This window comes from Bufo bufo, chromosome 4, assembly GCF_905171765.1.
Source record: "Bufo bufo chromosome 4, aBufBuf1.1, whole genome shotgun sequence".
In the NCBI taxonomy this organism is placed as follows: domain Eukaryota; kingdom Metazoa; phylum Chordata; class Amphibia; order Anura; family Bufonidae; genus Bufo; species Bufo bufo.
The window spans coordinates 529738484-529882662 of NC_053392.1; the positions used below are offsets into that span (position 1 = coordinate 529738484).

The 144179-nt window shown below is 44.3% G+C and overlaps 1 protein-coding gene and 1 long non-coding RNA gene across 4 annotated transcripts; one reads left to right on the forward strand and one right to left on the reverse strand.

The window, feature by feature from the left end:
- Positions 1–33461: 33461 nt before the first annotated feature.
- GPCPD1 (glycerophosphocholine phosphodiesterase 1) lies at positions 33462–111443 on the reverse strand. Of its 3 annotated transcripts, XM_040429768.1 has the most exons (21): positions 111323–111332; positions 111027–111119; positions 108087–108116; positions 99601–99691; positions 97119–97203; positions 89010–89085; positions 83923–83964; positions 67141–67264; positions 60324–60567; positions 59836–59998; positions 56908–57040; positions 56698–56752; positions 53673–53765; positions 52811–52888; positions 52096–52135; positions 50907–50965; positions 50477–50542; positions 47379–47515; positions 45582–45717; positions 43970–44130; positions 33462–33909 (listed from the first exon to the last, which is right to left on the reverse strand). In XM_040429768.1, the coding sequence occupies exons 5-21, from the start codon at positions 97200–97202 to the stop codon at positions 33711–33713; spliced, it is 1890 nt and encodes a 629-aa protein (XP_040285702.1). In that variant the 5' UTR covers position 97203; positions 99601–99691; positions 108087–108116; positions 111027–111119; positions 111323–111332; the 3' UTR covers positions 33462–33710. The 3 variants fall into 3 exon arrangements, with proteins under 3 accessions (XP_040285702.1, XP_040285700.1, XP_040285701.1); XM_040429766.1 differs by lacking the exon at positions 108087–108116 and having other exon boundaries at positions 111323–111443; XM_040429767.1 differs by lacking the exon at positions 108087–108116 and having other exon boundaries at positions 111243–111352.
- Positions 73025–75124, forward strand: LOC120998890. Its single transcript, XR_005778500.1, has 3 exons — positions 73025–73253; positions 75041–75047; positions 75112–75124. It is a non-coding gene; the product is annotated as an uncharacterized LOC120998890 (long non-coding RNA).
- Positions 111444–144179: the final 32736 nt, after the last annotated feature.

The window sequence follows — 144179 nt, forward strand, 5'->3', positions numbered from 1 at the left end:
GTCCATTGTTGTGGACCCATTCACTTCAATGGGGCCCAAAAAGATGCGGACAACACTCCGTGTGCTGTCCACATCCGTTGCTCTGTTCCATGGCCCCGCAAAAAAAATAGACCATGTCCTATTCGTGCCTGATTTGCGGACAAGAATAAGCATTTCTATAATGGACAGCCAGTGACGTTCCGACACGGCCGGGATTCACAATTTGCAGACACTGCGCGGTCGTGTGCATGAGGCCTAAATGAGTATATTTTGAAATCGTGGCCCTTTAAAGCTCCTGAGTCCCAGCGCAAAATTTGTACTATTTATAACAACTGTGTTTTCTTATATTGGAGAGTGGCTTTTTGGCTGCCTAAGGCACCAGGTTTGAAGTCAGACTCCTACCTCAGCGCCCCCTTTCATTATGGACCCTGTGACGAATACCACACCTCGTGCCCGCTTGACGTCGCCTATGTCGAGCTCTCGAGACACGGTATGGTCACAGGTTACCAAAAACGTGATGTTACGCCCTCCAGAGGAGCAGGTAAGGTCAGCTTGGTACAGTTTACCCACACACCTCCTGTCCACGTGGGCACAGAGAGGCAACAAGCTGAGAGAGCCTTTTCCCTGCCGCAGTGAAAACAGAGCTGTCTCAGCCCGGGAAATCTGCCACCAGCTTCTCGTTTGATATAAACCCGGTCTGCTAGCGGGATTATATAGGGTGAGAAACCAACCTGCGGTAGCTTATAACTAGGCCAAAGCACGGACGTGGGGATTCGTGATCGAGATACAAGATAGCACAAGATTAAATTATATATTTAATCGCCGTAAGGGCACACTAGATATAACACAATATACACAGAGAATATATACAGTGGTCTGAGGTTACAGATACAGGTTATATGGGTACAACAGGGTTAAGCAGTGTAAAAGTCAGTTACCGGGTAGTTGAAAGTTCTATGATGGTGGAATAGTCCCTAGCTTCAGTCACTTGGGGGGGGGCGGTGATGTCAGCATTTTTCAGGTCTCTCCAAACACATTTGCATGATGGGACCCCCTTTCAGAGAAAGACACTGCCCGCTGGCTTGCATGGGCTTATGACCTATAGCTGGCCGCTCCCCTCCCCTGGGAAGGGTCCACCCCTCCTTCTCTTGTGCTGGTAGCAAATGACCCATAAAACCCCTTAGGGTTATAGTATATCTCCCCTCCCGGGCATCCTAGTCTCAAGCCAGGACTACGTGGATGTTTGGCTTTGCCCCAGGATCGCAAAAATATAACTGAATTATGCCTGAGATGGATGGACGATTCATAATTCCTTATAACTCGCCGTCCCCAATATGTCTGCTAATCTGATTGAACTGGGGAAGGTTTGGGACCCCATACTGAGAGATCCTTCCTGTTACCTTGGCCTGGCTCCTAGCTGCTGGAAGAGGTGAGTCTATCCACCTGGGGCATCCTTTGAGCTAGCGATTATTTACAATAGGTCACTAGGACCACAAATTGTCTCTGGGTTTACATATGTTACTAATTTTGATGTATAAAATATAACGTTTATTTCTTGTCTCTAAAAATTACTATCTAGAACTGACACTTTAAAATTATCAGCTGGGTCTGCAATGCTACTTGTACGTGGCTATATTAAGTGGTGGTGCTAGCTGCGGGGCTTCACTTAATGTTGCCTTGCATACTCATAGTTTTTTTACGCAGTCCTCTCATGCTATATTAGGGTCGCACTGTTTGTTTCACAGTGCATTACTTAGGAGTAGGTCAGTCCCCTGCTAGCACTCCCTATTCGCTCTGTACTATGTCATAGTCTTGGCTGGTGCAGACTCAGGCTGGTTAAAACACATATAAGTTCACACTCTGCCCCCCGACATGTTTCGCCAAGCTCTTGGCGTCTTCAGGGGTTTGGGCAGTTTGCTCGTGAACGGGGGCGGGACCAGGCTTTTAAAACCTCCCTCCCAGCGTCATAGTTGCGGCAGCTACTGTGTAGCGCTTTAGTTCCCAAGTCAATTCCTTGGCCTATCAGTGATAGTTTTGTAGCAGTTGCTACCTAATAGTGCCTCCCACAGGGCCCTTGTCCAATCAGGATTGGCCTCAGATTTGCGCATGTATCAGGACTTAGCTCCCGTCGGACCTGGCAGATTCCAGTGCGCATGTCTGGATACTTATATCTCCAGTGCGATCTTTCTACTCTACTGCGCATGCGCCTGGTCTTAGAGCCTGGGGTGATTATATACAGGTACGACTGCGCATGCTCCCGTTGCTCTAACCTGCTGTGGGATGATCTAATGTTGTTTGTTGTTTTCCAGTGCGCATGTCAGGGCACTCATAAAATTAAGTATGGTTTTCCAGCTCATCTGCACATGCGTGCAGTCTTTGAAATAATGTGATAACAGTCACCCCTTACTACGCATGCGCCAGGACTTTGCACTTCTCGGGGCTTGCGGCTTCTTGTGCGCATGCCCGAACCCTTAGTACTCAATACGATCTCGCCCTTTTACTGCGCTTGCGCGCAGTCTTAGAATTAGGAGCGGTCTCCTACTATTGCGCTCTCGCGTGCTTGATATTACTTGCGCATGCGTCAACACATAGAACCTAGCCAGATGTCGGAAACTAAGAATTCTGCAGGATTTCTGCTATTCTGCGCGTGTGTGCAGTCTTAGTGCTGCTACCGGTCACCCCCTACTGCGCATTCGCTGGGACTTCACAGCCCACAGAGTTTGCAACTTAGTATGCGCTTGTCTAGGGCCTATATACGCCGGTGCTATCTTGCCGCTTTACTGCGCATGCGTGCAGTCTTAAAGTTTGGAGTGATTTCATACTACTGCGCTCATGCATCCCAAACATATGTGGTACCCACGTTAGAAAGTAGAATTAGGCCAGATGGCAAGAGCCACTATGCTCATGTCCGGGGATTTTATTACATATGAGCCTACTGTTATTGCTAGATTTTATGTAGGTTTTATTCCTTTGCCTTTCCTACTTGACACATTAGTGGGATTGGCCACATTATTAGCTATAGCCCTTATTGCGCATCTATATAGTGTTGGTACTTTATACCTTGACTTTTACCTTTTACCATTTAAAAGCACTACCGCTCCACGATTGAACTCAATTACTACTCAGCATTTACCCTATATATTTTTATCTGTTTTTGTCAGGTTGTAATAATGCTATCCATTCCTCATGCCAGTTTTCTCCCCACACTACAAGGGTAAGTACTAATGTGGATATGTTTTCATTTTGTTTTTTATTATTGTTTTATTTTTACTTATTTTCTTTACTTTCCTCTCTCCGCTTTTAATGTATCATCCTTGCGTCTTTGGGATGGTGCCTTCCTTTACATGTTGGCTTGGAGTTAAATGACATTATTTATCCCTGGCTGGTATTGATGGGTTAAAGGCTGGTTTGCTGGTTTGGCTGGTTCATAAGCTGGTATACCGCCTAATTATTTCTTAGTTGTATTGTTCAGTATGATAGAATAATTTTCATGAGTCTATTATAACTTGTTGTTTCAATTTTTGTTCTTTAGGTAATCTCTTTCAGAGGAACGATGCAAATGTGAAGCCTTCGTTTAGCCCATATGGGGCCAGGCTACCAAGACGGTATATCCATCTGGTTTCCTCTTGTTGTAGTCTTTTATCCAATTTGCCCATTCTTGGGCCTAATTTAAATTTTTGAATGTCCCATATTTTCAGGGTCTTAATGTTCCCATTATGTATGGTTTGTATATGTCTAGAGAGAGGTGTGTCACCTATTGTGTTTATTGTGCTAAGATGTTTAGAAATACGCCTCCTAAGCTCCTGTGTCGTTTTGCCCACGTATATTTTAGGGCAGCCACACTGAATGGCATATACTACTCCCATGGATTTGCAATTTATATATTCTTTAATCTGATATTTTTTATTATCTACAGGATTAACAATTCCTTAATTGGTATAATTTTTTTGCAGAATATACAATCGCCGCATGGATAGGACCCTTTGGTGCTCAGCCAGGTAGGTTTGTCTTGTTTATTAGCTTGAGTGAAGTGGCTGTGCACCAACTTCTCTTTTATGTTTTGTCCCCTCCTGTATGTAATGGCTGGATTCGGGGGGATAATTTCTCTCAGCTCTTCGTCAGCGAGTAGTATATGCCAGTGGCGTCTCAATATTTTGCGTATCTTATCATGTTGCCCCTTCAAAATTTCCTATACACCGTACTACTACTTTCTCGTTTTTATTTTCTGTTTGTTGTGTATTGTTTGAGAGTAGGGTGGTTCTGTTACTCTTTTTGGCCCGATTATACGCTAGGTGCAGTGTTTTTTTGGGGTACCCTCTAGATAAAAACCTGTCATATAGCAACTTACACTCTTCTTCAAACCCTTCGATCGTGGAGCAATTCCTTTTGGCTCGAAGGTATCCTTTGAGCTAGGACCCCCTGTGGATTTCAACCAACTGCTTGTGACACATGAGGGACACATCACTGTTATGGTCAGCTATTGGCTGCAGCGCACACGTAGCCCTCATTACCGTAATCCGGTCATTTACAAGCGGCAGGGGACCGAATGAGTGAGAACCTAGTGGCGCGATGCAGATGAGTATGCTTCCCTCTTCAGGTCCAGGTAGGGTATTCTGGCAGAAAAGCTCCTAAAGCTGGATAACCCCTTTAAAGATCCACATCATGCTTAAAAATCCAAGCAGATATTTGTCTTCCTCGCCTGAAAGAGGTTTTGTCTGCTATCAATACAAGCAAGGCAATGTACTGTATTTAAAAAGTTACTCAATTTTTTATGTAGATTTCTGAAGTGTAGTACAGGAACTTTTGTTCTTATCACCCCCTCCCTTACCTATATGACAAGCTTGTATATGTGTGATGATGGTCAGGTGCCCACATACTACAGGCCATATAGCAGTGATGGCTAACCTCCGGCACTCCAGCTGTGGTGAAACTACGACTCCCAGTATGCTCCATTAATTTCTATGGAATTCGGAAAAACAGCCAAGCAAGTGTGCATCTTGTGAGTTGTAGTTTTACCACAGCTGGAATGCCGGAGGTTAGCCATCACAGCCATGCCATGTACATATGCACATTTAGCATTTTTGCTTTAAAGGGTTTCTGTCACCAGGATTAACGATATGTAGATATTTATATGTGCCCATTAGTCTTCATGGAGTGTTTACAATGATGCCTCTGTTTATGCTCTGTGTGCCTTATTGTAACGGGGTTCCGAAGGTGCACTCGGTCTCCCATTAGCCGCAGACCTGCTGCTTAGCTTCTGGAGCAAGGATCTGTGTTTGACCTCGTTCCCAGGGCGGCTTTGCTAGCTGGGAGGCCCCCTGCTCCTAAGTCTGCCTTGAGCGCCGAGCTGATCACTCGGTGCTCGACTGACCCTCACTCCCCACTATAAATACAGGCAGCCTGCTGGCCACAGGTTGCCTGTTAATTTAGGTTCCACCTGTGACTTTGTCTTCCTGGCGTACTTACCTCCTGCTGAATTCCTGACGATCCTCTGCCTGCTCCTTGTGTACTTTGCTGCTCTCCTGGTATTCTGACCCCGGCCTCCTCCTGACGATCCTCTGCTGACTCCTTTGGTACTTCACGACTCTCCTGGTATTTATGACCTCTGCTTCTCCTGACAATTCTCTGCTTGCTCCATTTGTACTTTGTAGCTTTCCTGGTATTGACTCGGTCCGTTCACGTTCTGTTGTTTGTCTGTCTGTCATCCCTGCACTTATTCCAAGCTAGGGATTGCCATCCAGTTGTCTCCTGTCATTAGGACTCGCGAGGCAAGTAGGCAGGGCCAGGGGTAAGGGTGGAGCGCAGTGGTCACTTCCCTTCCCCCTGTGTGTGTGTGTACGCGACTGTTACACTTATATTCTTATAAAAAGCTATCTTATTCATATGTAAATCACCTCTGTCAGGAGCCCAAGGGGTTGTCCCACGATCTGCTGGAGCCCAGCACCGCCCATCGATCCGGAGCCCAGCACCGCCTACTGCTTAATTTATTCACTGCACTATCCTGACGTCATGTAATCTCTGCTCCGTAGTCTCGCGCAGGCGCAGTGGACACTGTAGTCTGCGCCCGTGCGGACTACTGGCACCGGCTTCAACTTGTCCTGGGCTCCAGGAGATCGTGGGACAACCTCTTGGGCTCCTGACAGAGGTGATTTACATATGAATAAGATCGCTTTTTATAAGAATATAAGGCAGACAGAGCATAAACAGAGGGATCATTGTAAACACTGCATGAAGACTAATGGGCACATATAAATATCTACATATCGTTAATCCTGGTGACAGAATCCCTTTAACACAAATTTAAATTAAAAAAAAAACATATTCACAAACATAGGTTGAGCCAAACATTGACAGAAGCTTCAGTGCAGCTCATTTTACATTGGGATACTTCTCCATAGGCACGATTTTCCAAAACCCCAGGGTTCTCTCACTCAGAATTGACCTGAGTTGGTCATATTCCAAAAGTTCAATCATCTCAATTTGAGTTGCTGCTTCGTCTGTCACCAGCGGGGGTTTTAAACAATCTGAATCGGCAGCAAAAGGGTTAATGAGGAATGTAATTTGTGGCCTCTTCAGTTTGTAGATCGTGGAATCTGTCCTCAAAGGTCTGTTGTAGGTTTTCAAGAAGTTCTGCGTAGTAAGAAGTTCTCCTTTTTAGGATCTCAGCAGCTTGGGCACTTGCATTTGCCACAGAGGGGAAATGTGTTAGTTCTCTCTTTCTCAGATGAGTTTTAAAAAGCTTGAGCTTGTTAACAAATGCAAAAACTGTTTGCACTAGATCGGGCAGCATCTTTAAATTCCCTTGGAGCTCAAGGTTTAGTCTATCCAGGTGGTGCAGCATGTTCACCAGAAATGCCAGATCCAAAATCCACTGGGAATCAGAGAGGACAACATAGTCTTTGTGTTTTTCTTCCAGAAACAACTTTACCTGACTCAAAATGTAAAAAAATTAGATATTTCCATACCTCTCGAAAGCCACCTTTACAGAGCAGTGAAGTGGCAAATCAGTGGGAAGGTTCTCATCAAGGTCTGCAATGAGATTTCTAAACTGTGGCTTGACAAAGCGCGACTGCTGCGCGAAACGGCTGTTGCCTTTTTTCTTCTGCGAATTGTGACCCGCACCCGCTATGTTTTAACCTTAATAAAGCTACGACTTGTTGAAGATTCGGTGAGTGCCACCTTCTCTTTTTTCTTCTACCCTTGACGAGATTTCTGAACTGTCTATGATTAAGCGCATGAATGTGAATAAAATTGACAATTTCCGGAACAGGCATCATGACGTAGTCTAAATTTAGCTTTTTAGACACCACCTGATCCTGATGAATGATGCAATGAAATGTCCAAAATTCTGGAAAGAGGTCATCACATTTACATAGCCCGACAAGGCCATTCACAGATCCTATCATAGACGGTGCTCCATCTGTGGTTATGGCTCTGAGTTTTGATAATGGCAAATTTGCCTTTTCAACTACAGTCATCAGGGTCTCTTTCATATCGATGCCACGAGTTCTGTCTGTTAAGGGGACAATATCAAGTAGCTCTTCTTTTATTGTACAGTTGTCTGATACAGACCATACAAAAATTGCCAACTGAGGCTTGTCTTGTATACCAGTAGACTCATCCAGTGCAATACTGAAATACTGGCATTTCTCAAGGTCATAGTATAAACGATTGGCTTAGCTCACCAGATCATCTAACATGGAGCACCAGAGCGTTAGAAAGCTTTCAACATCAAATACTATATGACTGGCTCACGTAAATCATGCATTTATTAACTAGACATAATGTGCACAATTCAACATACTTTAAATACTCCAAAGGTCTGTACAGAAATTCATAAATATAACTATACTCCCCACATATCTATTTTACTGAGCGATCCCATGCCCTGACATGGCATCGGGCAGTAAAACAGAGAGCACGGCACATGCACGAAACTTGGGAAAGCAAAGCCGAATTGAGGGCTGTCACTCAAAGGCAAGAGGGTGCGTGGTTACCTTGACTTGAAGCAAGGAGGCCACTGCCCGCTTGACCTCAAGCTGACATGCAAATTAGCACGGACGGAGGATAAAAGATCATTTTCTGACCTTATGCAGCATCGGACTGCAGGATGAAAAGTATGAATAGTATCACACTGCGGGCTACCCTGGGGTACTGCTGGCGGGTTTACATGCATTTAGGAGGTGACAGGTTCCCTTTAACCACCTCAGCTCCCCTAGCTTAAACACCCTTAATGACCAGGCCACTTTTTACACTTCTGCACTACACTACTTTCACCATTTATTGCTCGGTCATGCAACTTACCACCCAAATGAATTTTACCTCCTTTTCTTCTCACTAATAGAGCTTTCATTTGGTGGTATTTCATTGCTGCTGACATTTTTACTTTTTTTGTTATTAATCGAAATTTAACGATTTTTTTTGCAAAAAAATGAAATTTTTCACTTTCAGTTGTAAAATTTTGCAAAAAAAACGACATCCATATATAAATTTTTCTCTAAATTTATTGTTCTTCATGTCTTGAAAAATGTTTGGGTAAAAAAAAAATGGTTTGGGTAAAAGTTATAGCGTTTACAAACTATGGTACAAAAATGTGAATTTCCGCTTTTTGAAGCAGCTCTGACTTTCTGAGCACCTGTCATGTTTCCTGAGGTTCTACAATGCCCAGACAGTAGAAAACCCCCACAAATGACCCCATTTCGGAAAGTAGACACCCTAAGGTATTCGCTGATGGGCATAGTGAGTTCATAGAACTTTTTATTTTTTGTCACAAGTTAGCGGAAAATGATTTTTTTTTTTTTTTTCTTACAAAGTCTCATATTCCACTAACTTGTGACAAAAAATAAAAACTTCCATGAACTCACTATGCCCATCACGAAATACCTTGGGGTGTCTTATTTCCAAAATGGGGTCACTTGTGGGGTAGTTATACTGCCCTGGCATTTTAGGGGCCCAAATGCGTGCGAAGTAGTTTGAAATCAAAATGTGTAAAAAATGGCCGGTGAAATCCGAAAGGTGCTCTTTGGAATGTGGGCCCCTTTGCCCACCTAGGCTGCAAAAAAGTGTCACACATCTGGTATTGCCGTACTCAGGAGAAGTTGGGCAATGTGTTTTGGGGGGTCATTTTACATATACCCATGCTGGGTGAGAGAAATATTTTGGCAAAAGACAACTTTTCCCATTTTTTTATACAAAGTTGGCATTTGACCAAGATATTTATCTCACCCAGCATGGGTATATGTAAAATGACACCCCAAAACACATTGCCCAACTTCTCCTGAGTACGGCAATACCACATGTGTGACACTTTTTTGCAGCCTAGGTGGGCAAAGGGGCCCACATTCCAAAGAGCACCTTTAGGATTTCACAGGTCATTTTTTACACATTTTGATTTCAAACTACTTACCACACATTAGGGCCCCTAAATTGCCAGGGCAGTATAACTACCCCACAAGTGACCCCATTTTGGAAAGAAGACACCCCAAGGTATTCCGTGAGGGCATGGCGAGTTCCTAGAATTTTTTATTTTTTGTCACAAGTTAGTGGAATATGAGACTTTGTAAGAAAGAAATAAATAAATAAAAAATCATCATTTTCCGCTAACTTGTGACAAAAAAAAATAATTCTAGGAACTTGCCATGCCCTCACGGAATACCTTGGGGTGTCTTCTTTCCAAAATGGGGTCACTTGTGGGGTAGTTATACTGCCCTGGCATTCTAGGGGCCCTAATGTGTGGTAAGTAGTTTGAAACCAAAATGTGTAAAAAATGACCTGTGAAATCCTAAAGGTGCTCTTTGGAATGTGGGCCCCTTTGCCCACCTAGGCTGCAAAAAAGTGTCACACATCTGGTATCGCCGTACTCAGGAGAAGTTGGGCAATGTGTTTTGGGGTGTCATTTTACATATACCCATGCTGGGTGAGATAAATATCTTGGCAAAAGACAACTTTTCCCATTTTTTTATACAAAGTTGGCATTTGACCGAGATATTTCTCTCACCCAGCATGGGTATATGTAAAATGACACCCCAAAACACATTGTCCAACTTCTCCTGAGTACGGCGATACCAGATGTGTGACACTTTTTTGCAGTCTAGATGCGCAAAGGGGCCCACATTCCTTTTATGAGGGCATTTTTAGACATTTGGATCCCAGACTTCTTCTTACGCTTTAGGGCCCCTAAAATGCCAGGACAGTATAAATACCCCACATGTGACCCCATTTTGGAAAGAAGACACCCCAAGGTATTCAATGAGGGGCATGGCGAGTTCATCGAATTTTTTTTTTTCGGCACAAGTTAGCGGAAATTGTTTTTTTTTTTTTCTCACAAAGTCTCCCTTTCCGCTAACTTGGGACAAAAATTTCAATCTTTTATGGACTCAATATGCCCCTCACGGAATACCTTTGGGTGTCTTCTTTCCGAAATGGGGTCACATGTGGGGTATTTATACTGCCCTGGCATTTTAGGGGCCCTAAAGCGTGAGAAGAAGTCTGGAATATAAATGTCTAAAAAAATTTATGCATTTGGATTCCGTGAGGGGTATGGTGAGTTCATGTGAGATTTTATTTTTTGACACAAGTTAGTGGAATATGAGACATTGTAAGAAAAAAAAATAATAAGTAAATAAAACAATTTCCGCTAACTTGGGCCAAAAAAATGTCTGAATGGAGCCTTACAGGGGGGTGATCAATGACAGGGGGGTGATCAGGGAGTCTATATGGGGTGATCACCCCCTGTCATTGATCACCCCCCTGTAAGGCTCCATTCAGACGTCCGTATGTGTTTTGCGGATCCGATCCATGTATCCGTGGATCTGTAAAAAACATACGGACGTCTGAATGGAGCCTTACAGGGGGGTGATCAATGACAGGGGGGTGATCAATGACAGGGGGGTGATCAGGGAGTCTATATGGGGTGATCACCCCCCTGTCATTGATCACCCCCCTGTAAGGCTCCATTCAGACGTCCGTATGTGTTTTGCGGATCCGATCCATGTATCCGTGGATCTGTAAAATACATACGGACGTCTGAATGGAGCCTTACAGGGGGGTGATCAGGGAGTCTATATAGGGTGATCACCCCCCTGTCATTGATCACCCCCCTGTAAGGCTCCATTCAGACGTCCGTATGTGTTTTGCGGATCCGATCCATGTATCCGTGGATCTGTAAAAAACATACGGACGTCTGAATGGAGCCTTACAGGGGGGTGATCAATGACAGGGAGGTGATCAGGGAGTCTATATGGGGTGATCACCCCCCTGTAAGGCTCCATTCAGACGTCTGTATGTGTTTTGCAGATCCGATCCATGTATCCGTGGATCTGTAAAAAACATACGGACGTCTGAATGGAGCCTTACAGGGGGGTGATCAATGACAGGGGGGTGATCAGGGAGTCTATATGGGATGATCACCCCCCTGTCATTGATCACCCCCCTGTAAGGCTCCATTCAGACGTCCGTATGTGTTTTGCGGATCCGATCCATGTATCCGTGGATCCGTAAAAAACATATGGACGTCTGAATGGAGCCTTTCAGGGGGGTGATCAATGACAGGGGGGTGATCAGGGAGTCTATATGGGGTGATCACCCCCCTGTCACTGATCACCCCCCTGTAAGGCTCCATTCAGACGTCCGTATGTGTTTTGCGGATCCGATCCATGTATCCGTGGATCCGTAAAAAAACATACGGACGTCTTAATGGAGCCTTACAGGGGGGTGATCAATGACAGGGGGGTGATCAATGAAAGGGTGGTGATCAGGGAGTCTATATGGGGTGATCAGGGGTTAATAAGTGACAGGGGGGGGTGTAGTGTAGTGTGGTGCTTGGTGCTACTTATTACTGAGCTGCCTGTGTCCTCTGGTGGTCGATCCAATCAAAAGGGACCACCAGAGGACCAGGTAGCAGGTATATTAGACGCTGTTATCAAAACAGCGTCTAATATACCTGTTAGGGGTTCAAAAAATCGCATCTCCAGCCTGCCAGCGAACTATCGCCGCTGGCAGGCTGGAGATCCACTCGCTTACCTTCCGATCCTGTGAACGCGCGCGCCTGTGTGCGCGCATTCACAGGAAATCTCGTGTCTCGCGAGATGAAGCATATATGCGTGACTGTGCGCAGAGCTGCCGCCTCCAGAACGCGATCCTGCGTTAAGTGGTCCGGAGGCGGTTAAAGAACTGAGTCTCTTGTTCTTAGTGGCGTTTCAATGCATTTAGCTTGTGTTTGCGAAGTTCGGTACCTGTCGGAAAGTTGTGGTCCATTTTAGCATGTTGTGAGGCAAAATGGCGCTGAAGATTTGAAGTTTTAAAATGTGATAGTGATGTCTGGCATATCAAACAGAATGGCTCCCTTTCCTCTCAATGAAAAAATACAAATCCTCCCACGGTAGAAATGTTCTGTGTTCATCTTCATATTTACGCTTGGCTTTATGTTTCCCAGACACTGCCATGTTTAGTTGACATGTGGTGATGTTGCAGCGTTCTCCTTACTGAGGGGTGGAGGCTGGCTTTGATTTTGTTTGGTTTCCTCCAATTATTTTGCGTCCTATGTAAGACACACCTAGGTTTTAGAGGAGAAAAATATGAAAAAAAACAAACAATCTTCATCAGACCTAAGATAAGACTCCCAATCCTCCTCAGACCTCCAAATCAGACCATCAGACCTAGAAAATAAGACCCCTAATGCTCAGATGAGACATCACAAATCAGACACCCACAATGCTCAGACAACCCCCCATGCTCAGATGATCTGACATGGGGGCAGATGTGAGCATGGGGTGTCTGATTTTTGGTGTCTGATGTGAGCACTGGGGGGGCTTATTTTGTGGGTCTGATGAGGATTTGGGGGTCTTATCTGAGCTCATACTACCCCCATGTCAAATAAGACCCCCATGGTCAGTACTTCAATAAAAAAACTGCGGACTGTTCTCCATGTGTAGGAGGCTTATCCTGCCGTACCTCTGCTTCCACTGCTCTGAGGACTGTGGCGCCCTCCCTACAGTGACCTGACGTGCACAGCTATACAAGACAAGACCGGCGCTCACCTTACGAGCCGAAACGCGTCACAGTTCTTCATGTGACAAATAAAAATGAGAAAGATATCGCATCCAGTGAGTGCCGGTCTTGTCTTGTATAGCATACATGGGAGTGCCGACTGCACCATTGTTGGATATACTGACGTGCACAGCGTCAGATCAGAGTGCGGGCCTCCACGTACTAACTATGTCCTAAAGCTGTGTGCATCATGACATAGTGGAGAGCGCTGCTGAGAGGATTGCAAAGTAGAGGAATAGCTGGCCCGCTTGTCACGGATGTTCCTGTGACAGGTGCCAGGAGATCAGTGAGACTGGCAACACGTAGTTTGATCTGACAGGTTTCTATGGATCAATTCATGTCTGTGTTGTTTTTGGTGATGGCCACACCCCTTGCCTCAGGTGTTGCTTATGTGGTAATTTATCCTTCCCTATTTATTGTGGCTTCTCCCACCATGCGGTGCGGTTTATAGCTTCAGTCTGGTTTTGGATTGCTGGTGTTTGGATCTCGGCGGACTTCCTGTGCTTCCATTGCCTTTTGAAGTTAGGGTACTTTCACACTTGCGTTGTTTGATTCCGGCAGGCAGTTCCGTTGCCTGAACTGCCTGCCTGATCAGGCAAACTGTATGCAAACGCATGTCATTTTTCTGACTGATCAGGCATTTTTCAGACTGATCAGGATCCTGATCAGTCTGAAAAATGCCTGATCAGTCAGAAAAATGCATTGCAATACCGGATCCGTTTTTCCGGTGTCATCAGGCAAAACGGATCAGGTATTTATTTTTTTCTCATTTTTAAAGGTCTGCGCATGCGCAGACCGGAAGGACGGATCCGGCATTCCGGTATTTTGAATGCCTGATCCGGCACTAATACATTCCTATGGAAAAAAATGCCGGATCCGGCATTCAGGCAAGTCTTCAGTTTTTTTTGCCGGAGATAAAACCGTAGCATGCTACGGTTTTCTCTTTTGCCTGATCAGTCAAAATGACTGAACTGAAGACATCCTGATGCATCCTGAACGGATTACTCTCCATTAAGAATGCATGGGGATATGCCTGATCAGTTCTTTTCCGGTATAGAGCCCCTGTGACGGAACTCTATGCCGGAAAAGAAAAACGCTAATGTGAAAGTAGCCTATAGTGTCTTCTTTCCCTTTTGTTTATTGTTTGGGTTATCTTGTGTTGCTCCTTTTCCTGTCATTTGTGTTTAGGCCTTAGGGAGACTCTTGCTCGTCCTACCTGTTGGAGGAACAGGTTGTCTCTTGTCTTGACATTAGTACCAGGGTCCTACAGGGTGAATTAGGACTTTAGGTTCCTGTGTATGAACTCGCCTACCTCTGGGGTCAGTTCATATTTGCAGTCAGTCAGGACTTTGATTAGGGTTTTCTTTAGGAGGTGACCAGCTCCTTTCCCTAGCTTCCAAGCCTTCTCCCCTCACCCCTTTCCCTTCTACGTTCGGTGTGGGTTTCCCTCCTATACTGAAACGTGACACCACTCCCCTGCGAGCCGCATACAGTATGTAGACAGAGGAGAGCGCTGCAGAAAGGAGAGTAAGAGCTGGCTGGACCTCTCCCCTACGATCCGCAAATGAAGTTGCAAGGAGCTGCATGCGGCTCTCGAGCTGCGAGTTGGCCACCCCTGGTATAAACTAAGCCAAAGTGACATGATTGATCACATGTCTGCTATGAATTTAATCTCCTTTACTTGGCTGGTTGCTACTTGTGAACATCTCAAGGAAAGATTGCGGATGATTTGATTTCCCTGTGATCTTACTTAAAGGGGTTATCCCACCATAATGATCACTGTTAAATCTGTTAAAGGGAATCTGTCACCTGCTTTAACCATTTTTAAGCTGGCACCATCGCTATGTGGACTAAAGTACCTTTTTTCCAGCAGTCTTCTTTTTACTTGATTTCGTTTTGTAGTTTTGATATAAAAGCTCTTTTTCTGATATGCTAATTAGGGTCCAAGGAGCCCAGAGGGGCGTTTTTTTTCCCTCTCCGGAGCCCAGTGACGCCCCCCTGCAGTGCCCAGCCCGCCTTAACCACCTCAGCCCCCAGTGCTTAAACACCCTGAAAGACCAGGCCACTTTTTACACTTCTGACCTACACTACTTTCACCGTTTATTGCTCGGTCATGCAACTTACCACCCAAATGAATTTTACCTCCTTTTCTTCTCACTAATAGAGCTTTCATTTGGTGGTATTTCATTGCTGCTGACATTTTTACTTTTTTTGTTATTAATCGAAATTTAACGATTTTTTTGCAAAAAAATGACATTTTTCACTTTCAGTTGTAAAATTTTGCAAAAAAAACGAGATCCATATAGAAATTTTGCTCTAAATTTATAGTTCTACATGTCTTTGATAAAAAAAAAATGTTTGGGTAAAAAAAAAATGGTTTGGGTAAAAGTTATAGCGTTTACAAACTATGGTACAAAAATGTGAATTTCCGCTTTTTGAAGCAGCTCTGACTTTCTGAGCACCTGTCATGTTTCCTGAGGTTCTACAATGGCCAGACAGTACAAACACCCCACAAATGACCCCATTTCGGAAAGTACACACCCTAAGGTATTCGCTGATGGGCATAGTGAGTTCATAGAACTTTTTATTTTTTGTCACAAGTTAGCGGAAAATGATGATTTTTTTTTTTTTTTTTTCTTACAAAGTCTCATATTCCACTAACTTGTGACAAAAAATAAAAACTTCTATGAACTCACTATGCCCATCACGAAATACCTTTGGGTCTCTTCTTTCCAAAATGGGGTCACTTGTGGGGTAGTTATACTGCCCTGGCATTCTAGGGGCCCAAATGTGTGGTAAGGAGTTTGAAATCAAATTCTGAAAAAAATGACCTGTCAAATCCGAAAGGTGCTCTTTGGAATATGGGCCCCTTTGCCCACCTAGGCTGCAAAAAAGTGTCACACATCTGGTATCTCCGTACTCAGGAGAAGGTGGGGAATGTGTTTTGGGGTGTCATTTTACATATACCCTTGCTGGGTGAGAGAAATATCTTGGCAAAAGACAACTTTTCCCATTTTTTTTATACAAAGTTGGCATTTGACCAAGATATTTATCTCACCCAGCATGGGTATATATAAAATGACACCCCAAAACACATTCCCCACCTTCTCCTGAGTACGGAGATACCACATGTGTGACACTTTTTTGCAGCCTAGGTGGGCAAAGGGGCCCATATTCCAAAGAGCACCTTTCGGATTTGACAGGTCATTTTTTTCAGAATTTGATTTCAAACTCCTTACCACACATTTGGGCCCCTAGAATGCCAGGGCAGTATAACTACCCCACAAGTGACCCCATTTTGGAAAGAAGAGACCCAAAGGTATTCCGTGAGGGGCATGGCGAGTTCCTAGAATTTTTTATTTTTTGTCACAAGTTAGTGGAAAATGATGATTTTTTTTTTTTTTTTTTTTTTCATACAAAGTCTCATATTCCACTAACTTGTGACAAAAAATAAAAACTTCCATGAACTCACTATGCCCATCAGCGAATACCTTGGGGTCTCTTCTTTCCAAAATGGGGTCACTTGTGGGGTAGTTATACTGCCCTGGCATTCTAGGGGCCCAAATGTGTGGTAAGGAGTTTGAAATCAAATTCAGTAAAAAATGACCTATGAAATCCAAAAGGTGCTCTTTGGAATGTGGGCCCCTTTGCCCACCTAGGCTGCAAAAAAGTGTCACACATCTGGTATCCCCGTACTCAGGAGAAGTTGAGGAATGTGTTTTGGGGTGTCTTTTTACATATACCCATGCTGGGTGAGATAAATATCTTGGTCAAATGCCAACTTTGTATAAAAAAATGGGAAAAGTTGTCTTTTGCCAAGATATTTCTCTCACCCAGCATGGGTATATGTAAAATGACACCCCAAAACACATTCCCCAACTTCTCCCGATTACGGAGATACCAGATGTGTGACACTTTTTTGCAGCCTAGGTGGGCAAAGGGGCCCATATTCCAAAGAGCACCTTTCGGATTTCACTCGTCATTTTTTACAGAATTTGATTTCAAACTCCTTACCACACATTTGGGCCCCTAGAATGCCAGGGCAGTATAACTACCCCACAAGTGACCCCATTTTGGAAAGAAGAGACCCCAAGGTATTCGCTGATGGGCATAGTGAGTTCATGAAAATTTTTATTTTTTGTCACAAGTTAGTGGAATATGAGACTTTGTATAAAAAAAAATAAATAAAAAAAAATCATCATTTTCCACTAACTTGTGACAAAAAATAAAAAATTCTAGGAACTTGCCATGCCCCTCACGGAATACCTTGGGGTGTCTTCTTTCCAAAATGGGGTCACTTGTGGGGTAGTTATACTGCCCTGGCATTTTCCAGGGGCCCTAATGTGTGGTAAGTAGGTAAATGACCTGTGAAATCCTAAAGGTACTCTTTGGAATATGGGCCCCTTTGCCCACCTAGGCTGCAAAAAAGTGTCACACATCTGGTATCGCCGTACTCAGGAGAAGGTGGGGAATGTGTTTTGGGGTGTCATTTTACATATACCCTTGCTGGGTGAGAGAAATATCTTGGCAAAAGACAACTTTTCCCATTTTTTTATACAAAGTTGGCATTTGACCAAGATATTTCTCTCACCCAGCATGGGTATATGTAAAATGACACCCCAAAACACATTCCCCACCTTCTCCTGAGTACGGCGATACCAGATGTGTGACACTTTTTTGCAGCCTAGATGCGCAAAGGTGCCCAAATTCCTTTTAGGAGGGCATTTTTAGACATTTGGATACCAGACTTCTTCTCACGCTTTGGGGCCCCTAGAATGCCAGGGCAGTATAAATACCCCACATGTGACCCCATTTTGGAAAGAAGACACCCCAAGGTATTCAATGAGGGGCATGGCGAGTTCATAGAAATTTTTTTTTTTTGGCACAAGTTAGCGGAAATTGATATTTTTAATTTTTTTCTCACAAAGTCTCCCGTTCCGCTAACTTGGGACAAAAATTTCAATCTTTCATGGACTCAATATGCCCCTCACGGAATACCTGGGGGTGTCTTCTTTCCGAAATGGGGTCACATGTGGGGTATTTATACTGCCCTGGCATTCTAGGGGCCCTAAAGCGTGAGAAGAAGTCTGGAATATAAATGTCTAAAAAATTTTACGCATTTGGTTTCCGTGAGGGGTATGGTGAGTTCATGTGAGATTTTATTTTTTGACACAAGTTAGTGGAATATGAGACTTTGTAAGAAAAAAATAAAAAAATTCCGCTAACTTGGGCCAAAAAAATGTCTGAATGGAGCCTTACAGAGGGGTGATCAATGACAGGGGGGGTGATCAATGACAGGGGTGTGATCAATGACAGGGGTGTGATCAATGACAGGGGGGTGATCAGGGAGTCTATATGGGGTGATAACCACAGTCATTGATCATCACGCCCGTGTAAGGCTTCATTCAGACGTCCGTATGCGTTTTGCGGATCCGATCCATCTATCAGTGGATCCGTAAAAATCATGCGGACGTCTGAATGGAGCTTTACAGGGGGGTAATCAATGACAGGGGGGTGATCAGGGAGTCTATATGGGTTGATCACCACAGTCATTGATCACGCCCCTGTAAGGCTTCATTCAGACGTCCGGATGTGTTTTGCGGATCCGATCCATCTATCAGTGCATCCGTAAAAATCATGCGGACATCTGAATGGAGCTTTACAGGGGGGTAATCAATGACAGGGGGGTAATCAATGACAGGGGGGTGATCAGGGAGTCTATATGGGTTGATCACCACAGTCATTGATCACGCCCCTGTAAGGCTTCATTCAGACGTCCGGATGCGTTTTGCGGATCCGATCCATCTATCAGTGCATCCGTAAAAATCATGCGGACATCTGAATGGAGCTTTACAGGGGGGTGATCAGGGAGTCTATATGGGGTGATCACCACAGTCATTGATCACGCCCCTGTAAGGCTTCATTCAGACGTCCGGATGCGTTTTGCGGATCGGATCCATCTATCAGTGCATCCGTAAAAATCATGCGGACATCTGAATGGAGCTTTACAGGGGGGTGATCAGGGAGTCTATATGGGGTGATCACCACAGTCATTGATCATGCCCCTGTAAGGCTTCATTCAGACGTCCCGGATGCGTTTTGCGGATCGGATCCATCTATCAGTGCATCCGTAAAAATCATGCGGACATCTGAATGGAGCTTTACAGGGGGGTGATCAGGGAGTCTATATGGGGTGATCACCACAGTCATTGATCATGCCCCTGTAAGGCTTCATTCAGACGTCCGGATGCGTTTTGCGGATCCGATCCATCTATCAGTGGATCCGTAAAAATCATGCGGACGACTGAATGGAGCTTTACAGGGGGGTAATCAATGACAGGGGGGTAATCAATGACAGGGGGGTGATCAGGGAGTCTATATGGGGTGATCACCACAGTCATTCATCACGCCCCTGTAAGGCTTCATTCAGACGTCCGGATGCGTTTTGCGGATCCGATCCATCTATCAGTGGATCCGTAAAAATCATGCGGACATCTGAATGGAGCTTTACAGGGGGGTGATCAATGACAGGGGGGTAATCAATGACAGGGGGGTGATCAGGGAGTCTATATGGGGTGATCAGGGGTGATCAGGGGCTAATAAGGGGTTAATAAGTGACGGGGGGGGGGGGGTGTAGTGTAGTGTAGTGGTGCTTGGTGGTACTTTACTGAGCTACCTGTGTCCTCTGGTGGTCGATCCAAACAAAGGGGACCACCAGAGGACCAGGTAGCAGGTATATTAGACGCTGTTATCAAAACAGCGTCTAATATACCTGTTAGGGGTTAAAAAAAACACATCTCCAGCCTGCCAGCGAACGATCGCCGCTGGCAGGCTGGAGATCAACTCTCTTACCTTCCGTTCCTGTGAGCGCGCGCGCCTGTGTGCGCGCGTTCACAGGAAATCTCGGCCATCGCGAGATGACGCGTATATGCGTGACTGTGCGCAGCGCTGCCACCTCCGGAACGCGATCCTGCGTTAGGCGGTCCGGAGGTGGTTAATTTGAATTCCAAGAATGCCTCCTGATCATCAGATAACCTCCCACAGCCCGGCAAATGGTTCCGCCCCCTCCCCACGTCATATTCTACCTTATAGAAATGCCCCGTCCTTCTTCCTGTCTGCGGCCAGAAAACTCGCGCAGGCGCAGTACCGCCTGCGGCCTGCGCCTGTGCGATCATCAACCTCCTGAGGGCAACAGCCTCAAAAGTCTCACTGGGCATGCGCCGAGCGCAGTGATGTGACCTGAGCGCTGCTGCCCTCAGGACGTTGATGATCGTGCAGGCCGCAGACGGTACTGCGCCTGCGCGAGTTTTCGGGCCGCAGACAGGAAGAAGGACGGGCATTTCTATAAGGTAGACTATGACGTGGGGAGGGGGCGGAACCATTTGCCGGGCTGTGGGAGGTTATCTGATGATCGGGAGGCATTCTTGGAATTCAAATTAAGGCGGGCTGGGCACTGCAGGGGGACGTCACTGGGCTCCGGAGAGGGAAAAAAAACACCCCTCTGGGCTCCTTGGACCCTAATTAGCATATCAGAAAAAGCGCTTTTATATCAAAACTACAAAACGAAATCAAGTAAAAAGAAGACTGCTGGAAATAAGGTACTTTAGTCCACATAGCGATGGTGCCAGCTTAAAAATGGTTAAAGCAGGTGACAGATTCCCTTTAATGATTTGACAGTGATCATTTATGTAGATATATTTGATTAACCCATTCCGACCATTTAGGAGAAAATTCATCCCCACTTACCTCATTGTTGTCATTCGGTCTCCCCTGGTTACGGCCACCGCTCTTCTCCGGAATCCCGGTGGCCGCGCTTGCGCAGAAGACTCCCGTCCGGGCCGCTTGCTGTCCTGAACACGCACACCGCCGCGCATGAGCGATGGTGACTTCTATTTGGCCAGAATAGTACAGAGCCGCGAACGTGCACGCCGGCTCTGTACTATACTGGCCAGGAATAAGTCAGAATCCAGGAAGTGAACGGCGCGCTGGCAGCAGGTAAGTATGAAAATGCAAAGTGGGATAACCCCTTTAACATTTATTACAAAGTACAAGCTCATTAATTGAAAGGTGTTAGGTCTTTTCTACCAAACGCTTATATCGAAAAGGTCATGAAACATTTTATTGAGGAAGAGGCAATAATGACTTAACGTTACCTTTGGAGAACTCATTAATGTTGCATTTGGAGCTCAGGAGCCTAAGCACTGAACAAAATCCTGCAAAAATCCAATCCTCAACAGTATAAAGAATCTCATATACCCTTAATATCTATATACCCTTAAAGTCAAGCACAAACGTGTGGGTGATAACGCTGAAATGTCATGTTTTATGGGGCTTTGAGGGCATTCAAGAGGATTCTCGAAGTGACTCCTTTTCAGAACGGAAAGTGATATAAGGAGGTATTAATCCATTAAAGTGCACAGGTACTTTTGTCTCTGTATTCCCCCGGAGCTGTATGGCCAGTCTATTTTGTAGCTTTTAGGGGGTCATTTATCATTCTGAAATACGCCAAAATTTGGTGTATTTCAGGTGCAGACTGTGGAGCAACAGCTGGTTGCGCTGCAATTTGCGACTTTGCCCGCTGCCGCCAGGTCTAAATAAGTAGGCGGGGAAGGGCTGGCAGGTCCGTCTCATTTACAATTTTCTATGCCTATTTCAGCCGTATAAAAAGGTTCAAATGTAAGACAGCTCTGAAGCGGTCTTACATTTAGAACTTGCGCTGGATGCGCCGAAATTATGGAGAGGCATGCGCCTCTTCAAAACTTCGGTGGAACTACCGCCGGCTTAGGGCTTTATTAAGACCAGCGGTAGTTCCCCGTAGTTCCTTTTTATCATTTTAGACGTGTTGGACATTATGATTTGAAATTGTTTTCATGTTACTTTTAGGTCTGGTTTTGCATTGTATAGTTGCACCAAATTTATGAAGTGGTGCACACACATGTATTTGGTGCAACTGTATTGTGTTGTATGACTTAAAGAGGTTGTCCCACAAAAAATATTCTACAGTTTTCAAACCAGCACCTGGTTCTAAATACTTTTGTAATTGCATGTAGTTAATAATTTTGGATAGCCCCTGAGTTATTTAATAAAATATATCTGTATAGCGCCACCTACTGTTTGCTCTTTTTCTTATTTCTTTGTCCTGCTCACTGAGAAAGCTGCACATGCTCAGTTCCATCCTTCAACTGCCTCCTGAGTTGCAGCAGAAAAGACACTCCCCTTGAGCTGCCAGCTCGATATAAATCTAACAGAACAATGAATGGGGAGATCTGTGGATCCATGTGAGGTACAGGGCTGATTCTAGCTTTGTTAGAAAGAGATTTTCATTTTTTACATTAATCATGACATAACCACTTTAATCTTTAAAAAAACACACCAGGGGGGTGCCTGGTGTAGAATGCAATTTTTTTGTTACATTTTGAGTGTCTCAGATAGTAAATGTGCCATAATCGAGGTCTAATCTCACTTTTCTGCCTTAAATATAGACCACTTTGAAAACTACCATGTCTCGTGGGCGTGGCCTGAGCATGCAACCGTGAACAAGCATATTTCAGAGCTCCCGGACCCTGGGCCCTTTTATCTGCTCCTAAAAGCAATGATTTGGATGTAACTGGCCTGAACAGAATGGTCAGACGTTCGGGCCGCTGTGGGTCCACATATATGGCCTCAGAACCTCACATTGCGAGGTATTTCTCCTCCACGCCGACCCCGTGCCAGAACCTCCCAAAATGGCGCCGATGGAGGAAGATGCAGCGGAGCCGACCGCTCCTTTGAACCAGGCTGTCAGCTTATCGGCTCATACACAAGCGGTCTCCCCATCGCAGCTGTCATTATCCTCATACTGGCTTGCAGTGACTTCCGCAACCATAGGTCACACTTACTTACCAAGCAAGAAGTCGTACATCAGGGCAGCTTTATGGTCCAAGATGGCGCCTGAGGGAGCGCAAGAGATGACTGCTCCCTACGCTTCCACCTCCCGCATCTGCAGCTCTTTGTGACCACTCCTGGGTCCATGGATACAGACGAGACCTCTACACTTACCCGTGTGAGTGAGATGCATTGTGATGCCGCACCTAGGCCTCGTACCGGTATTTTGCCGGCTTTGTCTCATCTTCCCTGCTGATCTAAGACTCTGGCCCCACAGTCTGGTGGTATCCAAGCTCCGCTAACGGCCCAGCCATATACACCTCAGCTACAGGCCCAAGGCTGCTCACAGGCCGCAAATGGGGTTGACCGGCCCTCTCAGATTCTGCTGGTGGATCTCCCCTCTACTCCGGCTATTTTTCATCCCTCAGCCGTTTCTGATTCCTCAGGGGCTTCATCATCTGCCTCCTCTTCTCAAGGTAGACGTGCTAAACGTCCAAAGCTAAGGGATATATGGTCACTCCTTAGTACGCTCCCTACTAAAACGGATCTGGAGGCGATTATACAAAGGGTCGAGGCCAATCATGATCAGGCTATAGCAGAAGTCAAGGCTGACCTAACAGATATTTCTACTAAGTTGACTTCACAAGCTCAAGTTTCAATTTAGCTGGATGCCCGCCTTACTAATGTGGAAACAATCATTACCTCGCAGCAGGCCTTAAACAGACTTTTGCAGCTAGACAACCAGGAAAACAGGGGCCGACGTAATAATATCAAGCTACGTGGGATCCCTAAAGAGGTCCAAGCCACAGAATTACGGAAAGCGGTGTCCACTATCTTCAACTCTCTTCTCGTCAGACCTGAGGAGTCTGAAATAGAACTAGATAGAGTACACAGGGTCCTTGGCCCTAGGCGTTCAGAGAATTCGGCTCCACGCGACGTCTTATGTAGAGTTCACTTCTTCAGAGAAAAAGAGGAACTTTTACAAAGAGCTTGGAGACAGGGCCCTATCATTCGCTGGATCACAGATTCAAATACTACCTGATGTATCTAGGACAGGGGTCTCAAACTCAATTTACCTGGGGGCCTCAAGAGGCAGAGTCTGGGTGAGGCTGGGCCGCATAAGGGATTTCACAAAAAAAAAGTCCTCAAATGTCATTATTAACAGTTTTAATTATTTCTTCTGAACATGAAGTGTCCTGAACATGAATAGAACATTGAGTGAAGATCTTTCATAAGAGCATCCGCTCGTATGAAAGAGCCCTTAGGCCTCCTGCACACAGCCGTTGTGCATCCGTTGCGGTCCCCAGTGCACGGGCAAAGTCCGTGCAGCGGCCGGGACGGATCCGGACCCATTCAACTCGAATGGGTTTGTTAACCATCCGCCCCCCACAATTTTTTTTTAATAAGTTCTATTTTATTGTGGTGCGCAGGCACGGCCAGAAACACCACGGAAGCACTCCATAGTGCTTCCATGGGGTTCCGATCCATGCGTTCGTTCTGCATCTCTGTGATTGTGGACCCATTAAAGTGAATGGGTCCACATCTGTGATGCAGAGTGCACATGGGCCGGTGCCCATGTATTGCGTTGCGGACCTGCCGTATGCGGGTCGCAATACAGCCATGGGCACACAATGGCCGTGTGCATGAGGCCTAAAACATAAACTCCTATAATAAAATAATAATCAATAATACACTTTATTGGCAAAAATTCATAAGAAGAAAATTTCCTCCTATGAATTTTTGCCAATAAACTCTATAATTGATTTCATGCGTTCTGGTATTTTCTTATAGGAGTTTATATTGTGTTTTACAGGCATGTGTGCTGCTGAGCAAAGCAACACATGGTAATTGCCCTCTATTCAATTATTGGCTCCTCTGACCCTTTATTTTGGTGTACTGTAGAGATAGCCCCACGCTGCAGGCCCCCATGTAACACATGTAACTGGTCTTGGTCTGTTATTTGATTCTGTTCACCTGAATTCTAAATGTAAAACTCCAGCAGCAGCTTCTGCCTTCTTCAGCCAAATTTCCTCTGGGCTCGGCTATGCGTCCTGAATCCTGATCGTGAATCTTCTGGCTGCCCCTGCTGATCAGCAGCTCCGTGGCTCCTCCCCTGTGTCCTGCGCTGCTGCTGGCTGAGGCAGGCTTACATACGTTACACAGCTGTCACTCTGTGGAAAGTGTACTAGCGGCGCATAGACTCTCTGCCTGGAGTCGGACTCAGAGATCATGTGAGAGAGGGGCTGGGCGCTGCGCAGCATGAACAGAAGTATGCAAAAATGTGTGACGGCACTCACAGTCAGATAATTATTATTTTTTTCATTCATTCATTTTTGTGCGGGCCACAAAATATTGTACTGAGGGCCGCAAATGGCCCGCGGGCCGCGAGTTTGAGACCCCTGATCTAGGAGAACCTTGCTTATGAGGCGCTCTCTCAAACCTCTCCTGCAAATTATCACCAATGCTGGGGCCACTTATCGTTGGGGCCACCCGTTCCACCTGATAGTCCGTAAAAATTGATCTACATTTGCCCTACACTCCCCAGACCAGGCGGGAGAGCTTAGTCAGTTTCTGGACAGCCCACTCATCTCACTACCGGACTGGCTTGACGTTCCAGTTTTTTCATCTCCTGCAACTGGGCCCCCACCACGACTGAGAAGCAGACCCCAACGAGACCGTCCCCAAGTTCCACAACGTCCAGGATAGGGGACTTTCTTCTTCAAAAATAGTTCCAGGTCCTATCGGTTGAGAAGAACCCTTGTTATGTGACCTACAATACTTGGTATTGTACTAGATAGGAAGTGGATACAGAGAACGGAGTGTGGCACTGACATGTTCAACTGTTTTTTTTTGTTTTTTTTTCCCCGTTGGTAGTTGTTTAATTTTAGTCTTCCGCTGTCCTCTGTATCTCCTTTCTTAATTCTCTTATCGTTGCCTAAATATGTCTGGGCCGGGGAAAGGGATGCTTTCTAGATAGCTCTCCTTCACCCCTACTAGGACAGTGAGTCTTGGCTCGCTCGAATCAGGCTTACCAAGAATCGCATAGTGGGTAACATTTTCCACAGTTTAGTTTAATTTTGTTTTATCTGATCTGGATTAGCCGGTTTAGATATTTGACCTTATAGGCATATTTGTCTTTTGTTGATTAAAATTTTGTGTACTGTCCACCTATCCTTTTGTCTCTTATCCTCCCCCCCTATTGTCTTTTCTTTTATATCTTGCTCTTTTACAGGCCCTGACTATGTCTGATATTACCTTCGCGTCAATCAATGCCAACGGGTTGAATACTCCTGAGAAACATTCCTCCATTCTCCGGCTCCTGTGGTGTAAAAAGGTACAAATTGCCTTCATTCAGGAAACTCATTTTCGCAGGGATGCTATACCAAAGTTTAGTTCCCCCAGATATCCAGATGCTCATCATAGCTGTATCAAAATCAAGAGGTGTGAGTATCCTTATTGCTAGATCCACCCCCTGGGAATTTCTGGACACTAGTTCAGATGACACTGGCAGGTTTCTGTTTGTCAAGGGTCGTATAGGAGGCCAGGTGTACACCTTGGCTAACATATACCTGCCCAATACTAAACAATTGAGGGCCCTAACTGGAATTCTATCTAAACTAGATGGTTTTGCAGAGGGCACACTTTTGGTCAGAGGAGATCTAAATGTCGCTTTGGACCCACTTGTAGATGTTTCCAAGGGAACCTCTCATCTTGCCTACTCCTATATCCGTCACATTAAAGGTCTTCTTCATACTTATCAGCTAGTAGATGTTTGGCGAGCAGTTAACCCTGAAGCTAGAGATTTCACTTACTACTCTACACCCAGAGATGTCTACTCCAGATTGGACTATTTTTTGCTAAGACATTCGGCCGTTCCGCTCATCGCCTCTTCCTCAATTGATCCTATAACATTTTCAGATCACGCCATGCTACAAGTCTCCTTGAAATCCCCTCTTCCGTCTCCCAGATCTTGGCAATGGAGCCTCAATGAGTCGCTGTTGCAGGATTTGGAAGTTTCTCAAGAAATTAGCTTAGCTTAACAATGCCTCACCCCTTACGGTGTGGGCAGCATACAAATGTGTGATACGGGGAGAGTTCATCAGAAATGGCGCAAGAAAGAGAGGGCATTGGAAATTTCTCAGATCCTAAAAAAGGAAATTGCTGAGCAATCTGTTCGTTCAGCTCTTTTACTGGCCAGGGGTAAACTTAAAGACAAACTAGATATTCGTACGAAACTTATCCTCTCAAGGAGTAGAAGACATTTTTTCGAATATGGCAATAAATGTGGTAGAATATTGGCCAGATCATTACGTGAACAAAGAGCGAGGAATTATGTCCCGCAAATTGCTCCTTCACGAGGCCATGTTCTGAACAACCCTGATTCCATTAGAGGCTTTCGCCCACTTTTATCAGAACCTATACAATCTCCCACAGTCTAACCAAACTAGTTTATCCCTAGATCTAGCCATGCGTACATACCTGACCAGATCAGGTTTACCCAAACTTCCGAGAGAGGCCCTTGTGGGTCTGAGTGGCCCGATCACTACTGAAGAAATTGGAGAGGCACTAAAATCAATGGAGCCTAGTAAATCACCGGGCCCAGATGGCCTCCCAGCTTCATATTATAAGAGATATCTCCCCCTTCTCCAGATCCCTCTCACCAATGCCTTGAATAAAATAGGTTCGGGAAACCCCATCCCTAAGGATATGTCGCATGCACATATTACGGTAATCCATAAAGAGAGTAAGGACCCGACTGCCTGCGCTAGTTACCGCCCCATCTCGTTACTCAATGTTGACATTAAGTTATTTGCAAAGGCATTGGCCACACGTTTAGCACCTTTCTTGCCAGATCTTATACATACCGATCAGGTGGGTTTTATTCCTTCAAGGGAGGCGAGAGACAATACCATGAAAGTGTTGAACTTGATTCATCACGCTAAGATACAACGCTCTTCTCTCTGTCTTTTATCCACCGACGCCAAAAAGGCATTTGACAGAGTGGGATGGCCTTGGTTACTTGCAGTGCTAAACCATGTGGGCATTGAGGGTCCGCTGTTATCATGGATCCGCTCTCTTTATTCCTCACCCTCGGTGTCCACAAAGGTTAATGGTGTGCTCTCGCCCCCCTTTGATATCAGGAATGGTACCCACCAAGGGTGCCCTTTATTTTCATTCTTACCCTAGAACTCCTACTGAGGACAATTAGGAAAAACCCTGACATCTCGGGTTTGGTAGTGGGCGATCAGGAATTCAAGATAGCGGCCTACGCGGATGATCTGATGTTTGATTACCAAACCTCGGATCACCTTCCCCAACCTAATAGCTGAATTTAAGATGTTTCATAACCTATCCAATTTGAAAATTAACCTACAAAAATCTGAGGCTCTTAATATATCCATACCAAACTCCCTTGAATCTGACCTAGCGAATTCCTTCCCCGTTCAAGTGGATGACGGGTGCCATTAGATACTTGGGTACAGTGATCCCCAAGGATCTGAAGGAGCTGTTTTCCAGAAATTGCACCCCTCTCTTGAGTCGGATTAGGGAAGACCTTAAGAGATGGTCCAAAGGCCTATATACATGGTTTGGTCGGTGTGCCATCTTTAAAATGAATGTTCTCCCGCATCTGTTATATCTATTCCAGACTCTTCCCATACACGTACCAGCTAGTTTCTTTAATACTGCACACCGTGACCTTTTTAAATTCATTTGGGCAGGAAGGAACCCGAGACTAACCAGATCCCTGCTACATGTTCCGAGGGATAGGGGAGGGTTGGGGATACCTGACTTACAGAAATATCATGCTGCTTCCATGTTTCAGCGGGTGGTAGAATGGTGCCGACATGCTCCATTCAAACAATGGATCTCCATTGAACAACTCTCATCCCAGACCCCACTGGCTCTACTACCATGGACTGATAGGAAAACTCCTTCTACAATTTCCACTCACCCTATCATTGGGCCAACTTTACTTCAATTCCACAAATACCAACACATTCTCATGATCTCTCCAACACCATCCCCAATGTTCCCTGTCCTGGGACACCCTGACTTCCCGGCGAGTGGTTCGGGAGGCCCATTTGTACAATGGTGATTGAGTGGTAGATGTCGCGCGCCTTTCTTTAGAACCTCTGGACGTTGGTTCACATACGCTGAACTTTCAGGGCTGTCTGACCCCTGTACTCTCGGACCGTGGAGAGCTATTCAATTACATCACTTCCTTTCCTCTATTCCCTCTTCCCAGGGCTTTGATAGAGCTCTTACGCCTTTTGAAAAAACGTGCATAAGCTCAGGAGTATACCGCCATTCTCTCTCAGAACTCTACAAAGAGCTGGTAACGCCCGAAGCAGATTTTCGCCCTCCCTACACTGACAAGTGGATTCAGGATTTGCAAGTTGATATCTCCTCCGACCAATAGTCCAAACTATTCCAATTGGCCCACAAATCCTCCATTGCCAGCAAGTATCAGGAGGCCAGTTATAAAATACTATCAAGATGGTATTATGTCCCGACCCGTCTCCAGAGAATGTTTCCGACAACGTCCCCTTTGTGCTGGCGTTGCGAAACATCTCAAGGCTCGTTGCTTCATATTTTCTGGCAATGTGACAAAATCAAGCATTTCTGGGAATCAATCCATAAGACCTTGGCATCTATTTTCTCTTTTTCCATACCAAACACGCTAGGGTTTTTCTTATTATTTCTCTCAGATTTACCCCAGAGCTTACTCCGTCTGTCCCGCCTGCGCCATTTGGTCATTGCAGCTAGATCCTGCATCCCGGTGAAATGGAAGTCTCCTACTCCACCATCCACCGAGCTTTGGATACAGAAAGTGGAAGAGATCTGGAGAATGGAGGAACTAACGGCGTCCGTAAGGAACAATCAAAGCTTTTGTTACTGCTTGGACCCCTTGGTTTGTCTTCCAGGATTCAATGGAATACCAATCCTTACTGGCTTGAAGTAGCACCCCCCCTCCCCATCAGTATACATTAAAATGTACAACAAAATCATGATTTGAACCCTGCCTAAAGTTGGTTCTACAAGCTATTGCCACAAAGGACGTGCTTAGTTTTTCACACATGGCTTTTCTATTTTGGCTTCATTCTTTGTGGAGTAATTAATGACACCGATATCTGTTGTGTGCGGTACATTTAAGGTTACAGTGACCTAATTAAGTCTTGCTAGAAAACAGATATTTTATTATGTCCTGAATTAAAAGAGGCTTGTATTTCATTTTTATCATGACTGCACACCTACAGCTAACTAAAGAGTGGTTGTGATTTGTTTGTTATGCTAGATATGTTGTAACACATAAGGGACCATGTAGTTCCCTGTGAAAAGTGAAGGATGTGGTCAAAATCCCAAAATGTGAAAAATTAGCTATTTCAAGTACAAATACATTTCATATCAACACACAATAAAAATGCTAAAATCTGTGCGGGTGAAGAGACTTTATTAAGTAGAAAGTACACACTAACAATGACACTCTACGAATAAGAAAGAAAATCAGCAGCGATGCAGACACATGCATTGGAGTAAGTATAATAAATAAAAGGTACGCGATACATCACCAATACTAATAGATGCCAGGAGGTGGGCACCTGACTGTATTGTAAAAAATCGCCACAACTCCTGAATAATTGAGATCAACCTCCAGAAACAGGGAGTATATGGATTTCAATGGTCAAGTATGCAACTTTACAGATGTGTGGAGGCAATATCATTTATGGAATGAGGCACACAAAGCCAAGGTTATTACTCAAAAGAGGGTACTTCTCACCCACTCAGAGACGGCTCGGACTCCCCACACTGACAAAGTCTTTTACCGGTTAGAATGCATTCCCCCTAAGACTTAAGTGGAAGCACAAAAAGGGATTTCAAAGCAGCTAATACATTACAGTGTCATTGTCAATTCATGTCTTGTCTTTAGCCTTTATTTGGAGGCAGTACAGATAGGTTACCGTTGTCCACCTGCTAATAGATTTTCAGTGCTTTTGGCACATTGTGTGTTGGCGATTAAAAGCTTAAAGGGAACCAGTCATATTGAAAATGCAAGCATTGTTATAGAACAGGAGGAGCTGAGCAGACTGATATATCGTTTAGTGCAGTGTTTCCCAACCAGTGTGCCTCCAGCTGTTGCAAAACTACAACTCCCAGTATGCCCGCACAGCCAAAGGCTGTCCGGGCATGCTGGGAGTTGTAGTTTTGCAACAGCTGGAGGGCCACTGGTTGGGAAACACTGGTTTAGTGGGTAGGAATGTATTCACTTAAACCTCTACTTCTGGGTTTTGGAGACCAGAGGAAAACCCTATCCCTGACTGACAGCTATCTCTGTATGTACACTTTCACAGGAAAAACGGTCAGTCACTGAGTAGGACCGCCCACTGGACTCCTAAGCCAAGAAGAGCAGAGCTTTTAATGAATGCAAGCTACACTGGATCGTATCCTACAAACCTATATACTAATCTGCTCAGCTCCTCCTGCTCTAGAACGTGCTGCCTGCAGATTGGACTGCATCTGCAATGTGAAAAGTTCCCTTGGAACAAAGACAACTTACATTTTGATGGTGTGGAGGAGAACAGCTCTGTTCACACTGGGATCATGGATTCAGTTATCACAAGACCCATGACTGATGTGACAGATCAACTAGGTAATAATTCTATTGACTTTGAAGGAGCAAAGGAAACCAAGCAGAACAGACCTTTCCCCAGAGTAAAGTATTTTGTACAATACAGGCTTCATGAACTGCACCTTGTACAGACACTGCTGCTTACATTCCACCTAGCACACACACCAGGTGAGGGGTATTTGGTAGAAGTATAGTCCTTTTTATGCACAAAAGGCACACTGAAACATTAGTGCACTATAGACATGGCGACTGACTGGTGTCAGCGGGAATACAGTTTGTATAATGCATATGGCTGGATTGTGCGGTGAGCCAGAATTCATCAGTATGCATACCTACTGTGTACCAAGGCAGCCAGTGTATAAAAGGGGAAAAAAAATAGTTTCTTCCACTTTCAGTATGTCATCACCTACATGACTACTAGGAAACAAACAGCTGACTTCATTGTATAGGCAGTATGCATAACTCCATCAGGGTGCACGTTTAGAACCGTGCTAACATCTACCTACGAGGTGGACAATTCTGTCTACATGTACATTAAAGACTGCTTGTGCTAAAGACAAAGCTACATTCCAAAGGTGTGGCGACTGTATGGAAAACCTGCAGCGGGCGCAGGAACAGTCCATGGCGGGCATGCTTAGTGTTCACCCTTATGGAACCTGCTCATCCACAAGGCGATTGCTGCATCTTGCACATAATTTCTAAGAAACTCACACACACACACATATATATATATATATATATATATACATATATATATATCTCCATACACACACATACTGTACATATCGGCTTTTGGAAAATGTATAAGCACCATGATTCATCTGTGTGCTTGCGGCAGGTAGAACAAGCATTGTTTGAATACATTATCTACGTTTCTTCCCTCCCCCAGCAAATAGGTTAAAAACATCCTAAGTTAATATGCGTGCAACCCAGACCCATCGGCTATAAATGCACACAAGGGTTTCATACCTCATACTAATATTACAGATGTCTGAGCAGTGAGCACTGCCTCATCATACTAAATTCCCCAAGAACAGCTAAGACCTACCATAATCTGTTCATCTGACTGGGCACAATGCAAGCAGGCATACACGTAGAAAAGGAAAATCACCAATGTGTCTATACTACTAGGATACAATAGCTTAGTGAACATCATGATAATCCTACCATTAAAGAAAAAGAAAAAAGAAGAAAAAAAGGACTGGAACGCAATGACACATTGTATTGTGCCACTGCATTGAGCCGTGCAAAATTCTGCAACTGAGGTAATCCATTAAATGGGCAGAAATAATTATAAATACAGTACAGGGATTAGACGTAGAGATGATCGAATTTCATATTTTGAAATTCGTTCACACTTTGTTTTGGTGCAGGAGTCCTCTCCTGCATAACGGAAACGGGACGAATCCGTTATGCAGGCCATAGACTTCTATTATGACGGAAAGAATAACAGGATGCCTCTAAAGGCATTCGTCAGAATTGCATTATGGTCTGTGGCAACGGAATTTTTACCACCAAACGAATTTCATAACAAGAAATTCGCTCATCTCTAACAAGCACACTGAGAACGGCTGTGCAAAGGATGGATATTACACTTGAAGGAAAATGCAAACCCTTCCCTGCTGAGGTACTATGGTGACATGTCGGCATTTTACACTGCACAAAACTTAAGGAGCATCAGGACATTGCTTACACTGATGACTAGAGACGAGTGAATTTCATATTTTGAAATTCGTTCACACTTCGTTTCGTGGTAAAAGCAGAATTGCGTTAAGGATGCCTTTACCACGGACCATAACGCAATTCTTCCATCATAATAGAAGTCTATGGGCTGCATAACGGATCCGTCCCATTTCCGTTATGACCCTGCATAACGGAAACGGGACGGATCTGATATGCATTCCGTCACAGAATTGCGTTATGGTCCGTGGTAACGGAATCCATAACGCAATTCTGCTTCTACCACCAAACGAAGCGTAAACGAATTTCAAAATATGAAATTCACTCATCTCTACTGATGACAGGTCTTACTGTACATTATTCTATTTTTTTTTTTTTTTACAATGAAAGGACAACTAAATCTAGCCAAGAAAATACACAGAGACAGCAGACGGGAAATGGCTATGCTATTGCTTTGCTAGCACAAGATGATGCGGCCCCTGAGATGTCAGTAGAATGAGCGAGCGAGACATTAAGCTGGCTGGTGGTTAATGACACCATTGGATTCCAGTCGCTTGCTGCTGTTTGTGCAGCTTGTTGCGGTACAGACAAAGTGGTTGACCACCGGGCAGAGGCAGCTCTGCAGCATGTCAGCAGGTAGCTCCCGCTTAAGACGCTCCATTTGTTCAACTTTGAATATGTTTGGTTGTTCTGGGTTCCAGTCGCAGATCCTGTAAGTAAAAAACAAAAACACACATTCAGATCACGTATCATGGTTTACCCTGCAGCTGGAAGAGTAAATTATGCAGTAATCATCCATTAATAATTCTTAGGGGGCATTTACATAACCATATCTGTTTTGCGGTCAGAAAATTGCAGATCTGAACATCACACTCTGTTAGAAATACCTATTCTATATCAGCTTGCAGACATTTTTATTTTTTTTTTGTGGTTCCGCGGAACGGACCTAAGGATGCGGACAGCAGATGGTGTGCAGTCCGCATCTTTTGTGGCCCCACTGAAATGAATGGGTCTGCATCCGCTCCGAGGGTCACAGCCATTCAAGTACAGGTTAGGCTATGTTCACATCTTTATTCAGCATATGACTCAGGAGAGCTCCCGAAACCTATGCATAACATTTCCATAGGCCGTCGTTCACATAAGGGGGTGTGGAATGCATTGGCATACCCTTTTTAAAAGAATGAATAGTAAAAGGCAGAAGTTTGCACTTCAAATACAACTGGGGAATACTCCTGATGTACACATCGGACAGAAAGCTCAAACAAGATGTGAACAGAGCCTTACAAGTCAGACTAGACTGTGATAATTACTGCATACTCCATGGATTTGTAATTGTCCTCAACCAAGTTAATTAATTGCATCATATTTCTTAAAGGGGTCTTCCCACAAACCGAACTTTGGACAGGGAATAAAAGTCTGATTGGCGGGAGTTAATTCACTGGGACGTCTACAGACCATGAGAATGGGGTCCTGTGACCTGCAGTATAAATGCAGCAGTGTTGAGCATAAGCATTCATCTCTGTGGGCTAAGCGGCCATACACACAAGATTAAAAATGGCCGGAATGTAATAGAGTTGGAGAGAGGAATATATACCAAGAGATATGCTTTTAAGAAATTTTAATCTATTTGGGGGCCGTGGGTATTAGTGCCAGGGATACCATCTGGACGTCTTTTGCTTATGAGTGAGAAGTAACATTCTAAGATAAGGTGTTCAAAGGAAAGAGGGGTTAAATATAACATGGATACAAAAGAGGGCATACATGGTTATACTTATGACCACTGGTACAGTAAGATAAGAGACTAGTAAAAGGTATAATTACTGCATTAGGTTAAATGCGGTTCGGGCGGGGGGGGGGGGGTGTTAAGGTTTATTTACATCTGTATGCAAATGTACAACTATTCTGTTCTTCTCAATATGTGTATTATTCATTACCTGAACCGGGTTTGTGTACATCTGATTTACTAAGGCATATACTTATGCAATTTGTGTATATGTACTGTATATGAAAATAATAATAACAATAAAAAAAGATCTGATTTTAAAAAAATGGCCAGAATGGCAGATTTCGGCCTTTACAGCCAACCATGGTTTGAAAAACGAGTGCGAACGAGCAGACTCCCGTCTTCCGAAAATGCAATCCACCGTGCTGGAAAACTTCGGCTGTTCATCGGCTGAAACATTATTGATGGCATCAGGTGATCACTTGCCATTGTGCTCAAGCACCAGGGAATGTTTTTATTTTAAAAAAACTGACTCCCTGGTTGGGCAGTTTAGTTGGTGGGATCGTTTATATGAACGACCCCCATAGACGACTGATCGGCTGCAATATGGCCGATCATTATCTCTTAACCGAGATGTCCAGCAGTCCCATAAAGTTAAACGGAGCAGCAGAAGACATGCACATCTGTCTCTCCACTCAAAGGAAGGGAGCAATTGGACCCCCACAGATCAATTATCCACTATTCCACGTGGATAGAGGATACATATTTTTTTTGTGGGAAAACCCCTTAAGTTTGCACATTCATAGTGTTTAAAGCTGCCTGTAACCCATGAACAACAGCAACATTATTACAGGCAGCTCAATCACACGTGCCACAGCCACGGAAAGCCACGCAAGACACAATCAACAGCAAAACACAGGACAGTTAACCCCTGGCGGAACATCAGTGTACACTTTTGTAAAATACAGAGAAGAAAAAAAAATATATATATAAATAAATAAATAAATAAATAAATAATCAAGATGAGACTTCATAGCAGAACTACTAGAATATTAGAAGGTAAAGATATTGAACTTCGGCTTATCTTTTCAGAGCTGCATTTAGAAATATAAATTTGATTTCTTTTAGTAAGTATTTGTATTCCTCAAACTCTACACTGTACCATTCCTCTGGTTATTCATCTTGAATATGAGCAAATTGGCAGCTAGGTGGTACGATTTCCCTAGTCAAAGTGGTGTGATCCCGTACAGTCTGGCAATGTCATTATCAGAAGGGCACAGATGTCAACTTATTTTTAGGTTTCATAGAGGAATAACAGAGGAAGGCCAGAGAGTTTTAAGAAAAGACGCTCTAGAATTGTTACTTTATGGGGAATACAAAGAGGGTATTTAATAAAGTGGATAGGTTAGTAGAGTCGAAAAGCTCTTTAAAATGTACAGTAGCTTACATGTAGGGATGAGCGAATCGACTTGGGATGAAAGATCCGAAGTTGATTCACATAAAACTTTGTTTGAATACTGTACGGAGCGAGCACTCCATACAATACTAGAATGTATTGGCTCAGATGAGCCAAAGTTATTACTTTGTGAAGTCTCGAGAGATTTTGCGTAATAACTTCTTAAATTGATTTCTACTGTAAAAAAACAATTCCCGAATTCTGGTTCGGTTCCAAGGTACCACTTGGAACCGAACCAGAGTTCAGGAAATAGTTTGTTTTTTACAGTATAAATCAATTTCTGAAGTTATTACGCAAAATCTCACGAGACTTCACAAAGTAATAACTTTGGCTCATCTGAGCCAATACATTCTAGTATTGTACGGAGTGCTCGCTCCGTACAGTATTCAAACAAAGTTTTATGTGAATCAACTTCGGATCTTTCATCACAAGTCGATTCGCTCATCCGTACTTACATGTAGTTAAATGATCAAACTCATTAAAAGCAAACGTGTGACCAAGCATGCATGTGTCCTCTATGGGCCGAAAGGATACGGTGCTGTCAGAGGTTATCTCCCCAAGAATAAAAGGATTGCGCAGTTAGATTTCAACTTCTGTCAGCAGAGACTTGGAAGACCCCCCTTCCCATGCTCATTAGATGGTAGGCCGGTCCACCCAATATCAGTGGGTTCTGCCAACATATATCTAAGGTGTAGGGCCAGCCAGTTGTCTTACAGCCAGACGCCAGTGAGAAGGAAGGAAGCGGGGCTTAAAGGGGTTCTGCAGTTCTTTTAAACTGGATAGATCATCAGCATCTGATCAGCGGGGGTCAGACACCCGGGACTACCGCCTATGAGCTGTTTAAGAAGGCAGAGTCGCTGGCAGTAGTGCTGCGGCCTTCTCGCTGTTTACCGGAGGCCAGGTGACGACACGACTAGTATCACTGGCCTGGGCGGGGCTAAGCTCCATTTAAGTGAACAGAGCTTAGCCCCGCACAGGCCAGTGATACTAGTCGTGACGTCACTGGGCCTGCAGTAAACAGCGAGAAGGTCACGGCGCTGCCAGCGACTCTGCCTTCTAAACAGCTCATAGGCGGGGGTCCTGGGTGTCGGACCCCCACCGATCAGATGCTGATGATCTATCCAGAGGATAGATCATCAGTTTAAAAGAACTGCAGAACCCCTTTAACTCCTGGGACATAGAGAATAAAATATCTTTATATACAGTTCTCAGTTTTAATTCTAACATAAGAAAACATAGCACCAAGGGAAAGTGTTAATTTAAGCAGGTTAGAAACATTAGATTAATGATTTTGATGGGCTCAGCCAATCATCTAACATGTTATGGGGGTGTCCCAAATCTCTCCCGACGGCAGATTGACTTCAACATACCCAATCCATTTGTTCCTACGGGAGATAAGATGTGGTTAATGGTGCCTGGCAGTAGCAGTAGTTCCCTCCCCTCTCCCCATGTGTATCATATGGTTTGGGAGGGATAGCTGTCAGTCCTTTCATGGGAACCTAGATAATCTGCGGGGACAAATGTAACGAATGCTGTGAGATATCACAAAACCGTGTGATGGCTCTGGGTTAAAAATAATTTCCATAAGAGCACTGTCATATCAGACCTCATCTGTATGAATGAGGCACCTACAGGCTGCAGTATATGGTCTTACATATTGTACTACAACTACTTCATGCAGTTTCCCTGTTTATCTAATAAAATGGGTTTTCAGGGACTAACATATTGATGACCTATCATCAGAGCAGGTCATTAGGAATGAGATTGGTAGGGGTCCGACACCCAGAACTCCCACCAAACATCTGCCAGCCGCAACTGCAGATTCCGGAGTCGGAAAACCACAGCTCTGCACACCACGTAGTGGCTGTTCCTGGGTACTGCAGCTGAGGCTCCTACTAAAATAATGGTTACCTGTATAAGGACAGAGCAGTGATCTTATGGTAGTTTGGGATTAAAAGGAACAAAAGTGCCTAAAATTAAATACCATGATGTAATGCGCTGTGTTATTATAAAGCTCCGTGACTGACATTGCAGCTGAACTCCATCTGAATAATGTGAAATTGCAGGCGCAGAAACAAAGCCTGATCAAGCTGTGTCTAGAACAAAATACGGCTGTATGCGCCCGGCCATATCTATGACAACGTAGGGTCTGCTCATATAGAAATCTCAGGGCAATCTACAGAACATATGTCTGAAACCAAATGTTAGTTTCATTGTCTGTACAGGCGGAGATCATGTCAGACCTGTCACCAAAAAACAAAGTGCAATCTGATGGCAACCTGTCATAAAGCAAGAGGAGCTGAGCAGATTAGCGACACTCTAATGTGTGCAGGGAGATTGCGGACCTCCCTGACATCATAGGAACGAGCAAAAGGAATATTTTTGCCAAATCCTTGTTCTCCAGGGAGATAAGCTGCCGCCAGAAGTGTCTTGCAGTCGCTTTCTCGGGTCTCCCCAAAGAATACACAGACATGTTTGGCCAAGTCAAACATGTATGTCTATGGGAAAGCTGGGAAGGAGACAGGAGAGACAGCTGACAGCTACTGAATGTGTATGGTAGCTTTATAGGGGTTATCCAACATCATACAACAGCCCCCCCTGCACACCCCTGTGAACTTCGGGTCTATAACATGCTGCCGGCAGATTGCACTGTATTTGGTGGAGACAGGTCCTCTTTAAAGTCCCTGTGGCACCTGAAATGATATGGCTACAGCCATACAAAGACTTTGTTAGTCAGGATACGATTAATGGATGCAAGCTATAGAAACACAAACTGAAATAACATTGTTTCCAGCTCAAGCTATAGGTAGGCCAGTGAGTTCTGCTAAATACGACTGACTCTGTGTCCCCTGACGAGTAAACTATAATAATTTCCTTTTGATTTATTAGTCATTTATTATGCAGATTTGATATATTACCATTTGATGTTGACACCTACTTGTACGGTATATGTAGACAGAAAGAAGCTGTATTTAAGCCATGTAAGTTTATCTAAGATGACAGTGTCGGTACAAGTGGAATTTGTGCGCATGTCTTGTGGGTTTCTGGTTGTTGAGTTTCTAATATGCGAACATATATTTACAATCACATACATGTATGATCTCACAGAAGGTATGTTGCTACGCTACACTGTTCAGCAGCTCACATGTATAGTCCTGCAGAATGTGGCCCCGTCTTGGCTATGACCTGAAATGGTATGGTTTCTGAATACTACCTCCTGTGACCACTTAAAGGGGTTCTCCAGGCTTTTAATATTGATCATCTATCCTCAGGATAGGTCATCAATATCAGACTGGCAGGGGTACGACACCCAGCACCCCCACCAATGAGCAGTATGAAAGGAAAGCGCGCACAGTGTGCACATACCGTCTTCTGTCTCTCTTTCTGCTCGCTATTGCTTTGTCTATGGCACAAGACAAAAAAAAAGTACAAAGAACTGACATTTGGTGGATTTCAAAATCCGCGTGGTCAATTTCCACATGGAGAGAGAAAAAACAAAACAAAAAAAACACAACTAAGTGCTAAGTGTACACAGGATTTGTCTATTCTCATACACTTTTCTGGTACCGTATGACAGTTTTTTCCCCACACAAGAAAGCGTGTGAAAAAAACATGTGTACCCTTAAGATGCTTGGCAGATTCTGTTCCAGAAATTTCTGCGACTGAAATCAGTACAAATCATCTGAATAGAGCTTGCAGAAGTCCATGTGCTTGCCGCCAAAACAACCCCATTTAAATGAATAAAACTAATTTTCAGTTGTAGAAATTTCTACAACAAAATCTGAAGGTGCCCTTCCAGGTGTTTTCTGGGATTTAAATATTGATGATCTATCCTTGAATGGGACTGAGCTGCTCAATGGCCATGTGAATGATGTACATGATGCCACAGGCCTAGGAAGAGCTCTTCAGCATGGGTGGAGGAAGTCTAACCCCCATTGATCAAATATTGGAGACCTATCTTGAGGTAAGTTCATCAATATTTAACACTTGGAAAACCTCTTTAACATTGTAGTAGTTCTAGTCCCCCATCCCTTCTTTAGAAGAAACAGGCCAGTGGTAAGGGTTTAATAATACCCCTCCGCTTCCAATCTTTAATTACCTTGTAGAAATTCTAGGTCCACAGAAGCACCATTCGCATTCCAAATACCCTCCGAGAAATTGGCCACCAAATACAAAATGTCAAAAAGAGTGAAAAAAAAAGTGCACAACAGACGAGCCAATTCCTGGTCGTACGGTGTGTACCACTCGAGAAAAGGAGGGGGGACACCTCCTGAAATGCATTGAGTGGCAAACTGTATGGCACTACAATAAACATTCATCCTGACTGGTTGTTGAACAGCTTGTGGTTTGATACAGAAGCCCCAGATGAGGACCCATATATAAGCTATTCTGGATACAGGGGTTGGGGTACTAAGGAGAGTACAACCAAGAATTGGGTTGTCTCAAACAAGGCCGAGTTCACATCTCCGACAAGATGATCCAGCAGCCTGATCTGGCACAAATGCCAGCTGCACCAAAAACTGTTGCATGCAACTTTGTGTCCGGCTGAAACATGGCATTTATGCCAGAAAGCGGCCGGATCCCATTATACTCAATAGGGATCTGGCTGTGGTCTGTAGAATCCAAGAACGCCAGATCTGGTGAACTCCGGCAGGTTGTTCTCTGCCAGAAATGTTCACAGGAGATGTGAATGTGGCCTTAGTTTGATATCCACCCAGCGCTGTCCATTGTTCGCTTTTTTTCACTTTTTTACATCTGTAGTAAAAATATACAACCAGATATTTCTAGAAACAGCTGGATAGTCTGCCAAGCTGACAGAAGACATATAAATGACTACTTCTAGCTACCATTATAGGCATACACATTAAATGTGTTCAAAGTATAAATCGGTGAATGATAGTAATAATAGTATATAGATTAGGATCATTTATAAAATAATTTATTCTGGGATTAAATTTACACAAGTCAGGCCTTTGAAGGTATTTGGAATACCAGCATGCAGTTATCAATAACTTGTTATGCAGAAATGAAAAAATTCCATTCATGCTTCTAGTAACCTGAGAGCCTAGAACTTCATAGCACCTTTACGTTCTGTAAGAAAATAAAACAGCACAAATCATACTATGAAATGGTCAGTTCAGCCATGGGATATGCCACATATGTCTGATAGGTACAGGTCTCAGATGTGGGGCCGCACCTATCTCCAGAACATCCTGTCTGGTGGAACAGCTGCTGTGAATGGAGACTTTTTTGGAACTACCATAAAAGTGAATGGAGAGAAAAGTGCAGCGGCCGCAGCACCAGGCAGGTCAGGTGTTGAGAAGCCCCAGATGTAGACACAGGTGCGGGTCCTAAACCTGTCTCATCTATCAGACATTTCTTGTATATTGTGTGGGAGGGCAAAGGAATACTCTTTTCAATGGAATCGGTCACCAGATTAGGTTTGTGCTGCCCTATCTGGGTGACTTTCCTTTTTATGGCCCAGTGGTGTTCTTGGAATCACTTAGCAGCTCCAACATGACCCAAGTGCTGTCCCTGCAATACAGTGCAGTCCTCCAGGTTCTCTTTGGTCCTACACTGTAGACTGTAAACTGTGTATAGGCAGAACTCTGCCAAAGAGGGAGTATGAATGTCATAAATATCGGGACTCTCAGGGATTTTTAGAAAGCTACTGGGCCAAAAAAACAAGCAAAAACTAAGCGACCCAACATTTCAACAAGAGTCTGTCATTGGTGATGTTTCCTATTAAAGAATTTTGGTAATAGGTAATAATTCATAGTTTTATCTCGTCAATAATCCATAATTGAATCTTTGCATAGAACAAACAGTAACTATTCCTACTTATAAGAGCCATGATATCACTAGAGGCTATGTGCTTAATCATGCAACTATAGCATGGTAAAACAGCTATCTCCAATCACCATTAAGGCTACATGCACACCACCGTGCCATGTTTTGCAGTCTGCAAATTGCAAATCTGCAAAACACGGATGCCGCCTGTGTGCATTCCGCAATTTGCGGAACAGTAGGCCATTATAGAAATGCCTATTCTTGTCCGCAAGACGGACAAGAATAAGACATTCTATTTTTTTTGCGGGCCACAGAACAGAGCAACGGATGCGGACAGCACACGGATTGTTGTCCGCATCTTTTGCAGCCCCATTGAAGTGAATGGGTCCACATCTGAGCAAAAAATACAGCTCTGACGCAGACTCAAACAACGGTTGCGTGCATGAGGCCTTAAAGGGATATGTGGTCGGAAATCAGGAAAGGTTGGTTGCTGGTTGTGTGAATGATGTTATTAGTTTGTCAGAACAACAATTTTTAGCCTCTAAGCCCATAAGCCTCTGATCCTCCTTTGCAGGATTTTGATTTAAATAGCCCTGTTTATTTTAAGCAGGGTAGCGCAGCCCTTTTAGTCCAAGGGCCACATTGTCAGGTTAAACTGCAGTAAAACGTAAAGTGGTATTACCATCTGAAGCATTTAAGGTGTATGTGTTTCACAAACTTCCACCTATCAGGAAATGCAGGGTCCCCTTGTCCCCCATTCGGCACTTCCGACCGAGAGGAGGCGAGCATGCATCGTTTGATTCTCTCCAATATACAATATGGTAGTTAAAGAAACAGCCTAGCATTTCACAACTCTTAAACTACAATAGAGAGCCACATGCATAGTTGACCACCTCCCTACCTACTTTCTGGAATGCAAAATAGAGGTCAAGGGACCCCACAGTGGACTAGTAATACTTTCAACATCACTACTCCCATACTGTGTGCCAATCATCTTCTCTCTAATATGGAAACTACACATGGACATTCCTAGTCCCTGGTTAGAGGGTACACAGCATATAAGACAGATTCTCTCATTGGTGCTCTTCATCTTCCTGTGGCATGCACTGGCCCTGCTAGATAGAAGAAGCATATCTGTTCTGCACTTATAAGATTTTGCGTCTGTGTTGGTGGTCTGCACAATTATTTTACCTTAAAAGGGAACCCGTCATCAACTTTATGCTGTCCATACTAACGGCAGAATAAAGTAGTGACAGGTAAGTTGATTTCAGCGATTTGTCATTTAAAAGTAAGTGGTTGCCGAGAACCAACATCACAATCATTGCAGACTGGGCCTGGAAAAGAGTCACGGCCACCTGAGAAGAGTCATGGTTATACATCATCTCCTGCTCTCCCTGCTGATGACTGACAGTCTTCGACCTAGTTTTCTCCCTTTCTCTCTAGGAGAGAACTGACAGTTATCCGCAGATGGTGAGAGAGCAGGAGATTATAAATAACCAGGACTCTTCTCAGGTAGATTTGACTCTTTTCAAGGCCTGGGCTGTAATGTTTATGATGCCGGTTCTCAGCAACTACTTACTTTTTTTTAGCTCACGAGTGACACACCGCTGACATCAGCATTTCTATCACTACTTTATGCTGCCCTCAGCGAGGTCAGCATAAAGTTGACAACAGGTTTTCTTTAATTAACAAAAGGTTATAATTTAGGGAGGTGTTTTTCAACTTCAGTTGAGTATTTTTTTAATCTTCATTCAGTAATCAATTAAAATCCAAAAATCATTATATTAGACAAAAACAGTACCTGTCATAGACGAGTCCATTAATGCCATACTCTCTCATGAGTTTCCGATTCTCAGGGTCATTTGTATCATCCCCCCAGCAAAATATAACTAAGCCCTTGGACTTAGCTTCCCGAATATAATGTGGATTTTTCAGCAGATCTTCTGTATGGACATTTATTCCCTAATGAAACACAATATAAAAAAGAAAATCACAATACTAAAAAGACATAGGGAGAGATTTAATAAGACAAGTGCTTTCTGCGCCGGTCTTAATATCCCCTGCACTGCTGGAGAACACACTGCATTTATCATAAGGCACAGGCCGTAGATTTCTGGCTTCATTTGCAGCAGGAAACGGAGGTAAATTTGTCTTCACTGTTGGCTGCCCCCCTCCCATACCATACCCCCTATTAGGAAAGTGGTGATGGTGGTGAAAAAAAAAAAAAAAAAAAAAAAAAAAAAAGACAGTTGCAACTATTTTTCTTTCAAAAAGTCACATTTAAAACAGGCAGGTTCTGACTTTTTAAAGCCACTTTTCTGGCACAAGGGAGATGATAAATCTCCCTCATAACATCTGTAAACATTTTAATTCTGAAAAATAAAGCAAAAAATTTTTTTTAAAATTAATGTTGATGCTGCTTAAAAGGTCACTAACTTTTCAAAAAACTTTTGATATGTCATATAGACCTGTCAAAGTTTAGACTGGTGGGGTCTGAGCGCTAAGACTCCTAATGATTCCTAGAATGAGGGAAGAGAAGCACGTGCATATAACGCTCCCTCTCCGCTGCACGAGGCAGGCTCCACAGAACTCTATGGGCCCATCTCAATTCCCTCCTCAGCAGGCAGGAGAGAAAGCGTGATCCGTGCACACGTCTCTCCGCTCGTCCTTGTGATCGGCAGGGGTCTCGGTGCTCAGACGCCCACCAAAATAAAGTTTTTTGCAGAGTTAGTGATCCTTTAATAGGACTCAGTAATTTTTGCTTTTACATAGTCGGAGAAGCTTAATTGAAGGAGAGGTAAAGTACATCTGCCAAAAAGTAGGAGATAAGGCTGATCTCACTTTATGTCAGTCTGCAGAATGTTCTACATGTTCCTGAAACAATGTTGTAGAAGTTCTGCAGGGAAAACTGGAATTAAAGGGGAAAATGTCACCACAATTCTGGACTACCATCTGCATTGATACAGGAATAGTACTACAGATAAAGTGTCCTTTACTGCTCCCCGTTCCTCTGCTGGCAGCACTCTAAGCTGTGCTGAAAAACAGTCTGGACTGCTGAGCATGCGAACATAACGGAGAGGAGTCCTGCGCGCATGCACAGCAGTTCCAACCAGGTATTACAGTGCAGTAATCTGGACTGCTTATCTGCGGTACTACTCACGTATTACTGCAGATAATAGTCTATGGTTGCGGTGACAGATTTCCTTTAATCTCTTGCTGATCTCTTCCATCTTCCTTTGCAGACTGACTGAGGAGGCAGGGCTTAGCCAAAGCGGCAGAGCTCAACACTCTGTCTTACTGAAGACCGGGAGAAAGGGAGAGGGGCTGCTCCAGCCAACTATCTTACATGTGCATTACACATAAGTGGCCTGTTTTCACTGTACATACAATATACATATGAAATGAACTCTTACCAAGATGTTCTCAAATTGAGCAAAACTCATCGCAAAAGGAGTAGAGCGAGACCTGAGATCCATGAGCTCTGGATAGATTTCAGATTCTCCTTGTGTCAGGAAAAGTATAGGATATCTGTTTTGTTTACGGCGAACCCTTGAAAAGAAGAAACACACGACATGTGAATATGTTTGCTGAACTTATGTCAGCACAATACAATTATTTAGTCCGCAATGTGGCATTTAGTGCGACACAGGCGCAAGATCAGTAAACATTTCAGCCTACTCTATAGACACAGAAAAGTGAATACAAATGGTAGCAGATTAGACTACGAAAAGGTTCACTTGCAGTCTGTTACCAAAGAGAAACCACATGACAGAGGATTTTTTTTTTACTAAGCCGCTTCAATTTTAAAACAGTTGGTAGCCAAGGAGGTCAGCCATGTAGCCATATTTTTACTAAAACATTTAGAATGCAGAAGCAGCAGAACAGGAAAAAAGTTTACATAATACATTTTCTTAATGGAAGCAATTAACTAACTTGCATAAATAAATAAATGTACAGAAGACATTTAAATGTGTAAACGGTATTAATTTATTTAAACATGTATTTTGGCCCATGAACGTAGAAAATGAATATTTATACCACTAGCATATTACAGTATATTTCTACTTGTATAGCAGTCAGCAGTGCAGCTGTAATTACTGAGAACAGCGGGAATTAATGCAATTATTAATTTCTTAGAGTGAAATAATAGCATTGCTCGAAAAGCCATCATTTTACAGTTCAAATGGATTGAGTGAAACTGCTTTTTAATTTTAATAGAGCAAACATGATAAAAGAAAAGCTTAAATTGCTGCCATCAAATATAGCCGCTGGTTATCAAATGAAAATCCATCACTTAGTGCAATGCAGATGTGAGTATGGGAAGGTTAAGAAATTCTATGTTAAGAATTTCCAATACTGACTAAACCTCTTTTTTTACTTCTTTAATTTGTGCATGTCGATTAACACCCAACACATTTCAGTCCTTTCTAAAATCGGTCTTCTAAATATAAGGACAGGCTGGCTACTAGGGATGTGCTGCCTGACAAGCTCAGGTGGGTATTTTCCACCTTAGGCTGCTGTATTAAAGGGGTTCATGAGATTATGTTTTTAAAAGAGTTTTCTTTTTCCCTAGAAAATATGCCCCACTCAAGTCAAAGCACCCCGATTGGCATTGAAGCAAAGTAATGTAGCTGCGCTATAATCTTTAAAATAAATAGATCACTGTGCACATACAGATTGCTGTAAAACATGCACATACCTATTAAACGTATGCCGCGGACATGCAAACTAAGGTATGCCGCAGACATGCCAACTAAAGTATGCCGTGGACATGCCAAATCTGCAAATACCGGGCATCAAAACCCAAATATTTACAGAATAGTACATTGAAGAGTCTTACTCATCCCATGAGAGTATAATAGTTAGAGCCATAAAGTACATTTGTCCTTATTCTTTATGTAATGCAGCACAGTACATATGAAACCATTTACTTTGGACAATATATCCAACTTGCTTCCCAGTAGGCATATGCGGGGGAACGTATTAAGACGTCAGAGCAACGTTTTTCGGCACACATATTGGTATATGTAACGGGTTGCTGATTAGTAACACGTGACCTCCCCCCTCCCTGCCATCTTTTTGTAAGATGAGGGGGGGAAAGTTGCTCAATTTGTAGCAAAACGGCCCTTGCGATAAAATGTTTGACCTCCTTTTACGGCCAAAAACGAGTGTACACTAATAACACCTCCCCCCATGGTATTTGAACTTACACTGTGCAAATATCTGCATCGAACGACGAGAACACAATCCTTCGACTGCCGGCATTTTCCAAGATAGTCTTCAGAATAATATCCAGAAAAAGGTTCATGTCAAAGTAAGTTGACAAATTTCCATCCCATTTTCCGCTCTAAGGAGGAAAAAAAAAAAAGAAGCAAATTTGATTTTTATCCTTTATATTTTTTTTTTTTTATAATTGTGTTTACAACAAAACTCTTCTAACGAATAAAGAATTAATAGCTTGAAAATCTGCTTTAAGAGCATTTGGTTTACAATAAAAAGTAGTGAAAATCTATGAAGGGTCATTTCTAATCCAGGCTCTGCTGAGTTTAGAAAGCTGAATACTTTTGCAAGGCACTGTGTATTGCTCCTTATTTCCAGTCATAGACAAATTTGTATTCTTTTAAAATTTTCCCTGGAATTTCACTCCAACAATTTTAACCCAACAGAACAAAAGTGTGAAGTGCTAAAAGCTTTTAGACTGACACAATGTCCCAAAGGCTACAGCTGAGGAAGTGGCATTGTTGCTACCAAGAATGTGCATATTTCAGGCAGCTTAAGAGTATTCCCATCTTGTAAACTGAAGATATATTATTAGAGTGTTAACACTCATTTATCAGGTAATTGGAATTTTTTTGCAGATTTAAAAAACTCATAATTTGCCGGCGGCAGACCGTGCGGTGTAATCATCGTTCTGCTGCTGGCAAACAACTAGTCCAGGTGTCGGCAACCCGGAGCCGCATGCGGCTCTTTTGAACCTTTGCCGCGGCTCCGGCGGCAGGGCAGGCACCGAGATGAGCGCTTCCATTGTGGAAGCAAAGCGCTCATTTCCATAGTGATCTGTTTGTATCGCCGTCCTCAGGACAGCTATACAAACAAAGGCTGTGCGGAGGAGCAGGGCAGGGAGGTGTGTCCCTTTCCTGTTCCTCTGATAGGCTGCCGGGACACAGGCCGGAAGAGGCCTGCATCGCTCCAAAGAGGTAAGTATAAGTGTTAATTATTTTTATTTTTTTTAACTGGCAGTCTGGCACATAATGGTGGGGGGGGGGGGGGGGGGGGCTGGTATTACTACTGGCACATGATTGGAGGGGGGTCCGGTATTACTACTGGCACATGATTGGAGGGGGGTCTGGTATTACTGGCACATGACTGGAGGGGGGTCTGGTATTACTGGCACATGATTGGAGGGGGGTCTGGTATTACTGGCACATGATTGGAGGGGGGTCTGGTATTACTGGCACATGATTGGAGGGGGGTCTGGTATTACTGGCACATGATTGGGGGGGTCTGGTAAAGGTAAATTAAATATTTTAATTAGCTATTAATTTGCAATAATATATTTTACATTGTTAAGTGAAAAAGTCCTTTTTTTCTTCAGACTGACAGCTGTTGCAGACCCCTGAACTAGTCTGTATGGGGACGAGCAATGGCATAACGATCGCTCCTCCCCATACTGCAGAGGGGATCGCTACATGTAATAGCAGCTGTCTCCTATACTAGCGAGCAGGCGATTGCTCGGAAGGAAAGCTTTCGTTCCGAAAATAGTCAGCCGCATCACTTAATATAACACTGCCCTAAGGCAAGTGGTGACCATCTTATTTGCCTTCCCTCTGGCTGTTGCTGCAGACCTTCATGGAGGGCAGATTTCCTTGGCTGCATGTTGCCTACTTCTTTCAAGAAAATAGGCAGCAAAAGTTATTGCACCCTAGCCCATTTGTGGCAAGGGCTTTAGAAAAAATTTCCATACAAGTCCTTGTTGAATACATGGGGCGCCCTATAATTCATGATGCAGCTTATGTTAGAAATAGGGTTGCACTACGTATTGAATAATCGATACTTTTGTACCATTATTTGATACCGGGATTTGCCTTTTACCGATAATAGCCTGCGCTATGGCACAACCTAGTATCACACAATATGGCACGCGCTGTTCCCTCACCAGTGCAGTGGAGAAGTAAGAACTCCCTCCCGCCCCACTGTGCCGCTGCTGACACCAATCAGACGAGAGAGGGGAAGAGGAGGGGCTGTGGCCACTGCACCAATGAACAGGGAGCTGCGACCAGCAGCAGTTAACCCCTCAGGTGCGGCACCCGAGGGGTTAACTGCGGCGGATCGCAGCTCCCTTTCATAGAGGTCGGGTGCCGGCTATGCGATTCTGCCGCTGGCACCCGCCTCCTGTATTTGTATTAAACGTTAGTTATCTTCATTGGTGGCTCAGTGCACCGCCCCCCCCAGTATTAAATCATTGGTGGCAGTTCCGATCGGAGGCCCAGCAGTGTAATCGCAGGGCTCCGATCGGTTACCATGGCAGCCAGGACACTGCTGAAGCCCTGACTGCCATGGTATTGGTTCCCAATTTTACAAATAAAATTTATAAACAATTAGGGCCGCAGTAAACGATTAACTGAGAAATAGAGTATTCTACCAATTATTTTTACGATTAATCGAGTACTCTAAGAAAAAATTAATAGACCGTTTTCCTTTATAAAAACTCAGACCTCCTGCCATCAGTCCCCAACACTCTTCGTTCCCCCCTGTGCGATCAGCCCAAGTGCATCAGTTCCCCCTGGTGCCATCAGCTCCACTATCCCCCAACTGCCATGAGCTTCCCCCCAGTGACATCAGCGCCATTCCCCCAGCTCTCCCACACCCCAGTGCCTTCAGCTCTCTTCAGTTGTTACTCTATAGGGATGATATAATGTCTTCAACAGATTACAGGAGATATATGTAACTTTATAGGGGTGATATGTCTCCTGCAGGTTACAGGAGGTATGTATTACTACATAATGGAAAACGGGACAAATCTGTTATGCAGCCCATAGACTTCTATTATGATGGAATGAATAACGGAATGCCTCTAAAAGGCATTCCGTTATGCATTCAGTCATAGAATTAAGTTATGGTTCTAGGTACCGGAATGCATAACGCAATTCTGCTTTTACCACTAAACGAAGCGCAAACTAATTTCATAACATGAAATTCACTCATCTCTAGTGACAACCCTAGTTAGAAAAAGGTAGAGTTAGACCAAAGCCACAAATTCAATTATAAAAAGTAAAAAAAGAAGAAAAAAAAAAAAGTTTTCACTGACCTTTTCTTGGCAAATCCACTTGATTTCTATATTGAACCCTACATCTTCAGGCACCGACTCTAGTACCTAGAAAGCAAATGTAGTTTAACAAACTAAAGCACACAAGGAAGAAAATAAACTAATAAGCATACATTTCTACACTGCACACAGAATACACACATTTATTTCATCTTTCTTTAGAAGATGTTAAAATGTTGGCAAATATAGCATCGACGGCTGACAATGACATGTCTCATCCGTTTGGTGCTAATGGGCATGCGACACAATCTCATTGACTTCCATCAGAAAACAAGATGACAGACTCAGATATTCATAGATCTCTACGTCAAAAGTCAAAGGGGAACGGAGGCTGAAAGACTAGCTCTAACTATTCTGAAGAGCTGACCATAAATAGAACAGATTGTAGGAGAAATAATCTTTTAATCTTTACCGTGTGAAGGGAAGGAAAGGGCTGATCATCAGACACAGGGCATTCGTCATCAGTGGAGTCTGCAGATATTAAAAAAACATGAAAAGGGTTATTTATAATCCACCAAAGGTGCGGAAACTACAGAGCACAGAAAGGAGAGTGACTAAATAAATACAAAGGAAGAGGAAATATGGAGGTTACATGCCATATCCTCACACTAGTCAGATGAAGAAAACTAACCCCCCTGAGTATATTTACACATTTTGTACAGAACGTGTGTATATGTAAAATGGTGCTTGAACATAGATTTTTAAAGGCACTACAAAGATCTGTCTAATTTCATACCCAGACTAGCACCTAGGGACAATGGCTGCTAGGAGGCAGAGAACAGAAGGTCTTTACATTATTAAAGAAAGGGCTCTACTGTACGATTAAGAAATGTGTCTCCAAAAATGCTTAATGCCAGTTAAAAAACAAACACACATCCTTTTTTGTAATCTGTTTTTATTTTCCGATTTGTCATATTTAGCATTCGGAATGATATTTTATTCCATAAGGCGGTGAAAATTGTGTCTTCCTTATGATGGTTGTTTTATCTCTCTCCAGACCAGTAATGCAGATAAATAGTGTGAATTAGATATCAATTGTACTTTGCTACTATGTCACCATTAGTACAATACCTTTGAAGGGAACCAGTCACTCTGACATGGCATCTAAACCGAAGAAAGCATGGTAACCAATTGGTATATAGTTTGTGGTAAAATATTCAGTATAAATTTAATTTTATTTATTCTAATTCCTGCAAATTTGGACTGTGAAGTCAATGAGGCAGCCCTATCGGTGGCAGACAGTCTTTCCCTATGACTCTGCAGAGAGAGACAGGTGTCACCGATGGGAACGCCTCCTTGACTTCAAAGCCCAAAATTATCAGGAATTTAAATTAATTAAATTCGATTTATGGTGACTATTTTATCACAAACTATACATCAGTCTGCTCAGCTCCTCCTGTTCTACAACATGGTGCCTGCAGACTGCACTGCATTACATGGTGACAGGTTCACTTTAAAGATCATAAAGCATTCCGTCAAGTACATACTGCACACAATCATAAGGGGCAAACTCTCCACAACCATGAAATTCTGCACTGTGTGAAGTATGGCACACGTACACATGGACAATTCAGAAAAATAGATTTCACACTTCCACATACCATGATGTTTTTCTGACTTTAGGGCAGTCACATGAGCCAGCTGGAAACAAACAAAAATAACTGAAATAATTTGTTACATTTTACAAAACATAAGCAGATTTTACATGGTAGCAGAGGAAACGTGTGGTTATGTGCATCTCCAGCTGTGGCAGTGTGAAAATATGTAGGAATATTTTAAAATATAGTGAAATGGAGCAGTAAAAATAATGTCACCAAAAACTCTTTCTGATTATACATTCCCATTAAAAGATTGGTGAACATACAACTTTTTGGGAATGTACAGTCAGACTGCATGGATAAAAAAAAAAAAAAAGTATTTTTTTACAATTAAATGTAGGGCCCATTCACACTGCAGATTTTGAAGCTGTTACTGCAGTGGTTGTTCATTTCAGATGCCACAGACCCACTCACGGGCTAAGCCGCTAGCAGACAGCCCCCGCGGCTCCAAGCAGGGATTGTCCACACACCGCCCCAAAAAGAGACACATCACTTCTTGGCATGGCCCCACAGTTTAGCTGCAGCGCTGCCTTCCACTAAAAACTATGGGAGGAAGACGACACATGGCCGCCAATGGAATTTTGTCTCTGTTAAAATACCGGGGGCAAAATCTGTGAACAACCCCTTAGTGTTATTTTTGGAAGCAGCAAAACACCACTGAGAGAAACATAAGCTGACTGTATATAGTTACTTGAAATGTTACAAAGTAAAAAATTACCTTTAATAGCTGAAGCTGATCATACGAAAGCTCCTTCACAGGAATCTCAAATAGCTCTACAGACACAGCATTAGCTTTCTGTATATAAAAAAATATATATATATATATATGTATTTTAAGCAAAGCGGTTTAGTGATAAATGCCTGGCTACACTCTTGACCAAGCACTACTCAATTAGTGAGTAGCTTCTGAGCATCTCCCACTTTCGTCGATAATATAACATCTCTGTACAAGACTACGCTCAGAAGTTTTAATCCACACATTCTGCAGCAAATACTGTATGTGATGCTTCCTCTACAGAATCCACATATGTTCCAGTTTGATTGAGCTGTGTATTTACTACCGACTTCATCATTTCCTCACAAGAATGAGCGTGCTGTTGAGTAAAAAATCTGCAGCATGATCTGTGGAATGTTTCTGCTTCATATGCATGAGGTTTTAAAAACCCCATCCACTAGTATTGTACTGATAATTGCTATTTTTTCACATCTGGACTATAGAAACATTAAAACATAGAAAATACACACACACACACACACACTAAAAGAAATTAGCAATCCCCCGGCTATGTCCTGCACCAGACACAAATGTAAGATCAGATGGAAATCTCTGCAAGATTTGTGCAGGATTGTTTTCCACAGGGACATCCAGAAAGTTCCACAGACTGAAACAGCTGGACAATCTCCTCTTTACTTTTATCATTCATCACTAGGTTTAGTGTTCCTATAAAAAGTACAGTCGTCGTTTTGTGCATTTCCTGGCCAGTACTGCAACTTGTGCATATGAATTGTTTTCTACTCAACACCAGGCAGTGACAATGCTACCAACATATAGTAAACATAAAGAAAGCAAATAAATGTACCTTTTTCATAGATATACAGCATGTAAGATCATGGTAGATAACTGGAACAAGATCCCTGGAAAGATGAACATCAAACTCGACAAAAGCAGCACCCTAGAGACGGAGAGAAAACAAGTTTATGGGTTTTAATTTTTAATTTTTTTTTCAAAAACGCAGCAGTCGTTCATGGAATTTTTTTCCTAAAAAAATAAAAATAAACAAACAATAAAAAAACAAAAAATGTAACAAAATGAAAAAAAAAAAAAAAAAAAAAAAAAAGAAGAAGCCAATTGTGTGTGCGTGCACGTGTAGGAGACCTAATAGGAATGAACAGAGTAGGGCATTGGCCACTATCAGTTTACATTTTATCCTGATTTCTCTTACGCCGTGCCGTAGAACCAGTACCATCTCTCCCAGCTGGCTCTGTCTGGGGATTGACTGACCATCTTTTCCTCAACAAGCTCAGAGGACAGAGTGTAGTGCTCAGAGACAGGACTGCAGTGGGTATAGCCCAGATAGGAGGAGCCAACACTTTTTACTTCTAGTGTCAGCCTCCTAGTGGCAGTTGGGCATATACCCATGGTGCTGTGTCCCCCAATGCATTCAAGAGAAATAATGTTTTATGATGTTCTACCCCCTTGTAAAGGGAACTGGTCACCAGTTATTTTTCTCCTGTTCTAACTAAGGGCAACATGTTCTATCTTTTTGGCTACGGAATGGACATACAGATGCAGACACAGCACATGTTGTGCTGTCCGCAATTTTTGCAGACCCATCGAAATGACACCTCATCTCTGTGTAGGCTTTGCTACTGGTTTTGGCTTACAATAACTGATGGAAATAATTTAAGTGTTAACTCGGCCTTAGCAAAACTAAGCCTTCCAGCTAAAATCTTGTATTGGACAGTTCCAGAGCTGGAACTCTTAAATACACAGCAGAAGAGTCCTGATATTCATGAGCTCCCGACACTAGAGATGAGCGAACTTCTGTTTTAAGTTCGGCGTCTAAAGTTCGGCCTCCGGTTAGCGGAGGATCCAGATATGGATTCCGAATTCCGTTGTGGTCCGTGGTAGCGGAATCAATAATGGTCCTTATTGATTCCGCTACCACGGACCACAACGGAATTCGGAATCCATATCGGGATCCTCCGCTAACCGGAAGCCGAACTTTAGACGCCGAACTTAAAACAGAAGTTCGCTCATCTCTACCCGACACTCCTCGCCACCGATTTATATACATTTTTCCTACTGCAGTCAGCAGCCAGGACGTCATGGACATTAGGACTCAAAATGCTCCGGCGCTGGAGCTGCTCAATACAAGATTTTGGCAACACAGCTTAGTCAGTTAAAGAAAGTGACCCAGCGTTTTGCTAAGGGGATTTGTCGCTACTCCATGTTGATCTTGGTTGGGCCAGCAAAACACTTATGGCAGCTTCCCTTTAAGATGACGATAATAAGTAGTGGCATACCTAGGGGGATTAGAGCAAGCCTACGTCTAATGGACCCCTGCGCTATCTTAGGCCGCCTGGCTATAAAAAACAACATGTACGAGTACAGAAATATGATAATAATGGAAAATCCTGTCTGCATAGTGAAAGGTCTTCTATTTAAATATGCTAAACCCTCTTAATGTTTATTAAGAATTCAAGCTTAACAGTTTTTCCTCTAATAAGCATTAAAGGGGTTGTCCGAGTGATTTTTTTGTTCTTTCTATGTTCCTAACTGGGCAAATGTAACAGCTTTCCAATTCACTCACTTTATCTCCAGTGGCTGGTTTCTCAGATTTGACTGAGGGTCACATGACCTGTGATGTCAGCTGCTCTCCCTGCTCTGATAATGTTTGTTGTCACTGTGCTGGCCACGCCCCCCTTCACTGCCTCTCTCCTAGGATTCTTAACCCCTTCAGCTGCACAGACTGGCTAGCTACAGCAGTGACAATTCTGGGCACAGGAGCTGACAGACTAGAGAGAGCATTGCACAAGAAGGTAGGGGGAAGATCCTGTGTGTATTTGCAGTGTCATTATACAGCTGGGACTTGTAGTTCTACACTTACAAGTTGCTGTTGATTCTCCCAGCACTCAGGGCAGCTCTTGTATCCACTTCCTTAGCAGTGTCATTATACAGCTGGGACTTGTAGTCCTACACATACAACATGCTGCAGAGTCTCCCAGCAGGCAGACATGTCACTCAGGGCAGCTCTTGTATTCACTCCCTTAGCAGAGCAGGGGGAGGGGCAAAGATTGTTTTTATTGCATGTAAACAAAGGGCCAGAAGAGAACCAGGGAAATGAGGAAATAGATATTTTTTTTTGAATAAAACTTGCTTAGCTCAGTTATATATTGCTGCCCATCAGATTTTCAGTGCTATATATTTTTTTTTCATAACTCGGACAACCCCTTTGATGGATATAATCTTCTTTTGTAATATGGGGTTTCATGCTGAAACAGACTTCTGCTGTTTTATCCTACTTGCTGAACTCAGACTTGTGTATTAGGGAATGATAGAGGCAGCAACTCCCAAATATAAATCAATCTCTACCCATAAAGCAAGAGGCACATAGTATTAGGGTCCATTCACACGTCTTCAATTGCGGACCCATTCATTTCTATGGGGTCGCACAATGTGCTGCCCGGATCCGGAAAGGCGGACCCGCACTTCCGGGTCCGCATTTCAGTTTCCAAAAAAAATAGAACATGTCCTATTCTTGTCTGCAATTGCGGACAAGATTAGGCAGTCTATTATAGTGCCGGTGATGTGCGGTCCGCAAAATGCACACGGATGTGTGAGTGGACCCTCATAGCCACATTTTGAAGCAAACTTCTAATGATTGATTAAAAAAAAAGAATAATGTTATAGATAGAGATATATATATATATATATATATCTGAGGGGGTGTTACAGGGTATATTACAAACTATCGACATTCGTAGGAGCTTACTGCAGAACTCTATTACAGAAATGAATAAAAGCTGTAGAAAATCGGTATGCAGTAAGCCTCCCCATATACATAAGACTATTGTTACATTCTGAAAATAGTAAAATCTTACATGGCTGGCAGCACTTTTTAACGAGGCCACAGTGTTTTCTTGGATTTTGGCCATCCTAGCAAACAAAAACAAGTTGATGCACACAATAAGTTCACAAATATACCAATACACATTAGCTAGTTCCTACACAGGACACCGTTACATGCACACTGCAACACAGAAACAGAAAAGAACACATTAAACACCTTTCCCCTGTTTCATCAAACTTACTTGGCAGTCGTGGTAGAGTTGCCAGCACCTCTATGTCCAACATCAAGTGGTGTCCGTGGCTTCCAGTACTTGCTAAAAGACCTGGTCATGTCACATGAATAGCCGTGTATTGGCTTTATGACAAGACAGTCAACTACAATAAAACAAAATGTAAATCTCAATCAACTAATCCAGATATGTAATTCAGCTTAAAAACAAACAAACTATTTGATGTAGTTCCAATGGCATCATTCTGCTTACACGCTGCTATTAAGCAACTGAAAAAGACAGGACTGATTTCCTGCATTCAAGAATTCTCCCCACATATATTAACAGCAGGCACCGGAAGTGGATTACCGTATTTTTTGCATTATAAGGCTACTTTCACACTGGCGTTTCTGGGTCCGCTTGTGAGATCCGTTTCAGGCACAAGCGGCCCAAAACGGATCAGTTCAGCCCCAATGCATTCTGAATGGATAAGGATCCGTTCAGAATGCATCAGTTTGGCTGCGTTTGGTCTCTGTTGCGTTTTTTTAGACGGTCACTAAAACGCAGCTTACAGCGTTTTGGTGATAGTCTGACTACACGGAGCCAAACGGATCCGTCCTGACTTACAATGCAAGTCAATAGGGACAGATCTGTTTTTCACTGACACAATATGGTGCAATTGATAACGGATCCGCCCCCCATTGACTTTCAATGTAAGTCAAGACTGATCCGTTTTGACTTAAGACTTTTTTTTTAATGAATAATGCAAATGGATCCATCTGTGCAGATACAATACGGATCCGCACCAAACGCGAGTGTGAAAGTAGCCTAAGACGCACCAAGGTTTTTGAGGAGGAAAATAAGAATATATGTATAGCAGGCTGGATTTCAAGCCTGCATTTGTGGGAGGGGCATAGGGTATTTAGCCGGCCGCACGGCCTCCCCCAGGTGTCGGCATCGCGCGGTGCCCCACCCGACCCTCCCTCTTTTCCAGTCTCACCTCAGCTCAGACTCCCTGGGTTAGCCCCCTTTTTTGGCTACCCGCGTTACATGGCTAAAGGCACACCACTAGCCAAGTTAGGTCTTACCGTGTCCAGTTTCTCCACCCTCTTTTCAACACTCCCCCCGGAGCCTTGACCACAAAATATATATTTTTTTTTAACCAAAAGGCGTGCTTTTGAACTAATGGTGGTCTCCGAATGACACTATTATGGGAGATCTGTGGATGACACACTGTTATGGGGGGAGGGGGGGGGGGGGAGAATCTGTGGATGACGCACTGTTATATGGGGGGGGGTCATCCACAGATACACCGGGCCCCGCACAGCAATCTTCATATGTAAAGTGTAGTCATGTAATCCTAATTAAAGTAGCGCAATCCTCTACAGTAGTACTTACTATCAAACTACTGTAGCAGGCCGGCCGGCAGCGTAATGTCACTCACTCCATCATGTGCCTGCTCCTCCCACTTTATTAATGAAGCAGGAGGAGCAGGCGCGTGACAGAGTGAGAGACATTACGCTGCCGGCCGGCCTGCCTGCTACAGTAGTTTGATAGTAAAGTCCTACTGCAGAGGATTGCGCTACTTTAATTAGGATTACATGACTACACTTTACATATGAAGATTGCTGTGCAGGGCCTGGTGTAATGGAGTACAGTGACTGTTCCGGGCCCCGCCGCAAGTTGCCGGCCTCCTCCCCGCTGATACATCGCAGGCCGCGCTGTGCAGCATAGCGGACGGCGATATATATATCAATGTCAGCAAAGTTAAAATGTCAGCATTCGCATTATAAGACACACTGCCATTCCCCCCCACACACTTTTGGGGGGGAAAAGTGAGTCTTATAAAGTGAAAAATACGGTAAGTGCCCTAAGAGAAGCCCTAATTACACAAGCTACATTGACATTTAGGCCTCTTTCACACAATCCATTTTCCGTTCGGATGCATATAGAGAACGCACAGCATCCGGACTGAATCCTGACCCATTCATTTCAATGGCTCTGTGTACATTAACATCGTTTTCCATGCATCAGCTCTACATTAAAGATAAATCTCAGCGTTCTATATTGTGTGTTTTCACATAGCCCTAGCTCCACAGAAGTGAATGGAGCTTGCATGAAAAACTGAGGGAATCCGGATGCAAAAAGTTTTTTTTTTACTGATTGTTGCTGGGAAATGTAGATTGCTATTCTTCATGCGATTTGGATACAATCCTGATGGAAAAAACGCACAAACTGAACGCAGTTGCAAGATAAAATTATTGAACTTGAGTGCAAAACAATCAGTTTTTCTCTGAAAAGATCCTGATGCAATCTGTATTGTTCATGTGAAAGAGGGCTAAATGACGAAGACTGGAGGGAAAGTAAATTAACTCCTGCTGGATTTCATTTCAGGAAACTTGTCATTGCCATTCACTTTTCTTCTGCCACAATGTAGCATCGCCATACTGTGCTCTTCAGCCACATGACGTGTTAGTCAAATTTTACTTGGCCCCAGCCCATCCCAATTTGTCTCCGTCCGCTTTCTTCCCTGTAATCATTTTTATAAATCACACACATTAAAAAACACTCTACGTTCGGTACACTAGGGTGCAGTATGCAAACTGATATTTCTTGATTGACTGATTTCTTTGACATCATGTGTGTCCTATTTCTTCCTATAGGAATCTTGGCAAATCAAACAAGTTACACCCGAGTTTACAGCTCAGCCTTTTTTAATGTATGGATTTAGATGACTAACTATTCCTGTACTGTTGAACTAGTTGGCACATTATTCAACAAGCTGTTCCTCCTTTCAGAATAGTAATTATGTCAGACCGTAAAACTGAGTGGGCTCGGTGTTTCATTTGCTCATCATAGTGTAGGCTGGTGGTGTGAAGTTTCAGCTTTTTTCCCACGGAAAAGATGGCCATGAACCAAAAAATTTTTTCAAATCGGAATATTTTAAAAATCATATCATACCTCTAACTTTCCCCAGAGTCTGCCTGGCATTCCTACTCATGATAGGGAGTGTGATAACGCCATTACTTTTCCCTGTCTCCATAAGGGTGGATGACAAGAGACAGGCTGTGCCCACATGTCCAGGGAGTGTATCACCTTGCACCACAGTCTCGCTCAGATCTTCCTGCAGATACACAAGTGAACAAACGTACATATTATATACACATACATATAGCAAACAAGATCAATACTGTCAAATCTCAAAGACCTATACAGGTAAGGCCGGGTTCACATCATGCACGCAGGACTTTTTCCATCTAAAATAACAAATCTCAGATGGAAATGGGTGAAATGGATGCCAAATGTGCGTAACAGATACTCAGGATGTTTTTTTCTCCCTCAGGATACATTTTTTCTCTTTTTTTTTCTGTTCTTCTGACGGATAAGAAGACTAGAAAAATAGAGTGATGTGAACATGGCCTAACTTGTCCATCTACATAAACACTCACTTCAAAAAAGTCAAAAAGCAGTTCCAAGTTATCAGGCTCCATTGTATGTACACTGAATTCCGTCCATCGGTCAGGCTGGAGTGCATAACCACATTCGGGCTGTGAGTACCGAGACACAAATTCAGTATTGCTTATTAAGGAGATTTCAAATGAGTTAGCCATTGTTGGGAGTATAATTGGAGAGGGTTTATCTGGCTCTTCATCTTCGTCCTCTTCTTCAGGGCCTCCAAATGTTAGCTTCACCCTGTCCGCACAAGATAGAAGAATATTAGTTGTAAAGCCTATAACATCTTTGAACTGTGACTTTCTACTCTTTGGACAAACCTACTAAATCATATACTTACTTTACCTTAAAAAAAACAAACACATGCAACAAACTAAGCTTTACTTTCTACATAATAATTCCATGCGCTGTTCAGTGACAACGGCCCCTTTAAAGAAAAACAGAAAGGGGCATCACCGGTGGATCTGTGTAGGTTCTATGTTTAAAGGGAACCTGTCACCATGAAAATGCAGTGCAATCTGCAGGCAGCATGTTATAGAGCAGGAGGAGCTGAGCAGATGGATTGGATTCAGTATAACATGTAATTTATTCATTTCAATTCCTGCTTATTTGAAGTCAAGGAGGAGGTCCCATCAGTGACTGACGGCCTTCCCTCTAGACCAGTAATGGCGAACCTTTTAGAGACCGGGTACCCAAACTGCAACCCAAAACCTACTTATTTATCACAAAGTGCCAACACAGCAATTTAACCTGAATATTAATATAGTATATCTTCCATATACTTTATTATTTAGCTATAATAGCCTGCCTACATTCAGTGCTCTGCCTGTGCAGTTCATAGTGCGCCCTGCGCTGATGAATGACACGAAAAGTCCAAAGGCATATTGGTACACCATAGACTTTTTCCAGGGTGTGGGTGCCCACAGAGAGGGCTCTGAGTGCCGCCTCTGGCACTCGTGCCATAGGATCGCCACCACTGCTCTAGACTGTGTATACAGAGACAGGACCTGCTCCTTAACGTCAAAGCCCAGAAAGGGCAGGAATATAAATTAATAAATTACAAGTTAAATTTTACCATTAAACTATATATCAATCTGCTCAGCTCCTCCTGATCTATAACAGGTTATCTGCAGCTAAGATACCATGTTCGACATGACAGGTTCCCTTTAAACTTTACGCGTTCTGTGGAGTTAAAGTGGATCCGTAGCTTCCTTCTGTGCTGCCTTCAATATCCAAGTTCTAGTAGAAGCTCATTAGAGTCACGATGATTACTGAGTTCCATCATGTGTTTTTCAACTGCTACCTGTACATGATGGTGTTTTTTAAAGCATACAAGCCAGCATGTCATCTGTCTATAAAGAGAACATCTCGGAAACTAACTCAAACTGTACCAAAACTTTCATTATTTGACCTTCTAGAGAGTGTTGTTTCAATGCTATATCCACCAGCTAAAATCATTTTAATTGTTCTAAATGCATCTAAAAATCAAGCAATTTTGCAAATTGTCTTAGTTAAAAAAAATCCCATGGTAATAAAAACGGACCACTATCTGCACCCTGTACAGTCTGAACCTGTAGTCATAACAGATATTCTCCGTATGTTAGTAAGAAGTAGGGGACAGATGGCAGGGAGTGTGACAGCAGGATTAGCGTTTCTGCACACGTACTAGTACTACCACTCCATACATTCTCTATGGGCCTGCCGGAGACAGCAGAGTGCAGGATTCATCTACTTGCTGCAGTCCCACAGAGCTGAATGGAGCACCATTGACTCATTTGTTTCAGGGGTATATGGTGCCCATTCTCATGTTCAGCAGGGATCCCAGTGGTCAGACTCCACCAATCTAAAAAGGTATCCTTATGGATAGGGGATAACTACTTCTTAACAGAATACCCCTTTAAGATTACTTGCAGAGTTGCTGATTTTCTCATTTTAGACACAATGAAACAATAAAAATAATTGTTACCAATGTGGTTTATGCTCTTTAAACATTAAGGTATGTTTACATGACGGATTTTGAAAATCTGCCTACAAAATCAGTTTTTTTTTGGCTGCTTCCCATTCATTCCAATGAGAGATTTGGTGTGGATTCCGCCCTAAGATAGCGCACACTGCTCCTTTTTTCCACATGGGAAAAAAAAATGCAAGTGCTGCCTCCCTTTGAAATGAATGGGAGGCGGTTATGCCGCTTCTTGGAGCCGATTTTGGAGGGGGAAATGCTCCAAAAGCAGCAACAAAAAAACTGTGTGAACTAGCCCTAAACTGAAAATCCATGCAATAATTGCTTGGGTAGAGGTCGACTAACCCACAAAATCTTTCTTAGTCCTCTTTCACACGAGTGTGTCCAGTCCGGGAAAAATGCTCCATGGGACAGCTGCATTTCCCAGATGGAACACAAAGCATGACTGAGTCTACTGTACTGTACACACGGCAGAGTACAGTGCTACAGGCCGTCAGGAACTCACAGCATCACACGTCATTATGATACTGAGAGTTCAGGTCAGAGGAGCATTTTTTTGGCCCAGGAAATGGTCCCATCACATGAAGCGTAATTCCTGGGGTAAACACACTTGTGTGAAAGAGACCTTAACAGGGAGCCACAATAGATCTGTAGGGCTTTGTTGCAGCCTGCACACAGCAATGCTGTAATCTTCCCTGCCCTGTGTATAAATGGATTCAGAGGAGGAAGAGAACATATTGATGTGATGCTGAATGATAAGAATGGCATTTAGAGGAAGTCATGCAAGTAAGATTTTGTGAGTGAGGCCCAAGCAAAAAGAGCATTTTCAGTGCTGAAATTCAATTTACTTTGTACATTAGTCATAATTTATGAAATGCACAAAAAAAAAAAAAAAAAAAAAAATCACTTGTCTTTGGAATTTAGAACCTTAATGCCTCTCATAAAAACTCAAAATGTTTGCATCCAGGTACATATGCCTGTATACTGAGGTAATTAATGCTGTTTGTACAGTTAGCGGAGCGCTGCTTAACCCTTCTTCCAACTGAGCCGCCAAAGGTTTTATCTTCCGACAGCTGCTAAAGTCTGTGTGGCCAGTATTTGGAGTCCTACTTAGGGTCCATTCACACGTCCGTAGTGTATTGCGGATCAGCAATACACCCGGCAAGCACCCCCATAGAACTGCCTATTCTTATCTGCAATTGCAGACAAGAAGATCGGAGCCCCGCTCCGGAAATGCGGATGCGAACAGCACACTGTGTGCTGTCCGCATCTCTTCCGGACCCATAGAGAATGAATGGGTGCGGATTTGTTCCACAACGGATCCGGACCCATTCTATGGACCCTTATATAGCGGGATAAGTACTCACCATGGCCGTACCCACTATGCAGACCAGCTGATGAATGAAAGGTAACCTTCACAGCAGTGACTTGCAGTAAGATGAGAATAAGGGGGAGTGTGTCAGTTTATAGACAGTCTCCCCATTATGGAAAAGCATGAGCAAAGCGAAAAATCTACTGTAGTTGACACGAACTCGAAAACTGGCAAAAATCTACTGAACAGTTAGAACGAGTGAACCGTAAATCTGCCCCCTCATATTCTGACACATGAAAAGAAAAATGTATAGCCGTTGAGAGAGAGAAAAAAAAAAAAAAAAAGAAGGAGCTAGAGCTTAATGAATGCGATGCTCATGCTGAACACCATTTTCGTCAATGCAACTACTCCAGAAAACTGTCATAATTGCAATGAGAAAAACAAAACAAAAAAAAAAACAGCCCACTGATGGAGATTTATCAAAAAGTGGTATAATAAATGAAATTAAATTTAGTTGCCCATTGCAACCAGATGCCACCTTTCATTTTCCAAAGGAGCTCTGAAAAATGAAAGGTGGAATCTGATTGGTTGCTACAGGCAATTAAGTCTTAGCTTCAGTTATTTGGTCAGTGATTTCTATCACTTATAGGGCTTGTGCACACGACCGTATGCATTTTGCAGTCCGCAAAAAAATACGGATGACGTCCGTGTGCATTCCGTATTTTGCGGAACGGAACAGCTGGCCCCTAATAGAACAGTACTATTCGTGTCTGTAATGTGGACAATAATAGGACATGTTCTATTTTCTTTGCGGAACGGAAATACTGAAACGGAATGCACACGGAGTACCTTCCGTTTTTTTGCGGACACATTGAAATGAATAGTTCCGTATGCGGTCCGCAAAAAAAACCCGGAATGGACACGGAAAGAAAATAAGTTTGTGTGCATGAGCCCATATTGTGAGCCAAAACCAGGTACGAGTCAAAAACACAGAATACGCGCAGATCGTACCATTATACCTGATCTCTGTTTATGCACTCACTACTGGTTTTGTCTCACAATAACTGATGGAAATAACTGAAGTGTGAACTTGGCCTTAAACAGTTTTCCTTTCACCAGTTTTGATAAAACTACCCCATTGTGTTAAATGACAAAATCAGCTCAGCTACATCTGTATTGTGGCCAAAGTCTTACAACCTGCGATCTGATTATATGAACTCTCAAGTAATCAGTGCTGTGAAAAAGTATTTGTCTCCATCCCAAGTTCTTCTATTTTTGCATATTTCTGACACTTGAATGTTTAAGATCAAACTATTTTTAAAGGGGTTGCTTGAGCTAGTCAAAACTTAGCCTGAGGCCAGTAAATATTTCAGTGTGCAAAGGGTTACAAGGCTATTAACACTCTGGGAAAAATAAATAAAAAAAAGTCAGGTTTTTGTGTTGCTGAGTAAGGGTCCTCCCATTGATAGGCTGTGACAAGACCTTAAAGGGGTTGGCCACTTTCTGGTTAGTGTTGACCAACGAGTTTGTATGATTACTATATGGCACATACTAATATAACCTTCGTTAAAACTCTGCACCATTTTCTATATTTCATAAGATATGCCCCTTTGTGCTGTTCACATGGAGATCATGTGCATAAAATGGCTGCTGATATAGAGTCATGTGACCAGGAAAACCTCCCCATTCAAGTACTCTGCACCTGCCATCTGTACTTGCACTGTATGGACTATAGTGCAGGTGCAATGCATCTGAATACAGGAAACGGATTTGCCTGGTCACATGACCCTCCATCAGCAGCCATTTTATAGACAGGACCTCCCTGTGGACAGCACAAAAGACTTCGCAAACATGGCCTATGAAATAAAGAGAAAAAAAAAAAAAAGACACAGAATTGCTACAAAAGGCTATATTAGTAAGTGTTATATAGTTATCTGACCTACACATTTGTCAGTAGTAGCCAACCCCTTTAAAAAGGGCATCTGTCAGCAGATTTGTACCTATGAAACTGGCTGACCTGTTCAATGTGCGCTTGGCAGCTGAAGGCATCTGTGTTGGTCCCATGTTCATATGTGCTAAGATATTCGCAAATTAGAACCTAGGAGCAATGGGGGCGTTACCATTACACCTAGTGACTCTGCTCTCTCCACTTTGATTAACAAGGCCAGGCAGTGTAAACGTCATAACACCTGGCCCTGTCAAAGTGCAGAGGGCACAGCAGTTGCAGAGCGTTCAGAGCCTCTAGGTGTAACGGCAACGCCTTTATTGCTTCTAGAGGCTCATTTACATATATTAAACCATTTTTCTCTAGGAGCAACAGAGGCAACGTCATTACTCCTAAAGGCTCAGCTCTCTCTGCACTTTGATTGACAAGTGGGATTATGGTTTCACTGCCTGGTCCTGTCAAAGAGCTGAGGGTGCGGCAGTTGCTGAAAGAGCCAAGCCTCTAGGTGTAATGGCAATGCAATGACAACGCCCCCTTGCTCCTAGAGGCTCATTTGCATATATTAAAACATTATTTTTCTCAGCTATGCGGGCACGTATGTACATGGGACCAACACCGATGTCTCTTTAGCTGCCAAGCACACATGTAAGGCTACTTTCACGCTGGCGTTTTGGCTTTCAGTTTGTGAGATCCATTCAGGGCTCTCACAAGCGGTCCAAAACGGATCAGTTTTACCCTAATGCATTCTGAATGGAAAAGGATCTGCTCAGAATGCATCAGTTTGCCTCCGATCAGTCTCCATTTCGTCTGAAACTGAGCCAAACGGAAAGTTCTGACACACAATGTAAGTCAGTGGGGATGGATCCGGTTTCTATGACACAATAGAAAACGGATCCGTCCTCCATTGACTTTCAATGGTGTTCAAGACGGAGCCGTCTTGGCTATGGTAAAGAGAATACAAACGGATCCGTTCTGAATGGATGCAGACGCTTGTATTATCTGAATGGATCCATCTGTGCAGATCCATGATGGATCCGCACCAAATGCGAGTGTGAAAGTAGCCTAACAGGTCAGTGTCATAGGTACAAATTTGCCGACAGATGCCCTTTAAGTGGTCAGTTTATGCTTTAAAACCCTTCAGTGCAGCCAAATTACAACAATTCTGCAAAGGTGAGATACCAAAGACTCAATGCAAGCTATCTCACATGTTTCGTTGCAGTCGTTACTCCCAAGGGTGACAAAATCAGTTTTGAGGTTTAGGGGCAACTACGTGGGTGACATAGGTTTTGAATAAATGTTAATCTTCAATATATGGAAGGATCATGTAAAAACTGCATTTTGCCTTTACTCATTGTTTTTATCTTGAAATTAGTTGATCTGAAACATTTACCGTAAATGTGACAAATCAGAAAAAAAGAAGAAATGAGGCGCATATACTTTTTCACAGCACTGTAGCTCCTGTTAAATCAGAAGTTCTGTTAGAACCCAGGACCAGTTTGGTCTCACAACTTTCTGTACCAACAGCATTAAATAAGGAGGCAAGCAATCTTTGCTTTCGTAAAAACAAAAAAACGCAAGACCGATTTATCACCATACCTAAACCTAGACTTTTTAAATTTTTTCTTGGATATAGAAACAGGCTGTTTTTCAGAATAATGTAGACGTAATCTAAGCTCAGTCTGACATGTCAGCCATCCGGAATCCACAGTTTCAACGCCATCTGGCAAAGTAGATGAAAGTTAGCAGTTGCAACAAACAACCCAAATATAGAATTTACAGTAAGCATACAAAAGACATCAGTTGCATGGTCACCGATTATTATCCTTATTTGATATGGAATATGATGTGACTTTGCACAGGTTGAGGTTACTTTAGCTTGGCTTACCTTGAGCAGTGGTCAAATCCCTTCCTAAGAATGAAGTGACACTTTGTGGTTTCGCTGCATTTATGCTCAGCAAAACAGCTACAGTATATGTGGCCTCACCCTAATACAAAGTGCAAACACTGCCAAGCACGCTTTGTATAGAATGGCACGTATTTATAATGGGAAGGACTGAAGGACCATAAAGCCATTATACAGCCCCATGAACAGGAGTATTAGAAGCTGCACTGATGTGTCTGTGCCAGTGCCATAGTTGGATTCGCTAACTGGAAAGGAGCACGGATGGCAATTAGGTCATCAGTATCTAATCGGAGGGGGACAGACACCTAGGACCCCCGTCCATCAGCTGTTTGAGAAGGCACTGGGGCTCACAGGAGGGCCGCTGCCTTCTCGAACAGGTGATAGGAGGGGGTTCCGGGTGTCGGACCCCCACTGATCAGATGTTTACATAACAAGTGGTGCACGCGGATGAGGACCCAGGCTCTTGGGGTCCTGGTCAATAGGTGTCCACAGCACTCGTCAATTCAAAAAATCTTGGTTTATTTAGAAGGCAATAAACATAGCGACGTTTCGATGTGAACTCTTCATCAAGCCTGGTTTGTTGCCTTCTAAATAAACCACAAGATTTTTGGAACTGAAGAGTGCTGTGGATCCCTTCTATTGATCTATCTAGAGCAGGAATGGCCAACCTGTGACTCTCCAGCTGTTGTAAAACTACAACTCCCAGCATGGCTAGACTGCTTACAGCTTTCAGTCTACAGCAGGGCATGGTGGGAATTTAAGTTTTGCAACAGCTGGAGAGCTGCAGGTTGGCCAGCCCTGATCTAGAGCATAGGTCATCATAAAAAATACAAAATACAAAAAAAACAAAACAAAAAACCTCCCCTTTAATATTTTTGCCCAATCCTTTTGTTCTCCAGGGATATAAGCCATGGCCAGAAGTGTATGGCAGCAGCATTTTCCCCTGAGACAGCTTGTTTGGCTGAGTCAAACATGCATGTGTATGGGGAAGATAGATGTTGACCGAATGATTGCTCAGCCCACCGCTATTGAATGTGTATGGCCATCTTTAGGCTCCACTGGGCTGATATACACCAGTATGCCTTTTTCTAGCCGTATAGAATAAAAGCAGCTTGTTGCACTTGTCCGTACAGACGCATTATGTATAAAAAAAATAAAAAATACTGCACATTATACATTTTTTGTAACATGGAAATTGCCGATAGCTTGTTTTAAGAACCATCACCATACAAACTTCAGTTCATGGGGCTGTATAGTGGACGTATCTCACCTGGGACCTAAATACTGACGACAAATCCTCAGGATGGACCATCACGGGGAGACCAACTGTCAACACCCCCACCGAACAAATGCTGATTGGGGGGCTCGGGTGAGCGCTGTAACCTCTCTTGGGCTGTGATGTCATGTCCATTGGTCACATGGCCCTTGTGCAGCTTAGTCCCAGTCAAGGTAATGGGACTGCGCTGCAATTGCAAGCACAGGCACTAAACACTGTACAGAAACTGGAGGTCACAGCACTTATTCGAGCACATCAGCCCCTTAAAACAGATGGGCAGGAGTGCCGCGAGTCAGACCCACACACACAAATAAAATGCCTTCACGTGCTTATTTAACCAGGTAAGCCAAGCTAAAAGGTGACAACAAATGTCAAGAAAGGTTAGTGTGTATCTACAGTGGATATAAAAATCTACACACCCCTGTTAAAATGTCAGGTTTCTGTGATGAGACAGAAATAATTTCAGAATTTTTTTCCACCTTTAATGTGACCTATAAACTGTACCACTCAATTGAAAAACAAACTGAAATCTTTTAGGTGGAGGGAGGAAAATTTATAAAAATAAAATAATATGGTTGCATAAGTGTGCACACCCTAAAACTAATACTTTGTTGAAGCACCTTTTGCTTTTATTACAGCACTCAGTCTTTTTGGGTATGAGTCTATCATGGCACATTTTGACTTGGCAAGATTTGCCCACTCTTCTTTGCAAAAACACTCCAAATCTGTCAGATTGCGAGGGCATCTCCTGTGCACAGCCCTCTTCAGATCACCCCACAGATTTTCAATCGGATTCAGGTCTGGGCTCTGGCTGGGCCATTCCAAAACTTTAATCTTCTTCTGGTGAAGCCATTCCTTTGTTGATTTGGATGTATGCTTTGGGTCGTTGTCATGCTGAAAGATGAAGTTCCTCTTCATGTTCAGCTTTCTAGCAGAAGCCTGAAGGTCTTGTGCCAATATTGACTGGTATTAGGAACTGTTCATAATTCCCTCTAACTTAACTAAGGCCCCAGTTCCAGCTGAAGAAAAACAGCCCCTTGGCATGATGCTGCCACCACCATGCTTCACTGTGGGTATGGTGTTCTTTTGGTGATGTGCAGTGTTGTTTTTGCGCCAAACATTTATTTTGGAATTATGGCAAAAAGTTCAACCTTGGTTTCATCAGACCATAACACCTTTTCACACAAGCTTTTGGGAGACCTCAGATGTGTTTTTGCAAAATGTAGCCTGGCTGGGATGTTTTTCTTCTTAAGAAAAGGCCTTCGTCTTGTCATTCTACCCCATAGCCCAGACATATGAAGAATACGGGAGATTGTTGTCACATGTACCACACAGCCAGTACTTGAAAGATATTACTGAAGCTCCTGTAATGTTGCTGTAGGCCTCTTGGTAGCTTCCCAGACCAGTTTTCTTCTCGTCTTTTCATCAATTTTGGAGGGACGTCCAGTTCTTGGTAATGTCACTGTTGTGCCATATTTTCTCCACTTCACTGTGTTCCATGGTATATCTAATGCCTTGGAAATTATTTTGTCCCCTTCTCCTGACTGATACCTTTTAACAATGAGATCCCTCTAAAGCTTTGAAAGCTCTCTGTGGGCCATGGCTTTTTCTGTGGGATGTGACTAGTTGGTCTTTCCTGAAATTTTCTTAGAGCAGCTGAACTTTATTTGGGGTTAATCAGAGGCACTTTAAATGATGGCAGGTGTATGCTGACTGCTATTTAACATGATTTTGAATGTGATTGCTTAATTCTGAACACAGCTACATCCCTAGTTATAAGAGGGTGTGCACACTTATGCAACCACATTATTTTATTTTTTTTTTTTTTGTTTTCCTCCCTCCACCTAAAAGATTTCAGTTTGTTTTTCAATTGAGTGGTACAGTTTTTAGGTCACATTAAAAGGTTGAAAAAGTTCTGAAATGAATTATCTTTGTCTCATTTTTTTACAGCACAGAAACCTGACATTTTTAACAGGGGTGTGTAGACTTTTTATATCCACTGTACATGTGTCAGAAGTGCGCCACTTCAAATGTATTTGAAAGCAAATTGCATTGGTTTCCATAGATGAAATACATAAAAATAAATAAAAAAAACAAACACATGTTTCAACTTAAAAACCTTATTGCAGGACATTACTAGCACGTGTCAATCCATCCAGTTCATTTCCCAGTATAACAACAAATTTCAGTCGAAATTATGTAAAGCAACATAAATTTGGAAAGACTTGAAGAACTAAAACATTTGGTGCAATGAAAGAGACCAGCAGAAATAAATGAACTTGATGGCAAGACCATCTTAGATCAGGGTACGAGTGGATAAAAGTCACAGCCAACCAGTGCAATCCACTGCTACCCAGATCCATGGCCGAACCGCAGTAAGGCTGGAACCACACATGCAGCCTTAGGCCTCTTGCACACGACCGTATGCCCACCAAGACATGCAGTCCGTATGTCCAGGAGCGACATTGATCGTGCGCACGGGAGCACACAGCATCATAGATTACAATGATGCTGTGGACGTCAGGCCGCCTGCGGGCTATTGTCCCGCACTCATAAGATCATATGAGTGCAGGACAGTAGCCGCGCAGGAGGTAAGACGTGCACAGCATCACTTGCTCCCGTGTGCACGATCAATGTCGCTCCGGGGCATATGGCCCGCTCACGGACAGCATGTCTCGGAGGGCATATGGTCGTGTGCAAGAGGCCTTAGTGCAGTTTATTTAGTATCCAATCCTGGCTTTGGCTCAAAAACGTCATGAGTGGTTCCAGTCTAAATCCATGTCCAATCCAGTTTTCCTGCAGACCTATTCTTTTGGATGCAAGAAACCTGGACCAAGAAACAAAAAAAACAAAAACATGCTACATTTTTCTCTGCCCGGTCCGTGTGGAAAATCACCAATGTGAAATTAATGGGTCAGCGTTCTAAACCTGGACAGTACGGGAAAGCACCCTTATAATAAACAGACCCCTGAGGGTGTTCACAGGAGCATAGTGAGGGCAGTCATAGATATAGAAAGTTTAAGGGGTATTCTCATCACATAATGTTAAGATATAGAGCTAGGATATGCAATAAAGTTAAAAATGGTTAGAGTACAGGCTCTGAAACGTCATGGCAGAATCTGCTTCGAAATAAGGATGGGTGATGGTTCTGGCAGTCAAATCCCCACGATAATCAGGCGATTAAATATCCTTGAGCTATACCATCAGTTGTAATAATAAAAAACCCTGTTAAACGGGTATGTTCACCTTAACAGCCATTTTTCTATTTGTCTAAATAAAAAATAAAAAGCTATTTGCAAATGGTCTTCATTAAAAATCTCCTATTTCATGTCCACAGCTCCTATAAAGACTCATGAGTCTCCATGGTAACAGACTACAAATAAACCTTGGAATAGTTTGATCTTGCAATCATATTCCAGACAATCTGTTCACCACTTGATAACATACATTTGGTAGGTTAGCAAGAAGCAGAAGACCAACTGCAGGACCACACTGCATATTGTAACAGGTAGGAAATCCTTAATTACGATAGTTTGAAAAGTTGCTTCACTTAATTATTTTTAAACTCTCATTAACATATGTAAATGAGCATCCATTACATACATACACTCCTGATACAATTCAAAATACCAATAATGAATGATTTCCCATTGTCATCAAGAATTTCAAACAATCTATATAACAGGTAATTACTGAAGATTACAAATAATATTTACGCACTTCATTGCTGACTAATTCCCTTTGTCCCGGCTTGTGTTGGGCTTTTCTTAGGTATCCCCACTACACCGGTTGAGGCGTGGTTCCTCGGGCAGTAAATAAAGCCTGCCTTAATCTCAGGACTGAGTATAGAGTATGAGGTGAATCGCACCACACTCCCCAGACCTTTTCAAATTTTTTAGGTTTATTGCGATGTTTGTACACTGGTACCATATACAGTAACATCAGATTTGTTTGTGTTTTCCACATGGATAAGCTTGGTGTATTGGGGTTGTATCATCTCACCGAGACACATTTACGTGTCATAAAGAGTGATTCCCTTAAAGGAAACCCGTCAGCAACTTTATACTGACTGCACTGAGGGCAGCATAAAGTAGTGACAGAAATGCGGATTTCAGCGCTGTGTCACTCGTGATCCAATAGTAAGTAGTTGCCGAGAACCAGCATCATAATCATTACAGCCCAGGCCTTGAGAAGAGTCCTGGTTATTTATAATCTCCTGCTCTCCCCGGCCATCTGCTGATGATTGGCAGTTCTACCCTAGAGAGAAAGGGAGAAAACTAGGTATTAGACTGCCAGTCATCCGCAGGTGGGCAGGGAGAGCAGGAAGTCATGAATGACCAGGACTCTTCTCAGGTGGACGTGACTCTTTTCCAGGCCCAGTCTGCAATGATTGTGATGTTGGTTCTCGGCAACCACTTACTTATAACTTATAAATGGCAGACCGCTGAAGTCAACTCACCTGTCTGTACTTTATTCTGCCGTTAGTATGGGCAGCATAAAAGGTGATGACAGGTTCCCTTTAAGAATGTTGTACTATAATTAGGGTTGTCCCGATACCGATACTAGTATCGGTATCGGGACCGATTCCGAGTTTTCTCGGCGGTACTCAGCCGCCGATACCCCGCCCCGATACATAAATAGAATACTTTTTTTTTTTCCATCGGGAGAGAGGAGGGGCTGGAGTCCGTAACTAGCGGCGGGGCCCGGTGCAGTCACTGTACTCTTACACCGGGCCCCGCCGCTCACCAAAGTATTTATAAACGTGAATCCTTATCCTGTTATTAAGTTGAACTAACGCTGCGCTCTCCCATGTTCCCATGTTCCCCTGTATCCCCCTGTAAGCTTCAATAGCAGGCAGAGCAGACGGCAGCAGTAACGTCACTCACTGACGTAGAGCGCCTGCTCCGCCCACTTTATGAATGAAGCAGGCGGAGCAGACGCGCGACGTCAGTGAGTGACGTTACTGGTGCCGTCCGCTCTGCCTGTTATGGAAGCTTAAGTAAGTGCTGTGGGGATACAGGGGGATACAGGGGAACATGGGAGAGGGCAGCGTTAGTTCAACTTAATAACAGGATAAGGATTCACGTTTATAAATACTTCGGTGAGCGGCGGGGCCCGGTGTATTGGGGGACACTGTTATGAGGGGGATCTGTGGATGACATATAGCAGTGTCATCCACAGATCCTCCCCATAACAGTTCCATCCACAGATCCCCTATAACAGCACCATCCACAGATCCCCCACCAAATAACAATGCCATCCTCAGATCCCCCCACCCCATAACAATGCCATCCACAGATATCCCACCCCCTAGCAGTACCATCCACAGATCCCCATAACAGTGCCATCCACAGATCCCCCATAACAGTGCCATCCACAGATCCCCCATAACAGTGCCATCCACAGGTCCCCCATAACAGTGCCATCCACAGATCCCCCACGACAGTGCGTCATCCACAGATCCCCCAAAACGGTCACATGACATTTAAAAAAAGTATCGGTATTCGGTATCGGTGACTACTTGAAAAAAAGTATCGGTACTTGTACTCGGTCCTAAAAAAGTGGTATCGGGACAACCCTAACTATAATGATCCCAGCTATCTTCACCCAGAATTCCCAACAGGCAAACCTCAGGAGTAAAGGCCACTAGCATCGGCAGCAGATCAGATAAGAAAGTCGTCACCCCCTTCCAGAATCTATCAACTGGGCTGCATCTCCAGATCATGTGCCAAAAGTCCGCCTCCAGGTCCCCACACCATGGACATGCTGTGGATGATGCCCTTCATATTCTATATAATCTGGTCGTTGTAAGATATGTCCGATGTAGAATATATAATTTCAATTATTTTATTGATTGCTGGTGATACTTGTAAATGTAATTCTAATAAATCTGTAACTGATTCTTCTGTAAGTGTGGGTATCAATCTTTTCCATTTGTCTATTACATTAAGGGGATTGGCACGGACCTTTGAATGTACTAAATGTGAGTAAATTACTGACACAAGTCCTTGAGTTTTTACAACTCCTATGAGAGGAAACTTAGAGATCGTAAAGTTGCCGGTTGGGAGTGTACTCTGTATGGCTGATCTAAGTTGTAAGTATGAGAAGAAATGCGTGTGGGGTATATTGTATTCCTGAGTAAGTACTTTGAAGGACATCAGCACCCCTTGATCATATAAGTCTCCCAGAGTGCTGACACCCATCCACCCCCATGACCACCTGCACCTGCGGTAATGATTGGTTGGCCCATAGAGGAATGTCAGAGACAATCTTTGTAAATTGTGATATTGATTTTGCCTCCTTCCATGCCGTTTGAGCCAATTTGTGCAATGGAAGTAATGGTTTCTGGAACTTGGGGGGCATCTCCAGAACTGGACATAATGTGTAGCATCCCAGATGCCTCTTTAAAAAGTATTCCAAAGTGGGAAGCTTCTCATTCGCATACCAGGATTTAAGGAGTCTCAGTTGACCTGCTAAATAGTATACATAATTGTCCGGTAGCGCCATGCCTCCCTCTGTTTCAGGCCGCTTTAGGGTGTCTAGGCTAAGTTTGGCATGGGATCTGCCCCAAATACAAACCCTAGCTAAGGAGTCTATTTCTTTAAATACTGATTTGGGTACATGCACCTCCGAGTGTTGAAAGGCATAATGGGCCTTCGGAAGTATAATCATTTTGATGAGGTTAATGCGCCCTGCCACCAAAATAGGCAGAGAGTCTTTCAACTTTGAAACTTGTTCCTTATATGGTTTGTAAGAGGGGAGATATTAAGTGACATGGCCTGGGTGTGTCTTTTAGTAATATTTATTCCCAGATATTTAAAATGTGTACCACTTGTAGCCTTTCTACCTGGGAGGGACCCGTCCAATCTGCCCTACCCAGTGGCATGTATACCGATTTCTCCTAGTTTATTCTTAGGCCTTCAAACTCTCCAAAATCATCCATCGCGTTGCGGAGGGATGTGTCAGGCGAGGACAGATATAAAACCAGGGGCGTAAAAACCCAAAAGCAGAATATAAAATCAGTGATACAGTCCTAACCTCAGTATCTGAGGAAAGGGATTTAGGGGTCATTATTTTGGAAGACTTAAAAAGGTAGGCAGACAATGTCAGAGCAGCAGGAAATGCTAGCAGAATGCTTGGGTGTATAGGGAGAGGCATTACTAGTAGAAAGAGGGAGGTGCTCATGCCGCTCTACAGAGCACTAGTGAGACCTCATTTGGAGTATTGTGCGTAGTACTGGAGACCATATCTCCAGAAGGATATTGATACTTGAGAGAGTTCAGAGAAGAGCTACTAAACTGGATTGCAGGATAAAACTTACCAGGAAAGATTAAAGGACCTTAACATGTTTAGCTTGGAAGAAAGACGAGACAGAGGGGATATGATAGAAACTTTTAAACACATAAAGGGAATCAACAAGGTAAAAGAGGAGAGAATATTTAAAAGAAGAAAAACTGCTACAAGAGGACATAGTTTTAAATTAGAGGGGTAAAGGTTTAAAAGTAATATCAGGAAGTATTACTTTACGGAGAGAGTAGTGGATGCATGGAATAGCCTTCCTGCAGAAGTGGTAGCTGCAAATACAGTGAAGGAGTTTAAGCATGCATGGGATAGGCATAAGGCCATCTTTCATATAAGATAGGGCCAAGGGCTATTCATAGTATTCCATATATTGGGCAGCCTAGATGGGCCAAATGGTTCTTATCTGCTGACACATTCTATATATCGTCCGCGTATAATCCTATTCGGGCCTCCCTTTCTCCCAGACTCACCCCCGTTATGTTCGTGCTACTCCTCACCCTGATTGCCCGTGTCTCAAACGCCAGAGCGAACAGAAGCGGCAACAAAGCGCAGCCCTGTCTTGTTCCTCTATGGAGGGTAAATTTTCCTGATAGCTCCCCATTTATCAGTAGTCTACTTACCGGGCTACTATATAGCATACTAATCCATCTGAGGAACTGTGGGCCAAACCCCCGCAAACAGCCAATCAAATAAGCCCATTCGATGGAATCGAATACCTTGGCGGCATCTAACGAGGCTAGGGCCCAATCCGTATTCAAGGAATAGCCCACTTGTGTAACCACCTGCACCCCTCTGATGTTCTCCGTAGAGGACTTTCCAGGCATAAAGCCTGTCTTATCCTGGTGAATCAGAGAAAGAATCACCTGATTAAGGAGAGTGGCCAAGATTCTGGTTAATATTTTGTAGTCCACATTTAATAGAGCTATAGGCATATAGGAACTGCATTCTAGGGGTTCTTTATAGGGTTTAAGTAATAGTATTATGGTGGCTTCCATAGATGAGTCCGGCAGACGTCCCAGCTCCAAAGCCGAGTGAAGGGTGGATAGCAATTGTGGAGCCAACACCTCTGCATATTTAGCATATACTTCTTTGGGGAGCCATTCTGGTCCTGGAGACTTCCCAATATTAAGATCTGCTATAGCCTGTTTAACTTTTTCCAAGGAAATTGGCTGGTCTAACTGGGCACTTTGCAGTGTAGTGAGTGTAGGGAGGGTTGTACCCCCTTAGGTGGGTGGCCGAGTCAGACGTGGTTATGCCGGCTCTATATAGATCACGGTAGAATTGAGTAAAGGTATTAAGAATGGTTTCCTGCGTGCAGACTTCCTGTCCTGCTGAGTCTCTGATTCAGAGGGCAAATCATGCTTAATTAGTTGGGCTAGTAGTTTGGCTGACTGATTTCCCAACTCAAAACACTGTTTCATGAAGAACAAATTTCCTATCCGCCTTATCTTTAAGAATAGCTAAGTATTGTCTACCCGCCTGTAGCCAAGCAGTCCTGTTGGAATCAGATGGGTGTCTAATATATTGCTGCTCCAGAGTGGTGCACTGCACTTTTAATATATGAGATGCTTGAGTGTGAGGAACCTCGGTGGAACGCCTTCAAAAGGTATCCCACACTAGAATCAAGTTAGGTTCATCTCCATGTATTTCAAGAAACTCAAACAATAGAGAGACAATGCCGTCTGCCGAGCCCAGAAGATTCAGCCAGAATGGATGTATGTTCATTCTATACATTACAGAAGGGGCGCTATGAATCAGAGTACCCAGAATCGGCGAGTGATCCAATATTCCCCTAGGAAGATATATTATGGATCGCAGGTTTAGTGTTACTAGCCCATTGCCCAATAAGTAGTCAATCTGAGTTAGAGTTGTGGCTCCTGCTATGGCAGGAGTAGTCCCCATCTCTAGGGTGCTGAATAGTGTGTACTGTACGTTGTCAATAAGAGAGTGAACAAAGACAAATCTGCCTTCTGAATCTGTGACTAGGTCTTTTACCTCCCAGCAAAGTTGTTTGTGTACCAAGAGGAACACTCTTCTCGATGAAGAGGTGTGGTGTGAATGTGCGGCCCAGGGCTTCTTTAAGACCCGGGAAGTGCTGGTTGTAAGATGCGTCTCTTGGAGGCACAGGATTTGTGGGCTGTGATTTCTAATAAAAGCTAGAACCATGGATCTTTTTTGATGCGTACCCAATCCCCTAACATTCCATGATAAGATTTTTAGTTCAGCCATGGAATCCTGGGTGTAAATATAGCCTCAGGAGTGAAATATGATGTAGTGGGTATATAATATAACAGTAGTGCAACATAAAAACTGTGTCTAACGGAGCTACCATAATAGTTATCCAACTTAGTAAACCTATAAAACTATCTTAACTTTGTGTGTTGGCAACTGTAAAAATATGTCTATACCAGTGTCTTAATCCAGACTAAAAGCCACTTGTACAGGGATGCCTCTGCATGCGGTGAAGGTTGGCAGAAGCATGCAGGCCGAGACCACAGTTATGATGTAGCCATTTTAGTGTATTCATGCCAATATTAAAACCTCTTATATTAATCTCTAAATTGAATCTATGCATTAAAAAGAAGCTGCAACTGGATAATTCTATCACATTTCAACTAAGCCAAACCAGTCTAGTAGAATCCTCAGATGATAAGTCCCTGAAATTTGCCGGTCTCTTCAGCGTCTTTGAGATCTGCGTCGAAGGTTCAGCCACTCAGATGCCTCTCCCGGCAAGGTGAAGAAGATCGCTCTGACTCCGTCCACTACTCTGAGTCTTGCAGGATAGCCCATGGAGTAAGGGATGTTGGCCTCTGTCATCTCATGACATCCATAAAAGTGGCGCTTTGTTTCTCCAGTTCCATGGAAAAATCCGGAAACATGGAGACTCTAGTATTGTTGAATTTGATTTCTTGCCACTTTCTAGCTAGAGCCAGGATCTTGTCCTTGCCTTTGCAGTTGAGGAATCTTGCCAACATGGGGCGAGGTGGGGCCCCCGCTGGGGGTGGTTTTGCAGGGACTTTGTGGGCACGTTCCACCGTGTACGCCTGGGAGAAGTTTGCATCCGGGAAAAGTTCTTTTATCCACTTTTCAATGAATTCATCTGGTGAGCGACCCTCTGCTCTTTCAGGCAAGCCAATGATTCTGATATTTCTGCGAAGCCTATTTTCTAGTTCATCTGCTTTCTGTTTCCAGGTCTCCGCTTTGGGGTTGAGATCAGATATAGCTCTAGGGACAGTGGCAGTGGTGTCTTCTATGAGAGATACGTTCTTCCGCGTGTTGAACCCTCTCTCGCAGATTATGCAGGTCTTGGCGCAATAGTCCCAAATCAATCTTGACCTCATCTAATTTCCCTGTGAGGGATGTCTTACATGCGGTGATGGCTTCTAGGATTTTGGTGGATACTTGCTTGAGAGCGAGTTCTTCAGTATTCTCCTCTGAAGAAGTTATATGAGGTAGTACATCGGATACAGTACTTGCTCTGGTATTAATATTACGCTGAGGCAAAGGTGACTGCGTAGCTTCCTCAGGTTGTCTAGCATATTCATGTAGTTTTTCTGCAGTGCTTTGTGCTTTTTGTGGCCCCATTGTTGTATCAGGGTATTGATCAAAATACAGTACATGGGGTTAATTTTAGTGCTCTGAGTCGCACTAATTGGATCCTCTTGTAGTGCGACTGCTGCTGATGTTCTAGTGTACAGTCCAAGATGCTACTTTATCTTTCTTATATGCCCCCATAGGCTGCACATGCAGGCAAGCTGTAAATATTTAGTATAGATTAGTACCTCCAGTGGCTGAGGTCTAGAGCGTATGACCGGTTTGTGCGGTGCAGGAAGGCTTTGATGGTATCACCGTTATACGCACTTGCAGCCAGCAGAGCTCCCTCCCCCTCCTCCTTTCACTGCAGGGAAGCCGCTAAAATGGCCGACTGGAGGGAATTTGCCGGGGCTCGTGGGTAAGTTCGGGCTCTTCTCTACCCACCATATAGTTTGCCCTCCGGTTCCCGTTTTTCCCCTGTACCTCACATGAGCGCTCTTATCTGGCCGCCGCTTGCGCTTCTCTTGTGGCACACTTGTTCCTCCTCCTCAACTCCCGGCGTGACTCTCTCCCCACTCCCCGCGGCGCAAGTGTGGTAAGGGCACTCTTCTTGTGGTCAGTGGGGTTTAGTCAGTGGTCCATCGTTCCCCAGGTGGTCGTAGTGATTGAGGATTTGTCCTGTACTGTGGGTCTTGCTGCAGAGCTCCTCTTACACAAGTCCAGCCATCACTGCTGCTAGCCACGCCCCCCACTTAAAGGGAACCTGTCACCTAGAAAATGCATATCAAACCGCCAGAAGTATCCTTATTGCAGCCTGTAGTATGATTATAAAGGTGTCTGTCTTTTTTTTGCAATGCGGCAAAAGTTTGTAAAAATATTTTTATTCAACGGGCCACGCTATGTAAAACTATTGTCTTGAAGTCAAGCATGCCCCGCCCCCTTTACCTCCCCATAGCGTTTGATAGGATGCCCGATTCCTTCACTGTCGGTTGCTTGAATGTAGTCTCGTGCATGCGGGAGCTCTCGTGTGCGAGTGCCTGAGCATTGAGCTTTTGAACAATACCTCATAGCGGAATAGAACAGTGCGCAGGTGCCGGTATTGCTGGGACACAAAGCATGCGCAAGACTACTGTACATTCAAGCATCCAGTAGTGAAGGAAATACTATCAAACGCTATGGGATAATCGTTTACATAGAGAGGCCCGTTGAATAATAGTTTTTTTTTTACTTTTGCCGCATTGCACAGAAAAGACACAGACTTTTATAATCATGCTGTAGGCTGCAATAAGGTACTGCTGGCGGTTTAATATGCATTTTCTAGGCATAGAAATGAGCATAACTCCAAAAAGCAGTGAAAGAAAACAAAATCACAAAAAAATAAAAATAATATAGAATACAAGATAAAGGGATGGTTCTCATACTGCCTTGTTCATCAAGTGACACAGATTGTACATTATATTACAGTAACATAACATATAGCATACGACATTATAATTAATACTTATACCCACATGCAAAAAATTTCTGCCGACATACAGTGATGATTAACATTAGAGTCCCAGTAGTGGGACCCCCTAGCGATCACACATTTATCATTTATCCAGGGGGTAGGTGGTAACCCCTTGAGGGGGTGGTTTGGTGGGTACAACTATTCCCACTAGTTTGGCTTTGACAGGAAACCATTTAAAGCGAACCTGTCACCATGATTTTGCGCATAGAGCTGGGGACATGGGCTGATAGATGGCCACTAGCTCATCTGCATTACCCAGGTCCCACAGCTCTCCGCGCCTTTATTGTGTTAAAAAACTGTTTTGAGTGATATGCAAATTACGCGATATGAGTCCTGTAGCCGGAGATGAGTCAAGCGTCAAGGAGCCCAGCACCGCCCCGCGTCCTCCGAATATCCTCCTTGCCGGCTGACGTCACAGAGCTGGAACGCCGAAATCTCGCGATGCGCGAGCTGGCGCATGCGTAGTTCGTTCCCTGTGCTGATGCCAGCACAGGGAATGAACATGATGCCGACACTGCGCATGCGCTAGCTCGCGCATCGCGAGATTTCGGCGCTCCAGCTCTGTGACGTCAGCCGGCAAGGAGGAGAATCGGAGGACGCGGGGCGGTGCTGGGCTCCTTGACGCTTGACTCATCTCCGGCTACAGGACTCATATCACGTAATTTGCATATCACTCAAAACTGTTTTTTAACACAATAAAAGCGCGGAGAGCTGTGGGACCTGGGTACTGCAGATGAGCTAGCGGCCATCTAGCAGCCCATGTCCCCAGCTCTATGCGCAAAATCATGGTGACAGGTTCGCTTTAAGTAAGAAAAAGTCATTTTTTTAAGTGCATTCCTACTTAGGTTTCTGCCTTCCAGAATTGATGGGAGTCCTAAATGTAAACATTTACTTGGGAAGGGGGAGGGGGGGGGGAGACGACGACTCACTAAATAAAAAAAAAAATTGAAAAAATAAAAAATAAAAAAAAAAAAAAAATAAAAAAAAAAAAAATCGGTAAATGAATACTTTGCAAATAAATTGTGTCATAACTTGCAATAAGTACATTTCATAACAGTTGAAAAAATGTGAAATTCATATGCAGGTCTATTAGAAAGCCGTCCAGAGGAAAACAACCTTATTACGTCAGGAAGCAAAAGAAACATTTCTTACAAAACCCAAGTGCCCCCATAGGATATTACCCGAGTTGTCAATGAACTGGATTTCTCTGACCACTTATCACGTTGCAGATACAATTTGTACTCCTCCTATACCCATTATATATACACACACACACACACACACACACCACATATTTTTTCTATGACACTGCATTAATGAACACATGGATTATACATAGAAAACCAGAAATAAAACATTCCTTTGTCACACTAAGCTACTAGAGAGCAATCGAATTTGTCTAGTAGGCAGTGTCCTTTCCGCCTGAGGCTACCTGCTCGCCTTGTGAATTTGTATGCAGAACATTTGCATGAAATCTGCATAAAAAAAACCACATAGATCAGCACCATCATGTTTTGGTGACTTTTATAATGGGGATTTTGGTGCAGATTTTCTGATTATGTTAACAACTCCATTAAAGATTATCGGGAAAAACACTAAATCCACTACACCCAATTGACGGCAGGTCAATTTCTGTGTGTAAAAAAAAAAATATGCCTTGTGTACATGAGATTTGTCTTTGCTGGTACTGTATTACGCTGTGGTTTTTCCACACAAGACTCTGCCTGGAAAATACATGCGTTATCTACAACATCTAGAGGTAGCCTAATGGTTTTCTGGATGCTTGGCTACAGTGCTGGAAGGGGCAAGACTACAAGGGGGAAGCATAGTGTGGTCTCCCTAACAGACGGGGCATGAAGGGAATTTCTGTAGCAGCAAGCGGCCTTTGTGCCATAGAAAGAGCGGCCAGAACTGCTTCCATTCTCTGTAAGCCACTGTTCGCACAGCTGTGGTAAAAGACCCTCTGAGCTGCGTTCTGAAACAGAAGAGGAACTAGGAAGAGAAGCAGATCAAGTGATGCTAGTACAAAAAAGGGGTTTTTCTGGCAGTTAAACGTTGATAACATATCCTCAGAACAGGTAATCAATATCTGATTGGCAGTGGTCCCGGGAGTCGGACCCCCACCTATCACCTGTTTGAAGTGGCCGCAGAGCTGCAGCCTCTTCATAGTACACCAAGCAGAGCGCAGTATATGGTGTAGTGGCTCTGCTTGGTACTGCTGCTCAATCCCATTCACATGACTGGGACCAAGCTGCACAAAGGTCATGTGACCGAAGGGCGTGCCGTCAAAAACCGCAGTGCATGCCCAAGCTGAGAATAGGTCATTAAGGATATGCCATCAATGTCAGATAGGTCCTATATTCAGAATGGGGTTGTGAAGTGAAGGAGAGCACACCATACATGCGCAGAGTGCTCTCCATTCATTGCTATGGGAGTTCTGAAAATAGCCGAGCGAGTCCACTCCTAGGTTTTTGGAATTCCCATGGCAATGAATGGATAGTGCAGCCGCTATAGGACTGCAGGAAATAGCCAAGCACACTCGCGCAGCCATGTGTGCCTGTCCTCTGTTCACTTCAAGGACCCTGTACTGGAGGTAGGGGCGGACCATCAATGTCCCAGATGGGCCAACCCCTTTATGTGTTAATATCATACAATGTGAGCTTCTATTTTGCACACTTCATACAATTTTGCAGGTAACAGGAAGATACACACTTTTGAAATACATTAATACTTTTTTTGCATATGAAATAATGTAGTTTCTCCATTAACACCATGGTAGCATGTTCTTAGCTTTACTGTGCTTCAGAAGGCAAAGTAAAATTATTACTACGATATAAAGAAAGTTTTACTTACTGTAGATTCCAAATTCTCCATCATCTCTGTGCAATTCTTCTTCTGTACAAAGTGAAAGAAAAGGGAAACAAACACAAACAAATCACATTCATATTATATGTATTTTCACAGGCAAAACCTTTCAGTGATGCACTACTTTACACATCATATCCTGTCTGTGTTGTATCACCAGATCCTGATCTCCTCTGTCTCTTATTATTAGACGGGTTCCACAAAAACAAGCTGATCTCAGGATTCCCCACTAAGGAGAACCGCAGCAATCGGCTGTGATCGTAATCTTTGTTGAATAGCAGCAGCAAGTGTTTACCACAGCGCCACCACAGGTCAAGAAAAGTATTACACCGCTCCTAATAAAATTAATTTCCCAATTCATGTAATTCCTGTGGTCCATGCTGCAGATATATATATATATATATATATATACACACACACACACACACATTGTAGGAGAGAATCCTTCTGTCTTCTGGAGAGCCAGCACCCAGAGAATGTAATGGATTCAGGAGCCTAAGAGACAGAGCTGGGCACAGACTCCTTGTGCATAAATATGAACGGCCTGCAGTCCGTGTTCCTATTCTGAAGCAGAACTGACTTTGCAATGTATTTATTCACCGCTACAGCCATTTAAAGAAAGACCGGCCAGAAGGACTGGCGTGGCAGCACTGGAGCAGAGGGGTTTGAACTAGTAAATGCAACTGCATTTATTATTTTAACCCCTTCCCTGCCAATTAGCATATTTGTTTTATATTTTAGATAGGACATCCTATTTAAAGGGAACCTGTCACCGGGATTTTGTGTATAGAGCTAAGGACATGGGTTGCTAGATGGCCGCTAGCACATCCGCAATACCCAGCCCCCATAGCTCTGTGTGCTTTTATTGTGTAAAAAAACTATTTGATACATATGCAAATTAACCTGAGATGAGTCCTGTATGTGAGATGAGTCAGGGACAGGAGTCATCTCATGTTAATTTGCATATGTATCAAATAGTTTTTTTTACACAATAAAAGCACACAGAGCTATGGGGACTGGGTATTGCGGATGTGCTAGCGGCCATCTAGCAACCCATGTCCTCAGCTGTATACACAAAATCCTGGTGACAGGTTCCCTTTAAAGAGAACCGGTCACCGCAAAATGCAGTGCAATCTGCAGGCAGCATGTTATAGAGCAGGAGAAGTTAAAGGGAACATGTCACCTCCTGCTCTATACCACGCTCCCTGTAGATTACACTGAATTTTGCGGGAGAGATGTTTGTGAACTGTGATGGGTCTTCATATTAGAAGAACATCGTCTAACAGACCGCAAATAGAGTATTTTGCTGAATATTGGGCACCAGTGCTCAAAGACATAGCAGGGAGGGTTCAAAAATGGACAACAAATGTAATAAATGGAAAGGGTGACCCCCTTCCCCAATCCATCCTTCCTTTCCAGAATAAATCTATGAAAAGTTCACAGCAGTTGTGAACCTGTGAATGATTATTACTTCTTCCTCTGGATCAGCTGTGCAGGATGACAAGTTAAAGTGGATGGATCTAAAAGTTGGTCTTTTTTCAGGCTTACAAACTATTGGTGTCATTTATCAAACTGGTGTAAAGTAGAACTGGCTTAGTTGCCCATAGCAACCAATCAGATTCCACCTTTTATTTTTCAAAGGAGCTGTCAAAAATGAAAGGAGGAATCTGATTGGTTGCTATGGGCAACTAAGCCAGTTCTACTTTACACCAGTTTGATAAATGACCCCATATGTTACTATAAATAGTGTTGAGCGAATTGAACCCTGGATCATAGATCCGAAGTCGATTGGTTCTAAAGTTGCACGGAGACCTGTCTCCGTACAGTATTAAAATGTACTGCCCCAATTAAGGCAAAATTAATTTCACCCAGTCGCGCGACTTGGTATTCAGTCCTACATTGTTAAAAACATTTCAAATTAGCAATCCGAATTTGGTACCAAACCAGACTTCGGATTTCTAATTTTAAAAAGGTTTTAAAATGATTTAGCAAAAAATATCGAATTCATTTACCGAAGTTTATGCAACAAAGGGCGAAACGGGGGCAGTACATTTTAATACTGTACAGGTCTCCGTGCAGCATTAAAACGATACGTTAGACTATGTTCCGAAGCTCGATTCCCTCAACACTAACTATAAACTCACCCACAGGTAACACGATTATATCTCAGTAGTACATAAATCACACAATCTCAGCTTTATCTCTATATATATTAAAATGTTGTTGCCACATGCTAATCTGGGGAAACATGGCTACAATTCATGTAACACCACACCTGTCCTTTATTCTGGGGTGGTGGTCGGCAGAAACGTAGGGAATATGGTGCACTGTAAATCACATTGTTTTCCTTTTAATTCTGTCCAAATTGTGAGCTAAAATAGCAAATCTGCTTAGTTTTTGTGGCAAACGCTGGTTACAGATTAGGCTGACAAGCAGCAGATCTACTGCACACATTTCTGTGACTGTCATATATACCTGAATGGATCCAACTGCTTACCGCTAAAACAATCTCATTCACATAAATGTATGCAACAGAATCTGCCGTGTGTGAAAAGCACCCTTAGGCCTCATGCACACAACAGTTTTTTTTTTTTTGCGGTCCGCAAAACGGATTTCCGTTGTTCCTTGACAGTTTTTTCATCCGTGGGTCTTCCTTGATTTTTGGAAGATCCACGGACATGAAGGAAGTAGTCGTTTTGGTGTCCGCCTGGCCGTGCGGAGCCAAATGGATCCGTCCTGACTTACAATGCAAGCCAATGGGGACGGATCCGTTTGACGTTGACACAATATGGTGCAATTGCAAACGGATCCGTCCCCCATTGACTTTCAACGTAAAGTCAGGAGTCCCTATTATACCATAGGATCAGAGTATTCTCCAATCCAATGGTATATTTTAACTTGAAGCGACCCCATCACCATGGGAACGCCTCTATGTTAGAATATACCATCGGATTTGGGTTAGATCGTAAAACTCAGATCCGACAGTATATTCTAACAGAGGCGTTCCCATAGTGATGGAGACGCTTCAAGTTAGAATATACTGAGAACTGTGCAATAACTGCCACCTGCTGCCTGGCAGCACCTGATCTCTTACAGGGGGCTGTGATCAGCACAATTAACCCCTCGGGTGCTGCACCTGAGGGGTTAATTGTGCGTATCATAGCCCCCTGTAAGAGATCAGGTGCTGCCAGGCAGGAGGGGGCACACCCTCCTCCCTCCCCAGTTTTAAATTCATTGTTGGCCAGTGCGGCCCCCCCTCCCTCCCCTGTATTACTGTACATTCATTGGTGGCCAGTGGGGCCCCCCCTCCCTCCCCTGTATTACTGTACATTCATTGGTGGCCAGTAGGCCCCACTAGGACAGGTCATATTTTTTTGACGGACAGGAAACACTGATCACGGCCGCGGATTAACAACGGTGCAATTTCCGAGTTTTCAACGGACCCATTGCAGAAAATCATGGAAAACGGAACAACGGCCACGGATGCACACAATGGTCGTGTGCATGAGGCCTAAGGATGTGGCTAATTTTGGACTTTAGGACACAGAATATATTATTTAATTTTTGCCTCACCACAACTAAAGAGCCATTTTTTTTAATGCTTTCAGTTGGAAGTGGGCTTGAGTTTTGCATTTCGGGATACATTTATATATACACACATTTAATTTTTCATCTTTAGATTTTACTCGACTATTTTTCATTATAATATATTGGAATAACAACATATTTTAACATGCTAGAACCATCACATAAAATGCATACACTGCTGTAACAAGTTTTTTTTTTCTTTTTTTTAATGCATGTATTTTTGGCTTAAAATGATTTTTGCAATCAGTTTTAATTGAAAGTTTTCACACATCTGTCTTCTGCAGCCTGCATGTATGCCCAAAGATTGCAGACTGCTCAGTCCCATTCAGTGTGCAATCAGTCATACAAACTGACTACTCTGTCTGTAGTCCTCTCTGTTCTAAATGTAAATCTAATCTGAGTCCGCGGCTCTGGAAAAAAAATAGAACATAGCAGTTCTATGGGGGTGCCGGCCGGGTGTATTGCGGATCCGCAATACACTACAGACATGTGAATGGACCCTAAAGTTGATTTTCAGCAACCAACAACTTGCAGTTTCAAGGAGCAGATTGTTCTGGGTCTAAAACGATGGAGAATACTTTGACATATCTTATTTCCATACCTATTTATGAATATAAATGAAGGAGGAAATCCAGCTTCCTAACATGTAGATGCTTTATTGAAAAGTGCTGAAATCCAGACATGTACATCATGTCTACGCATTTCAGATCACAAAATACAGATCCTTACTCATGAGTAAGGATATGTATTTTGTGATCTGAAACGCATAGACCTGATGTACATGTCTGGATTTTAGCACTTTTCAATAAAGCATCTACACGTTGTTTGGAAGCTGGATTCCCTCCTTCATTCATACTTCTACCATCGCTGAGTTCCTGGAGAAGGTCCGTGCCTCCATTGCAACCTGGGACCAGGTGAGCCTCGGCTACTGCCTTTTTTGGATTCACCATATTTATGAATATAGGCCCTTAAACCAACAGGTCAATTAACATTTCTAAGCATGTAAGATCCCAGTTCTTTTTTTCTTCAAAGGAAACGTATCTGGACCGTAATCCCCATAGAAGTGAATGGAGAAAGCCATGCACAATGATAGCTACCTCTCTATTCAATCTCCGCCTGGATGCGCTGATAGACAACTGCCCAATCAGGCAGGACGGGAGTCAGGGAACCCCTGTTCTAAAGATATGTAGGGGTCCTGGAGGTAGAAACCGCATCCATAAAGACATTTATTACAAAATGTTTCCCTTTAGATGCATTGGGAAAATGAAAAATAAAAAACATGGTGAACATTACCGAAAATATATATCTCTCATCAGATGAAAAGCAACACCCTGCAGGAAGATAGGCTTAACTGTTTTTTCTGTATATCATTTCTAGTTTGATAACAGCGTCTACAATGATTAGAATTCTGCAGAATCAGGAAGGGACGTGTGACACCATTCATTTGCTGAATTCATCCATTTTAAATATGTGGCATATGACCATACCTAAAGGCTTTATTGACCGTGGCTGTAGATGAGTCTCCCACTTGTGAACTATGACTTGGCATGACTCTCTTTTATTCTGTAAAAGTGAAACATCTGCATTGGTTAAACTTTCCATATACCTGTAGGCATTATTACCATAGGTAGGATCTCTGTGTTTGCAGCAGCAGCACCGTGCCATTTAACACATATATGTTCACAGAGTTGCATCCATAAACATGCTGCGGACATGAAGATCAATTAATCTGTAAATCAGAAGACTGATAAAAAAAAAACTTTCCATGTGCTACATTAGAGCATAAGAACCTAAAAGGGTTTGTCAGAGATTTTGATAGGTCAAATTATACTACCAGAATATTGCTGGCGAGTTAGTATTATATCTACAAAGCTGCCAGAGTGCTTCTTTAAATGGAATTTACAAGATTTAGATACTGATGACCCATCCTCAAGACTATTTAACTTAGCACTGATCACTGCAGAGGAGTGCCGTTCAACTCTTTACCTGAATCAATATCAGATGGGCTCAACACCCAGGATCCCCGACCGCAGCACTACTGCCATCACGTTTATCGGTCACATGGCCTAGAAGCAGCTCAGTCCCATTCAAGTAAATGGAGATGAGCTGCATTACCAAGCATAGCAACTAACCAATAGACTGCTGTGCTTGGTAAGCCACAGCCTTCTAAAACAGCTGATTGGCAGGGTCCTGGGTGGAGATCTGAACCGATATTGATGAACAATCCTGAGCATCATCAATATCTTACAAAACCCTTTAAAGAAGCACTCCTGCAGGTTTTTTTGTACTTATTATGCCTGACCACCAATATTTTGGTAGTGTAATTTCCTTTAGCTCAAATCAGTTAGATCTATATATATTTTAAAGGGAACCAATCATGTTGAATATGAAATGTGAGCCGAAGGCAGCATGTTAATAGAGCAGGAGGAGGGGAGCAGACTGATATATAGTTTTAGATGAAAATAGTTATTCATTTCACTTCCTGCTCATTCTGGGCTGTGAAGTCCAGTAGATGGTCCTATCAGCAATTGACAGCCTTCCCTCTATGACTGTGTACAGAGAGCTGTCAATCACGGATAGGACCGCCTCCTGGACTGCAAAGCCCAGAATGAGCAGGAAGTGAAATGATTGAAATACAAGTTTTACTGAATCTTTTCCCATGAAACTATAAAATCAGTCTGCTCAGCTCCTCCTGCTGCCTGCAGCTTACACTACATTTTCAGGATGACAAGTTCCCTTTAAAGCCTGTCATTATGGGCAGCCATGCCATGTGACCCCCGGTGTGACCACCAGTCCAGTCCTCGCTTCCTGTTAACTAAAAGATTGTCTCATCACCAATAAAAGCTCTCAGACAGCTCCCCATCCCACAAGCTCCATCTGCCATGTTTCTCTGTATGCCCCCCACATGTCGACATCATCCTGGTCTATTTAAGAGACCAGGACTAGTGATATAGTAGGACAGTCCATACAATGATTAGCTGTAAAGTATACTACTCCCCCGACTATTAATGGTGTTCTGTGTGCAGAAACTACAGTGTATTTCTAGGAGATGCAGCTTCACACTGCTCTCCTCTCTGCTTGGAAGTGGTGACAGGGAGAAACCTTTCACAAGCAGACAGCAAGGGAAACAAGCCGAAGTTGGATTAAATAGGAATACACTGAGACTCTAAGAGGTATTCCCATCTCACTAATGTATTCCCATCCTGGAGCCCAATGCAATAGAAGGTATTTACCATATACATTCATTTAGGCTCCATTCACACATCCACAATTCTGTTCCGTATTTTGCGGAAAGGAATTGCGGACCCATTCATTTCTATGGGGCCACACTATGTGCTGTCCGGATCCGGAAATGCGGATCCGCACTTCCGGGTCCGCAATTCCTTTCCCGAAAAAAATAGAACATGTCCTATTTTTGTCCGCAATTGCGGACAAGATTAGGCATTTTCTATTATAGTGTCGGCGATGCGCGGTCCGCAAAATGCGGTACGCACATTGCCGGTGTCCATGTTTTTCGGATCTGCAAAATACATACGGATGTGTGAATGGACCCTTATTGAAAGTGCCTCCTTTACGATTTCTGGCTCCTTCTGCCCCCTACTTGTGTAATGCTCATTGTCAGGGCATACGGCCAGCACTGCAATCTAGCAGCAGTGGTCACACTTGTGCATTGCTGCAAGCTGTTCTTGCTAGTATGGTGGCTGGGATCGCGGGACCGTGCATATTCACTCATGGGCACCAGCTCCCATCTCGACCACTTGGCTCCAGCGTATCAGGCTTCAGATGCTGCTAATGAAAATACATTTTTATATGTATATGTATATATATATATATATATATATATATATATATATATATATATATATATATATATATGTATAAATACATGCAATAAAGATTACTTTCACACTTGCGGAGTGATCAGGCGAGCAGTTCCGTCACCGGAAACGTATGCCAACTGATGGCATTTGTAAGACTGATCAGGATCCTGATCAGTCTGAAAAATGCATTGCAATACCGGATCCATCTTTCCGGTGTCCCCAAAAAAAAACTGATCCGGCACTAATACATTCCTATGGAAAAAATGCTGGATCCTGCATTCAGTTTTTTTTGGCCGGAGATAAAACCGTAGCATGCTGCGGTTTTATCTTTGTCCTGATCAGTCAAAAAGACTGAACTGAAGACATCCTGAACGGAATGCAGAATGCATGGGGATAAAACTGATCAGTTATTTTCCGGTATTGAGCCCCTAGGACGGAACTCAATGCCGGAAAAGAATAACGCTAGTGTGAAAGTACCCTTAATCATTAAAGCGCTGCTTGCCTGTGCTGTCAATCTGAAGAAAGGTACCTGACCCCAGAAGGGGCAGGAAGCGCCAAGATCTGGACCAGCTGCAAAGTTGAACAGGTAAGGTGGGACAATCCCTACAAAAGACAGCTGCTCTGTCACTAATCTACACTAGTTGCCCTTAGATCTAGTGCAGCGTGATGAGACTATGCCCCCACTATCACTACAAAGACAAAAGCATAATGGGAAATGTGGGCTTCCTTAGGGGGTCCATTAATAAGGGGAAGAAGGAGTTAAAATGGCAGACAATGACACATCAAATATAACAGGTATACACACACCACATACACAAGAGCCTCTATATTTAAAAGGGTTGTCTGAGATTTTGATGGCTATCCTCAGGATAGGTCATCAATATCTGATCGGTGGGGTTTGACTCCCAGCACCCCTGCTGGTGAGCAGTTCGTAGAGGTGGCAGCGCAGCTTCTTTCTAGGCCAGTGATAGGGACAAGGTCTAAGAACAAGTGAATAGGCCTGAGCTGCCATACCAAGCACGGCCGATACACAGTGTACGAACAGAGCTTGGTAAGCTATGAGGAGGCCGCAGCGCTCACTAAAGCACTGCAGCCTATTCATACAGCTGATTGGCAGTGGTGCCGGGAGCTGGACTCTGACTGATTAAAACAGATTCACCTATCCTGAGAATAGGCCATCAATATAAAAATCTAGGACAACCTCTTTAATATCAGTGTATGCAGCAATACAGACCATTTTTTGCTGGAATGTTTCATTAAGGAATTAAAAAAATGAAAATACTTACTTTATTATAAATATATTCTCAAATACCTTTCATTACTTATAATGGTTCGTTTTGTCTGGGGAGCAGTCATCAGGGGAAACAAAATGGCCGCTGTCCTATAAGTTCACACAAAACCTGTCCTGATCACACATGAGGACAAGTTACTGTACAACACTGAGGTAAAGAGCTGCCTCATCCTCCTCTCTGCTCTACTTGTCAGGGATTATGATCCTGAACACAGAAGATAAGAACTTTAGCTGAATCTCTGAAATTCAGGTCATAAGGAGACATGAAGTACAGAGAGGGCAGACAGGACAGGCTGTGGTAATGGAGACTGTAAACAAGTGTTACTGCTCATCATCACCATCCCCAACCTCCCCTCATGTCTCCTCATCTTCTCCATTCCCACAGGGGTTCACCTGTATTCAGGATCATGATTTCTGACAAGCAGAGCAGAGAATGAGGCAGCACTATGGCTCATTGTGGGGAAGCAACTTAGGACAGGTTTTGTGTTGACTACTAGGACGGCGGCCATTTTATTTATCCTAATGATTGCTCCCTATACAAAACTAGCCATTCTAAGTAATGAAAGGTATTTGTGAATATATTTATTATAAAAAATAATATTTAAGTATTTAAATTTTTTTTAATTCCTGGAGAACCCATTTTAACAAGAGGGGTCTCAATTAGGTAGAGCTGATAACCAGTGCTAAAATCTGCTCTTGCTCTGAGGACCTCTAATGCCCTTGCATTATACCCAGCTGGACAAGGAAGGCTTCCTAGCGGCACCACTGATGATCAGTTAGTTGCTGGGACCTGCCTCACAGAAAGGGGCAATTCATCGTGAAAAAGCCTTTTAAACAAGAAACCCAGGCGCGAGTCTTTGGGCGATTCTTACCTGCTAGTTATTTTGCTCAGTTTTTAATACAAATTTAATTTGCACTAGGGCTACAACGATTAATCGACATTAAATCGATCATATTCGATAACGGGATTCGTTGTCAACGAATCCAGTTATTGAATAATCGGCCGATTCGTTGCTATGCGGGCGGTCAGGCGCTATGACTGCAGGTCCTTGAACTTTAAATCACTGCATCTTTATTACCTTACAATGAAGCTCCAGTAACAGGCAGAGCATGCAGCGGCGTAACGTCACTTACTCACGTGACGCGCCTGCTCCATTTATAAAGTGGGCGAGGCAGGCAAGTCACATGAGTAAGTGACGTTACGCCGCCGCCCGCTCTGCCTGTTCCTGGAGCTTCATTGTAAGGTAATAAAGATGCAGTGATTTAAAGGGCTTCTGTCACCCCCAAAACTCATTTTTGGGCATATTAAAATCCTTATTGTACGACTATTCAATATATAGGGCTCTTACCTTGTTCTGTGGCTTCGTTTCATTAAAAATCGAGCTTTTACAATATGCAAATTACTTCACTACCAGCAAGTAGGGCGTCTACTTGCTGGTAGCCGCCGCATCCTCCTTTTAAAAAACCGCCCCCTCCTCTTTCGGGTTTAGAGGTGACGTCATCGGCGCAGGCGCACTGAAGGAGTGCTGAGGAAGCGAGCGTCCTACTCTCAGTCCGCCTGCGCCGAATGAAGACACGGAAGGCGCAGGCGCGGGATTTGAATTGCAGACAGGGCCAGCCGGAGAAGGAGAGCGCTCGCTGGCCCTGTCAATCAACTGGAGGAGGGGGCGTTTTTTTAAAAGGAGGATGCGGCGGCTACCAGCAAGTAGACGCCCTACTTGCTGGTAGTGAAGTAATTTGCATATTGTAAAAGCTCGATTTTTAATGAAACGAAGCCACAGAACAAGGTAAGAGCCCTATATATTGAATAGTCCTACAATAAGGATTTTAATATGCCCAAAAATGAATAATGAGTTTTGGGGGGTGACAGAAGCCCTTTAAAGTAAAAGTTACTGCCGGTTAAGGAATACTGCTGTGAGCGGCGGGGCCGGGGCTGTTATGGTGAGGGGAATCTGTGGATGACACTGTTATGGGGGAGATCTGTGGAGGACACATATAGCATAAGATGCTATACAGTGTCATCCATAGATCCCCCCCATAACAGTGCCATCCACAGATTCCCCCCCCCCCATAACAGTGCCATCCACAGATTCCCCCCCCCATAACAGTGCCATCCACAGATTCCCCCCCCCCATAACAGTGCCATCCACAGATTCCCCCCCATAACAGTGCCATCCATAGATCCCCCCCCCCCCATAACAGTGCCATCCACAGATTTCCCCCCATAACAGTGCCATCCACAGATTCCCCCCCATAACAGTGCCATCCACAGATTCCCCCCCATAACAGTGCCATCCACAGATTCCCCCCCATAACAGTGCCATCCACAGATTCCCCCCCCATAACAGTGCCTTCCACAGATTCCCCCCCCATAACAGTGCCATCCACAGATTTCCCCCCATAACAGTGCCATCCACAGATTCCCCCCCCATAACAGTGCCATCCACAGATTCCCCCCCCATAACAGTGCCATCCACAGATCTCCCCCCCCCCCATAACAGTGTCATCCACAATTTATTTTAATATGGCCTTTGAACATAATTTTTCAAGTAAAATCATATAAACCCCTTTTTTGTCATTTTGGTGTTTTTCCCGATTATCGACAAATATTCGTTAGCTGCAGCCCTAATTTGCACCATAACCGTAAAATGATTGCAGCTTAGTTGCACTGTGTAAAGGGGGTCAGAGGCAGTCGGAAATCAGAGGCCTTTTGTCTCAAAGCCTTAAAAGATTTTTTTTATTTTAGTCCCATTATGGAGACTTGAACATACATCACATGGACGGCTGGTATAATACACTGTATTGTATCTGTCAGTATTACATCTGGGTCTATGCTTCTGTACATAGCACACCTGGGAGGCCATTTCCGTACCTCAGCCTGCCATCACAATCCATCCAGCACCCTGCAATCATGCTGCGGGGGGCTGATGGGTCTGACAGTATAACTGTAAAGTGTTAGTACTTGTGAGTGGGGGAGCCTGGCACCACAATCCTGGGGAGTAGCTGCGCTGCCTTTTCATATCCTAGTGGAGAGTGCCACAACCATTAGGATGCAAAAAGGCAGTGGAGTGACAGGAAGTGGTTAATCTACATCATCACTGTAAGGGCTGTATCACACTGGCAGATGAGCCTTACTGTTGTCGGGAGGTGTTCCTTCCCGACAATCGCCTCCTTGCCAGTGAAGGAGACCTCTGCATTTGCATGCAGCGACCTCCTCCACAGTATGGGCCGGTGTCTCTAGTCCCCATACAGAATCATTATTTACAGTCAGAAGAGCGCGATTGGACGGCACGATCAGCTGCTGGCAAACAATGATTTTTTAGCCTGCATAAAAGATGCAATGGCCCAATGAATGACGTTTGCGTCACTTTTACACAGGCAGATTATCACTAACAAGCATTCCCATGAATGCCTGTTAGTGATGATCTGGCCGACCCTCAGCCAGTGTAACTCGCCCCAACTGCCATACGGGATTGTTTTTAACACTATGGGGAAGATTTATAAAAATTGGTGAAGAAAAACTGATTTGCCCATAGCAACCAACCAGATTGCTATGTGCAACTGTCAGTTTTTCTTTGCAACAGTTTTGATTAATCTCCCCCGATGTTCTGTACTTTTTTATGACAAAGACGTCCTTTTTTTAACTTGGCTCAGTTTAAATAAAGCGCTATAAAGTGAGATTTACCATTAACGTGGTGGACATACAGTATATATACGCCCTATCTGCACAGTGCATCAACAGTTAGGCTTCATGCACACAAGCACAAGTCTGCTTACCACCGATCCGCAAAATACGGAAGCGCTCCATGTGCCATTTGTATTTTTTGTGGAGCCATTGACTTCAATGGGTCAGTGGTCTGCATTTTGCAGACAAATATAGGACATGTCATCCAGGTGCTTTCTGCATCTGTATGTCCGTTTCACAAAAGAGAAGACATGCCGTATACTTAAAGTCAATGGCTTCTCAAAGAACTGCAGACTGCACACAGAAAGAATCTGTATATTGAAGATTCCCGATATAAGGACCATAAAATGCTTACAACCGTATATATAGAGATGGTGGTCACGAAGGGGGCTAAACTGTCATCCGGACTACTTAACTGGGCATGTGGATTAGGGTTCTCCAGTCAGAACAAACCACGCCTCTTGTGGCATATGGATGTCATAGAGGGGCTTCATTCCCACTCAGGACCCTTTTCCATATGCCCAAAAGAAGAGTCATTAAATATTACCTGCCCCCATTTTGAACCTGGCCCACTTGAGTACTATGAATGGAATATTACATATCATACTACAAGGCATGGCTGGATGTAACTTCCTACAAGAAGGGACTGTCCCAAAACAACTCATTAACAAGACAAGCCCTTTAACACAGAATCAGTAGACGGACATAGTCACAGAAATTTTAGATTACAGACTTCAGAGACCAGTGGCTTGTATCCACTGCAAATGCTGGCCACAAAGTACACACAGGAATAACATACCCTTGGTTCCAGAAAAGTGCCCTTGAAATAGCGATACTGTAGTTTGATTCCTCTGGGGAGTGTAACATTAATTTTCCAGACCATACTGTAAAGAAAAAAACAAAAAGGTGATGTATCATATTTTTCGCTTTATAAGACGCACTCCCCACGCCCCCCCACCCCCAAAAGTGGCAGGAAAATGGCAGTGTGTCTTATAAAGCAAATACTAGTGAGTGCTTTCATTATGGAAGCGCTCACTAGTATGCATTAGTTGTCAGGAGTGAAGTGCTGCAAGGTGTCTGTTCGTGGGGCCAGCACTGCACTGTCCTGACCACGTACAGCATCAGGAAGTAGTACATGCACTACGACTCGACGCTGCACGAAGTCAGGTGACAGTGCAGCGCGGGCCGGAGAAGACAGGGGAGCGTGACTTCTGCCGGAAGTGGAGAGGAGCCGCAGCACAGGAGAGGTAAGAAGAGTTTTTAATTTTATTCTGATCTGAGGTCTGATTGTGTTCTAGCAAGGAACTCTGATTGGAGGTCTGACATTGAGGGCTGATCTGAAATCTAAAGGGAGCCTGAAATAAAGGGCAGATATAAGGTCTGATGCGATATCCTGATATTTATGGGGGGGGGGGGGGGTCCGATGAAAAATATTTATTCTTATTTTCCTCCTCTAAAATCTGGGGTGCGTTTTATAAAGCAAAAAATATGGTAATTCATATAATTACCGTAACTAAATTACTGTTCATTATACTCTTACAGATTGTATAGATTGACCACAAAACTACTACTATGCTTTATAAATACATTCAGCTTCTATCACTTTTGTATTGCCGCAGTGTCCACGATTCATGGTTACTCAAAAATATATTCTGGAGATTTAAAGGGGTTGTCAGAGTTACATTTTTTCATGCAAATAACAGGGAGGCTGCTAAATAATAGAACTAAAACTTAAATTCACCTTCTCTAGCCTCCCCTATACACCACCATCTCTCCCGGCTACAGCAGGGACGTAAGGTTTAGGCCACAGAGGTAACATGTCAGTATACAGCATGTGACAACTGCAACCAGTGACCCCAACAGTATATGCCACAAGACTGCTGAGGCCAGTGATTAGCTGCGATATACGGTGCCATATACGGACAAATCACTGTGGCAGCAAAAGCATTACGTCATGGTTGCAGCCCAGCAGACGAGACGGAGCAGCTCTGGATTGGAGGATGTTTTTTTCTTCTTCTAAAAACAGACTCCCTACAACTTCCACCAGATTAAAAATTGGTACTATGTCAACCCCTTTAAGCATGGAGATGCCCAACAGGATTGATAGGCAACAAGTTCAAAAGGGGCTGTCCAGTCCATTCATATTGATGGCCTATCCTCAGGATAGCCAATGAATATCTCATTGGTGGGGGTAAGCGCCAGGACTACACAGCTCCGCTCATTGTGTAGTGGACAGAACGGGTTACGGCAGCACAGCTCCAATTCACTTTAATGGCTGTAAGGGGGCAGCTACAGAGGTACATGGGACTGGACCAACCTCTATCAGGTGGCATGCTACGGGTCAATTCTCCACTGGAAGGATTGCATCTTGGGTAGAATATATCTAACATATCACCTATATGGACACCAAGTGCAGCTGGCACACAAAGTCATGAGATTCTGTGTATTCTTTTTAGTCTATATTAAAACCAGGGATTAACTGACACATCAGGTAGATAGGCCAAAAACATAGATTAAAGGGCTTCTGTCACCCCACTAAAGTGATTTTTTTTTTTGGGGCTAGTTAAATTAGTTATATAGCGATATATGAAAATATAATTGTGTTACTTACATTGATCCAGCAGTTTATTAAAAAAAACGAAGTTTTATCATATGCAAATTAGGTCTCTACCAGCAAGTAGGGCGGCTACTTGCTGGTAGCTGCTGCAGAAATCCGCCCCCTCCTCTTGTTGATTGACAGGGCCAGCCGGGATCTCCTCCTCCAGCCGGCCCTGTCAGCATTTCAAAAATCGCGCGCCTGTGTTCATTCGGCGCAGGCGCTCTGAGATGAGGAGGCTTGTCTCCTCAGAACTCCCTCAGTGCGCCTGCGCCGATGACATCACCGAAATAGAAGACGTCATCGGCGCAGGCGCACTGAGGGAGTTCTGAGGAGACGAGCTTTCTCATCTCAGAGCGCCTGCGCCGAATCAACACAGGCGCGCGATTTTTGAAATGCCGACAGGGCTGGCCAGAGGAGGAGATCCCGGCTGGCCCTGTCAATCAACAAGAGGAGGGGGCGGATTTCTGCAGCAGCTACCAGCAAGTAGCCGCCCTACTTGCTGGTAGAGACCGAATTTGCATATGATAAAACTTCGTTTTTTGAATAAACTGCTGGATCAAAGTAAGTAACACAATTATATTTTCGTATATCGCTATATAACTAATTTAACTAGCCCCAAAAAAAAAAAAAAATCACTTTAGTGGGGTGACAGAAGCCCTTTAAAGGTCATAATATTACTTACCAATCATTAGCATCCTGTTCTAAGATAATAGCATTTTGGGGTTTCCAGGCACCAAAAGTAGGACAGCTCCCACAGAGTGCAATGACTTCATCTGAAAAACACAGGAGAATAGCTTTCAGGTTTATCACTCATATGTGCCAGTGTTCAATTTCAAGATGGAACAAGTGCAAGTTACGTGCGATTTTGTGCAACAACCATTACTTGATTGTTTGATCGGAGGATATGTAGGGCCTAATGCATTGCAAGGGTTTTAAAAGATTTGTGCCCCAGCACTTATACCTTAAAGGAATAAGTGGACATCCAGCAAGTGCAAAACTTGAAGGGGCTGTCCCATTTTGGACATTTGGGGCATATCGCTAGGAGCGCCCATGCATGTGCTCCGTTATAAGTGGGACCCACACCTATCAGACATTGGGGTCATAGGCTAGTGACATGCCCCCAATGTCTGAGATGAGAATACCCCTTTGAGAGTTGTAAATACAACCGGAGCTTAACCAAACGCAGGAACACTTCGGCCATACCGCATGGTAGTGTGAGCAGTATCAGGGAAGCCACAGAACGTATTCTTGGAGACCAAGTTGGGCTGACATAGAAAAAGGCTCTACACAAAGCCTGAGCTTTTGGGTTAAAAGACAGGAATAATTTTCATAATAATGAAAGATTCTGGAGGATACTAAGAGATTTAAGTGACCACATTCCTTTGGAAAACCCTATCATTAGACTTGTTTATTAAGTGCTCTTAGGTCATTTGAGGTGTCTCCATTTGGCACGCTGGAGGATGAGTCACAGAAAAACAACCTAGAGGCTGACCTGCACTTACTTTTGAGAATTACCCCCCCCCCCTCAAGGGTTAATGCCGGCAGTCAGACTCCCAGTGACTCAGCTTTTACCTAGTAACTGAAGAAATGAAAAGTATCACGGAAGGGAAGAGAGGTGTGGGAGTATATAAACTACACATTTTATTGATATACTCTAAAATAAAGGGGGAGAGAATACATAAACCTAATAAAAACCTTCCCAAGGCGGCACAGTGTGACACAAATGGCGCACAGAGGACTAGAAAAGAAAGGTCACGTGAGTCGAGGGTGGACTAAGGTAAAGTATAATTCACATAGCCCAACCATCAAGGGGAAGTGGTGACATAACTGGTGACCCATAGTCTCCATTAAGGCCAGGACATGGCACCAGAGAAATGTATTGCCACTAATATGATGACTGCGCTATAGAGGGTACACAGCCACGGCGCCCAAACCACTAGAAATCCCTCTGTCTCAAAAGGGACACACAGCTAGAGTTGGGATTAGCGCAGTGAACAGGGAGCCCATATTCAACATCCACTAGGGCAGGGATGCTCAACCTGCGGCCCTCCAGCTGTTGCAAAACTACAACTCCCAGCATGCCCGGGCATCCTACAGCTATTAGCCCACAGCAGGGCATGATGGGAGTTAGGGGTGGGCGATATGGCCTAAAATTTATATTGCGATATAATTTTAAGCATGTGCGATATATATTGCGATATATTGTTTTCTATATTGGGGGGTGTTTAAACTTTTTTTTTTTTTTTACTTTTTATTTAATAACTATTAGCCTCCTTAAGGGCTAGAACCCTTGTCATATTCACCCTAATAGAGCTCTATTAGGGTGAATAGGACTTCACACTCTCCCTGCTGCCCTGTGCTTTGTGCACACAACAGCAGGGAGCTGACCATGGCAGCCAGCCTCTCATGTGCCCCCCCCAGCCTCTCATGTGCCCCCCCAGCCTCTCATGTGTCCCCCCCCAGCCTCTCATGTGCCCCCCCCAGCCTCTCATGTGCCCCCCCAGCCTCTCATGTGCCCCCCCCCTGCCTCTCATGTGCCCCCCCAGCCTCTCATGTGCCCCCCCAGCCTCTCATGTGCCCCCCCAGCCTCTCATGTGCCCCCCCAGCCTCTCATGTGCCCCCCCAGCCTCTCATGTGCCCCCCCAGCCTCTTATCTGCTCCCCCCCAGCCTCTTATCTGCTCCCCCCCAGCCTCTTATCTGCTCCCCCCCAGCCTCTTATCTGCTCCCCCCCAGCCTCTCATGTGCCCCCCCAGCCTCTTATCTGCTCCCCCACAGCCTCTTATCTGCTCCCCCACAGCCTCTTATCTGCTCCCCCACAGCCTCTTATCTGCCCCCCCAGCCTCTTATCTGCCCCCCTATGGTAACTCAAACCCACCCCCCCTCACCAGTATTAATCATTGGTGGCAGTGGCCACAGGGTCCCCCTCCTCCCCCCCTAGTTCATGGATGGCAGTGGGCAGTTCCGATCGGAGTCCCAGCAGTGTAATGCTGGGGCTCCGATCGGTTACCATGGCAGCCAGGAGTCACGCTACTGAAGTCCTGGCTGCGATGGTATGTTAGTGAGCAGCATTATACTCACGTGCGCCGTGGCCGCCGGGCGCTCCTTCTTCTCATAGGTCTATGCGGCGCATTGCTAATGCTATTAGCATTAGCAATGCGCCGCACAGACAGAAGAAGGAGCGCCCGGCGGCCACGGCGCACGTGAGTATAATGCTGCTCACTAACATACCATCGCAGCCAGGACTTCAGTAGCGTGACTCCTGGCTGCCATGGTAACCGATCGGAGCCCCAGCATTACACTGCTGGGACTCCGATCGGAACTGCCCACTGCCATCAATGAACTAGGGGGGAGGAGGGGGACCCTGTGGGATATGGCCGGCCACAGTCCGTCCCCTCCTCCTACTCTGTCCTCTCCTCATTGGTGTTCAGCGGCAGCCGCGCACAGTGGGGAGGGAGGGACTCCCTCCTTCTCACTCCACTGTGCCGGCCGGCAGGCTCAGGAGTAAATGGTGCGCGCAGGGAGCGCAATCATATCGCGGTCCGGCGATATAGGCGATATGGCGAAAATCCATATCGTGGCCCAAATTTATATCGCATATCGCCTATACCGCCCACCCCTAATGGGAGTTGTAGTTTTACAACAGCTGGAGGGCCGCAGGTTGAGCATCCCTGCACTAGGGTATACCACTTGATTTCGGGGATAATATAGACTTGGCCCTGTATGTGGATAAGAATAGGGGGAGGAATCCCTAATCATCTGTATGATGGCCGATATGAAAGCACAGATGAAGGGATATCAAACCCCATTACATTGAAGCAGACAAAAGAAAGATGATCATTGAGTCCCTGAGGCCGCAGGGTCCCCAATTTGAAGGTCCATTGGGCCTCCTTCTGAAAGACTCTGATTGATCTAAATTGCCTCCTCGGGGAGAGGGACATACCACCTTGATCCCCTGAAAACGTATTGCCCGTGTACCGCCTGAGTGGTAAGCATTAATATGACGGGCGACAGGGGTATCAGAGTTTTTGTGGACATCAATAAGATGCTCCCCTATGGTCTTACCCACAGTGCACATCAGCAGGAATACCAGCCCTGCAGTTGATAGAAGTACGGATCACATATGATTTTGCAGTACGGTTACTAACAAATGTAGGGACGGATTTAATGGAGTCGCATGCAATGCAACTGCCACAGCGTCGCAGCGAGATTATCCTTTTTAAGGGATTCGCCAACCAGGTCAGTGGGTGGATATCTGAAGAAAACTGTGGCAGAGGCGATCCTTCAAATTGCGACCCCTCCGTTATGTGACCACAGGACTGGGACTGACGAGATGACAGACGTTGGGATCCATCTGCAATACGCCCCAGTGTTTACGGAGTATCTACCGTATTGGGCCATTTGCCTCATCAAATGTGGCAACCAATCGAACCTGACCCTGGGCACTAACCGTCTCACGCGGATTAAGAAGTGATTCGCGGGTACAGGATAACGGACGCTGGTAAGCGGAGGATAGTACCTTCCGGGGGTAACCCCTGTTGGAGAATCTGTTAGTAAGATCATCAGCTTGGGTCCGAAAATCAGCAAGTGATGAGCAATTACGACGCACCTGGAGGAATTGTCCCTTTGGTATTCCCCTTTTCAGCGGATACGGGTGGCAGCTCTCCCAATTCGTCGCTGTTCTTTTACGATGCAGGCTAGTGTATGTCCTGCCATCGTCCGCTTTCATGATAGTCAGGTCAAGAAATGTGATTTTGGTGGGGTTGATTTCCGAAGTAAAAAAAAGCCAGTTGTTTATATTAAGGGCCTCCACAAAACCATCAAACTCATGTATCGACCCATTCTAGAATATTAATACATCATCGATGTATCGTAACCAGAGGGTGAGGGTCAGGTCAGATCACCCTTAATATAAACAAATATGTGCCGCCTTGGGAAGGTTTTTATTAGGTTTATGAATTCTCTCCCCCTTTATTTTAGAGTATATCAATAAAATGTGTAGTTTTATATACTCCCACACACCTCTCTTCCCTTCCGTGATATTTTCTATGTATGAGAGGTGGCACCTTATTAACTAGAATTGTCAGTGAATTGTGAAAGAAATGAAGAGGCCTCCGTCCCTTTGTGACCGGCCTGTCGCATTCCAATAGCTAGAACGTCATCTGTCCTTCCATATAACTGTTTGTTTTTTGCAGGACAAGTTATAGTTTTTGATGGCAACATTTTAGGGTTCACATAACTTACTGATTGACTTTAGCAATACCACCAGTTAATTTTAACATTATAAATTTTACAGCATTCATTTTTTAGCAAAAACATTAGTTCTATATTCTCTGGGTAAGTACAATTAAAGTAATACGATTTACTACTTTTGCACAGTTAAAAAAAAAAAAAAAAAGGGCTTTTCCGTTGCCATATCCGAAGAACCATAACTTTATTTTTCATTGTACGGAGCTGTGTGAGGGATTGATTTTTGAAGGACGACGTGTACTTTTCAGTGGTATCATTTTGTGGTACACTTTTTGATCGCTTTTTATTTAGTTTTTTGTGGTGGCAAAATTTACTAGTCCCACATGGAGACTTTAACAGGTGATCTTTTGATCACTTCAATAATACAGTGCAACTGCTTATGCAATGCAATATTCTGTCAGTGCTATACTGACATCCACCAGCAGGCTGTGCCAGAGAGGAGCGGCTTGCTAGGATACATGGCAGGCATGGCTGAGACCGTGTACAGACATGGGCAACCCATGCTGCCCTGCTGAAATGTCACGGTCGTTATTGTAAAAAGCCTAAGGCCCCTTAGTGACAACCAATACGCCATTTTACGGTGGTCGCTAAGGGTTGAAAGGAATCTCTGCTATAATTTAAACTCCCAACTGTAGACAGAACTGTGTTAAAAACAAAAATAATACCGGAAGTGACTGCGACCCGCTAGGAGCCATCGCGCTGGAATGGAGTGATTTTTAAAAAGGCAAATGGATTTTTTAAAATTAGTTTTTAACAGTCCTGCCTACAGGATTTACGGTAACTAAAAATACATTGAATGTTGACAAATTTACACTGAAAACCTTTGCTTATGCCAGTATGTCTTAGAATAAGGAAAGCTGACGAAAAGGCGCAGACGTTACCACTGCCTGGAAGCAAGAACAGTAAACCGTTTTGGAGATACAACATCCACATCTTAAGCAAACTCATGCAACCCAACAATACAAACTCCTGTGAACACATACAGTTATACACACACACTGATCTACCGTAATATTGAGGATTCAGATTAGAAGACGCCAAAATTGCAAATCGGTGAGGTTTCAAATTCATTTGTTGTGGGCTTGCAGTTTTGCTGATAAAAAAGCACAGCAATGAAAATCTGCCCTGGCTAGCAGTAAAAAAACACATGTGGCGTTTGTTTTATTTTTCTATCTGCGCCTTGGCTGTACCATGACACGGGCAAGTGTAAGGATCTGATAAGAGAAGTGGGTGCAAAAGGTAAATGGTGAAATAGAAGGACTGAAAAAAATGCTACAAAAATGGTTTTCTTCTCTTTAAGGCCACGTGTAAAACCATCCATATGGGGTGTTCTCATTACCTACCAAAACTGCTCCAAGGGCAGACAATGGTGAACCAGTGCCCATGGCTCACTGAGGCACGGGGCAAGTGAAGGTTAGCCCATATGATACGTTCCTACAGAAGAGCAACTGCAGCATAAATAGTAGAAAAAGTTAATCCTGAAAATGCCGGAAAAGTGTCAGAACAGACCAGTCAGAGTGCCCACAGCGCCTATGAGCAGCGCCCGACTTTTCTCTGTATCTTCCTCCTTTGCGGCATAGTGTCTGATGAAGGCCTGCGAGCAGAAAAGATCCGCACAACTGCTGGACAGTCTGCACCCAAATCTAGTGTGTTGGAGCGGCTTCCTGATGTGTGCCCACTGTCTTACCTGTTCACAGTGAGCCAAGGGACCCCTGAGTTGTCACACTAGGTTATATGGGTCAGGCAGCCTGGAGCGCAGGCCTAGCACTTGTCTACTAACAGAAAAAATAGCGCCAAGGACTAAACCAAAGGAAAAATGGAAAAAATGGTGTCCATACATTGGCCAGAAGATCGTCACCAGCCCAATTTTTATTCAGCCATGTTCCCCATAAAACATGCACAATCAACAATACACGACCACATCCATTACGCTGTCCGCAAATCGTGGTGGAGCCGCAAAATACGGATGTGGTACATGTTGCTTCCACATTTTTTGAGGATCCATTGACTTCAACGGGTCCGCATTTTGCAAACAGGTGTAGGACATGTTCTATGTTTTGGGGAATGGACATGCAGATGCGGGCAGCACATGAATTGTCATTTCTGTAAACGTATGTCCATTCCAGAAAGGACAGGATATGTCAGCAAAATATGGACCACGGACTCCATGAAAACAACAGGTCCACAAATGGACACAGCAACATGAACAGCATCCGTCTTTTGTGGTTGTGTGCATGAGGCAAGACCAGGACCTCACAAGGAGGCCTAAGAATTTTGACACAGGTGTCAAAAGCTGAAAATATATTTAGGCCTCATGCACACGACCGTTGTTTTGGTCCGCATCCGAGCCGCAAAAGATGCGGACAGCACTCCGTGTGCTGTCTGCATCCGTTGCTCCGTTCCGTGGCCTGCAAAAAAATTAAAAATAACCTGTCCTATTCTTGTCTGTTTTGCGGAAAAGAATAGGCAGTTAGATCAATGGCTGTCCGTGCCGTTCCGCAATTTGCGGAGCAAAACACACAACGGTCGTGCGCACGAGGCCTTACTAGAATGTTAGAGGAGTCCCCCTGAAGGAAGCGAATGCAAAACAGCGTTGGGGTCTCGGGTGCTGCTGTGGTCTGTATCACTTATTCCTTGGTCTTTCCATTTTTTTGCACTTTGACTCATATTCCCCTTTTTGGGTTATGTTTTTGGTTCTTATGCTTTATCCTGATCAATTGTGTGCCAAACGGTCGCTCCTGGTTCTGTGCAGGTATGGAGGCGACTTCTGTTTTAACAATAGAATATTTCGAATTTGGATTTATTTCCATAAACATTATGGGGGTCATTTACAATCAGATATTTACCAGTTTTCTGGTATATATCTGCGACTTTTAGGCTCCATGCCCGGTCCAAAAAAAAGAGGGTGTGGCATGTGCGGGCCTGCAGCTAATCTCATTTCTCATTTTCTATGCCTGTTTTAGGCATAGAAAATGTTCTAAATCTACACCAGCAAGGGAGCTGACGAAGATTTAGACAGGTGGAAGTTATGCAAATTCACTGCCAACGCAATGGGTATTCAGACTGGAATCTAAAAGGCCAGTCTTAATTAATGACCCCCTATGTTTTTAGATTATTTGAATATATTGTGTGGCGTCGCTATTCTTGGCGTTTTTTGTAGAATGTTGGATAAGTAGAAAAAAAAAAAAAAAAAAGTTTCTAGATAACAGACAATTTATAATCATCTATTCAATAAGAGTAAACTGAGGAGAAAGAACGAAGTCCAACATTCCCTCAATAAGAAGGCTGGAGGAGTTGCAAACATCTCTCAGGCCATCAGCGCACACACTGCAGCCGGGTACAATACTTGGAAGACACAGACCTATAAGACCATCATACTGTAAAGCTTATGTGGTCCCATCTAACTATGAAGAGCGTGATACAGAGGCAACGTTGCATCCTCACAGGATATAGTGAGCAGAATTGGCTTTTTTTTAAAGGGAACCTGTCTCCGGGATTTTGCGTATAGAGCTGAGGACATAGATTGCTAGATGGCCGCTAGCACCTCCGCAATATCCAGTCCCCATAGCTCTGTGTGCTTTTTTTGTGTAAAAAAACTGATTTGATACATATGCAAATTACCCTGAGATGAGTCCTGTATGTGAGATGAGTCAGGGACAGGACTCTTCTCAGGTTAATTTGCGTATGTATCAAATCTGTTTTTTTACACAATAAAAGCACACAGAGCTATGGGGACTGGGTATTGTGGATGTGCTAGCAGCCATCTAGTAACCCATGTCCTCAGCTCTATACACAAAATCCCGGTGACAGGTTCCCTTTAAGGCCCTTTCCTTATACCAAGCCTATGGTTACTACATCAAGTCCTTCATTTCAACATTCACTGAAGAACTTTTTCGGTCCAAGGACATTCTTTCACAAACCTTAAATTAGTCTCCTGCAAAGAAGCCCCGCTGTTGAAAATGGGAACAAAAGTCACATTACTTCAACTCATTTTCCCATAGATTGAGAAGATTAGGCTCCAGCTCGTTACAGAACATAACACGTGGCTTCCAGCTAAAGTAACTACAAGGCTGTCTGCAGCAGACGGGAATTTCTCCTTCAGAAAATATTGATAAAAGCACGATATGGGCTGGAGGCTCTTTCACACGGGCTGATGATCAGGCCAATTAACTGGAGAGAACATTAATGGGGGACATTATGATTGTTCGTCCCCTTTCACTTTGCATCAGGCCATGTGCACGATTGGCCCAGCATCGGGACACGCAAGACGGTCTTAGGGTACTTTCACACTTGCGGCAGAGGATTCCGGCAGGCAGTTCCGTCGCCAGAACTGCCTGCCGGATCCAGCAATGAGGACGCAAACGGATGCATTTGAGAGAGCTCCCTGCGCCATCCATTTCTAGGAGGTGTATGTCAGCAGTTATACATACTGACGTAGACTCCTATTCCCACAGAAAGCGCTGCAGCCCTTCAGAAAACTCTGATCCTTGTGTATATAGCTGCTGCTAAAGCTTTCTTACTTTAGCACTTGTCAGTGCCGCTCACATCACTTGTCTATTGTAGCATGCCCTGCCAGCCAGTCTACCACAGCAAGCATGGGGGCACATCTACTAAAGCTGTATGCCAGTGTTCTGGTATACAAAAGTCACAAACACCATTCTGAGTGAGGCCTAGTGGAATTGGGCAGGACCTCCTTGGCCTGACACATTTCCTTTAAGGGGGTTGTGTCACTTCAGCAAATCGCATTTATCATGTACATAAAAGTTAACACAAGGCACTTACTAATGTATTGTGATGGTCTATATTGCCTCCTTTGCTGGCTGGATTCATTTATCCATCAGATTATACACTGCTCGTTTCCATGGTTACAACCACCCTGTAATCCAGCAGAGGTGGTCATGCTTGCACATTATAGGAAAAAGCACCTGCCTCTCTGGTGGGACCGTGGTAGCTCACATAGGCTGGTTATTCCTATAGTGTGCACGAAACGAGCGGTGTATAATGTGATTGAAAAATGAATCCAGCCAGCAAAGGAAGCAATATGGACAATCACAATATATTAGTAAGTGCCTTGTATTTAGGGCTCTTTCACACTTGCGTTCTTTTCTTCCGGCATAGAGTTCCGTCGTCGGGGCTCTATGCCGGAAGAATCCTGATCAGGATTATCCCAATGCATTCTGAATGGAGAGAAATCCGTTCAGGATGCATCAGGATGTCTTCAGTTCCGGACCGGAACGTTTTTTGGCCGGAGAAAATACTGCAGCATGCTGCGCTTTTTGCTCCGGCCAAAAATCCTGAACACTTGCCGCAAGGCCAGATCCGGAATTAATGCCCATTGAAAGGCATTAATCCGGATCCGGCCTTAAGCTAAACGTCGTTTCGGCGCATTACCGGATCCGACGTTTAGCTTTTTCTGAATGGTTACCATGGCTGCCAAGACGCTAAAGTCCTGTTTGCCATGGTAAAGTATAGTGGGGAGCGGGGGAGCAGTATACTTACCGTCCGTGCGGCTCCCCGGGCGCTCCAGAGTGACGTCAGAGCGCCCCACGCGCATGGATGACGTGATCGCATGGACACGTCATCCATGCGCATGGGGCGCTCTGACGTCATTCTGGAGCGCCCAGGGAGCCGCACGGACTGTAAGTATACTGCTCCCCCGCTCCCCACTACTACTATGGCAACCAGGACTTTAATAGCGTCCTGGGTGCCATAGTAACACTGAACGCATTTTGAAGACGGATCCGTCTTCAAATGCTTTCAGTTCACTTGCGTTTTTCCGGATCCGGCGTGTAATTCCGGCAAATGGAGTACACGCCGGATCCGGACAACGCAAGTGTGAAAGGACCCTAACTGTGTGGGATAAATTATGTGATAATTGTGTAGTGTGGGTCGTTACAGATGTGGAGGCGTGTATTTTCTTAACTTTAAAGTTTTATTAAATAAAATTAAAAAAAATCATTTTACTTTTACTATTTATTAGTTCCACAAGGGGACTTTGCTATGCGATCTTCTGATTGTTTCTATAATTCACTGTACTAATTATCTAGTACTATGTATTATACTGTCAGGTACTATCCAGCTGCACCATTCGCACATTAGGATCCCAACCGCCATACTAAAACATTAGTGCCGACCCACGTGGAACCTATGTGGTTTCAATAACAAATGTATTAAAGGGAACCTGTCATCAACTTTGTGCTGACTGTACTGAGGGCAGCATAAATTTGTGACAGAAATGCTGATGTCAGCGGTGTGTCACTCATGAGCTAAAAGTAAGTGGTTGCTGAGAACCAGCATCATAATCATTGCAGACTGGGCCTGGAAAAGAGTCACGGCCATCTGAGAAGAGTCCTGGTTATACATCATCTCCTGCTCTCCCTGCCACCTGCTGATGACTGACAGTCTTCTATCTAGTTTTCTCCCTTTCTGTCTAGGTAGAAGACTGTCAGTCATCAGCAGGTGGGTGAGGAGCGCAGGAAGTCATGAATGACCATGACTCTTCTCAGGTGGCCTGGACTCTTTTCCAGGCCCAGTCTGCAATGGTTGTGATGTTGGTTCTCGGCAACCACTTACTTATAACTTATAAATGACAGACCGCTGAAATCAGCTCACCTGTCTGTACTTTATTCTGCCGTTAGTATGGACAGCATAAAGGTGATGACAGCTTCCCTCCTAATATGCGCTGACATTCCAGCACAATATGACGGTATTACGCCAGTTACAGGGCAATGACGTACAGGCGTCCCAGCAATTTCCAGCTGCGCCAGATTTACGAAAGGGCGAACGAGCAGATATCAGAAACAAAAAGTGCCATACCAAAGAGACATGACCCCTTCATGAGGAGGAGGACGGCCACTTACCTGGGTCTGTGGAGCCCCGGACTTGGAAGGTGACTTGAGAGGTGGTCATGGTGCTGGGGCCCCTGCTATGATGTCCACATACACGGCTCTTCCCTGGAAACACAGCAAATAATTCCACATATGAAGCAAGACTCAATACGGGACGGGCTTTTCCTAGAGAGCCACGACAGGAGGTAATCTGAGGTCTCCCAGGAAGGTTACTGACAAAATACACACCGCACAGGCGCAGACCCCCGGCTTCACCACAAACACTCCGCGTCAGCACAGTCCGCACAGCCAAAACCCTCGATACGTACCTTCCCACACAGCCAAGACCGGTCCAGACCGGTATGAGGCAGGTCAGTCCTGCTGCACTGAGCACCGGAAACAGTGACAGCATCCAGCAGCAGCGCCTCAGTCTACCCTGCCGCATCAGGCTCCGCCCACCTCCCGCCCAGAGCCAATGGCGGAACGCTGCGATTCTAGCCAATAGCTGTGAAGCTACTATCACGCCCGGTCAGTGAGGGGATGAGAAAGCGTCCCCGATTGGCTGATTCTTGGTCGGTTGCTAGATGATGCCTTGCGTCAGCTGTCCAGGCCTGTGGTTCCCATAAGTCACACCAAGTAAGTGTCAGTAATGTATGCGATGCGTCATGCTGTAGCTGCGGTTCTACCTGCGTTATTCGTCATTGACAAACGGCGGTTTTCACATTGCCATTCTTAGGCCTCGTTCACACTTCAGTGTTTGGTCAGTGATTTCCATCAGTGATTTGTGAGCCAAAACCAGGTGCAACTCTAAACACAGAACAGGAGCAGATCTTTCCCTTCTACCTCATGTCTGTGGAGGCTCCACTACTAGTTTTGGCTCACAAATCACTGATGGAAATCACTGACCAAACACTGAAGTGTGAACGAGGCCTTAGGGTTTCAATATGTGACGTTGTATCAGGTGGGGTTAGGTTCTCTCCTTTCAGGGGTCGCAGAGGGACACTTATGGTTCATAGTGCGAAAGATCCATTTTTACTGCATATCAAAGTGTAAATAAAAAATAACCCAACATAAAAAAACTAATCGCATCTAAACACAGACAATAATCTGCACCAAAAGTTCCCGTCCCCAGATCAGTATTGTGCCCTTCCCAAATAACCAGTGGATAGACCCTAGAAAACCGCGCTGCTTCATCTTGAGTGCAGTTCACACTGAAGGAGACAGACGGTATTCATCCACGTGATCCCTCAGCTTTGGTTCCCACTAAGGTCGAGACGGCCCAACATAGTGAAATACCGCCAACTGAGGGGTTGTCCGAGTTATTTTTTTGTTCTATGTTCCTAAGGCCTCATGCACACGACCGTTGTTTTATTCCGTGTCCGTTGCGCCGTTTTTCGTGATTTTCTGCGGACCCATTGATTTTCAATGGGTCCGTTGAAAACTCGGCTAATGCACCGCTTGCCATCCGCGTCCGTGATCCGTGGTTCCAGGCCGTCAAATAAATATAACCTGTCCTATTATTTTCGTGGAAAATGGTTCGCCGACCCATTTAAGTCAATGGGACCGCTAAAAAACGCGGTGGCAACCAAGATTGTCGTCCGCGTCCTTTTTTTTCCTATCATTTGCATGGCAAACCTGTCTTAGACTTTTTTTACATTCCTTTATGTCTGGTGGTCCTCCAAAAATAAAGGAAGACACACGGAAACGGATCACGGAACAACGAAACCCCATTTCGCGGAACACAACAACGGTCGTGTGCATGAGGCCTAACTGGGCAAATATAACAGCTTTCCAATTCACTCACTTTATCTGCAGAAGCTGGTTTCTCAGATTTGACTGAGGGTCACATGACCTGTGATGTCAGCTGCTCTCCCTGCTCTGATAATGTTTGTTTACAAGCCTGTAAACAAGACTGTGCTGGCCACGCCCCCTTCACTGCCTCTCTCCTAGGATTCTTAACCCCTTCAGCTGCACAGACTGGGTATCTGCAGCAGTGACAATTCTGGGCACAGGAGCTGACAGACTAGAGAGAGCATTGCACAAGAAGGTAGGGGGAAGATCCTGTGTGTATTAGCAGTGTCATTATACAGCTGGGACTTGTAGTTCTACACTTACAAGTTGCTGTTGATTCTCCCAGCAGGCAGACATGTCACTCAGGGCAGCACTTGTATCCACTCCCTTAGCAGTGTCATTATACAGCTGGGACTTGTAGTCCTACACATACAGCATGCTGCAGAGTCTCCCAGCAGTCAGACATGTCACTCAGGGCAGCACTTGTATCCACTCCCTTAGCAGTGTCATTATACAGCTGGGACTTGTAGTCCTACACATACAACATGCTGCAGAGTCTCCCAGCAGGCAGACATGTCACTCAGGGCAGCTCTTGTATTCACTCCCTTAGCAGAGCAGGGGGAGGGGCAGAGATTGTTTTTATTGCATGTAAACAAAGGGCCAGAAAAGAACCAGGGAAATGAGGAAATACATAGATATTTTTTTACATAAAACTTGCTTAGCTCAGTTATATATTGCTGCCCATCAGATTTTCAGTGCTATATATATTTTTGTTCATAACTCGGACAACCCCTTTAAACAAACGTGATTTATTGTACTCACAAGATCCATAAAACAACACACATATAAAATGTGCACCACCTCTCATGAAACTCCCGTTTTATAGATCTTGTGAGTACAATAACGTTGTTTAACCTCAGTTGGCTGTATTTCACTATGTTGGGTCGTCTCTTCTTTGACTTTTAGGAGATTTGAGCATCAACCTTAGGCCTCTTTCACACGGGCGTGTCCGGATGCGTCCCAGTGCAGTGCAGCAAACCCGCACGAGTAGGAACGCAATTGCAGTCAGTTTTGACTGCGATTGCGTTCCGATGTTCAGTTTTTATCACGCGGGTGCACTGTGTTTTGCACGCGCGTGATAAAAAACCGACTGTGGTACCCAGACCCAGACTTCTTTACAGAAGTTCAGGTTTGGGTTAGTTGAAGTGTAGATTGTATTATTTCCCCTTATAACATGGTTATAAGGGAAGATAATAGCATTCTGAATACAGAATGCATAGTACAATAGTGATGGAGGGGTTAAAAAAAATAAAAAATAATTTAACTCACCTTAATCCACTTGTTCGCGCAGCCGGCATCTCTTCTGTCTATATCTGTGAGCAATAGGACCTTTGATGACGTCACAACGCTTATCACATGATCCATCACCATAGTGATGGATCATGTGATGAACGCAGTGATGTCATCAAAGGTCCTATTGCTCACAGATATAGACAGAAGAGATGCCGGCTGCGCGAACAAGTGGATTAAGGTGAGTTAAATTATTTTTTATTTTTTTTAACCCCTCCAGCCCTATTTTACTATGCATTCTGTATTCAGAATGCTATTATCTTCCCTTATAACCATGTTATAAGGGGAAATAATAATGATCGGGTCTCCATCCTGATCGTCACCTAGCAACCGTGCGTGAAAATCGCACCGCATCCGCACTTGCTTGCGGAGGCTTGCGATTTTCACGCAACCCTATTCATTTCTATGGGGCATGCGTTACGTGAAAAACGCACAAAGAGGAGCATGCTGCGATTTTCACGCAACGCACAAGTGATGCGTGAAAATCACCGCTCGTGTGCACAGTTCCATAGAAATGAATGGGTCGGGATTCAGTGTGGGTGCAATGCGTTCAACTCACGCATTGCATCCGCGCGGAATACTCAGGGCCTTAGTGGGAACCAAACCTGAGGAATCACGTGGATGGATACCTTTTGTCTCCTTCAGTGTGAACTGCACTCAAGTTGAAGCAGCGCGGTTTTCTAGGTTCTATACAATGTTACTGCATATTTATACACTTCAGTAGTTTTATTTTACACGAATGGTCCGAACATACCTCCCAACTTTTGAAAATGGCAAAGAGGGACAATTTGTGCGGTGCGCATCCCGACCCTTTTTTTCATGCTAGGCCACGCCTCTAACTCCGCCCAAAGCATAGTTACTGACCAGGGACCGGCTAGGTGAGTGTAAGTTCCTTTATTTTTTTACAGCACGTGGAGCTCCTGGGACAATTCTTTTCTTGCGCTTCAATGTCCATTTAAATATCAGCACAGAAATCATGGGATTATAGATATTTTAAAGGGGTTGTCAAAGTTATATTTATTGATGACCTATCCTCAGGATAGGTCATCAATATCAGATCGGCTGGGGTCCGACACCCAGCACCCCCGCCGATCAGCTGTTTGAAGAGGAGGCGCTCGCCGTGCCCGCGCTGCCTCCTCTTCACTGTTTACCTTCTCGCCGTCGCCTCTGCAGCGGTGAGCAGGTGTCATTACACCTAACCTCGTCCCATTCATTTCAATAGGACGGATCGCTCCTATACAAGTATATGGGAACAATCCGTCCCATTGAAATGAATGGGACGGCTTGGGTGTGATTACACCTGCTGGTGGTAATTGATTTGATGGTAATTATCATCATTTTACAGCTCCCAGTAAATGCTTACAGTAAGGGCTCATGCACATGAACGTATTTTCTTTCCGCTTCCGTTCCGTTTTTCTTTAGGACTGTATGCGGATCCATTCACTTCAATGGGTCCTGTAAAAACAACGGAAGGTACTCAGTGTGCATTCCGTTTCCGTATTTCCGTTCCGCAAAAAAGTAGTGCATGTCCTATTATTGTCCGCAAATCATGGTCCGAGGCCCCATTTAAGTCAATGGGTCCACAAAAAATACGAAACGCACACGGAACACATCCGTACGTCATCCGTATTTTGCGGATCCACACTGTAGAGATGCTATGCCCAGCCCATATTGCTCATGTGTTTGGTGATTAATAAGTTACTGTTTCCGATCCGCAAAAAACTTATCACATACGGAAACCATACGGATATGTTTTGTGCAATAACGGAACGGAAGAGGACTTAAATCAGAGAGAAAAAAAACTTCAGATGCGGAACAACGGATCCGTGAAAAATGGACCAGAAAACAACAACGGTCGTGTGCATGAGCCCTAAATCAGTATATTGAGCTGTAGGCATGTATAAGGCCTCATACACGTGGCCGTTTTTTGGCAGTGCCCGTATTGTGGCCCGCAAACAGCGGGTCTGCAACATGCGGGCACCAGTCTTCTGCTCACTGCATTACTTGAATGGGTCCGCAATCCGGAAGATGTGGTGCGGAACAGAGGCCCAGAACCGTGGGGTTTCTCTCCGTGCCTCCGCACCGCTAAAAAATAGTATAGAACATATGGACGGATCACGGACCCATTCAAATAGAGTGGGTCTGGATCCATCTGCAGAACTCACATTGATATTGCCCATGCATTGAGGACCGCAAATTGTGGTCCCCAATGCACGGAACGGCTATGTGCATGAGGCCTTACTTATAATGTTTATCAGGCCTGTAGACTGTTTGTATGACAATGGTGTATTTCATTTATGATTAATCTGTGTCACAAGTGTTGTAAACCGTGACCTACTGTGTAGAAATCATGAGCAAAAGGCTGGAGAGGGGCGCTTGCCAGGAGGTTGTGTCGGGTTTCGCTTCGGTAGACAGGATTAGCGGACGCAGTATAGAGGCAACAACAAGTTCTTTGGTTCAAACAGTTCAGTGTTTTATTTACACTTTAGGCAAGTGACAAAACAAGCAGTCATATTAAAACAAAAAGTCACTTTGCGGTGTTGGTGATAATTGCATGATTTTCCTATTTTATGACGTAAAGTCATGATTTTATTAAAGACACGGAGGCGAGTATTGCTTTTCTCCTTCTTTACTGAAACCAACAGCAGCAAAGAATTAGCATAAAAAATTAAGGACAACCCCAAACAATCCCTCCCAATAGATAGTCCATAAATAGGTCCTCCTCTGTCATCTCTTCCTCTTTCTTTGATGGGGACCACTTGAACACCGGACCGAACATCTTGTAACCGAAACTCCAAACGGAAACACAACCCGAGAACTGGAACCAAAGCTCAACCGAAACCACGGCCAACTGGTCCTAAGAACGTCCTGGCAACCTCACAAGGTATGTAGGTACAGTACAGACCAAAAGTTTGGACACACCTTCTCATTCAAAGAGTTTTCTTTATTTTCATGACTATGAAGGCATCAAAACTATGAATTAACACATGTGGAATTATATACATAAACAAATGTGAAACAACTGAAAATATGTAATATTCTAGGTTCTTCAAAGTAGCCACCTTTTGCTTTGATTACTGCTTTGCACAATCTTGGCATTCTCTTGATGAGCTTCAATAGGTAGTTCCCTGAAATGGTCTTCCAACAGTCTTGAAGGAGTTCCCAGAGATGATTAGCACTTGTTGGCCCTTTTGCCTTCACTCTGCGGTCCAGCTCACCCCAAACCATCTCGATTGGGTTCAGGTCCGGTGTCTGTGGAGGCCAGGTCATCTGGCACAGCACCCCATCACTCTCCTTCATGGTCAAATAGCCCTTACTTTCAAAGTTTTCCCAATTTTTCGGCTGACTGACTGACCTTCATTTCTTAAAGTAATGATGGCCACTTGTTTTTCTTTATTTAACAGATTTTTTCTTGCCATAATACAAATTCTAACAGGCTATTCAGTAGGACTATCAGCTGTGTATCCACCTGACTTCTCCTCAACGCAACTGATGGTCCCAACCCCATTTATAAGGCAAGAAATCCCACTTATTAAACCTGACAGGGCACACCTATGAAGTGAAAACCATTTCAGGGGACTACCTCTTGAAGCTCATCAAGAGAATGCCAAGAGTGTGCAAAGCAGTAATCAAAGCAAAAGGTGGCTACTTTGAAGAACCTAGAATATGACATATTTTCAGTTGTTTCACACTTGTTTGTTATGTATATAATTCCACATGTGTTAATTCATAGTTTTGATGCCTTCAGTGTGAATATACAATTTTCATAGTCATGAAAATAAAGAAAACTCTTTGAATGAGAAGGTGTGTCCAAACTTTTGGTCTGTACTGTATGTATCGGGAGTCAACCTATGGAAAGAAAAATATGATAATACAAGGAAATTTCGAGAATCTAAAGACTTACCAAACATGTGGGAAGCAAATATCAGTCATAAATAACACCATAAATAACATAATGCAAACATCTGGTTATCTGCCATAAATAACATATAAACAAAATAACAGGGAGGGAACAATTAGGGTGGGCAATACTCGCCTCCGTGTCTTTAATAAAATCATGACTTTACGTCATAAAATAGGAAAATCATGCAATTTTATAACAAGACACGGAGGCTTCGTATTGCAAGTTTAAAGCGACGAAATCACTGTAGAAAAAGCATGTGGAGGTGGTCTGAAATAAAATTCCCTAAACGTAGAAGCTCTAGACCAATCAGCTAAACGTAAGACATCTTCCAGACGGGCACCCGCAACGGTCATGGAGGTAGCCGAAGCTCCCCTCACCGAATGAGCCGTGAATATCGACGTATCAACTCCAGCCAGAGAAAGAATCCATTTAACCCAGCGGGAAAGAGTGACACTAGCAACCGGAAGAAAGGGCTTGCGGAAAGAAATGAACAATTGCGGGTTAGAAGGGACACGCAAAGAAGTAGTGCGTTCCAAGTATTCTAGTAGTGCGTTCCAAGTAAACATTGCACCGGGCACAGGGCTGGGTTATCTGGAAAGGCCAGGTACGATACCGATCGAATATTAGTTTTTGTGCGGCGAGAAATATTAAACAAGACACCGCTAGGAATAAAAGAGAGAGCATCGAAATCCAAAGCTCTTACATCTGAAACTCTCTTGCATGAGATCAAACACAGCAGGGTGACCAATTTCGCCGAGAGTTGTCGTAGAGACAAAAAAGGATTGAGGGGCCAACCAGAGAAAAATTGAAGAACCAACGTAACATCCCAAGAACTAGAGAAACGGGGTCTAGGAGGACGAGATAACCGAGAGCCCCTAAGAAGACGACATACCAAAGGATGTTGCCCCGCCGGGCAACCCGCAAAACCTTGGTGTCGAGAAGATATGGCTGAACGGAAAAGATTAATGGACCTATAAGCTTTGCCCTCATCATAAAGTGACGTCAAAAACTCAAGCATGTCAGTCACAGGAGCCGAAGAGGGATCCAGATTCCGCCCCACGCACCAGTCAGACCAACGCTTCCAGGCTGATTGATAAGCGCGTCGGGTGCCAGGGGCCCACGCGTTCTCCAGAAGGGCACGAGCCGATCCCGATAAGTCTGTGACGCCCCAGTGTTCCCTGAGACTCTGCACACGAGTAGGCGAAGAGAGCCGTCCGTCACCAGCGGATGAAGTTGGTCCAGAGGTCCGCGAAGAAGATCTGGAAACGATGGAAGAAGACGGGGGTCCTCCACTAAAAGTTCCAGGAGTTGAGGGAACCATGATTGCGCTTGCCAAAAAGGAACTATCAGCACCAAGTCCGCGAGTTGGCGACGGACCTGAGACAGCACTCGCGGGATGAGCGCAAAAGGGGGAAACGCGTAGGCTAGTTGACCCGACCAATCTTGAAGAAGGGCGTCCACGGCTACCGACAGAGGGTCCGGTCTCCAACTGTAGAAGTGCGGGAGCTGGGCGTTCCAACGTGAAGCAAACAGATCCATAGAGAGAGGTCCCCAAATCGATGTGATGGATGAGAATACCGCTGGATCTAATTTCCAGTCGCTGAAGTCCGATGAGTGACGAGAACTCCAGTCCGCGAAAGTATTGTGTAGCCCTGGGATGTATTCCGCGACCACTGTAAAGCCTCTGTCTAGGCAAAAGGACCAGAATTCCTTCGCTAGATGGATTAGGATTGACGAGTGGGTGCCCCCCATGGCGTTGACATACCGTACGGCCGACACGTTGTCCATCCTGAGCCTGATACACGCCGAAATCCTGTCGTTGGTGAAGCTGCGGATGGCGAAGGAGCCCGCCAACAGTTCCAGAGCGTTTATGTGGAGGTGAGATTCGTTGCCTGACCACGGACCTCCGGTGGAAACCCCGTTGCAGTATGCACCCCAGCCACGAAGACTGGCGTCCGACTCCACGATCAGATCCGGTTGAGGTCCCACGATGGCCTTGCCATTCCACTCGTCGAGATTGTAGATCCACCACGTGAGTCCGTCCCTCGTCTCGCGATCCAACGTCACCATGTCCGCATAGGATGCACCCGCTTGCAAATGGGCGATCTTCAGTCGTTGCAATGCTCGGTAATAAAGGGGAGCTGGAAAAATTGCCTGAATCGACGAGGATAGAAGGCCAATAATGCGTGCCAGGTGACGCAGGGACATCTGAGGAAGTCTCAGGACGTGACGAAGTTCCTTGCGTATAGATCTGATTTTGAATCCAGGGAGGCATAGGGTCTGTTCGGTGGAGTTCACCACAAAACCCAGGAATTCCATCGAACTCGAAGGATGTAGGCAGGACTTCTCGGTATTGATGACGAATCCAAGACCTGTAATAAGAGACATCGCAGCATGTAGGTGGGTTAAGAGCTCCGATGGGGATTGAGCCATGAAGAAGACATCGTCTAGGTAAATCACAAGACGGATACCTTGACTGCGAAGGCAAGCCACCACTGGTCTCATCAACTTGGTGAAACACCAGGGGGCTGACGATAGGCCAAACGGGAGGCACGTGAACTGCCATAGGAGGCCGTGCCAGTAAAACTGGAGGAGCGTTCTGGACTGAGGAGACACCGGAACCGTCAGATAGGCATCTTTCAGGTCCAATTTCACCATCCAGTCCCCTGGTAGTAGAAGGTCCCTGAGCAAATGAATCCCTTCCATTTTGAAATGGCGGTAACATACAAATTTGTTCAGATTCCGTAAATTTATTACTGGACGGAATTGACCTCCCTTCTTTTCTACCAAAAACATATTGCTGATCACCCCCAAGGAGTGAGGAGGTGCTCTCTCTATTGCCCCTTTGTCCGCAAGGGAACGGAGCTCCCGGTCTAAGCAAGACCGGGCCGATCTCGAGAGTATTAGTGGATGAGGGTGTGGGAGTGACAGGTGAGAAACCACAAGATCTATTTGAAACCCTTGGACCGTGGTTAGCACCCACGGATCGGAGGTAACCCGGTTCCAAGCGGGTAAAAAATGTTGGAGTCTGCCCCCGATGCAAGGGTTGGAAGAAACACACAGGTTTTGAGGACTTACCCAGTGGACGTCTGGATCCAAGGTTGCCTCTGAATCCTCTGGAGCGAAACTGTTGACCCCTGGATGGGAAGAAGGAAGATTGTTGCCTTTGTTCTTGGAACGATGGTCTTTGGTTATAGGGACCTCGAGCGTTTCCACGCGTCTGGAAGTGGACACGGCCGGACAGTCGGCCCCTAAAACTGCCGGCCCTATTAGAGACACACCCGTGGAAAACTCTACGCATGGAGCTCTGAGCTTTATCAAGCGCAGTAAATGCTCCCACAAATTTACCTAAGTCTTTGATAAAACTATCACCAAAGAGGAGCCCCTGGGCCTCCTTACCCATCTCCGTTAGGGCCATGTTAGTATGTTTGGGCTCAATCTTCATGAGCAATGCCTTCCTACGTTCAATGGATAACGAGGAATTAACGTTTCCTATTAAACAAATGGCACGTTGCGCCCAGCCACTAAGCTCTTCTGGGTCTATGGTCATACCCTCAATTCTGGCAGTTTCTGCCAACTCAAAGATTTTTGTCATGGGTCCTAGACTGTCTAAGAGCTTGTCTTGGCAAGCCCTAAGAGCGGAGTCTAGGCCCTTACGGGGGTTAAAACCCGACTTTGAAAGGAACTGGATCATCTTAGGATCCACATTGGGCGTCTCACCCACCTTATTCGGGATTAAGGGACGGGGGCACTCGGCCTTTAGTTTATTCCTAGTCTCCTTGGAGAGAGGTTTCCTCACCCTATTCTCCAGGTATTGTGCCACATGTGGAATAGGCACCCATTCAGCCGACCTTGGATGGTGAAGGCTGTCTGGATCAAACAGGGGTTCGCCCTGCGGATCAATAAGGGAACTGGATCCTGGAAGATTGGGATCCGAAACCATACTAGAAGGGGGGTGAAGTGGAGGTGAAAACCCTTCTAATTCGTCAGCCACCCTGACCCCTTCAAGATCTACATCAGAGGCATACTGATCCTCACTAAAAACCTCCTCATCAGACTCAATTTCAGAGTCAGAGCTGAGTTCGGGACGGGCCCGAGCAGACTTCCAGGGGCGCGCTTTTTCCGCCTGGCGCGGGCAGGCTCTCTTGCGTGACCTATGCACGCCGTCTTTGGATGGAGCTAAGCCATCATTACAATCAATTCTGGAGGTAGCTGGGGTAATATGGACAGATGGGGTGGTGACAGGGTTTTGTGCCTTAAGTGCCTGGGAAATAGACTGTGATATCATGGAAGATACATTGCCCATGGCATTAGCAATTGCTGCAGATATAGACTGCTGCAAGTCTACCCCAAGTGGTTCAGCATGGCTGATATTAGAAACTGTAGGGTGTAGGGCAGGTGTAGTGGAGGGGTCCCCAAGTACAGAGGGCACATCGGTAGGAAAAGACATGATAAAGGAGTTAGTCACTCCTGAGAGAGGCAGAGAATAGAGCGAAACACCTAACTACGTTCAGGGCAGGCAGGAGCAGACGACGACCGTGTCCAGCGCTGAGTGAAGATGGTGCCGACGGAAGAAGGGGGCGGAGAAACTCCGATACGCCCCCTTACACCCAGTATGAAAAAGGTGCACTAAAATGGCTGCCAAGATGACCAATCTCGGCGCCGAAGGTGTACCAGGGTGTAGGAAGATGGCGGCCGAGAATCCCGTGTGACGCGCGCGCCCCGCCCTCTTCCGCAACGACCCCGAAGTCCCGCGAGAAGCGAGACTTCGGGCGGCAAGAAGTGCGAACGGCTAGCCGAACTGGGGAATGGCGCCTGAAGTAAGTGGAAGGGGAGGGGGAGGGGGAGGGGGAAGGGGAAGGGGAAGGGGAAGGGGAGACCGGCCGGAGGTGTATGAACGAAGCTAAGCTTGCCGGCGATGCGGCGCAATGAAAATTAATAAGACCTGGGTGGAAAAACGTCACAAATAAAACTAAGACAGGCAAAGGTTGATTTACCTAAAAAAGATAAACCTAGTCACATCGGTAGAAGACAATTGAGTAAACATGAAAAGGCGATTCAACCTATATACATAAGGGTAATAAAATCCTCAATAATATCGGTTAAGAAATATAAATGTACTGTAAAAAACGAGAGGTACTTATCTGCTGTGGGCAGCAGCAAAGAAAGAGGAAGAAATGACAGAGGAGGACCTATTTATGGACTATCTATTGGGAGGGATTGTTTGGGGTTGTCCTTAATTTTTTATGCTAATTCTTTGCTGCTGTTGGTTTCAGTAAAGAAGGAGAAAAGCAATACGAAGCCTCCGTGTCTTGTTATAAAATTCACACCATGCGACAATTCTGCCTCAAAGAGTCCTTGCTGATAGCAGCACCAACCTGTTTTCACGCCAAACAGGTAGCAAGCCTTCATCCAGACACAAGGCTCCCAGACCCCAACACAGAGACATGGCTTCTGAGCCCAGCTGCCTCTTTAAGGACAGCCAGGTGCTGCCAAAACCCGGACTGGCATTTAAAATCCGGTCTGGTATTTGACCTCACCTGGCTGTACATCAGCCCAGCGGCACATGCTGGGAGGAAAATACCTGTTTTCCCAACCCAAACCTCTCACTGTGTCACAGTTGGTAAAGACAAAGGGGGTCATTTACTATACTGAAATACACCTAAATTAGGCGTATTTCAAGTGCAGATGGCGGCACTATCTGCGACTTCTCCCCGCTCACGCCAGGTCTAAAATCGTGGGTGGGGATCGGTAGGCCCATCTCATTTACCATTTTCTATGCCTGTTTCAGGTGTAGAAAAAGGTCTAAATGTAGCCCAATAATCTCTTCAACAAGATATCCCGCCATTTGGATCTCTGTTCTTACCAACCTCCCGGTAAGTGCCCCTCCCTTGTGTCACGGTGTCCTCCCTCAGGCCGTTGCACCCTGGGGATCAGTGCAGTGGAGGTGTAGTTTTGAAGAATTAGGCCAGAATTAAACGTAACTGAGTCTTTTTGCTAAGTGCAACGTAGAACTTCAAATATATTGAATAGCAGCAGATTTCAATTGCAATTTTCTGGCACCAGTAATGAATATGGAGGTTGGTTGGCTGCAAGTTTTTTATTCTATTTCCTGAACATTATTATGGGGGCGGCCATCTTGCCTGAGCTGTTCTTAACAGCATTTAGAAATCATTAAGAAAATTGCTTTACGGCAGCCCCATGGTCCATAGACACAATGGTCAGGAGGGACCTCATTGACGTCTATGGGAGAGTTTTCTCGGCATGCTCTGTGCTCTGTGCAGAGATTATTATACAGGGATAGAATAGATAAGATGTGACCTACAGTGAATGGTGGATCCTGTCTTATCTGTCAATCTAATCCTGCCTGTAATGATATCACCTCTGTGTAAAGACAAGCAGGTAATTGCAGTTAAGGACTCATGCACACTAATGTATTTTCTTTCCGTGTCCGTTTTTTTCTTTTTGCGGACCGTATGCCGAACCATTCATTTCAATGGGTCTGCACAAAAACGGAAGTTACTCTGTGTGCATTCCGTGTCCGTATGTCCGTTCCGCAAAAAGATAGAACATGTCCTATTATTGTCCGCATTACAGACAAGGATAGTACTGTTTTATTAGGGGTGAGCTGTTCCGTTCTGCAAAATACGGAATGCACACGGACGTCATCCTTATTTTTTGCGGACCGCAAAATACATACAGTCGTGTGCATGAGCCCTTAGCCTGTATTAGACTGGCCAATTGTCGGCCAGTTCATCATTTACGAGCATTCACAGGAACGTTCGTTAGCGATGATGATGTGGCAGTCTAAGGGCTCATGCACACGGCCGTTGTGCAGCGGTTCCGTGCATTGGGGACCACAATTTGCAGTCGGCGGCCGGGACAGATTGAGACGCAGTGAGGAAGCTGGCAGCCGGCGAGCCCTCTTCACTCACTGCGCCTGCGCCGAATACTGAATGGCGCGAAATTTACACTGCAGACAGGGCTGGAGGTAGGAGACCAACGATGCCTGCCCCTGTCAATCTAGTGTAGCAGGGCGTGGCCAGAGGTGGGAGAACGGAGCCTCTAGGAGCAGGCGCAACGCCCCCCCCCCTGCTCCTAGAGGCTAATTAGCATATTATAAAAGTTAGTTTTTCTCAATAACGGCGGCAGGCAGTGAGATGGCACTAATATAGTTATGTTCAGCTGACATTAGCACATCGCTAATGTCATCCAGCTTAATACCCATTTTTCAGGTGACAGAAACCCTTTAACCCCTTCCCAACATAACATGTAATGTCATGGCGATGCATTTTGACGTACTATTACGTCATGGTGATCGGGCGGGCACCGGAGCGGTGCACGCCCCATCACTGCAGGGGTCCGACAGTCCCTGATAGCCGGGCCCCTGCTGTTTCCGCCGGCATCGCTGTACAAGCCGATGCCAGCGTTTTAACCCCTTCTATGCCGCGATCAGTGCTGACCGCAACATAGAAGGGATTTGAGGCGGGTGAGGGAGCCCATCGAGTCCCCGCACTGCTGTGGCGGGGACCCGATGGGGGAGAAGGCAGCCCTATGTCGTGCAGAGGCTGCCCAATGCCCTGCACGGCATCGGGACCTGCCTTCTACGGGTGCCCAGGAGATCCAGCGTCAGGCTGGGTTTCCTAGGCAACCTGTTTGTGTACTACTCACTGTAGTACACAAACAGGCAATGCATTACAATACAGATGTATTGTAATGCATTGCAGAGGAGATCAGACCCCAAAAAGTAAAGTCCCAGAGTGGGACAGAATTAAAGTTGAAAAAAAAAAGTTTAAAAAAAAGTTTTGAATAAAAAAAATTACGGTATGTTTCAAATAAAAAAATAAAAAAAACGGCCCTTTCCCCTGATTTTATATAAAAAAATAGGAAAAAAAAAGAAAACACACACATATTGGGTATCACCGCGTCTGTAATGACCGGCTCTATAAATATATCACATGATCCACCCCGTCCGATAAACACCGTAAAAAATAAAAAATAAAAACCAAAAGTCTTTTTTGTAACCTTACATCACAAAAAGTGCAACACCAAGCGATCAAAAAGGAGTATGCCCCCCAAAATGGTACCAGTCAAACCGTCACCTCATCCCGCAAAAAATAAGATCCTACCTAAGACTATCGCCCTAAAAATAAAAAAACTATAGCTCTCAGAACATGGAGACACTAAAACATCATTTTTTTTGTTTCAAAAATGCGATTATTGTGTTAAAGTAAAATAAATAAAAAAAAGTATACATATTAGGTATCATCGCGTCCGTAACAACCAGCTCTATAAAAATATCACATGAATTAACCCCTGAGGTGAACACAGTAAAAAAATAAAATAAAAACAGTGCCAAAAAAAGCAATTTTTTGTCACCTTACATCACAAAAATTGCAACACCAAGCGATCAAAAAGGCGTATGCCCCCCAAAATAGTACAACACAATCGGTCAAAAAATAAAAAAGCTATGGCTCTCAGACTATGGAGACACTAAAACATAATTTTTTATTTCAAAAATACTATTATTGTGTAAAACTTAAATAAATTAGAAAAAGTATGCATATTACGACCTGCTCTATAAAAATATCAAATTACCTAACCCCACAGGTGAACGCTGTAAAAATAAATGAATAAAAACTACCATAAAGTGTAATGAATGATAATGAATGATCAATAATGAATGATCAAAAAATTATATGTACCCAAAAATAACCAATAAAAACGTCAACTCTTCCTGCAAAAAATGAGCCCCTGCACAAGACGATTGGCAGAAAAATAAAAAAATATATGGCATTCAGAAAATGGAGACACAAAAACATTTTTTATTTCAAAAATGCTTTATTATGTAAAACTGAAACAAACAAACAAAGAAAGTAGACATATTTGATATCACCGCATCCGTAACAACCTGCTCTATAAAAATAGCGTATAATCTAACCTGTCCGATGAACGTTGTAAAAAATAAAAACAATGCCAAAACAGCCATTTTTTGGTTACCTTGCCTCACAAAAACACAATATAGAGCGATTAAAAATCATATGTACCCCAAAATAGTACCAATAAAACTGTTACCTTATCCCATAGTTTCCAAAATGGGGTCACTTTTGGGAGTTTCTACTGTAGGGGTGCATCAGGGGGGCTTTAAATGGGACATGGTGTATAAAAACCAGTCCAGCAAAATCTGCCTTCCAAAAACCATGCAACAGTTCTTTCCTTCTGCACCTGTCACGGCCTCGGTGTGTGCCACGACATTTTCGCTGCGCATGCTGGTTGCCGGTGGCAACTTGTTTTTATGCATGTGTGTGTGCTTTCCCTTTTAGGATGTTTCCTTTCCCTGCTTTGGTGTGCACGGGGTTAAGGTGTGCTTGTAGGTGTGGTGGGTGTGACCTCAGGCCTCCTATATTTTGGTGTGGTGGAGCCTGAGTGTCAGTTTGGTTTGTTTGTCAGCTTGGTGTGGAGCTCTGCTCCTGGGCTGAATGATACTGTCTGTGTGAGCTATCCTTATTTGTTATTTTGTATTTCTTGCTTTGTCTGTTGTCCCCTCCGATGTGTTATTGTCATTCCTCCCCCCACCTGGTGTATGTAGTTATGGTGCGGGTTTTGCTTGGAGGTTTGATTGTTGTATGAGGCTCCGAAAGGGGCGGACTTTCCTGGAGGGGTTTAAAAAAAGGGGAGTGGCTGCTGGCAGGTGCCTTCGAAAGAGGGTGCAGCATGTTTTGCCAGCCGTTTCGGCATACATGCGCGTTCTCCGGAGGGAGAGCGTTAAGGGGTTCACCGTTAACGGCACGGTTGGTGGCTTTATCCCTGCCACCTTGTTAACCGTGTCCGTGTTGGTACCCCCTCGTCCCTCTCTATGTTCCTATCTCTGGTCGTCTGCTGGCAGCATTCCTTTGGTGTTCCGGCTGTGTGCTGGTTGGGGAGTGGCTGCTGGCAGCGACCTGGAGTGGGAGCGTTTTCTGAGTCGGACGCGGTGTTCAGTGTGTCCTTCTGACTGCTTTGCTGGCTGGTGGCCAGGGACCTAGGTGATGGTCCTGGCTTGCTGGCGACAGTCTAGGAGGGACATGCTGACACTGACCCTTCATTCCCTAACCCCCCTCCCATTGTTTGTTGTGCCCCACCAACTTCCCCTTTTTTTGTTCGGGGGGGCTTTGAGGGGTGGGAATGTCACGGCCTCGGTGTGTGCCGCGACATTTTCGCCCAGTCATAGAGGCTGGGTGCCGGGGATGGGATATGTCCTGCACCCGTAGCCTGAGTATGTATTAAGCATAAACGATATTCATTGGTGGTGCAGTGCACCGAACCCCAACCCCAGTATTATAAATCAGAATCGCTGGCTGGTGGCGCAATGCGCCCCCCCAACCCCCCCTTCTCCCAAAGTATTATAATCATTGGTGGTGCAGTGCACCTCCAGACCCCCCCCGATGTATTATCATTGGTGGTGCAATGCGCCCCCAACCCCCCATCCCCTAAGTATTATCATTGGTGGCCGTGGCAGTTCCGTGTAATCCTAGGGCTCCGATCGGTTACCATGGCAGCCAGGACGCTACTAAAAGCCCTGGCTGCCATAGTCGGCTGGCTCCCTGCTGCTGTGTGCAGAAAGCACAGAGCAGCAGGGACAGTATGAGGTCAGGGACAGGGTGAATAGGGCAAGGGATGAAAGATCCCAGGTTCTAGTCCCTAAGAGGGTAAAATGGGTATTAAATAAAAAGTGAAAAAGAAAAAAAAAAAAAACACCAAAATATTCTGTTTGCGGCACCTGAGGGGTTAATTGTGCGGATCACAGCCCCCTGTAAGAGATCGGGTGCTGCCAGGCAGCAGGGGGCCGTTATGTACACAGTTCTTAGTATATTCTAACTTGAAGTGTCCCCATCACTATGGGAACGCCTCTGTGTTAGAATATACTGTCGGATCTGAGTTTTCACAATCTAACTCAAATCCGATGGTATATTCTAACATAGAGGCGTTCCCATGGTGATGGGGACACTTCAAGTTAAAATATACCATCGGATTGGAGAAAACTCAGATCCGATGGTATATTAATAGGGACTCCTGACTTTACATTGAAAGTCAATGGGGGACGGATCCGTTTGCAATTGCACCATATTGTGTCAACGTCAAACGGATCCGTCCCCATTGACTTGCATTGTAAGTCAGGACGGATCCGTTTGGCTCCGCACATCCAGACGGACACCAAAACGCTGCAAGCTGCGTTTTGGTGTCCGCCTCCAGAGCGGAATGGAGGCGGAACGGAGCCAAACTGATGCATTCTCAACGGATCCTTATCCATTCAAAATGCATTGGGGATGAACGGATCAGTTCGGGGCCGCTTGTGAGAGCCCTCAAACGGATCTCACAAGCGGAACCCCAAACGCAAGTGTGAAAGTAGCCTTAGACCTCCTGATTGGCAAATGGGGCTGCCTTCTCCGATGAGTCACATTTTCTGCTTCATTGAACGGATGTACCATGTAATCTAAAGCTCATTCTATTTGAGAAAACCAAAAACCTGTTAATGCTGTGTATCAGGAGCACTGCCCCAATATTAGTTATGTCTTCTGTAATATATATACACTGCTCAAAAAAATAAAGGGAACACTTAGGCCTCTTTCACACGGGCGTTGCGGGAAAATGTGCGGGTGCGTTGCGGGAACACCCGCGATTTTTCCGCGCGAGTGCAAAACATTGTAATGCGTTTTGCACTCGCGTGAGAAAAATCACGCATGTTTGGTACCCAAACACGAACTTCTTCACAGAAGTTCGGGCTTGGGTTAGGTATTCTGTAGATTTTATTATTTTCCCTTATAACATGGTTATAAGGGAAAATAATAGCATTCTGAATACAGAATGCTTAGTAGGTGATCAATTGAGGGTTAAAAAAAAATAAAAAAATGAACTCACCTTCTCATCTTGTTCGCGTAGTTCCCGGTCTCTTCTTTACTTCTTTAATGATGAGCTGTGGGCTAAAGGACCTTTGGTGACGTCAGATCACATGCTCTAATCACATGGTACATCACCGTGGTGATGGACCATGTGATTGGAGCATGTGATCTGACATCACCACAGGTCCTAGCCGATAGTTCATCTTTTGAGAAGTAAAGAAGAGACCGGGAACTACGCGAACAAGAGGAGAAGGTGAGTTAATTTTTTTATTTTTTTTAACCCTCAGTTGATCACCTACTAAGCATTCTGTATTCATTGAATGCTGGCGGTGCTTTCACTCTAGTGGTAGCATGAGACGGAGTCTACAACCCACACAAGTGGCTCAGGTAGTGCAGCTTATCCAGGATGGCACATCAATGCGAGCTGTGGCAAGAAGGTTTGCTGTGTCTGTCAGCGTAGTGTCCAGAGCATGGAGGCGCTACCAGGAGACAGGCCAGTACATCAGGAGACGTGGAGGAGGCCGTAGGTGGGCAACAACCCAGCAGCAGGACAGCTACCTCCACCTTTGTGCAAGGAGGAACAGGAGGAGCACTGCCAGAGCCCTGCAAAATGACCTCCAGCAGGCCACAAATGTGCATGTGTCTGCTCAAACGGTCAGAAACAGACTCCATGAGGGTGATATGAGGGCCCGACGTCCACAGGTGGGGGTTGTGCTTACAGCCCAACACCGTGCAGGACGTTTGGCATTTGCCAGAGAACACCAAGATTGGCAAATTCGCCACTGGCACCCTGTGCTTTTCACAGATGAAAGCAGGTTCACATTGAGCACATGTGACAGACGTGACAGAGTCTGGAGACGCCGTGGAGAACGTTCTGCTGCCTGCAACATCCTCCAGCATGACCGGTTTGGCATTGGGTCAGTAATGGTGTGGGGTGGCATTTCTTTGGAGGGCCACACAGCCCTCCATGTGCTCGCCAGAGGTAGCATGACTGCCTTTAGATACCGAGATGAGATCCTCAGACCCCTTGTGAGACCATATGCTGGTGCGGTTGGCCCTGGGTTCCTCCTAATGCAAGACAATGCTAGACCTCATGTGGCTGGAGTGTGTCAGCAGTTCCTGCAAGACGAAGGCATTGATGCTATGGACTGGCCCGCCCGTTCCCCAGACCTGAATCCAATTGAGCACATCTGGGACATCATGTCTCGCTCTATCCACCAACATCACGTTGCACCACAGACTGTCCAGGAGTTGGCAGATGCTTTAGTCCAGGTCTGGGAGGAGATCCCTCAGGAGACCGTCCGCCACCTGATCAGGAGCATGCACAGGCGTTGTAGGGAGGTCATACAGGCACGTGGAGGCCACACACACTACTGAGACTCATTTTGACTTGTTTTAAGGACATTACATCAAAGTTGGATCAGCCTGTAGTGTGTTTTTCCACTTTAATTTTGAGTGTGACTCCAAATCCAGAACTCCATGGGTTGAAAAATTTGATTTCCATTTTTTTTATTTTTGTGTGATTTTGTTGTCAGCACATTCAACTATGTAAAGAACAAAGTATTTCAGAAGAATATTTAATTAATTCAGATCTAGGATGTGTTATTTTTGTGTTCCCTTTATTTTTTTGAGCAGTGTATATATTTAGGGCTGCACGATATGGGAATTTTTAGCAATTGTGATTTGGGCCCTAAAAATTGCGATAACGATATGCGATGTGATATTTTAAGGGAATTGTGCTAGAGGTCTATTTGCTTGGATTTTCAAGGCAAAAGCACACACAAATTACTGATAACGCTGAAATGTAGTTATGCTCAACTCAAAAACTGAAATGCACAGTGTTTTTCAAAATAAAACATCTTTTACTAAATAACATATTTGCATTACTGCAAAAGTACAAAATACAAAACTTGCCATTTTCTTAATAGCACTGCACAGAACAGATAAATAAAATAGAATAGATATAAGAACATGTGTTCATTGAAATAAGATTTTCCGAACACTGAACAAACAGGAACTTTTTAAAGAACACCATAGTCAGCAGCAGCAATATAAGGTAATATACCATATTTTTCACCCTATAAGATGCACCTGCCCATAAGACGCACCTAGGTTTTTGAGGAGGAAAATAAGAAAAAAACACTGCTATGGGGGGGATCTGTGGATCTGGATTAGGAATGACAGCGGGGACCGGTGCAGACCCTGTATTCTAATGCACCGGCCCCGCTCACTGTTGTATAATCTTATCTAACCTGTAGGCATTGTTTAAATATAATAATGTGTAATCCGGCTGTATTACTTACAAGTAAGTTTCGTAGCAGAAAGGAGGGAGGAGGCAGGCTGGGAGGACGGGCGGGTGACGCGCCTGCTTCATTCATAAAGTGGGCGGCGCAGGTGCATGACGTAGTGAGTGATGCGCCGCCCGCCCTCCCGACCTGCCTCCTCCCTCCTCCCTGCTACGGAACTTAGTTGTAAGTAATACAGCTGGATTACACATGATTATTATATCTTAATAATGCCTACAGGTTATATAAGATTATACAACAGTGAGCGGGGCCGGTGCATTAGAATACAGGGACTGCATCGGTCCCAGCTGTCATTCCTAATCCCCATCCCCTCCTCCCTCTGTTGATACACCCGGCGACCGCGCTGTGCGGCATCGCGGCGGCAGTGTATCATTGTAGGTTATCGCAGAATTTTTGGGTCGGCCAAATCGCCATATCGCAATCGTCGATTATTGCGATGCGATTGCTTTGACGATATATCGTGCAGGCCTAATATATATTTATATACAGTTGCAAGAAAATGTATGTGAACCCTTTGGAATAATATGGATTTCTGCGCAAATTGGTCATAAAATGTGATCTGATCTTCATCTAAGTCACAACAATAGACAATCACAGTCTGCTTAAACTAATAACACACAAATAATTAAATGTTACCATGTTACCATTCATTAGCTGCAAGTACTAGCTTCAAGTACTACATTAAGTACTAGGAAAGAGATATTGCAGGAGACAAGAAGAGATTCCAGAGATACTGCAAGAGATTGGCTTAGAGTCTCCAACTGGCTCATCTGTGTTGTTTTTGCTGATCATTGCTTGAGAAGAGGTAAAGGAATTCGGTCAGCTGTTTGCTATTGTGCGTTTGCTAATGAGCCTAGCTCACTAAGGTGTTACATTTGTTGCTGGGGGAGGAGTTTGGGAAGGAGTGTGTGTATATATAGAGACAGACTCATTAGCTGGCCTAATTCATTAGCTTCAAGTACTACATTAAGTACTAGGAAAGAGATATTGCAGGAGATAGTCAGGAGGTAGGCTGGAAGGTGGAAACAATACAAAAAGGTAAGATTTGTTTGATTTAAAGTTACAAATTTATTTTTATTTTTTTATTTTTTTCTCCTCTTTAAAATGGCAGACTTGGTTCAGTGCAGGAATTGTTGTGCATTTATTTCATGTTCCACTCTTTGGAGATTCGGATGCTGTCAGATCTGTAGACAGTTCTCCTTACTGCAGCAGGAAATTGCATTTTTGAAAGCTGAAATATTTAAATTATCTGTTAAACAAACTCCAGCTAGGACCGCTGCAATGCCACTGCCACAGAGGACCCCCAGAAATGGCAGATGGGTTACTGTAGGTTCTGAAAGACTTAGAGTGGTGGATAGAAGACATGTCCCACAGTCGGTGGTTCTCCATAATTCATTTGCAGCACTCTCAGAATGTAAGGACAACATGGATATGGACTCAAGCACAGAGGGTGAGAAACCATCGACTCCTATGTCTAATGTATGCAACAAAAAAGATAAAGTGAAGTCTCAAAGGAAGCAGCTGTTGCTGGGTGATTCAATCATAAGAAGTGTGGAGCTTAAAGAAAATGGTTTTGTGAGATGTCTCCCTGGGGCTACTGCTAGAAGAGATAGAAGACGTATTATTAATATTGTTAAGCAAGCAAAGCAGGAAGGGGACGTGGATGTTCTTGTCCATCTAGGGACAAATGACCTGGCTTGCAATGAAGTGTCAGAGGTGAAAAAATCTTTTATCACACTTGGTAATGACGTACTGGATTTTGCATCCACCATTTCATTTTCTGAAGTTCTGCCTGTGCATAATGTTCAGAATGATAGGCAGAGGCGCATAAAGGAGTTCAACATATGGCTTGGTAAATGGTGTCAAGAGCAAGGATTTGGCTTTGTTTCTCATGATAGCTCTACTTGGAATAGAAAGGAACTGTACAAAAAAGATGGCTTGCATCTTTCTCTCAAAGGAACAAATGTACTTAGTGAACAACTCCAAGAATTTGCGAAAGAGTATTTAAACTAGTAAGGGGGGGCAAAAGAGTGAAAATAAAAGAGTCCAATTGCCCCCCGAAACAATGCCAGAACAGGTCAGAAGCACAGAGGTTAAGAAATGATAAGCTCAGAGTCCTGTCTACAAATGCTCGCAGTTTAGGTAAAAAAATCAATGAACTTGGGTCAATATTGGCATCTGAGAATGTAGATTTAGTGGCTGTTACGGAGACATGGTTTAATGAAAGAAATGACTGGGACATAACCATACCAGGGTACTCTTTATACAGAAGAGACAGAGAAGGCAAGAAAGGAGGAGGAGTGGCCCTGTATGTGAAAGATAGCATTAAATCTAACCTAATACAAGTTGGTGAGGCCAACATAGAGTCAGTTTGGGTTACGTTGCAGTTTGCTAACCATGCAGTAACTCGTGTAGGTGTGATATATAGACCACCTGGTCAAGTTAAAGAACTAGATGATCTACTAGTTGAAGAAATAGCTAAAATGACAATGAAAGGAGAAGTTATCATTATGGGAGATTTCAATCTTCCAGATATAAACTGGAAAACCAAAATAGCAAGTTCTACCAGGAGTACAGATATTCTAAATTCCCTACTGGGGTTATCTCTACAACAAGTGGTTGAGGAGCCAACCCGGAGGGAGGCCATTTTGGATTTGGTATTCACAAACGGGGATTCGGTATATGATGTCATTGTAGGCGAAACCTTGGGATCTAGTGATCACCAGTCAGTGTGGTTTAATATAAGAACTGTGAAAGAGTCCCACCACACAAAAACAAAAGTTTTAGATTTTAGAAAAACAGACTTTTCAAAAATGAAATTAGTCATAAATGAGTCCTTATCAGACTGGAACGGATTACATGGAGTCCAGGAGAAATGGGACTACTTAAAAGGTGCATTATTGAAGGCAACAGAAAATTGCATTAGACTTGTCAGTAAAAGCAAAAAAAGGAGGAGACCACTGTGGTACTCAGCAGAAGTGGCCCAAATCATTAAAAATAAAAAGCTAGCATTTTGTAATTATAAAAAAACCCAGAGCAATGAAGATAAGGAAATCTACAAGATTAGGCAGAGAGAGGCCAAGCAAGTTATAAGAACTTCTAAAGCGCAGGCAGAAGAAAAACTAGCTCAGTCTATGAAAAAAGGGGATAAGACATTCTTCAGATATATAAATGAAAAAAGGAAATTAAAACAAGGAATAACTAAATTAAAAACAAAGGACGGAAGGTATGTAGAAGAGAATAAAGGGCTAGCCGACTGCCTTAATGAATACTTCTGTTCAGTTTTTACAAAAGAAAAAGGAGAAGGACCTCCACTAGAAAGAATGACTAATAAATCGTTTGATGCATGTATCTTTACAGAGGAAGATGTTCTAAGTTTGCTGTCTAAGGTGAAGACAAATAAGTCACAGGGGCCTGATGAGATACACCCAAAATTATTAAAAGAGCTTAGTGGTGAGCTGGCAAAACCGTTAACAGATTTATTTAACCAATCATTAGTAACAGGAGTCGTCCCGGAAGATTGGAAATTGGCAAATGTCGTGCCCATTCACAAGAAAGGTAGTAGGGAGGAATCGAGCAACTATAGACCAGTGAGTCTGACATCAATAGTAGGCAAATTAATGGAAACCCTATTAAAGGATAGGATTGTGGAACATCTAAAATCCCATGGATTGCAAGATGAAAAACAACATGGGTTTACTTCAGGGAGATCATGTCAAACAAATCTTATAGATTTTTTTGACTGGGTGAATAAAATAATAGACGGTGGAGGTGCAGTAGACATCGCATATCTAGATTTTAGTAAGGCTTTTGACACTGTCCCACATAGAAGACTTATCAATAAACTGCAGTCATTGAGCATGGACTCCCATATTGTTGAGTGGATTAGGCAGTGGCTGAGTGACAGACAACAGAGGGTTGTAGTCAATGGAGAACATTCAAAACAAGGTCATGTTACCAGTGGGGTTCCACAGGGATCTGTACTGGGACCGATTTTGTTTAATATCTTCATAAGTGATATTGCAAAAGGCCTCACTGGTAAGGTTTGTCTTTTTGCTGATGACACAAAGATATGTAACAGGGTTGATGTTCCTGGAGGGAAACGCCAAATGGAAAAGGATTTAGGAAAACTAGAAGAATGGTCAGAACTCTGGAAACTGAAATTTAATGTGGATAAGTGCAAGATAATGCACCTGGGGCGTAAAAACCCAAGGGCAGAATATAGAATATTTGACACAGTCCTGACCTCAGTATCTGAGGAAAGGGATTTAGGAGTAATTATTTCAGAAGACTTAAAGGTAGGAAGACAATGTAATAGAGCAGCACGAAATGCCAGCAGAATGCTTGGATGTATAGGGAGAGGTATAAGCAGTAGAAAGAGTGAAGTGCTTATGCCGCTGTACAGAACACTGGTGAGACCTCACTTGGAGTATTGTGCGCAGTACTGGAGGCCATATCTCCAGAAGGATATAGATACTCTAGAGAGAGTTCAGAGAAGAGCTACTAAACTAGTACATGGATTGCAGGATAAAACCTACCAGGAAAGGTTAAAGGACCTTAATATGTATAGCTTGGAAGAAAGAAGAGACAGAGGGGATATGATAGAAACTTTTAAATACATAAAGGGAATCAACTCGGTAAAGGAGGAGAGCATATTTAAAAGAAGAAAAACTACCACAAGAGGACACAGTTTTAAATTAGAGGGGCAAAGGTTTAAAAGTAATATAAGGAAGTATTACTTTACTGAGAGAGTAGTGGATGCATGGAATAGCCTTCCTGCAGAAGTGGTAGCTGCAAATACAGTGAAGGGGTTTAAGCATGCATGGGATAGGCATAAGGCCATCCTTCATATAAGATAGGGCCGGGGGCTATCCATAGTATTCAGTATATTGGGCAGACTAGATGGGCCAAATGGTTCTTATCTGCCGACACATTCTATGTTTCTATGTTTCTATGTTTTTATTGAACACACCATGTAAAAATTCACAGTGCAGGTGGAAAAAGTATGTGAACCCTTAGACTAATGACATCTCCAAAAGCTAATTGGAGTGAGGTGTCAGCCAACTGGAGTCCAATCAATGAGATGAGATTGGAGGTGTTGGTCACAGCTGCCCTGCCCGATAAAAAACACACACCAGTTCTGGGTTTGCTTTTCACAAGAAGCATTGCTTGATGTGAATGATGCTTCGCACAAAAGAGCTCTCAGAAGACCTACGATTAAGAATTGTTGACTTGCATAAAGCTGGAAAGGGTTATAAAAGTATCTCCAACTGTGAAGTATGGTGGTGGGGGCATCATGGTTTTGGGCTGCTTTGTTGCGTCAGGGCCTGGACGGATTGCTATCGTCGAAGGAAAAATGAATTCCCAAGTTTATTAAGACATTTTGCAGGAGAACTTAAGGCCATCTGTCCACCAGCTGAAGCTCAACAGAAGATGGGTGTTGCAACAGGACAACGACCCAAAGCATAGAAGTAAATCAACAGAGTGGCTTAAACAGAAGAAAATATGCCTTCTGGAGTGGCCCAGTCAGAGTCCTGACCTCAACCCGATTGATATGCTGTGGCATGACCTCAAGAAATCGATTCACACCAGACATCCCAAGAATATTGCTGATCTGAAACAGTTCTGTAAAGAGGAATGGTCAAGAATTACTCCTGACCGTTGTGCACGTCTGATCTGCAACTACAGGAAACGTTTGGTTGAAGTTATTGCTGCCAAAGGAGGTTCAACCAGTTATTAAATCCAAGGGTTCACATACTTTTTCCACCTGCACTGTGAATGTTTACATGGTGTGTTCAATAAAAACATGGTAACATTTAATTATTTGTGTGTTATTAGTTTAAGCAGACTGTGATTGTCTATTGTTGTGACTTAGATGAAGATCAGATCACATTTTATGACCAATTTGTGCAGAAATCCATATCATTCCAAAGGGTTCACATACTTTTTCTTGCAACTGTATGTATATATATATATATTTATTTATTTATTTATTCATTCAATTATCCCTGGTTCATCTAAGGAAGCTCCAATTTGGCTTGAAGCTTTAGAGGTTGCTCTCCTGTCCATTGACTCCATTCTTTGGACACCTCCCGCATCCCGGACCACTATTACTAACGGGCCATTCCATGTCAAGTGGACCAACCCATAAAATTTTGCACAGATGTTCCCTAGGGTCCTAAATGAAATATAAATTTTTTTCTCATCTGGGCCTCTGTTGGTTCCAGAGTTTCAGGCAGCTGATGATGGACCAGCTGTAATGCGCTGCTTGCTGCGTAACCCAAAGTGGCAACTCTGTCAAGGCACAGTATCTTAAGTAGTTAAGCTAGGAGGCTGAAATTGCAGGTTAGTAAAACTACTTACTCTAAGTCTCCTTGCAAAGTTTGGTGTCTTAAGAAGGCTTGACTAAATTTTTACATGCCATCAAAATACACCAACAAATTGACAAATGACCGTTAATAGCCTACTTTGACTGCCCACTGCTCCTGACATGCATGTCCGATCAGGCTGTAACTTTGCCAGGAGTTATGGCCCATGCGATATATCATAAGGTCACATACACAAGCTTTTCAACCAACTTGAAGACAAGATATGATTAGACAAAGAAATTACATTTCATATTTTTGCTACTATTGGGGTGGAAATATCTCAAATGTGTAATTTTTATTTTTTATTTTTATTAATCTCCTCTAAAAGAGCATGTTTTTTGCCACAAAAGTCACCCTGTTTTATCTTTGACCCGGCCTTATGTTGGCCAGAACTAAGCTCACAAGAATGTACCTATTTTGCATGCGTGCATGAACTTCACTACAAAAAGACATTTTTGGTGGCCTCGTGTCTGACAGGCTGGTGAGCCAGAAACATAAGATTACGTAGTGCTGCTGAGCTTGTTATCCTATAAGAACTTTTAGATATATTTCCATACACATATTCTAATTGTGGGTTGCCAATTTAAATTGGCACGTTTATTATCAATCTTGCATTGGACGACTCAGCTACTGCCAGTTCAACAGAATTATTGCCATTGCCAAGGAGCAATTTCCAACAACCAGAGAAGATACCAGCCATGGTAAAACACAACATGCATACCAAAATTGCTAAAATACAGATTTCACAAGACTTCTCTTCCAATCTTTCTCAAATTGCACAAAGTTTTGAATTTCCTGTCAATGTTCACCAAAACATCTTGTGAGAAGACATATTGTCTGCCAGATAATGTTGTGGGTGCATCAAGGGAAGCAATAACATGCTCTTCTGGGATCCAGCAAGTGTCTCTGCGGGAAGGCCAGTAAAATGATCTTGCAGGGGGAGGGGGGGCGTGGCCTGAGCGCAAGATGGACGGTCGTGTTTTAAACCGAGCTCCGTCACTGTAGCCCTAACTTTGCCGTTATCCTGAACGTACCAACCGCAATTATACTATCCACGGAGGAGAGAAGACCGGGACGTTCCCGCAGAACCGGGATGGCACGTAACAAGGCACTATCGGCGGCTGAGAAACTCAGAGTTTGCCCGCTCTGACTCCCAAGGTGGCGCTGGCTCTGGGCCGCGTGCGCATGCCGCGACCTCCAGGAGTGTATCTCCTACTCCTAGCGAGGAAAATGCACCGGACACCGAGCCCTCCCTTAAACAGGTGACCGACCAGCTACTCCAGGCAATAGCTACCTGCCGCTCCTCTCTTTCAGGGAAGATGAAGGAGGTGAAGATTGATATTGGCCTCCTGAGACACGACATGCAGAACCTGCGTGACCGCATTGCGGAGGTGGAAAACCGTGTGTCTACAGTGGAGGACCAGGTGAATCCACTACCAGCTCGCTTGGTGGATTTGGAAAAGAAGGTGGATTATTGGCAGCAGAAGTGCGACGATTACAAAAATCGCACGCATCGCAACAACCTGCGCATAGTGAACTGCCTGAACGTGCAGAGGGTAATAACCCATGCGATTTTGTGTCAACGTGGCTGCGAGCCACCTTCCCTGATGCCACCTTCTTTTCTGCTTTTATTGTTGAGAGGGCACACCGGGTACCGGTTCTTAACTACCATTGCATACCTACCTATGTACTATCATATTATGTAAAAGATGTATGATTGGAGGGGGCCATATGTAATAGAGTGTGGGGAGAGATATACATATTTTATGATGTTACAATGGCAGACATAAGGTTGATGTCCTGGAATGTCAGGGGCCTTGGGAGTGTTAGGAAGCGTACCATGGTGTTCTCAGTGATCGGTCAGTTTAACCCTCATATCTTGTGCTTACAAGAGACCCACTTACTCCCTGACAAGACTAGGAGGTTATGTAAACCTTGGGTCCAATGGTCTCGCCACTAGGGTTGGACGATATCAAAAATATTCCCACGATAACGATATTAAGAAATTTATCGCGATAACGATATATATCGCGATAAATGCCCATTTAGAAGAAAAAAACACTTGGGGCCACAAGGAGACCTTATACTGTATGGGGGCAGCCACAAGGAGACGTTACACTGTATGGGGGCAGCCACAAGGAGCCGTTATACTGTATGGGGGCAGCCACAAGGAGATGTACACTGTATGGGGCAGCCACAAGGAGACGTTACACTGTATGGGGGCAGCCAGGCAGCCACAAGGAGACGTTATACTGTATGGTGGCAGCCGGGCAGCTACAAGGAGACGTTATACTGTATGGGGGCAACCACAAGGAGATGTACACTGTATGGGGCAGCCACAAGGAGACGTTACACTGTATGGGGGCAGCCGGGCATCCACAAGGAGACGTTATACTGTATGGGGCGGCCACAAGGAGATGTTACACTGTATGGGGGCAGCCACAAGGAGACGTTACACTGTATGGGGGCAGCCACAAGGAGCCGTTATACTGTATGGGGGCAGCCACAAGGAGATGTACACTGTATGGGGCAGCCACAAGGAGACGTTACACTGTATGGGGGCAGCCAGGCAGCCACAAGGAGACGTTATACTGTATGGTGGCAGCCGGGCAGCTACAAGGAGACGTTATACTGTATGGGGCAACCACAAGGAGATGTACACTGTATGGGGCAGCCACAAGGAGACGTTACACTGTATGGGGGCAGCCGGGCATCCACAAGGAGACGTTATACTGTATGGGGCGGCCACAAGGAGCCGTTATACTGTATGGGGGCAGCCACAAGGAGATGTACACTGTATGGGGCAGCCACAAGGAGACGTTACACTGTATGGGGGCAGCCGGGCAGCCACAAGGAGACGTTATACTGTATGGTGGCAGCCGGGCAGCCACAAGGAGCCGTTATACTGTATGGGGGCAGCCACAAGGAGATGTACACTGTATGGGGCAGCCACAAGGAGACGTTACACTGTATGGGGGCAGCCGGGCAGCCACAAGGAGACGTTATACTGTATGGGGGCAGCCACAAGGAGACGTTAATTGTTATACTTTTATATGTCATTTTTTTTTACCATTTCCGGTATCTGTAACTAGTCAATTGACTTCTAGTAACAACAAAAACATTACAGGGTTAATTCTGTACCAGAACGAGTGGTTTATAGTAGGGATGTCCCGATACAATTTTTTTTAGACCGAGTACCGATACTCACTTATTTAAGTACTCACCGATACCAATTATAACAATTAAATAAATAACACATTTATTTTGTGACCACTGACCAACCAAAAGTCCAAAAAACAGCCCCCAGACTCTGATCAGCCCCTCATGTGCCTCCCAGCCTCTCCCTCTTATCAGCCCCCTCTGGTAACTCCCCCCCCCCCCAGTATTAATCATTGGTGGCAGTGGCCACAGGGTCCCCCTCCCCTCCCCATCATTGATGGCAGTGCCCCCCCCCCCCCGGTATTAATCATTGGTGGCAGTGGCCACAGGGTCTCCCCCCCCCATCATTGGTGATTGGTGGCAGTGGGCAGTGCGCCCCCCCCAGTATTAATTAATGGTGGCAGTGGCCACAGGGTCCCCCTCTCATCATTGGTGGCAGTGGGCCCCCCCTCCCCAGTATTAATCATTGGAGGCCACAGGGTCATCCCCCCATCATTGGTGGCAGTGGGCCCCCCCTCCTTCCCCAGTATTAATCATTGGAGGCCACAGGGTCGTCCCCCCATCATTGGTGGCAGTGGGCCCCCCTCCTTCCTCCCTCCCCAGTATTAATCATTGGAGGCCACAGGGTCGTCCCCCCATCATTGGTGGCAGTGGGCTCCCCCTCCTCCCTCCCTCCCTCCCTCCCCAGTATTAATCATTGGAGGCCACAGGGTCGTCCCCCCATCATTGGTGGCAGTTTGCAGTTCCGATCGGAGTCCCAGCAGTGTAATGCTGGGGCTCCGATCGGTTACCATGGTAGCCAGGACGCTACTGAAGCCCTGGCTGCCATGGTATGTTAGTGAGCAGCATTATACTCACGTGCGTCGTGGCTGCCAGGCGCTCCTTCTTCTGTCTGTGCGGCGCATTGCTAAGGCTTATAGCATTAGCATTGCGCCGCACAGACCTATGAGAAGAAGGAGCGGCCACGACGCACGTGAGTATAATGCTGCTCACTAACATACCATGGCAGCCAGGGCTTCAGTAGCATCCTGGCTACCATGGTAACCGATCGGAGCCCCAGCATTACACTGCTGGGACTCCGATCGGCACCCGACCTCTGAGAGGACGCTGTGATCACCTGAGGGGTTAATTGCGCGGATCACAGCGTCCTCTCAGAGGTCGGGTGCAGGGAATGCGAGTCACAGAATTCCTTCCCTCCCCCACGCCGGCCGAACTGCTGAGAGCGCCGCCGCTCGGTATCGGGGACATTTGCACGAGTACAAGTACTCTGCAAATGTCCCGTATCGGTTCATGCTGGGGCGGGTGGCCGCAGATTTAGAAGCGGTCAGCGCACATGACCGCTTCTATGACGTCACGAAATACCGCAGTATTTAGGAAACGGCAATATCGCCATATCGCCGTTTTTTTAATACCACGGTATATCGTGATACCGGTATATCGCCCAACCCTACTCGCCACTCATGCTACTCTAACCTGGCCAGGGGAGTTTCTCTTATGGTTCACAAGTCCCTAAGATGGGAGGTGGAGAAACTACAGATAGACAATGCGGGAAGGTATATTTTTGTGGCAGCATATATTAATTGCACACTATATGTTATACTGGGAATTTATGTCCCTCCTCCTTCCTCTCTCCAAGTAATACATCAAGCGATATGTTTCGCAGCTACTTTCCCCTCAGCACGGGTTATATGTATGGGATTTTAATATGACCCTACACCCCCTATTGGATAAGTTTCATGGGGAGGATCAGCCACAAGGAAGTACTTCATTGGAATCACCATTGTCCAGATTAATGACAGATGACAGTGGATTTATGGATTTATGGCGCCATAAGCACCCTGACGAACGGGCTTCCTCATGTCAATCAGCTAGCCATAATTCCTTATCCCGCATTGACTATGTTTTTGGTGGATCCACAGTGTGTTCGCTCTCTTATCAGGTGGAATTTGGTCCCAGGGGGGTATCGGACCATAACCATATCCAACTATCCCTATTGATGAATTTTAGGTTCACGGGGCATTCTATGAGGGTACACCCCTTCTGGCTTACGTTGTTCCCGCCTTCGGACCGCATCCCAGACCAATTATGTGTGTTTTTGTCTGACCATACCGCTTATGATAGGTCTGTGGTGTGGGAGACGTTGAAGGCATATCTGAGAGGGTGCTTGAGATCTTCCATTTCCTTTATTAAACACAACCCTGCTAAGCAGGAAAAAGACCTAGCGGAGGAATGTGCTGAGATGGAGAGGCTGTATGTTTCGGATCCATCATCCCAGAATAGGGAGAGGTGGTTACAAATTGGGAGATTTGCACAGCGCCGATTCCATAAATTTCCAATCAACCCGGTCGAATGCCTTCTCAGCATCAGTGCTGAGAAGGGTGAGTTGCGAGCCAGTTCTCCACGTATATTCAATGGCCTGCTGTACCCTA

What these genes read in the sequence shown, in the direction of transcription:
- GPCPD1 (XM_040429766.1), bottom strand. Translation starts at nt 111,075, where the DNA reads ATGACCACCTCTCAAGTCACCTTCCAAGTCCGGGGCTCCACAGACCCA. An exon ending in GAACAGGATGCTAATGATTG is followed by an intron (nt 97,204 to 99,600) that starts GTAAGTAATATT and finishes TTTTCTTTACAG; the next exon opens with TATGGTCTGGAAAATTAATG. An exon ending in GATGCAGATATTTGCACAGT is followed by an intron (nt 45,718 to 47,378) that starts GTAAGTTCAAAT and finishes CTTCTTTTCAAG; the next exon opens with GGTTCGCCGTAAACAAAACA.